The sequence below is a fragment of the Heptranchias perlo genome, chromosome 16, assembly GCF_035084215.1.
Source record: "Heptranchias perlo isolate sHepPer1 chromosome 16, sHepPer1.hap1, whole genome shotgun sequence".
NCBI classification, from domain to species: Eukaryota; Metazoa; Chordata; class Chondrichthyes; order Hexanchiformes; family Hexanchidae; genus Heptranchias; species Heptranchias perlo.
Genome location: NC_090340.1, coordinates 14,053,731 through 14,192,403, shown reverse-complemented (window position 1 = coordinate 14,192,403; position 138,673 = coordinate 14,053,731). Strand labels below are relative to the sequence as shown.

The following is a 138,673-nucleotide window of genomic DNA, read 5'->3' as shown; positions in this document are numbered from 1 at the left end:
TTTAAATTAGATCACCTCTCATTCTTCTAAACTCCAGAGAATATAGGCCCATTCTACTCAACCTCGCCTCATAGGACAACCCTCTCATCCCAGGAATTAATCTAGTGAACCTTCGCTGCACTGCCTCTAAGGCAAATATATCCTTCCTTGGATAAGATGACCAAAATGGTACACAGTACTCCAGGTGTGGTCTCACCAAAGTCCTGTACAGTTGTAGTAAGGCTTCCTTACTTTTGTACTCCAACCCCCTTGCAATAAAGACCAATGTTCCATTTGTTTTCCTAATTGCTTGCTGTACCTGCATGCTAATTTTTTGTGTTTCTTGTATGAGGACACCCAAGTGTCTCTCACCATTTAAAAAATATTCTGTTTTTCTATTCTTCCTACCAAAGTGAATAACCTCACATTTCCCCACATTATACTCCGTCTGCCACCTTCTTGCCCACTCATTTAACCTGTCGATATCTCTTTGCAGACTCTTTGTGTCCTCCTTACAGCTTACTTTCCCACCTAGCTTAGCATCGTCAGCAAACTTGGATACATTACGCTCGGTCCCTTCATCTAAGTCATTAATGTAGATTGTAAATAGCTGAGGCCCAAGCACCGATCCTTGCGGCACCCCACTAGTTACAGCCTGCCAACCTGAAAATGGCCTGTTTATCCCTACTCTCTGTTTTCTGTCTGTTAACCAATCCTCTATCCATGCTAATATGTTACCCCCAACCCCGTGAGCCCTTACCCTGTGTAACAACCAAATATACTACATCCACTGGTTCCCCTTTATCTACCCTGCTAGTTACAGCCTCAAAAAACTCTAATAAACTTGTTAAACACGATTTCCTTTTCATAAAACCATGTTGACTCTGCCTAATCATATTATGATTTTCTATGTGCCCTGTTACCACTTCCTTAATAATCGATTCCAGCATTTTCCTGACGACTGATATCAGGCTAACTGGCCTGTAATTCCTTGTTTTCACTCTCCCTACTTTCTTGAATAGCGGGGTCACATTTGTTACCTTCCAATCCGCTGGGACTGTTCGAGAATCTAGGGAATTTTGGAAGATCATAACCAATGCATCCACCTCTTTTAGAACCTTAGAATGTAGGCCATCAGGTCCAGGGGATTTATCAGCTTTTAGTCCCATTAGTTTCGTAAGTACTTTTTGTCTAGCGATATTAATTACTTTAAGTTCCTCACTCTCATTAGTCTCTTTGTTCCCCACTATTTCTGGTATGTGTTTTGTGTCTTCGACTGTGAAGACAGATATAAAATATTTGTTTAACGCATCTGCCATTTCCTGATTCCCCATTGTAATTTTTCCTCCCTCAGCCTTCAAGGGGCCCACGTTTACTTTTGCTACTCTCTCTTTTTACATACTTGTAGAAGCTCTTACAATCCGTTTTTATATTTCTTGCCAGTTTACATTCATATTCTATTTTCTCTCTTTTTGTCAATTTTTTGGTCGTCCTTTGTTGGTTTCTAAAACTCTCCCAATCCTCAGGCTTACTACTCTTCTTGGCAACATTATTGGCCTCTTCTTTTAATCTAATACTATCCTTAACTTCTTTAGTTAGCCACGGGTGGATCACTTTTCCCGCGGTGTTTATATTCCTCAATTGAATGTATATTTGTTGAGAATATTGAAATATTTCTTTAAATGTTTGCCATTGCTTTTCAACTGTTATACCCTTTAATTTGGTTTCCCAATCTACCTTAGCCACTTGCCTCTCATACCTATTGGCTTTATTTAAGATCAAGACTCTAGTTTCTGACTTAAGTATGTCACTCTCAAACTCAATGCAAAATTCTATCATATTATGATCACTCTTCCCCAGAGGATCTCTTACTGTGAGATTACTAATTAACCCTATCTCATTACATAATACAAGATCTAAAATAGCCTGTTCCCTGGTTGGTTCCATGACATATTGCTCTAGGAAACCATCTCAAATGCATTCCATGAACTCATCCTCCAAACTACCTTTGCCAATTTGATTTGCCCAGTCTATATGAAGATTAAAGTCCCCCACGATTACTGCATCATGTTTGTTATGAATTCCTATTATTTCTTGATTAATACTCTATCCAACGGTATTGCTACTATTAGGGGGCCTATAAACTACTCCCACCAGTGTTTTCTTCCCCTTGTTGTTTCCTATTTCCACCCATACTGATTCGACATCCTGATCTTCACTGCCACCCTCAATTTTTTATTGAGCACCGCACAGTCCTCGTGGAGACGAAGTCCCGTCTTTGCACTGAGGATATCATCCAACATGTTGTGTGGCACTATCACCGTGTTTAATGGGATAGATTCAGAACTGATCTAGCAGCTCAAAACTGGGCATCCATGAGGCACTGTGGGCCATCAACAGCAGCAGAATTGTATTCCAGCACAATCTGTAACCTCATGGCCCGGCATATTCCTCACTCTACCATTACCAACAAGCCAGGGGATCAACCCTGGTGCAATGAGGAGTGTAGAAGAGCATGCCAGGAACGGCACCAGGCGTAGCTAAAAATGAGGTGCCAACCTGGTGAAGCTACAACTCAGGACTACATGCATGCTATAGACAGAGTTAAACAATTCCACAACCAATGGATCAGATCAAAGCTCTGCAGTCCTGCCACATCCGGTCGTGAATGGTGGTGGACAATTAAACAACTAACGGGAGGAGGAGGCTCTGTAAACATCCCCATCTTCAATGATGGCGGAGTCCAGCAAAAGACAAGGCTGAAGCGTTTGCAACCATCTTCAGCCAGAAGTGCCGTGTGGATGATCCATCTCAGCCTCCTCCCGATATCCCCACCATCACAGAAGCCAGTCTTCAGCCAATTCGATTCACTCCACATGATATCAAGAAATGGCTGAGTGCACTGGATACAGCAAAGGCTATGGGCCCCAACAACATCCCGGCTGTAGTGCTGAAGCCTTGTGCTCCAGAACTAGCTGCGCCTCTAGCCAAGCTGTCCCATTACAGCTACAACATTGGCATCTACCTGATAATGTGGAAAATTGCCCAGGTATGTCCTGTCCACAAAAAGCAGGAGCTGAATTCCAGAGGTGAGGTGAGAGTGACTGCCCTTGACATCAAGGCAGCATTTGACCGAGTGTGGCACCAAGGAGCCCTAGTAAAATTGAAGTCAATGGGAATCAGGGGGAAAACTCTCCAGTGGCTGGAGTCATATCTAGCACAAAGGAAGATGGTAGTGGTTGTTGGAGGTCAATCTTCTCAGCCCCAGGAGTTCCTCAGGGCAGTGTCCTAGGCCCAACCATCTTCAGCTGCTTCATCAATGACTTTCCCTCCATCATAAGGTCAGAAATGGGGATGTTCGCTGATGATTGCACAGTGTGCAGTTGCATTTGCAACCCCTCAGAAAATGAAGCAGTCCGAGCCCGCATGCAGCGAGTCCTGGACGACATCCAGGCTTGGGCTGATCAGTGGCAATTAACATTCGCACCAGACAAGTGCCAGGCAATGACCATCTCCAACAAGAGATAGTCTAACCACCGCCCCTTGACATTCAACGGCATTACCATCGCCGAATCCCCCACCATCAACATCCTGGGGGTCACCATTGACCAGAAACTTAACTGGACCAGCCACATAAATACTATGGCTACAAGAGCAGGTCAGAGGCTGGGTATTCTGCGGCGAGTGACTCACCTCCTGACTCCACAAAGCCTCTCCACCGTCGACAAGGCACAAATCAGGAGTGTGAGGGAATACTCTCCACTTGCCTGGATGAGTGCAGCTCCAACAACACTCAAGAAGCTCGACACCATCCGGGACAAAACAGCCTGCTTGATTGGCACCTCATCCACCACCCTAAACATTCACCCCCTTCATCGCCGGCGCACTGTGGCTGCAATGTGTACCATCCACAGGATGCACTGCAGCAACTCGCCAAGGCTTCTTCGACAGCACCTCCCAAACCCGTGACCTCTACCACCTAGAAGGACAAGAGCAGCAGGCACATGGGAACAACACCGCCTGCATATTCCCCTCCAAGTCACACACCATCCCGACTTGGAAATATATTGCCATTCCTTCATCGTTGCTGGGTCAAAATCCTGGAACTCCCTTCCTAACAGCACGTGGGAGAATCTTCACCACATGGACTGCAGCGGTTCAAGAAGGCGGCTCACCACCACCTTCTCAAGGGCAATTAGGGATGGGCAATAAATGCTGGCCTCGCCAGTGATGCCCACATCCCATGAATGAATAAAAAAAAAATTTGTCAGGGTGCCCCGTGTCACTGCCTTGTTGAGGGGCAGGGGCCCTGGTTTGAAGCTCCCTCAGGTGTTGGCACTGGAGGGAGCCTTATAGAAGTAGGTGCACTGCCACTAGCCGTGAGAACCAGGCTGAATGCAGAGAATACGGAGGAGATCTAAAAAACGAAATAAGACGGGCAAAGAGAGAGTATGAGAATAGACTGGCGGCTAACATAAAAGGGAACCCAAAAGTCTTCAATAGACATATAAATAGTAAACGGGTAGTAAGAGGAGGGGTGAGGCCGATTAGGAACCAAAAAGGAGACCTATGCATGGAGAGGGGGTGGCCGAGGTACTAAATGAATACTTTGCATCTGTCTTTACCAAGAAAGAAGATGGTGCCAGAGTGTCAGTATAGGAAGATATAGTTGAGATACTGAATGGGCTAAAAATTGATAAAGAGGAGGTACTAGAAAGGCTAGCTGTACTTAAAGTAGATAAGTCACCCGGTCCGGATGGGATGCATCCTAGGTTGCTGAGGGAAGTAAGGGTGGAAATTGCAGAAGTGCTGGCCATAGGGTCGAGAACCAAAGGACACAATTTAAGGTGGATGGCAAAAGAGCCACAGGCAAACTTGAGGAAAAACTTTTTTACGCAGCCCGTTGTTATGATTTGGAATGCGCTGCCTAAAAGGGTGGTGGAAGCAGATTCAATCGCGGCTTTCAAAAACGAATTGGATAAATACTTGAAGGGAAAAAATTTTCAGGGCTACGGGGATTGAGTGGGGGAATGGGACTAACTAGATTGCTGTAACCATTCTATGCTTCTCGGTAATAGTGATATTGAATAGGATAAAAATAGATGAAGAGGAGGTACTTAAAAGATAAGCAGTACTCAAAGTAGAAAAGTCACCCGGTCCAGATGGGATGCATCCTAGGTTACTGAGGGAAGTAAGGGTGGAAATTCCGGAGGCTCTGGCCGCAATCTTCCAATCCTCCTTAGATATGGGGGTGGTACTGGAGGATTGTAAATGTCACACCCCTGTTCAAAACCTGGTAATTACAGGCCAGTCAGTCTAACGTCGGTGGTGGGGAAACTTTGAGACAATAATTCAGGACAAAATTAATTGGCACTTGGAAAAGTATGGGCTAATAAATGAAAGTCAGCACAGATTTGTTAAAGGAAAATCGTGTTTGACTAACTTGATTGAGTTCTTTGATGAAGTGACGGAGAGGGTTGATGAGAGTAGTGCGGTTGATGTTGTCTATATGGACTTTGAAAAGGCATTTAATAAAGTACGAAATAATAGACTTAGCAAAATTGAGGCCCATGGGATTAAAGGGACAATGGCAGCATGGATACAAAATTGGCTAAGGGACAGAAAGCAGAGAGTAACAGTAAACGGTTGTTTTTCAGACTGGAGGGAAGTATACGGTGGTGTTCCCCAGGGGTCAGTATTAGGACCACTGCTCTTTTTGATATATATTAATGACCTGGACTTGGGTGTAGAGGGTATAATTTCAAAGTTTGCAAAGGACACAAAACTCGGAAATGTAATAAATAATTGGGAGGATAGTAACAGACTTCAGGGGGACATAGGCAGAATGGTGAAATGTGCAGACACATGGCAGATGAAATTTAACGCAGAGACGTGTGAAGTGATGCATTTTGGTAGGAAGAATGAGGAGAGGCAATATAAACTAAATGGTACAATTTTAAAGGGGGTGCAAGAACAGAGAGACCTGGGGGTACACATACACAAATCTTTGAAGGTGGCAGGACAAGTTGAGAAGGCTGTTAAAAAAGCATATGGAATTCTGGGCTTTATTAACAGAGGCATAGAGCAAGGAAGTTATGCTAGACCTTTATAAACTGGTTAGGCCTCAGCTGGAGTATTGTGTTCAATTCAGGGCACCACACTTTCAGAAGGACGTCAAGGCCTCAGAGAGGGTGCAGAAGAGATTTACTAGACTGGTTCCAGGGATGAGGGATTTCAGTTCTGTGGAGAGATTGGAGAAGCTGGGGTTGTTCTCCTCAGAAGAGAGAAGGTTAAGGAGACATTTGATAGAGGTGTTCAAAATTGTGAACAGTTTTGTTAGAGTAGATAAGGAGAAATTGTTTCCAGTGGCAGAAGGGTTGGTAACCAGAGCTCACAGATTTATGGTGATTGGCAAAAGAGCCAGAGGTAACGAGGAAACTTTTTTTTACCCAATGAGTTGTGATGATCTGGAATGCACTGCCTGAAAGGGCAGTGGAAGCAGATTCAATAGTAACTTTCAAAAGGGAATTAGATAAATATTTGAAGGAAAAAATTTACAAGGCTATGGAGAAAGAGCAGGGGAATGGGACTAATTGGATAGCTCTTTCAAAGAGCCGGCATAGGCACGATGGGCTGAATGGCCTCCTCCTGTGCTGTGCCTACTATTGTACTATGATTAGAGACAGCAACATCGGTGACCACACCTTTCAGATCACTGGTGCAGGGCTCAGGCTCAGATGCTCTACTGGTCGGTGTCAGTACAGACCGAATGGCCTCAATATAAATCTTGGAAACCCTGTGAAAGTGTCGTTTTCAGGCTAATCTTTAGAGCATCCATTAATGTAGTTGTAGCTGCCACTCCAGAAGCCCACTGATGACTTTAGAAATCCTCCAGGCATCTTGTTGCTGCAGAAATCTCTTGGACTGTCTGTCATTCCAGGTTGTACTGTCATGAGAAACTTCCTGCAATGTATTGCAGATGTCTATTGTGGACTCCTCCTACTTCATTATCTCAACATATGCACGGAAATTATCTCCAACGCCTACACAATATCTGTGCTCTGAATCATCCTTTTGAAGATGTACCTTCAGATCTGGGTCCCTTAAGCTCCTCCCCGAGGGTGGTCATGATGGAGGAGCAACCCTCTCCACCCCTCCCCAACCCCCTTTTTCCACTCCCAGGTCCTCGTGCTAACTTGTGCTCGATGCTTCATCCAGTGAAAACCCTTCTAACTCAGTAACTACTGCCTCCTAAATGGGTATATCTGGGCTGATCTGGGACAGGTAAGATGCCATGACAGAGTCACTGAGGACGGGGCAAGAATTGTGGATCTTGATGAACTTGGCTGTTCATCTGAGCAGCTGATCTCTTCCTCTAACTCATCCCCTATGACTACAAATGCTGGTTTATCTGTATAAGCACTTGCATGACTCCTTGAAGAAATAGCTTCAGGATGCAGGGCCGTTGTTATACTTTGACAATCCACATAGAGCTGTGATCCCTCTTACTCTGTCTTTACCAGCCTGATCTTGGAACTTGCCTCCTACTTCCTCATCTCCTGATTTGCTTCCCAGGAGCTGCAAAGCTTCCTCTTTGTGCAGACTTAAACATTTTCAAAATTGGTGTTGCTTCCCTAGTTGCAGTTCTTTGGCGCTGGTTATGCGCTACCTTATCTTTGCAAGGGAATAATGCAGAGTTAACCAGCAAGGACACTTTTTATCACTCATATGTCCACATGCATACCATTGTGATCAGACTTGCAGGTGTGGGCTCCTTTTAAACCCCTCTCCTTCTAAGCAGGCAATGTGAGTTCTTCCAATGGTTTGGAGCTAATGGTGCATTGTTGTTTCCAGAGATTCCCTGTGAATAGGTCAGTTTTCCTGTCACCCAGATAATAAGACCGGGAGGGCATGAGAGGTAAGGAGGTGTGTCATGCCTCTCTATCATTCCTGCAGAGGGTCAGTGCCTTCATTTACATTGGTCAACCTTGTGAGGTCGTTAAATCTCTTCCTGCATTTATGGCAGTTTGTGGGGTGATGGAGGTTGCATTTACTGCCTCTGTCACCTCCCTCAATAAAATATGGACCACCCTCTCATGGGGCTTCCTGCCGTCAGTCCCCAGGAGACCTTCTCTTCTGGACCTTGTATTTCTGCTGGGCCACCCACTGAAGTATCAGTAAATCTGGGAGCCCTTCCTCTGCTGACCACAACCCCACGGAATGCTGCTCCTTCCTCATTTACAGTTCTGTTGTTCCCGGCCAAAAAAATACATGCCCCTTTAATCGGTTGCAGTGTTTCAAATTCCGCGATCCCCAAGCATGTGGAAGCCAGAGACACAGTGATTGGCACTTCCATGGCCAAGGCTGCAGGGCCTGGCTGGTAATGCCGCGTTTACAGTGACTTGAGTGAATTTCCTTATTCAACCCAGGGCTGAGTTTCTAACCCCACACCCTATCCGTCACCAGAGCCGATTATTTCCATCTCAGCACATCACTTGTTTTATCCCTCCATCGCTTAAACCCTTTGCTGCGCTTTTGTAAACTCTAGACTCAATTTCTGCAATGTCTTCCTTGCTGGCCTCCCATCCTCCACAAACTTGTCCAAACTCTGCCAAATGTGTCCTGTCCCGCACTAAGTCCCACTCGCTCATCACCCCTATCCTCACTGATCCTGTTTGCCAGTCCCCTAAAATAATTTGCTTCAAATCGCTCCTTGACCTTGGCCTATCTGTCTCTACAACCTCCTTCAGCCTTACATCCGCTCCCACATCCTTCAATCTTTCAACTCCACCCATATGTGCAATTCCCCCCACCCTCTCCCCACCAGGCTTACAAGGGCTAATCAGTACAAGATCTGATTATATGTGGACGACCTATTACAGCTGATGCAGAACTCATGATTCTTCCCTCTTCCCATCTGACTTCAATTTGGGATTATGGACTGAAATCAGGGCACAAAATTAATTAGAGAAAGTGATCCATTAAATAGGAGGTGCTGGTACAATAAGGTTATGGTCGATGATCTTACCTGAGCTCCTAAGGGAGATGCCAAATAATCATTGTCCCAAACCTACATTCCTTGCTAGATGCTAATATGTTGGGGATTAGAAAGAGGTAGGAAGTTCTCCCTCCCCTCCCATTACTTGGTAAGGTGAACAATCCCATGATGAATATAATGCCGCCCATAAAATTTCAATGGCACGCTGATAACGCAAATGAAACAGGCGTTCCTGAATCCCTATACTAGGGACCCCTGTGCACAGAATAAGATTAAGGGAGCTGTGGAGGGTAAAATTGCAGCCGACCACATTCAAATTGTATGACTGGACATTCAAATTGATGCATAGCACAATGGGCCCTCCCTCTTGTGGAGGGGCATTGGCTGGTTGGAAGTGGAGAAATGCTGCTTTCCTTTGAAAACTGTGGGCTGTACTTTTACTTTTGTGACCTGTGTTTAAATCCAGTTCAGATGGATGGGATTAAAATCTTCTCTGGTTGTAGATGTCCTATGTGAAATGAGTTTGGTCAATGTTAACTCAATTAGATAGGCAATCAAGTACTGAGGACAAATGAGTTCTACTTAAAACCATTCTCAAACAGAATGAAGCCATGTAATCCCAATGGTTAAAAGGGCACATGGCAAAACAAAACCATTACGGTTGACAAGGAATGTGCAGAGGCAATTTGGATTGAAACAGAAGGCGTTCTACACACTTAAGGCATTTAACTCACAGGAGAAAAGGGAAAGGTATCACATGCAATTAAGGGAGACAAAAGCAGCCATAGAGTAGCCAAGAGATCTCTGGAACAGAAGATGGTGCGTAATTGTGGCAGTAATAGCAAAAGCTTATTCAGCTATCATTGTCCCAAATCAGAAGTCACCATTAAGGACCATATAGGGCCACTAAAGGACACTTATGGGCAGATTGAAACTGATTCTCAGGTTATGGCAGAACTGCTATTTTGCATCAGTCCATACTCCTGTAATATGCTTATGTTCGAGATGGGGAATGCTCTGTATTAAATAGCATTATTAATATTAAAATAGATAGTAATGTCATCTTGGATAGATTAGGAAAGCTCAAAATTGATAGGGCTCCAGGTCCAGATAATATCCATCCAAGGGTGATTAAAGAGATGGGACAGGTGCTCTGTGAGTCCCTTGTCTGTATCTTTAATAGTTTAAAGTCAGGGTCAGTTCCCTTAGACTGGAAGCTAGCTCATGTAGCTCCTATTCTCAAAAAAGGGGCTAAATCAGAGCCAGAGAACGACAGGTCTAGCAGCCTGACCTCCATTATTGGGAAGATTAGAAGGGATAGTAAGAGATGCCCTTTATGATCACTGGGAAAGGCAAGGGGTCTTTAGAAATTCACAACATGGCTTCTGAAAAAATAGGTTATGCCTAACAAATGTGTTAAGAGTTTTTTGAGCAAGTCACTAGGGTAGACATTGTCTACCTGGACTTTCAGAAAGCCTTTGATAAGGTAAGTCACACTAGGTTACCTCACAATGTAGTAGTGGTGTCCCCAGGGATTGGTCCTAGGCCCGCTACTCTTCATGGTCTTTATTAATGACCTGGACAGTGGTGTTCGGAGTATGGTAAGCAAGTTTGAGATGACAACAAAATCTGTGCAAGGGTTAAGATTTAAAAAGATTTAGATGTGCTGGGGAGTGGGCCACACATTGGCAAAAGGCATTTAATTTAGATAAATGTTGTGTTATGCGTGTTGGTAGGGCCAATACAGAATATACATATCATTGCAGGGAATGATACTGAAAGAGGTTGAGACACATGTCTAGATGTTATTGTGCACAGATCACTGAAGGTTCATGACCAATGTAGAGAAACTGTAGCTAAAGCTAACAGGGTATTGAGTTGTATTAATAGATCAATTCAGTATAAATCAACCATTTTGACACCATACAAGTTGCTGGTCAGACCGCATCGAGTGTACTGGGCCCAGTTTTGTTCCCCCACATGGTGGGTGATCCAGCGGCTTTGGAAAAGGTCCAGAGGAGAGCTACAAGAATGATTCCTAGTTTAAAGAACCTCAGCTACTTAGGTAGGCTCAAGGACCTTGGTCTATTTAATTTAGAGCAGCATAGACTTTGAGGTGACCTGATAGAGGTCTATAAAATAATTAAAGGGCTGGATAGCATTCCTATTGATAGATTATTCCAGTTTAACAGATTAGGGAGGACCAGGGGACACAAGTTTAAACTATGCAAGAGTAGGAATAGACTGGATGTTGGGCGGTTCTTCTTTTCCCAGAGTGTGGTGAGCCTCTGGAATACATTGCCGCTGGTGTGGTGGGTGCTGACTCTCTGGCTTCAGGATGGAGCGGGACGGGATCCCTGGGGCAGAGATCGCATCATATAGAAGGTAAGTGTCTTAGATGACACTTGGTCCATGTGATCTCCTGGACTGGTTTCGTTACCCTGAGGGGGTCAGAGAGGAATTTTCCGGAGTATTTTTTCCCTTATCAGCCCTGGGTTTTTCCTCTGGTTTTTTGCCTCTCCCAGGAAATTACATGGCTGCGGGGGTGGGTGGGAGATGGGTGGGGGGGGAAGAAGTGTTTAGTCATGATGGTCCAGCCATCATAGTGTGGGGCAGGCTTGATGGATCAACTGATCTTTTCCTGCCCGTCAATTTTGTATGTTTGTAATTCTAATTAGTCTTAAATCCACAGCACAAGATAGCCCCCAGTTTGGCACTAAACTGGCAACTCATGCCACGGTATGGCTGGGAACTATGTCACATGAGTGCTCTTCTGAGATTGGGACAAAAGGAGCTGCACTGTGCATCTAGCTATGCTATACTTGACCTGCAAATGCTTGATGACTAAGGGTGCCAGATATACAAAGTGAACCAATCCCCACTTACAATGTCTTACTTAAGGACGACGGGTGGGGGTTATGTGTTGGGAATGTATCTGTAAGAACTCTCAAATAATTTAACAGAGTAACCAGCAATTCAAGTTGCGCCATGAAAAATGTAGTTTCTCACAAGATAATTATGAATGAGAAAGCCATTTCATAATTAATTAATTCATCCAGAGATCTTTAATTCCAATTTCAGCCTCCAATTGTTTCTTAAAAGATTCCAACATTTGCATCTCCACTACTCTTCTATTTGTTAATCACTCTTTGTGTGAAGAATTTCCTGACATCAGTCCGAAATTTGCCCTTTATTAGTTTGAACCGAGGTCCCCTTGACCTCATCTGACAATTTAAAGTAATATTCCGGATCAACCTTCTTCATTGCCTTAACTAGCCTAGTGTCAGCCTTTGCTCAGTGCTGGCACTTGACTCCAAGCCAGAATGTCATAGGTTCAAGCCCCACTCCAGTACTTTGAGCACATAATCTAGGCTGACACTTCAGTGCAGTGCTGAAGGAGTGCTGCATTATTGAAGATGCCATCTTCCAGACGAAACATTAAATCGAGGCCCTGCCTGCCTGTTCCATGGACATAAAAAATCCCATGGCACTTTTGGAAGAGGAATAGGGGAGGTGTCCTAGCCAACTAAAAGACTGGTGGTGTATCTCATTGCTGTTTGTAGGACCTTGCTGTGTGCAAACTGGCAGCTGTGTTTCATCTCCAACCACTTCCTTTTATCCATCATCACCCACATACAAACATACGAACAATGACAGGCAGGAAAAGACCCTCTGGTCCATCCAGCCTGTCCCACACAATCGTGATACCTTGTGTATCACAATATATACACTCCCCACCCAAAACCATGTGATCCATTGGGAGAGGCGAAAAACCAAATAAAAACCCAGGCCAATTTGGGGGGAAAACATTTGGGAAACTCCTCTCCGACCCCTTTGGCGATCGAAACTAGTCCAGGATTGGCCCTGATAATTCTATGCATTACATTACCTGCCTTTCGTAAGAGGTGATCTCCACCCCAGCCAGTTACAGGTCTCGCTCTTGCTTGAACGAAGTCAGCGAATCGGCGTCCACCGCACGAGCCAGCAGCCTGTTCCAAAGGTCCACTATTCTCAGGGAAAAGAACCACTTCCTGACATCTAACCTCGATCTGGCCTTGTACAACTTCAAATTGTGACCCCTGGTCCTCTCTAACCTATTTAATTGGAACAAACTGTCAACTGGAACACAGTCTATTTCCTTTCATCATCTTATAAACCTCAATCAGATCACCCCTAAGTCTACGCTTCTCTAAAGTGTAGAGTCTCAGCTCTTTTAGCCTATCTTATAACTAAGATGCTTTAAGCTGGGAATTAATCTAGTGGCCGTCCCTTTGCACCCTTTCCAAAGACTCAGTATCACCCAACATGTAAGGAGACCAAAACTGGACACAGTATTCCAACTGAGGCTTGACCAAGGACCTGTACAACAACAAAATAGTCTGCTTTGTCATATAGTCAATTGTCCTATAAATGCACCCCAACACCCTATTCGCTCCAGTTATCGCTTCACGGCATTGCTCATGAACCTTTAGAGATCTATGCACTAGAATGCCCAGATCTCTTTCTTTCTCCTCCTGCTTTAATGCTTTTTACTGAAGGGCGTATGTTTTTTCATCATTTGTCCTGCCCACTGCATTTCTCCAAATTAAACATCATTATTCAGTCATGAGCCCAATCCCCCAACACATCAAGATCTGCCTGAAGCAGTCCTGACACTCACATAGATCTTGGTATCATCTGTAAATTTTCAGATTGTGCCCCCAACACTACATCTAGATTATTAATAAAAATAGTAAAGAGCAACGGTCCCAACACCAATCCCTGCGGGATACCACTGGTGACTGGTCTCCAAACCGATCCAAATCCATCTATAACTACTTTCTGCCTACAACCTTCCAGCCAGTTCACAATCCAGCTCTAGAAATTACCACTAATACCAAAGTCTTCTATCTTATACAGAAGCCTCTTGTGCGGTACCTTGTCGAAAGTATTTTGGAAGTCTAAGTAGACAATGTCTACTGGGCTTCCCTCATCTACCACCTTGGTGACTTCGTCAAAAAATATTATCAAATTTGTTTGACATGATCTTTTTTTGAAGCCATGTTGGGCGTCCCCAGTATGTCCCTCTCTATCCAAGTAATCATATATTACTTTCCTAATGATTCCTTCAAGCAGCTTTCCTATTACTGATGTCAAACTAATGGGCCTATAGTTACCTGGGTCTTGTCTCCTTTTTTAAAGACGGGGACTACATTAGCCTGCTACCAGTCTACAGGAACCGTCCCAGAGTGCAGTGAGCTATTAAAAATACGGGCAAGGGGCTCGCACAGCACTTCGTTCTGCATCCAACCCTGGAATAAACTTGCCCCCGAGTCACTTATAACTGCATTTTCAAACTCCCAACTGATTAGCCTTCGGCCTTCCATTTATGATGATACTTCTGCAGTAGCCCAACTGCTCAACAACTCCCTTACCTCCACTTTTTGATGCCCTTGTCCATAGTAAAAACCCTTACTGTTCCCACCCTGTCACTCCCCATGTTCGCTCCCTCAAGTTCAAGGGGTGCAGACATGAGTGTATCTGGTGCACCACTGATTTAACCATCCATTGCCAGATCTGACTGGACCACAGCAGCACTATCAAACTTTGCTCTCCTCTGCCAAAGCTGCTCATTACTCAAAGATCATCTCCTTAAAACTTCACTCCCCTGCCTGCTGTACCCTCACCCACAAGTGTGAGGAGCTTATGGACTTCTTTGTCACGAAGATTCAAACCATCAAAAACGTTACCTCTGCCGCATTCCCCAAGCTAAACCTCCCCACTGCCCTAAAACTGGGTCTTTCTTTAGTTTCTTTCCAATCTCCCCTCATGCCCATTCCAAGCTCCCCTTGTCTATAAAACCCATGTCCTGCTCCATTGAACCCATTCCCATTAAACTGCTGATCACCAACTTCCCTTCCTGGTTTCCAGGTTAGCCCACGTTGTAAATGGTTCCCTCTCCTCAGGTTTCCACCCCTGCCACAGCACTGAAACAGTCCTAATCAATCACAAATGGCAACTTGTGACTTTGGTTCATGATTCCTCCAAGGTCAACCACACCTTCCCTTGGTTCCATTCTTACCTAGACAATTGTAGCCAGAGGATCTGCTCTTCCCACCAGTTACCTCAAGAGTCTCCCCAAGTATCTATAATTTGTCTCCTCCTTTTCCTCATCTAAATGCTGCCCCTTGGCAACATCATCCAAAGACATGGGGTCAGGTTCCATATGTAAACTGACACCACCCAGCTCTACCTCTTTCAACCCCTCCACTGCCTGAGTTGTCAGACTGCTTATCCAACATCTGTGCTCCAATTTCCCCCCCATTAAACATTGGGAAGACCATAGCCATCCTTTCCAATCTAATAACCTCTTCATCACAAAACCACCTGAGCCCTCTGCTGCTTAAATCCTCATCCATGCCTTTATCACCTCCAGACTGAACAACACCAAAGCTCTCCTAGCGGCTTCTCTTCCCACTCTCGCAAGGACCTATCCTTAGCCCCCTTCTATTTCTCATCTACATGCTGCCCCTTGGCAACATCATCCAAAAACACTTCAGATTCCACATGTACGCTGACGACATCCAGCTCTACCTCACAACCAGCTCCCTCGACCCGTCCACTGTCTCTGATTTGTCACATTGTTTGTCCGACATAGCAAAAATTTCCTCCAAATGAATATTGGGAAGACCGAAGCCATTGTCTTTGGGCCCCGCTGCACAGTCCGTTTCCCAGCCACCGACTCCATCCCTCTCCCTGGTCACTGTCTGAGGCTGAACCAGACCATTCGCAAACTTGGTGTCATATTTGACCCTGAGATGAGCTTCTGACCACATACCCGCTCCATCACCAAGACTGCCTACTTCCACCTCTGTAACATCGGCCATCTACACCCTGCTTCAGTTCATCTGCTGCTGAAACCCTTATCCATGCCTTTTGTTACCTCCAGATTGGACTATTCCAGTGCTCTCCTGGTTGCCTCCCATTTTCCATCCCCCACAAATTTCAGCGCATCCAAAACTCTGCTGCCCGTATCCTAACTCACACCAAATCCCGTTCTCCCATCACCCTGTGATCGCTGAGCTACATTGGCTCCCGGTCCAGGAACACCTCGATTTTAAAATTCTCATCCTTGTTTTCAAATCCCTTCATGGCCTTTCCCCTCCCTATCTCTGTAACCTCCTCTAGCCCTACAACCCTGAGATCTCTGCGCTCCTCCAATTCTTGCCTCGTGCACATCCCCGATTTTAAATCGCTCCACCGTGCTTTGACCAAGGTTTCCTGTCCTAATACCTCCTTATGTGGCTTGGTGTCAAATTTTGCTTGATAACGCTCCTGTGAAGTGCCTGGGGATGTTTACTATGTTAAAGGCGCTACATAAATGCAAGTTGCTGTTATAGCCGGCCTCCCTAATTCATCAGCTTATCTAAAATTAAACTGCCTACACCTTCTCCCACATACCCATCATCCCTGGGCCGGGTCCTCCACAGCCTCAAATTTAAAATTCTCATCGTATTTAAATCCCTTCATGGCCTTGCCCCTCCCTGTCCCTATAATCGCCTCCAGCTCCACAACCCTCCAAGGCTGTGTTCATCCAACTCTCCCTCCCTTTGCCCCACTATTTGCAGCCGTCTAAGCCCTATGCTTTGGAATTCCTTCCCTATATTTCTCCACCTTCCTCTCCTGCTTTAACACCTTCCTTAAAACCCACCTCTTTGACCTTGCTTTTGGTCAACCCTCTTACTGTACCCTCTTTGGCTCGGCATCGATTTTTATTTTGTTACGCTTCTATGAAGCGTCATGGGACATTTTTCTATATAAACGCAAGTTGTGTTTGCCTACATAACGGTGACTATATTTGAAAAGCAATTCATTAGCTGTGAAGTACTTTTGGGGCGTCCTTTAGGCACTTTACTGTGTACTTTAGGCACGACAGAAAAAATAAAAACTAGAAGGCGTAAGGCAATTAACCCAGCATCAAAGCTGTGGCAGGGGGTTGGGAACCTGAGCAGGGAGACAGAGGAAAGTGTGTCAGGAAGGGACAGAAGGTATGGAGTAAAAGGTAAAGTGTTAAAAAAGGAAAAAGCAGGAACTAAGTGTCACAAAACATATTTAGAGTCATAGAGTTATACAGCACGGATAGAGGCCCTTCGGCCCATCGTGTCCGCGCCGGCCATCAGCCCTGTCTACTCTAATCCCATATTCCAGCCTTGTATGCTATGGCATTTCAAGTGCTCATCCAAATGCTCATCCAAATGCTTCTTGAATGTTGTGAGGGTTCCTGCCTCCACAACCCTTTCAGGCAGTGAGTTCCAGACTCCAACCACCCTCTGGGTGAAAAAGTTCTTTCTCAAATCCCCTCTAAACCTCCCGCCTTTTACCTTGAATCTATGTCCCCTTGTTATAGAACCCTCAACGAAGGGAAAAAGCTCCTTAGTATCCATCCTATCTGTGCCCCTCATAATTTTGTACACCTCAATCATGTCCCCCCTCAGCCTCCTCTGCTCCAAGGAAAACAAACCCAATCTTCCCAGTCTCTCTTCATAGCTGAAGCGCTCCAGCCCTGGTAACATCCTGGTGAATCTCCTCTGCACCCTCTCCAAAGCGATCACATCCTTCCTGTAGTGTGGCGACCAGAACTGCACACAGTACTCCAGCTGTGGCCTAACCAGTATTTTATACAGCTCCATCATAACCTCCTTGCTCTTATATTCTATGCCTCGGCTAATAAAGGCAAGTATCCCATATGCCTTCTTTACTACCTTATCTACCTGTTCCGCCGCCTTCAGGGATCTGTGAACTTGCACACCAAGATCCCTCTGACCCTCTGTCTTGCCTAGGGTCCTCCCATTCATTGTGTATTCCCTTGCCTTGTTAGTCCCTCCAAAGTGCATCACCTCGCACTTTTCCGGGTTAAATTCCATTTGCCACTGTTCCGCCCATCTGACCAACCCATCTATATCGTCCTGCAGACTGAGGCTATCCTCCTCGCTATTTACCACCCTACCAATTTTTGTATCATCAGCGAACTTACTGATCATACCTTTTACATTCATATCCAAGTCATTAATGTAGACCACAAACAGCAAGGGACCCAGCACCGATCCCTGTGGTACCCCACTGGCCACAGGCTTCCAGTCACAAAAACAACCTTCGACCATCACCCTCTGCCTTCTGCCACTAAGCCAGTTTTGTATCCAAAGTGCCAAGGCACCCTGGATTCCATGGGCTCGTACCTTCTTGACCAGTCTCCTGTGGGGGACTTTATCGAAGGCCTTACTGAAATCCATGTATACCACATCCACTGCGTTACCCTCATCCACACGCCTAGTCACCCCCTCAAAAAATTCAATCAAATTAGTCAGACATGATCTTCCCTTGACAAAGCCATGTTGACTATCCCTGATTAATCCTTGCTTCTCCAAGTGGAGACTAATTTTGTCCTTCAGAATTTTTTCCAATAATTTTCCTACCACTGATGTTAGGCTCACTGGCCTGTAGTTCCCCGGTTTTTCCCTACTCCCCTTCTTGAATAATGGTATTACATTAGCGGTTCTCCAGTCCTCTGGCACATCCCCTGTGGCCAGAGAGGTTCTGAATATATGTGTCAGAGCCCCCGCAATCTCCTCCTTTGCCTCACACAGTAGCCTGGGATACATTTCGTCCGGGCCTGGGTATTTATCCATTTTTAGGCCTGCTAAAACCGCCAATACCTCCTCCCGCTCGATGTTAATATGTTCGAGTATATCACAGTCCCCCTGCCGTATTTCTATGTCTACATCGTCCTTCTCCATAGTGAAAACAGATGCAAAAAATTCATTTAGAACCCCTCCTACATCTGCCGGCTCCACACACAGATTGCCATTTTTGTCCCTAATGGGCCCTATTTTTCCCCTAGTCATCCTCTTACCCTTAATATACTTATAAAACATCTTAGGATTTTCCTTTATTTTGCTCGCCAGTGTTATTTCATGGCCCCTCCTTGATCTCCTAATTTCTTTTTTAAGTATCCCCCTGCACTTTTTGTACTCCTCCAGGGCTTCCTCCGTCTTTAGCCTTTTGTATCTGCCAAAAGCCCTCTTTTTTTTCCTAATCCATTCTCGTATATCCCCTGACATCCAAGGTTCCCTGGAGTTCTTGGAACCACCCTTGACCTTTACGGGAACATGTTGCCATTGTATGGTCTCAATCTCCCTTCTGAAAGACTCCCATTGCTCCGATGCGGATTTTCCTACAAGCAGCTGATCCCAGTCCATTTTGGCCAGATCCTGCCTTATCCTATTAAAATCGGCCTTCCCCCAATTTAGAACCTTTATTTCCGGCCCCTCCCTGTCCTTTTCCATGACCACCTTAAATCTCACCGAATTATGGTCACTGTCACCAAAGTGCTCACCTACTAGCACTTCTTCCACTTGGCCGGCCACATTCCCTAGAATTAGGTCCAGTACCGCCCCCTCTCTTGTAGGACTTTCTACATGCTGGCTCAAAAAGCTCTCCTGGATGCACGTGAAATCCTCAAACCTTTCGCATTTATAAATCACAGAACAATACCTGGTGATTACAGATAGTCTTTCCAACTGCCCGTTGCCAAGGCAATCAGAGTGTTCAGAGAGGTATTACCTACAGGATGAACGGACACCGCGCAACAATCGCCAGACAGGAGGGTTCCCTCCCAGTCGGGGAACACTTCAGCAGTCAAGGACATTCAGCCACCGACCTTCGGGTAAGCGTACTCCAAGACGGCCTTCGAGACGCACGACAACGCAAAATCGTCGAGCAGAAATTGATAGCCAAGTTCCGCACCCATGAGGACGGCCTCAACCGGGATCTTGGGTTCATGTCACGCTACACGTAACCCCACCAGCGAACAAAAGTTATCTGTTTTTAATATAACGGGTCATTTGTTGTCTTTCTCTTCCTTCCGGATGTTTCTACCTCTCTTTTTTTTTGGTTGTTTGTATATTCGGTGGCCCTGTAGGTAACACCTGTCTGAACACTCTGATTGCCTTGGCAACGGGCAGTTGGAAAGACTATCTGTAATCACCAGGTATTGTTCTGTGATTTATAAATGCGAAAGGTTCGAGGATTTCATTTCCACATTCACTGGAGGAAGGAGGAAGCCTCCGAAAGCTTGTGATTTTCAAATAAAGTTGTTGGACTATAACTTGTTGTTGTAAAATTGTTTACAACACACTGAATCATCCTGTGAAAGGGTTAGTGATAAAGAAGCTTATTCTGGACACTAGTTCAGAACCAAAGCTGAATTCTGCCCGCTGGAGATGAGGGGATTGCTGGGGAAAGGAGGGTGGAAAGGTAGTGCACTGGGCCTATCCAAGGACTGAGCAGTGCATTTTTTAGTAACTTTTCCATTTTTGGCTTATATGAAAGGGAACCTGCATTTCTATAGTGTCTTTCACATCCGCAGGACATTCTAATGCACTTCCAATGAAGTACCTTTGAAGTGTAGTCACTGCTGTAACGTAGCAAAATGCGGCAGTCAAAGTACCACAAACAGCAATGAAATAAATGAGCAGATAATCTGTTTTAGTGATGTTGGTTGAGCAATAAACATTGGCCAGGATACCAGGGAGAACTCCCTGCTCTTCTTTGAAATAGTGCAGTGGGATCTTTTACGTCCACCTGAGGGGACAGACAGGGCCTCAGTTTAACGCCTCATCTAAAAGATGGCACCTCCAACAGGCCAGCACGCTCTCAGTACTGCACCATGCACTCAAGTCTCTGGAGTAGGACTTGAGCCTGTGACCGTCTCACTCAGAGGTGAGAGTGATACCCACTGAGTCAAGGCTGACAATTATGTATATTGTACTGTTCCCTCTTAAAAAAAAAAGTGGAAGGGGCCTGCAACTGGCTGGTTACCTCCATTAGCATACACTTGTAATGCAGAGTATGTGCAACTCAGTCAAACTAGAATACTAAAGATGTCTAGAGGCTGTGACCACTCTGTGCAGCGTTACATTTCAGACTTCTCAGAGCGAACTCACCATTTCCCTGCTTCAAAGCTCTGAGCAATTTTAAGAGCTCTCTGGGACTGACACAAAAAACTGCTGGTCTCCCAACAATTCAAATCGCATGGCTAGAGATTTTTAATCTCGGGTAAGTGAGAAGCTGTTTTGTGAAATCAGTATCCTGTGGCATGATTCCTTTCGAAGGGAGAGACTGCTAAGGTCAGGCAGACTCTGATGCTACATCTTCAACACAAGTCAGTTTTAACAGATATAAATTTATTTATTTTACATACATTACACAATATTATCAGTTACTACTTTCTCACATGGTCTAAATGTAATTAAGATTCTAGATTGGGACACAGACAAGAGTTGGGAAGGTCAGAAGGTTGTGGGCACGAACCCAGCAAAATTGAGAAAGTCAGAGAGGTGCAGCACATGCATGCTCTAATTGGCTTGCAGCCAGATTATAAATCCAACCTTGGGCTTTTTTTGGGCCTCCGTTTGAGGATTCACCCACATGGGTGCACTGGTTGTCCGCATGGTGCCTCTAGAATCTCTTCAGACGTCTCGATTGTAAATGTACCTCTTTGATCGCTTGTTATTGTGCTATTGTTCACGTTGGCTTATGCTTAATAAACCTTCATATATGTATCGTGGATATCTGGGTCTCACAGTGTTTGTTTAACAGTCACAACATTTTCCTTGAGCAATGGGCCCACAGGACCTAAAAGTAACCCACAAAACTCCTCCCAGCAGGAGGCCTCTCGCGTAGCGAGACAACACTGACATTTACTCCAAGGATTTCGGGTCAGACATATTCTGTAGAGCCACCAAGGGGCTTCTTTTTCAGATCTTTCCTCTCAGCAGCCTACCAAACATTAGTCAGCGGGGCAGTCTTTCAGGTGACTGAGTCAGCGCGTGGATTGCTTAACCCATGTTCCTGCTCTATAATGGGACCGGAAGCCTCTTCAGACCTGTGGACCCTGGTCGCAGGGTGTGGAAAACATCTGGAGTTGGGACAGAATGTTGTATCTGAAGACAGTGAGTGACGGCCTTGCTTGTGAGTGGCAGGTTCTGAGATCCTCAGCAGCTGAAACAAATTTCACAATAAGTAAAGTATCCTGTCAAATGAAAATGCGAATATTCTGAACATGTACTCTTTCTCCCCCCAGAAAATAGGCAAGAGTTCCTGTGCCAAATTGCAAAATACTTAAATGGCTGAATTGTTCTCTACCAAGCTGCCAGGAAGATAAACTATTTGTCCAGCTGGACTCCGCACAGTCCAGGGGTCAATCCCAGGATATTCTAGGTCTGTGTGGCTTAGTGCCAAATCACACAGCGCAGTTATCCGATGACTGGCCTCAAGTGTATTTGTACCCATTCGTTCCTGCCCTATGTACTGGAGGCAAGCTGGGTACTGTCAGCTGGTGAAAGCACCATGAAGTGGAGATGGCATGGTACAGTGTTAGAAATAAGTTCCACCAATTCAGACAGTCAACCTGACACACAATCCCTTAATTTGCCCCAACAACTTGATTCAACAAAGACGACCTCTCCGAACAAGATCAATTTAGTGGAAGTTTCTTCTGCATTTATGGGTAGGACTGAACATCCATTATCTGTCATCTAAAGCCCACTCCCCATGGGTGGACAATGGAAACTGCTGGATAATTCAGACCTCAAATTTTGGTCTTACACACACAGTCCAGCAATACCCTCAGTACAGGAATACAAAAAAATTACAAAACATTGTTAGTTAATTCACCAAGAAAAGATGAACAAATACAAACAAAATCTGTGCTATGAGACACCATCCTGTAAAATTTCAGCTGATCGGGGGGGGGGGGGTCGGGGGTGGGGGTGGCTCCAATGTAGCTTTACACTATGAATACACATTCAAAAGACCGGATTCAAAACTGCCCAAAGCCATTTCACCTGGGCCCATAAAGCTATAGGAGAGCTAGGAGGAAAGCTTTCCTGCATTAGTGGCTCCATTTACTCTGCTTCTGTAGCATCAGTGCAAAGCAGTTTAACTTCACGTCAACACAAAGAAGTTGCTATGTAAATCCTGGATTCAGGGCCCAAGCTCTTGCTGCAGAGAAGTGGAATGAGGCTCCCTGCTGCGGAGACTCCAGGTTTGCATTCCAACATGTGAGCACAATCAAAAACAAGCCCCTTTTCACTGACACCACTGTTTAATGTAAATGCAATCAACACCAACTGTCTTCAATACAGAGGTCCAGAGATGAATGTCTCACCCACTGTGCCAATCAGCTTCACAAAAGAGCCACAGCGACATTGCTCAACCCCATGAAGGTTTTATATATCCAGCAGACTATAGGTTGAAAACCAAGACCTACAGCACATTATGGTTATGTGGTCAAGCAGGCTGAGGAAATGGAGCTGCAGATATTTAAGAACCACTATAAGGGTATTATAAACACCTTCCCTGCCCATACATGATGACATGTAAATGGAATCAGCAAAACGTAAAGGAAGATCCCAAGCTCTCAGAGTAGTTATTTTAAATGTTCCTCACTGGTTGTTCAGATAATACATGCCAAACATTACTCATCACCGAACCAGGGCACAGGGGAGGGGAAAAGAGGGCACTTCCCAGGATAGATAAAATCTAGTTTTACACAAAAAGCAACAATTATATCTAAATAGATATAATCATTCCTAAAAAGCGCAGTAGACCAAAATCCTTTGTACAGTATTTTAATAGTCATTACTCGTCAACAGGTATTTAATGCAATTAGCCTGTTAACTGCATAACTTCTTGAATGCGTTAACTAGTGCAATAACTGAAGTAATTAACCCATGTAATGTGTACACGAAATAACTACTGCTAGTTATTCTGGCAGGTTATTGCTTTGCCAAGATTGCAAACTGTTGCTCAATATAAAGTTCCAAGAATACAGACAGTATTGTACCTCAAGTCTCTGTGTGCGCGTCTCACATTAGCTCCTTAATCAGCAATGGGTCCCATTACCATCCATCGATTCTTCATTTCAAACAAGCATCTTCACCACTGTCACACGGTGGGAACTAAGTAACTCCTCCCAAGCAGTCTCTTAACGAGATCGGCATGGTACACTGTTCAGAGATATAACAGGACATTAAAGATTAGCAAGACATCTTTGGATTAGTCCCGATTGTTGGGCTGGAGGGGTACTGTTAGCAAAACTCCTTCTTTAAAGGAACATAAAACACCCATGGAAAGTTTTTGGGACAGGTTTTGACCCATCTGTGTATCAACACAATGACAGCCATCACATCATAACTAGTATGCTGAAATGATGCATGACTCACATTTACACAACGCCACATGTCTCAGAGACGTGTCCATGTGCTCGACATACAATCAATTACTTTGAAGAACAGTGACTGTTATGTAGGCAAATAGGGCAGCCCTTTTGACACAGGAAGATCTCAAACACCAACGATATGATTGGCCTATTGATCTTTTTTAACGGCACCCACTGAGAGACCAGTGTGGCCAAACACCAAGATCACTCCTCAGTGCTGCACTGAAGCGTCAGTCTAGATTATGTGCTCCAGTCCTGGAATGGAGCTGGAACCCACAACCTTCTGCCTCAGATGAGAGGAGTGATGAGATCACCAACAAAAATGACATTGGGCCCTATCCTGATCTAAATTGTTGACAATTCCCCTTTAAAGAACACATTACAATTTTTCGTGTGCTCAATTTCAACAAAGTGTCAGTAGGGTGAAGGTTAAGAGAAACAGAAAGCTATACTACACTTGAGAGCTTTTAACTCTTTTTAGTATATTAACAAAATAGGCAGTATAAATATTAAATACCTCCACATACAATGTTATTAGACACATTGTACTTGCAGCATTATAAATACATTTACTGTCTAGGATAATACGACCAGTGAACAGATTCTACAAAACGGAAGGTAACATCCTACGGTCTCAGAATAATCAATTTAATGCACTTCACTGGCTGTTCAGTTAATACATGCCAAACATTACTCATCACAGAACCAGGAATCAGATTGGAGAAATGAACATCATTTTTGCAACAAGCTATGAAAAAATACATTGTTTTTTTTAAACAAGTAAAATACCTGCGCTTGTTAGTCTTGCCATGGTTTTAAACATTGTTCAGCACTAGTTTCAAATCTACAGTCACCGCCCATCATTCACTCTAGTCTTTTTATGCTTCTCACATGGTTCCTTTAACACTAATCAATGTAACTTTTGATGCTTCATTTCAACTGGTTTTCTTCACAGGGTATCTTCAGAACCTCCTCCCAACCAATCTCCAATGACGTCGCCAGAGGGCACTGTTCAAACCAAAAGAAGTTGAAGTTGTGTGAGAATTTGTTCAGTTGGATTTTGACACAAGGGATATTGCTGTGCAAACCCTTTCTTTGGAGAGCCTCTCGGTGACACCATTCAGGTCTCAAATATCACAGCATTAGAAAAATATTGTACCGAGACTTGTATGATTCACCAATGAAAAGGACACTGGGGCTTTTTAAAGGTTCTTTCCTGCTCCAATTTGGTGACATGTACCAATATCTACCACACTCAACCCTTTAGGGCTGTATACTCAGCAGGATAAAAGGCCAAAAGAAAACCCTAAAACTTTCAGTTATGTGGCAGAGTTAACAAAGTAGACTAGCACAGGTATCAGAACCAAGTATTTCCATCATTATAAAAACTTCCACTGTCCAATATGAGGATCAGTGAACTGATTCAGCAAATGTACAGGAATACCCAAGTTCTGAGAGTAAAGACTTTAATAACCTTCACTGGCCACTCAGATTCTACTTGCCACACATTACTCATCACAGAACCTGAGGGAAGAGGACATTTCCAGCAATCAAATTGAAAATTGTGCATAGTTTATATAATTAGAAATAGCCACGAGAATGATTCTATCTTGTTAATTATAAAGAAAAATATTGCACATTACTTGTAAAAAAAAATGGTTCACTAATTAATTATGCAAGCTAACAATTTGCCATGATTGTACCAGCTGCTTAACATTAAGTTCCAAACTTGGACACAACGTACCTCCGCAAATCGCTGCCTCCGTGGGCTGAACGTGCCTCAAACATTGCTCCGTAAACAGAAACTGATGTCGTTTTTAACTGTGGGCATTTGATTTAAAGTCGTCATCTTCCCGTGATTGGCCTCAGTATTATCCTGGCTCATCCCTCAACGATGTCATCAGCACACACTGATCAAAGAGAGACAGGAATAAAACAAAAGGATATGAAAGTTAAACGATTAGTCTGATATTTTTATAAAGAACAGTGTTGGCAAAACACCTTTATAAGGAAATAAACATAGACATTGAGTTATTCGGAATGCTTTTATCCAGTTCCTTATCAAAAATGACAACACTAGCAACACAAACAAAGCTCCAGAAAAATATCACACTGTGCTTGCCAGCAATATCACAATTTTTGAAAAAAATTATTCATTCTCGGGGTGTGGGCATTTCTGGCAAGGCCAGCATCCATTGTCTATCCCTTGTTGCCCTGAGTGGCTTGCTAGGCCACTTCAGAGGGCAGTTGAGTGTCAACCGCATTGGTGTGGGGCTGGAGTCATTATAGGCCCGACCGGGTAAAGATGGCGGGTTCACTATAGGAGAGCTTCATGGTCACTTTTGCAGGTACCAGCACTTTATTTCCAGATTTAAAAAAAAAACTAAATTCAAATTCTCAAACTGCTCTGGTGGGATCTTAACTCATTATTATTATTAATCCAGGCCTCTGGATTACTAGTCCATTAACATAACCTCTATGCTACTATACCCAAGATTTAACAAAAATCATCCCGCTCCAAGTAGTCGATGACCCACTTAAAATACTCACCAATGCAGCTATTGTAAAACTGTGAGTTGAGAGCTTTCAGTTACATGGGCAAGTGGGCTAACAAAATGGCCACCACAGGTGTTAAAAACTTCTACCTACAGCTATGTGGACACATAAGACTACCCTTAGACTGTAGATCAGAACCGATTCAGCAAAATGTAGAATAATATCCCAAGCTCTCAGAGTAATCAGTTTAATGCTCTTCAATGGCTGTTCAGATAATACATGCCAAATGTTACTCATCACAGAAGCAGGGAGAGGAGGAGAAAGAGAGCACTTCCAGGGATCAGATTTAAAAACCTAGTTTTACACAAGCAGCAAAAAAAAAAAATCAAGATTCATATAATTACATTTTTCTTTGTGTAGTATTTTAATGCAGTCATTAAACTGTCAAGTGCATTTTAACAGGTATTTTGAAGCAGTTAACCAGCAAATTGGTTACTCTAAGATAGCACACATTGGAATTGTACACAAACATGTTATCCAGTGTATCACAGAAGTTAAACCCCATCATGTTGTGCACATGAAATAATTACAGCTATTTATTCTGGCAGGTTACGGTTTTGCCAAGATTGTAAACTGTTGCTCAACATAAAGTTCCAAGAATACAGACAGCATTGTACCTCAAGTCACTGTGTGTACCCTCTCTTCGCTCCTTAGACATCAATGGGCCCCATGATTATCCATCGATTCTTCATTTCAAACAAGCATTTTCACCACCTTCACAGTGGGATTAAATAACTCCTTCCAAGCAGTCCCTTAAATGAGATCGGCATGGTGCACTGTTCAGAGACTTAAAAGACATTAAAGATTAGTGAGATGTCTTTGGATTAGTCCTGATTGTTGGGCTGGAGGGATACTGTTAGCAAAACTCCTTCTTTAAAGTAACACAAAACACCCATGGAAAGTTTTTGGGACAGGTTTTGACCCATCTGTGTATCAACACAATGACAGCCATCACATCATAACTAGTATGCTGAAATGATGCATGACTCACATTTACACAACGCCACATGTCTCAGAGACGTGTCCATGTGCTCGACGTACAATCAATTACTTTGAAGAACAGTGACTGTTATGTAGGCAAATAGGGCAGCCCTTTTGACACAGGAAGATCTCAAACACCAACGATATGATTGGCCAGTTGATCTTTTTTAACAGCACCCATTGAGAGACCAGTGTGGCCAAACACCAAGATCACTCCTCAGTGCTGCACTGAAGCGTCAGTCTAGATTATGTGCTCCAGTCTTGGAATGGAGCTAGAACCCACAACCTTCTGCCTCAGATGAGAGGAGTGATGAGATCACCAACAAAAATGACATTGGGCCCTATCCTGATCTAAACTGTTGACAATTCCCCTTTAAAGAACACATTACAATTTTTCGTGTGCTCAATTTCAACGAAGCCCCATATGCTCCATAGGGTGATGGTTAAGAGAAACAGAACGCTTTGGTACATTTGAAAGCTTTTAGAATTTATTTTTAGTAAATTAACAAAATGGGCACTAATCATAATAAAACCCTCCACTTACAACGTTATTAGACACACTGTACTTGCAGCGTTATAAATACATTTACTGTCCAGGATAATACGGCCTGTTAACAGATTCTACAAAATGGAAGGAAACATCCGATGGTCTCAGAATAATAAATTTAATGCCCTTCACTGGCTGTTCAGTTAATACATGCCAAACATTACTCATCAAAAAACCAGGTTGGAGAAATGAACATCATTTTTACAACAAGCTATGAAAAAATACATTTTTTTAAACAAGTAAAATACCTGCGCTTGTTAGTCTTGCCATGGTTTTAAACGTTGTTCAGCGCTGGTTTCAAATCTACAGTCACTGCTTGTGCCCATCATTCCCTTTAGGCTCTTTATGCTTCCTTTAACACTAATCAATGTAATTCTTAACCTTTGATGCTTCATTTCACTGGATATCTTCACACGGTGATCTCCAATGACATCGCCAGAGGGCACTGTTCAAACCAAAAGAAGTTGAAGTTGTGTGAGAATTTGTTCAGTTGGATTTTGACACAAGGGATATTGCTGTGCAAACCCTTTCTTTGGAGAGCCTCTCGGTGACACCATTCAGGTCTCAAATATCACAGCATTAGAAAAATATTGTACCGAGACTTGTATGATTCACCAATGAAAAGGACGTTGGGTTTTTTAAAGATTCTTTCCTGCTCCAAGTTGGTGACACCTGCTATATTCAACCCTGTGGGGCTGTATATTCAGCAGGGAAAAGGTGAACAGAAAACCCTGAAACTTCCGTCATTTGTACAGCTGTAAGTTATGTGGCAGAGTTAACAAAGTAGGCTAGTACAAGTATCAGGATCAAGTATTTCCATCATTATAAAAACTTCCACTGTCCAAATATGAGGATCAGTGAACTGATTCAGCAAATGTACAGGAATATCCCAAGTTCTGAGAGTAAAGACTTTAATAACCTTCACTGGCCACTCAGATTCTACTTGCCACACATTACTCATCACAGAACCTGAGGGAAGAGGACATTTCCAGCAATCAAACTGAAAATTGTGCAGTTTATATAATTAGAAATAGCCACGAGAATGATTCTATCTTGTTTATTATAAAAAAACATTGCATATTATTTGTAAAAAAAAGTTCACTAATTTAATTATGCAATCTAATAATTTGCCATGATTGTACCAGCTGCTTAACATTAAGTTCCAAACTTGGACACAACGTACCTCCGCAAATCGCTGCCTCCGTGGGCTGAACGTGCCTCAAACATTGCTCCGTAAACAGAAACTGATGTCGTTTTTAACTGTGGGCATTTGATTTAAAGTCGTCATCTTCCCGTGATTGGCCTCAGTATTATCCTGGCTCATCCCTCAACGATGTCATCAGCACACACTGATCAAAGAGAGACAGGAATAAAACAAAAGGATGTGAAAGTTAAACGATTAGTCTGATATTTTTATATAGAAAGAACAGTGTTGGCAAAACACCTTTAAAGGAAATAAACATCTACAGTGAGTTATTCGGAATGTTTTTATCCAGTTCCTTATCAAAAATGACAACACTAGCAACACAAACAAAGCTCCAGAAAAACACTGACACTTGCCAGCAATGCCATAATTTAAAAAAAATTATTCTCAGGATGTGGGCATTTCTGGCAAGGCTGGAATTCATTGTCGATCCCAAGTTGCCCCGAGTGGCTTGCTAGGCCACTTCAGAGGGCAATTGAGAGTCAACCTTATTGGTGTGGGGCTGGAGTCACATGTAGGCCAGACCGGGTAAGAACGGCTGGTTTCCTTCCCTAAAGAACATTAGTGAACCAATAACTTCATGGTCACTTTTACTGGTACCAGCTTTTTAAAAAACTAAATTCAAATTCTCAAACTGCCCTGGTGGGATTTGATTATTATTAATTATTATTATTAATTCAGGCCTCTGGATTACTAGTCCAGTAACATAACCATTACGCTACCGTACCCAAGATTTAACAAAAAAAATCACCCTGCTCCAAACAGGCGATGACCCACTTAAAGTACTCACTGTTGTAAAGCTGACACTTATGGTGTGAGTTGGTGAATTGAGAGCTTTCAGTTACATGGTCAAGTGGGCTAACAAAGTGGCTACCACAGGTATTAAAAACTTCTAACTACAGCTACATGGACACACAGACTACTCTTAGACTGTAGATCAGAACCGATTCAAAGAAATGTAAAATAACATCCCAAGCTCTCAGAGTAATCTGTTTAATGCTCTTCAATGGCTGTTCAGATAATACATGCCAAACATTACTCATCACAGGAGCGGGGGGTGGAGAAAGAGAGTACTTCCAGGGTTCAGATTTAAAAGCTTTACGCAAACAGCAAAAAAATTCAACATTTAAATAATTACATTTTCCTTTGTGTCGTATTTTAATGCAGTCATTAACCTGTCAAGTGTTTTTTAACAAGTATTTTGAAGCAATTAATCAGTGTATCTCGGAAGTTAAACCCCATCATGTTATGTGTACGAAATAACTACGGCTATTTATTCTGGTTTGTCAAGATTGCCAACTGTTGCTCAACATAAAGTTCCAAGAATACAGACAGTATTGTACCTTGTCACTGTGTGTCTCTCCTCACTCCTTAAACATCAATAGATATCACGATTATCCACTGATTCTTTATTTCAAACAAGCATCTTCACATGGTGAGACTAAGTAACTTCTCCCAACCGTTCTCTTAAATGAGGTCACCACTGCCCACTGTTCAGAACAATAAAAGGATATTAAAGGTTAGTGAGACATCTTAGGAATAGTCCGATGTTTGGGCTGGAAGGGTACTGTTAGTGAAACCTTCTTTAAAAGAACATCAAACACCCATGGAAAGTTACTGGGAAAGGTTTTGATCTCTCTGTGTATCAACACAATGACAGCCTTCACATCATAAATGGTATGCTGAAATGGTGCGTGACTTACATTCACACAACGCCTCATGTCTCAGACGTCTCTGTGTGCTCGACGTACAATCAATTACCTTGAAAAGCAGTGATTGTTTTTATGAAAGCAAATATTGCAGATATTTTGACACAGCAAGGTCTCAAATACTAATGAAATGAATGGATTGTTGATCCGTTTTGACGGCCAGACACCAGGATAACTCCCCGCACTTTTTTGAATAATGTCACGGGATCTTTAATGTCCATCTGAGCCACTTGAACAGGCAGATACGGCCTCAGTTTAATGTCTCACCTCCAGAAATGCAGCGCTTACTCAGTACTGCACCGAGTGCCTGTCTAGATTATGTGCTCCAGTCCTAGAATACAACCTTCTGATTCAGAGGTGAGAGGAGTGATGTGATCACCAGCAAAAATAACACTGAGCCCTATCCTGCCCTAAATTGGTTGACAATCCCCCATTAAACATATCACAGTACTTGATACACTCAATCCTACAAAGCCCCATATATTCAATTGGGTAAAGGTTAAGAAAAATAGAAACCTGTACTACATTTTGAAAGCTTTTAAATATTTCTTCAGTACATTCATAAAATAGGCAGCAAGTAATTATGAGGAGCTTTGCTAAGATTTCCACTGCACAGTCAGTAACTAGATGGCATAAATTTAAGGTCATCACCAAAAGAACAAAAGGAGGAGGTATGGGGAATTTCTTTGTGTAGAGCATTAAGATATGGAATGCCCCACCAGAAACAGCAGCAGCATAGAATCCATAATTGCTTTTAAACAGTTACTGGTAAATATTTGAAAAAGGCAAATTTTAAAGGGTATGGGAAAAGGGCAGGGACTGAACAGAAAGCTCTTTCAGAGAGCCTGGGCAGGCACAGTGGGGGAAAGGCCTCGTTCTGCAGTGTCAGCTTTGGCTCAGTGGTAGCATGTTTGCCTTGGAGTCAAAAAGTTGAGGGTTCAAGCCCCACTCCAGAGACTTGAGTACGTAATGTAGGCTGGCGCTCCATTGCAATACTGAGGGAGTGCTGCACTACCGGAGGTATCGTCTTTCAGATAAGACATAAAACCAAGGGGGTCTTCTGCCCTCTCAGGAGGATGTAAAAGAGCCCATGGCACTATTCGAAGAGCAGGGAAGTTCTCTCGGTGTCCTGGCCAACATTTATCCCTCAACCAACATCTAAAATAGATGATCTGGTCGTTTACCTCATTGCCGTTTGTGGGACCTTGCGGTGCACAAATTGGCTGCCCAGTTTCCTACATCTATTATAACAGTGAGCATGTGTTAAGTGCTTTGGGACGCCCTGAGATCGTGAAAGGCGCTATATAAATTCAAGTTTCTTTCTTTTTTGTGCTGTAAAATTCTACATTTCTATATTTTTTTTATTCGTTGGATGTGGGCATCGCTGGCAAGGCCAACATTTATTGCTCATCCCTAATTGCCCTTGAGAAGATGGTGGTGAGCCGCCTTCTTGAACCGCTGCAGTCCATGTGGTGAAGGTTCTCCCACAGTGCTGTTAGGTAGGGAGTTCCAGGATTTTGACCCAGCGACAAAACAAAACATCAGCAAGAAACATGTACTTGTAGTGCTTAAACACTTACTGCTCAGATAAACTACCTGTGAACAGATTCAACAAAATGGAAAGGAATATCCCAAGCTCTCAGAGTAATCATTTTAATGCTCTTCACTGGCTGTTCAGATAATACATGCCAAACATTACTCATCACAGAAGCAGGGAAGAAAAAAGGATATTTCCAAGAGATGAAACTTCTGTCTCCAATGAATTAGTTAAAATTCAGCATATAAACAAAATAGCAGACAGGAATTTTACTCCGAGGTTGAAAAATTGCTTCCAGTGTGTACAAAATTAATACCAAAAAATTAAAAATATTTTGCCCAAGAAAGTCATTTATTCTTATAAATTAGTATTTTTGCTGTGATCCCAAAATTCTGCTCAACATTAATTTCCAGCCATTGATACCAGCTCAATTGCTAAATTTAAATCTGAGATGGATAGCTTTTTGGCAATCAAAGGTATTAAGGGATATGGGCCAAAGGCGGGTATATGGAGTTAGATCACAGATCAGCCATGATCTTATCTAATGGCGGAGCAGGCACTAGGGGCTGAATGGCCTACTCCTGTTCCTATGTACCTCCAACCATCATTGCATGTGCCTGTGAATTCTCCCTCCCCTGGTTAACATGCTTCCCCCATCCCTCAAAAACAAGCTTCAAAGCTCCTGATCGGTCTTTCAGCAAAATTATGGGTTCGGTTCCACAAGCAACCCTCCTGTCCTCATTGGATGCCCACACATACAGCCTTCCAGCAGGGTCCCCTGGACAGTGATCGGGTGCCTGATATTCCCCCCTTTCTGAATCTGGTTGTGCTGAGGCCAATTGTAACTCTCCTACCGCTTCCCCAGATGAGAGCAATTAGCTCGGCACAATCAGGGATGGAACCCGAGACCGTTGTAATCTGAACGGCTCATACTCCACGCTGGGCAATGCAATCGACCCATTGAACTGACCGACTCTGGTAGTTTTTCACCCCCCCCCCCATCTCTCCCCCGGCACGGATTAAGAAAGGTGCACCTACAACTGCAGTGGTGCTACTTCTGCTGAATGACAACATTCGCAGTGAATTTTCCCTGAGGAAGCCCCAGGCCCAGCACATTGCTCCTCATGAAGGCTCAACCTTGCGCGGGCTCTGCCTGAGGCTACTGATTGGCGCGAGCGAGCGGCCTCACACAGCTCCCCGGTAACCAGTACCGGGCCCCGGCCCGACTACACCCTCGAAACAAGCCGTTAGACAGAACTCCCGGGCGCGGAGCCACGGTCACTACTCTTTCCGACCCTCGCACACCTCAGGTTCCTCAGCACCTACCTCGCCGCCATCGATTTGAAAAGGGATTCTTTACGCGCATGCGCTTAGCGCCCCCCCCCCCAGTGTACTCTGGGAGTTGCAGTTCGGCGGGAGGCGCTTCTTTCCAGGAAGGTTCGGCGAGAACTACACTACCCGGAAGGCTTTGCGCGCTACCCCTGCTATTTCACTAACGGCCGCGGCGTGGCGCTGTAACTGGGCGCCAGCACTGTGTGGGAGGGGGGAGGAGCCTAGCGAGGGGGCGGGATCCAAGGCCAAGCTGCAGCCAATCGGAACCTGTGAACCTGGTTGATTGACAAGAAAGACTCAGGGGCGGCGGACAGGCGCTTCGGATGCGATGGAGCGGAGTTTGCCGGATAAAGGGGGATTTGAGTTGAGTTGAGTTTGCACAAGTGAAAAGCATACAAACAAAAATTGCAGTGACACAAAGTATTTGGGATTTAGCTTTATTTATTACGGGTAAAGCTTGTCCTTCAGTCTGTGGACAATCTGATCATTTACCTGGCTCAGGTGTGTTGATAACCCGGATGGGATGGTGTCAGAGTGCTTTCTCTCTCAGAGCCTGGGGAATTGTTGCTGGTTCTACCAGTTTGTAGGATCTCCGGGTGAATATAAACTAAACTTTGGGTCTTCGTTTGAAGGATTTGAAGCCTTTGCCGTGCAGTAATGCAACCATGAGTTAGAATCGCACTGAAGGAATAGATTGGACGGATCACCTCTTTCAACGCATAGTTGACTTGGGAATAACACTTTAGGGACTGAAGTCTGAACAGGTAAGCGAAATACTTTTATAGTTTTAAAACAAAAATCTGATTTGTTTTTCAGGAGTTGATGCGTGTATTTATGTGAAAACACCTTTGCCTCTGCCTTTAATGCGAATCTATACATTGGCATGGGATTCCACACTCAGCAATGCTGGATTGCATTCACCTGCTCTTAGTTAATGGTTCTGTGTAGATTTTGCAAAACAAAATGGAGAAGTGGAGCTGATAATGCACCTGAATTACAGGATTAAAGGGAGGCCTGGCTTCACGATAAAGTGACAGTAACTTTTTTGTGGATGGGGAAATGGATCATTTTTATTATTGTGTATTTTGGCATATTGTGTGCAGGGTAATTTTTTTATGTACCCCCCCCCAAACTTTTTAAATATGAATGTAGGTCTTCATTGCAGGAAGGCCTAGATTTTCTTTTTGTTTTCGTTGCCTGCATCATTGTTGATCCTGCCATAGGGTCAATCTGGCTGGCCCTCCTCATCTGTAATGATCTTGTGATCTGGTTCTAAAGCCGTTGCTAACCATCTTTAGCTAAATTAAAATTTTATGTGATTGTGAAATACACACAAAGGTACTCATCCTCCCCAGCTTCTTGACATTGGACTTAAATTAACCAATTGTAGTTAAGAGCATATAAAAGCCCACACCCAAAGGTAAGTTGCAAAGTAACTGTTTGAATTTGCTGCTTTGTTTTTGATTTCCTTTTTTCAGTGCTGCAGGGTTCAACTGCTGGAATTTGGTAGGACTGGCAAGTTGAAAGTGCTGTTCTTTGCGCTGCATCTTCATTGGTAGATAAATCCTGAACCAACCTATGAGTGCTGAGAACAGACCTGTTCAAATTGCCAGCCCTGCCAAATTCAAGCAGACGAACTGAACCGTGCAGCATAAGATTAAAAAATCAGAGAAACTGAGTGGACACCGGTGCTGTGCCTAGGCTTGTGGACCAAATATGCCCCTCAGGTTGTAGGTAATATCCATTCTTCTCTCTCTCTCTCTCTTCCCATAAGGAGCCCATTCCTACTGCCTGTGGTGGATCTATAGCCACCAATACTTCACTTTTGTGTTGTATTGCTCAAAAAGTTCTTTCCAGACACAACCCAAATTTGGAAAGACATAATCTGTAATTGCGCTGCTCAGTCTTTTTTTCCCCCCCACAGTTCATCTAACACACGTCCAACACACTTTGTATGTCACACTTTAACAAAATATCATTTTCAAAATGGACATAGGGAGTCAACCATTTCCCGCTGATCTTTCTGACCTTGACAACTTAGCCTCTCCTCAAAGGCAGAAGCTGGAGATTTACAAGCAACTATAAATATGCAGAAACTCCCCTTATCAATTATCCTAATTTCCCACAGGGAGTATCTGAGTCGTGCCCTTAAAGACAGGCCAGGTTAAACACAGCTCCATCTTAACAGCTAAACATCATGACCGTGCTCCAGACTATCTCTGAGCATTGCCTCGGGAAATCAGCTAGTAATGTTTAAAAAAACATTTAAAAAATACTCTTTGGGCTTATCTGTACTGTATTTTAAAATCTTATATGGGTGTTTAAGTGTTAGAAATCATGCAACATTAAAGTAAATTTTTAAAATATTTCCTAGCCTTTAAACCCTTGCTGTACTTCTTAGTCTTTTAATCCCTTAAATACTGCATCTTCAATTGTCAAACTATGCAGGTTATCTTGTGTTGTAAGATGAACAAGTTTACATTAGTCTTGTCAATTATCTTAAAATTATTTATCTCTACGACATAACTCTTTTTCTTTAAGAAGTAGTGGGTTAAAATGCAGACTTGTGAATCTAAAACATTGCTTCCACTGTGTGTACAGTCGTAGCAACGTGCCCATTGTACTATCCGGTTGTGTGCACTGTGCATTCAGAAGTGTCCAGTGGTTTAATAAAATGTTTTTATATGTAAGGTTTGGGAGGACAAAAAAATCAGACTTATTTTTTAAAAAAAATTACATCTCTCTCTTTCAATGTTTTTTGAAAGTCGAATGGGGTAACCAGGTCTAAATTCTCAGTTTTTTAACTCCTATTTTTCCTCCTGAATTCTGTAAAGTTGGAGGGTAGCTCTATATTCTTTCCTGCTTATCTTTGTTTTACTTATGTCTATTCAAAATGGGGAGGGGTATGATTAAGTTTATAGATTTTAAACTTCCTGAGAGCCTGTATAAACCTGGGAGACTCAATAACCATCGAGATCAGCAATCATATGAAACGTCCCTCTGAAAGTTTTCTGTTCGAAATGAGAACTGGAAATTGGCTCAATTTCCAATTGTGCATTTTAAAAACAAAACAAGTTCCAGGGAAACCTCCCCACTTCCCCAGCTCTGAGTTGAAGTGGGTAGCTGACCCACACAGCCGGGAAGGTCTCTGGTCCGATCCTATGTCTGTGTTGAGTTTGCTGTTTGGGCAGGGGATGAAGGTGTACAACAATTGGCCTCTATGTCTCTCGTTTACCAAGTGTAAAACTGACCAGGGATCCTGCTCCTGATCGCTGTCGCTGTCTGGTGATTGCTGCTGTAAAGTGTTTGTGCATATCGGATGAAGATGGCCTCAGTCTCGGCTGTTGGTTGCTTGAATCAGTAATTGCCTACATAAAATTGATTGGTTGACATCTGGTCTTGTAAAAAAAAAAAATCAGCCTTTACAGTGCCAACGAATACCAGTATACGGTCCTGAAAATGGAAGATGGACATCTTCCAATTGCTCTGCCAATGTATTGGGAACAATGGCAAGAGAAAACTCTACTTGCATTTAAAGTACAGTCATCTGTGAGAATCATTGCAATTGATTTTTGTAGTCAGAGTCAAATCATTTTTCTGTTCCTGAACCTCACTCAGTCTGTTAGCCTCCTGCGACTATAAATGTGTTATTAATTTGTGATTACATGCTCATACGCCAGCAAAAACTGGGCACGATGAGTGATTGACTCAAATCAGTGTCTGCTGAAGCATTTCTAAGGAGTTAATTGGTTTAAGTGCTGGATATATGGAGTACCAACATATTTTTACAGGGGCTATTTTTTTTTAATATGCTGTAATGCTTCAACTATTTATCGAAGGTGGTGGCCTTGCCTCTGAGTCAGAAAGTTGTGGGTTCAAGTCCCACTCCAGAAACTTGGACACAATGGCCCGGAAATTGCGCTGAGCGGCGAACGAACGTCGCCTGCCACTCATAAGTAATTAACACACCCACAAATCTTTCGCGAGTTTCTGGATGCCAACGTGCCTCAATGGAGACCTGCAAGAAGTGCAGCGTTCATTCCCAGGCTACTCTGAGCTGTGAGAGCAAGGAAAGGAGCTCTCGCTCCCCTCGACCAATCAGCTCGAAGCCTCCTTCACAAGCCACGCAGACTAAGAACCAGGAAGTATCAGACAGATTAGTAAATTCACTATAAAATCAGTTAAAGAAAGCAAAATAAAAAGAGGGCAAGATTAAAAAGACCTTGTCCAACCGGTACGAGGTACTTGCGACCTGTATGGATGAGAACAAGGACTGCAGGGAGGATGGGCAAACTGACCATGGCACCGGGGGCCATTCAAGTGGGGGGAGTAAAAAGGAATGTGGTAGTGATGGGGATAGTATAGCCAGAAAGATAGATACTGTTCTCTGCAGCTGCAAGCGGGAGTCCCGAAGGCTGTGTTACCTGCCCAGTGCCAGGGTTAAGGATATCTCCTTGCGGCTGGCAAAGAACTTGGAGCATGAGGGGGAGGATCCAGTTGTCATTGTCCACGTAGGAACCAACGCGTAGGTAGAACTAAGAATGAGGTTCTGCTGAGGGAGTTTGAGGAGCTAGAATCTAAATTTAATAAGCAGAACCTCAAAGGTGATAATCTCTGAATTACCACCTGAGCCGCGCGCAAATTGGCATAGGGACAAACAGATCAGAGAGTTAAATGCGTGGCTCAAAGAGTGGTGTGGGAGGAATTGAATAACTAGAGCTGCAGATAGGGCTTTTAAACTAAAAAGGGTGGGGAGAGGGGTCAGGTGAAGGGAAATTTAGAAATCTAAAGAGAGAAGACAAGGCAATAGAGCAGTGCAACAATTTGGGTAAAGATAAGATAAGCAGAGTGTGACAGGAAAGGACAGAGAGTTTAATGGAAATAGTGCATCAACGAATAAGGTCAAAGCAGGAAGTAATGGTTAAAAAGTTAAAATTAAAGGCTCTTTATCTGAATGCATGAAGCATTTGTAACAAGATCGACGAATTAGTGGCACAAATAGAGATAAATGGGTTTGATCTATAGCCATTACAGAAACGTGGTTGCAAGGTGAACAAGGTTGGTAAATAAATATTCCAGGGTACTTGATGTTTCGAAAAGACAGGCTGAATGGAAAAGGAGGGGGGAAGCCCTGATAATAAAGGGTGACATAAGGACAGTGGTGAGAAAGGACCTTGGCTCAGATGATCAGGAAGTAGAATCAGTCTGGGTGGAAATAAGAAATAACAAAGGGCAGAAAACACTGGTGGGAGTAGCTATACCATTGGACAGAGTATTAATCATGAAGTAATAGGAGCTCGTAACAAAGGTAATGCAGTAATCATGGGGGACTTTAATCTTCAAATAGACTGGGCAAATCAAATTGGCAAAGGTAGTCTGGAGGATGAGTCCATGGAATGCATTCGAGACAGTTTCCTAGAACAGTACATTACGGAACCAACCAGGGAACAGGTAATTTAGACCTTGTGTAATGAGACAGGGTTGATTAGTAATCTGACTAATTCGTAATCTCATAGTCTTTCTCTGGGGAAGAGTGATCATAATATGATAGAATTTCACAATGAGTTTGAGAGTGAGGTATTGAAATCAGAAACTAGAGTCTTAAACTTAAATAAAGCCGTTTACACAGGTGTGAGAGGTGAGTTGGCTAAGGTAGATTGGGAAATTAAATTAAAGGGTATGACGGTTGAAAAGCAATGGCAAACATTTAAAGAAATATTTCAATATTCTCAACAAACATACGTTCCATTGAGAAATAAACTCCACGGGAAAAGTGATCTATCTGTGGCTAACTAAAGAAGTTAAGGATAGTATTGGATTAAAAGAAGAGGCTTATAATGTTGCCAAGAAGAGTAGTAAGCCTGAGGATTGGGAGAGTTTTAAAATTCAGCAAAGGATGACCAAAAATTGATGAGGGAGAAAATAGAATGAGAGAGTAAACTAGCAAGAAATATAAAAACAGCTTGTAAGAGCTTCTACAAGTATGTAAAAAGGGAGTGAGTAGCAAAAGTAAATGTTGGTCCCTTAAAGGCTGAGCCAGGAGAAATTATAATGGGGAATAAGGAAATGGCAGAGACGTTAAGCAAATATTTTGTACCTGTCTTCACAGTAGAAGACACAAAATGCTTACCAAAAATAGTGGGGAACCAAGGGACTAATGAGAGAAAGTAATTATCAGTAGAGAAGAAGTACTAGAGAAATTAATGGGACAAATCCCTGGGACCCGATGGCCTACATCCCAGGGTTCTAAAAGAGGTGGCTGCAGAGATAGTGGATGCATTGGTTGTGATCTTCCAAAATTCCCTAGATTCTGGAACGGACCCAGTGGATTGGAAGGTAGCAAATGTGATCCCGCTATTCAAGAAAGGAGGGAGAGAGCAAACAGAACTACAGGCCAGTTAGCCTGACATCAGTTGTCAGGAAAATGCTGGAATCCGTTATTAAGGAAGTGGTAACAGGGCACTTAGAAAATCATATGATTAGGCAGAGTCAACATGGTTTTATGGAAGGGAAATCGTGTTTGATAAATGTATTAGTTTTTTGAGGATGTAACTAGCAGGGTAGATGAAGGGAACCAGTAGATGTAGTATATTTGGATTTTCAAAAGGTATTCGACAAGGCGCCACAAAAAAGGTTGTTACACAAGGTAAGGGCTCATGGGGTTGGGGGTAATATATTAGCGTGGATAGAGGATTGGTTAAAGGACAGACAACAGAGAGTAGGGATAAACAAGTCATTCTCAGGTTGGCAGGCTGTAACTAATGCAAGAATCAGTGCTTTGGCCTCAGCTATATACAATCTATATTAATGACTTAGATGAAGGGACTGAGTGTAATGCATCCAAGTTTGCTGACGGTACAAAGCTAGGTGGGAAAGTAAGCTGTGAGGAGAACACAGAGTCTGCAAAAGGATATAGACAGGTTAAGTGAGTGGGCAAGAAGATGGCAAATGGAGTATAATGTGGGGAAATGTGAGGTTATTCACTTTGGTTGGAAAAAATAGAAAAACAGAATATTTTTGAAATGGTGAGAAACTATTAAATGTTAGTGTTCAGAGAGATTTTGGATGTCCTCATAGAAAAAACTCAGAGTTAGCATAGTACAACAAGCAATTAGGAAGGCAAATGGCATATTGGCCTTTATTGCAAGGGGTTGGAATGCAAGAGTAAGGGAGTCTTGCTACAATTGTACAGGGCTTTGGTGAGACCTCACCTGGAGTACTATGCACAGTTTTGGATATATACTTGCCTTAGAGGCAGTGCAGTGAAGGTTTACTAGATTGATTCCTGGGATGAGAGAGTTGTCATATGAGGAGAGATTGAGTAGAATGGGCCTATGCTCCCTGGAGTTTAGAAGAATGAGAGGTGATCACATTGAAACATATAAGATTCTGAGGGGCGCTGGACAGGGTAGATGCTGAGAGGTTGTTTCCCCTGACTGGAGAGTCAAGAACTACGGGTCATAGTCTCAAGTTAAGGGGTCGGCCATTTAAGACTGAGACGAGGAGGAATGTCTTCACGCAGAGGGTTGTGAATCTTTGGAATTCTCTACCCCAAAGGGCTGTGGATGTTGAGTCATTGAGTACATTCAAGGCTGAGATGGATAGATTTTTGGGCTCTAGGGGAATCAAGGGATATGGGGATCAGACGGGAAAGTGGAGTTGAGGTCGAAGATCAGCCATGATCTCCAACATTCAATAAGTAGGCTCAAGGGGCCAAATGGCCTATTCCTGCTCCTATTTCTTATCTACTTATGTTCTTAAACGACAGAAATAAAAGTGACAGAAAGAATAAGTTTTTAAAAAGTAACAATTTTAAAGGAAAATAATTTTTAAAAAATGTCCCCAAAAACAATTAATATCGGGAGGAATGAGACTCCACATTTTTAAAAGTTAAATTTCAGTGCCAGAGAGGCGGTTTGGTAGTCATTAATACTTACCACGCTGTCAAAAGTTAGTTTAGACCTTAAAAAAAACCAAATGTACCTTTTTTAAGGAGAGATTAGATTGTTTCCAGCTGGGCAGTTTAGCAAGTTCGTGCTGGTCCATTCATTCACTCAGCGAGATTTCTTTAACGTGAAGCTTTCAAACGAGCAGGGCAAATGGTAGAGCGATTTCTGGATTTCCGCATTTGACCGCGCATGTACGCACTCTGGAACTTGCTCTTCCATTTGACTTGAAATAACGGTGAGCCCTTCTGAGAGAGTGCTGTACTGTCTTTTCTACGGCAGTAGAAAATACCAGTGCCATAATATCTGCAAGCTCTTAAGTAAGGTCATACACAAGTCAATTAACATCAGTTAGAGTTTGTAGCCTTTAAGGGATTTATAACTCCATCTTGGTATCCGAATAGTTCATTTGTGTTCTATATGCTGCAGTGGTCATGCCCTTATAAAATGGGACATCCTCTGAGTTGCTGTGAGCAGCACCACAAGAGATTTCGTAACGTGTAATTAAGTTGCCATGATGTGGAGATGCCGGTGATGGACTGGGGTGGACAAATGTAAGGAATCTTACAACACCAGGTTATAGTCCAACAAATTTATTTTAAAATCACAAGCTTTCGGAGGTCACCTGACGAAGGGGATAATCTCCGAAAGCTTGTGATTTTAAAATAAATTTGTTGGACTATAACCTGATGTTGTAAGATTCCTTACATTTGTAATTAAGTTGACAAGAGACTTGGTGACTCACTGGAACTGATGGGCTCAATTTAGTGCATCGCATTTGATGTACTGTCTGAGAAATACTAAATCGCAAATTATTGTAGTCTGCTCTAGCCCCGACTCCAATGTGCTAGTGGGAGATTCCATAGCTTAAAGTGGGATAATCCATAAGCATCCCAAGTTCAACCCTTGGTCTGTGGTCAACTGATCTTAGCAAGTGTACTACTGAGCTGGCCTCCGTTGCAGTGGGGAAAAGCAGGCAAGATCCCTGCTCACTGTCACTATCCACTGACCCCTACTGGAATGTGAATGCATGTGGCTGTCAACTGAGGGTAGGAGCGGGTCCTGCTGTGATGCCTCCCTCACTGCAATTGAGTAGCCAGCTGTCCAACATAGAATCGTAGGATGGTTACAGCACAGAAGAGGCCATTCGGCCCATCAAGCCCATGCTGGCTCTTTGTAAGAGCAATCTGGTTAGTCCCATTCCCCCGCTCTTTCCCCGTGGCCCTGCATATTTTTTCCCTTCAAGTGCTTATCCAATTCCTTTTTGAAAGCCATGATTGAATCTGCTTCCACCACCCTTTCAGGCAGTACATTCCCGATCATAACTACTCGCTGCATGAAAAAGTTTTTCCTCAGATCGCCTTTGGTTCTTTTGCCAATCACCTTAAATCTGTGACCTCTGGTTCTCGATCCTTCCGCCACTGGTAACAGTTTCTCTTTATTTACTTCATGATTTTGAACCTATCTATCAAATCTCCTCTTAACCTTCTCTGCACTAAGGAGAACAATCACAGCTTCTCCAGTCTATCAATGTAACTGAAGTCCCTCATCTCTGGAACCATTCTAGTAAATCTTTTCTGTACCCTCTCTAAGGCCTTCACATCTTTCCTAAAGTGCGGTGCTCAGAATTGGACACAATACTCCAGTTGCGGCTGAACCAGTGTTTTATAAAGGTTCATCATAACTTCCTTGCTTTTCTACTCTGACTCTATTTATAGAGCCCATGATCATGCATGTTCCATGAATGGCCAGTTAGGTGGGGCTTTGGGACATGTATCTCCACACGATTCACTGCTTTTAAGGAGAGGAGGGAGTTCCAGGATAGAGAAAGCAAAGAAAATTCTGCCTTTGCTAAAATTGTTTTTGTTTTCTGTTGGTAATTAATTCTCAACATGTTTGCGTGGTGTGTGATTCTAGCTGAACTGACATCCTCCTGTCTTCCTTTCAGCTGTAAACAGTCATCTACGTTGGAATCATGTTAAATTCAGGTCTTTACGCAGTGAGGAAGAGGAGGAGACCCATGCAGAAAATGTAAGGATTCAACCAAAGACCGACAATGATCTAGTGAATGAGCAGCAGTGTGAACTTGCAGAGAGGCACCATCAGACCACATTTGATCCTTATCTTGTTGCAGTCAGCCACAAATGTGTAATTCGTCTAATTTCGGAGAATTACCCTTGCCTCTGTTCGTTCCCTTGTGGAAATCAAAATGAGCGAATGTACACCTACTATAGGAACATTCATTCTTGCAAAAAAGAAAATTTAATCCAATATTGCTTATTTTAAAGCCGTGAGGACTATAAAATACTTTGAGGATATAGACAGATGGCAGAAGCAATTTAATGTGTGAGGCAATGTAGTTTGGGAAGAAAAAGAAGGAACTGGAGTGTACACTCAAGGTATAAACACTGAAGGGTTTACAAGAACCCAGGGGTTCAATACATAATTCCCTGAAAGTGCGAATGTAAGTAGATAAAGCCATTAAAAAGGCCAACAGCATTTTGGATTTTATAAATAGGGGCAGAGAGTACAAGAGCACAGTGGTAATGATGGTTAGCCCACAATTAAAATACTGTGTGCCATTTTGGGTGCGTAATTGTAGAAAGGACATTAAAGTCATAGAGACCATACAGTGTAGATTCACTAGGATGATACGAGGGATGGGAAACCATGAGGAGGGACTTGAGATATTGGGACTACTTCCACTGGAGAAGAGAAGGTTAAGAGGAGACCTAATGGATGTTTTTAAAGTTATGAAGGTTTTTGATCGGGTGAATAGGGAAAAACTTTTTACCAGTTGGGTAGTGAGGGACGAGGGGTCATCAATTTAAAAATGATCGAGTGAGCGGAGAGGTTAGGAGAAACTTTTTTACTCAGTGGGTAGTTGGAGCGTGGAATGCTTTGTCACAGGGAGTCATTGAAGCAGAAATTATTGCACACAAAAAAATTGATAAATATTTGAAGCAGAGGAAGGTACAAGGCTACGAGGAGAGAACATGACAGTGGGATTAGTTCTGGATTGCTCCAGTACGTTCACAGTAAGCTGAATTGTTTCATTTTGTGCTGTAAACTTCGAGTTCTTGTTTTCTTAGCCTCCTGAGTGGATCAGTAAGTATGCTGCATGATGTGCTGCTGAGCCAGACAGCCCAGGAAAGAACCAACTTCAGTCCCCAGTTGTGCTGAGTTAGCTGTTCTTGACCTGCACAGCTGTGGAAGATCAAGCATCCTCGGATTCCAGAGAGGGAAGAAATCAGCTGGGGTTCCTGCTCTTAATCGAGGTCTAGTGACTCCTGCTGCAAAGTGCACATCCTGCCTAAATATGGAGGACTCTTGCAAGATTGGGTTGTTGCCCTGTTGGGGTATCAAGTGGGAAGAGAATCCTCATTGGCTTGTGACCATGTTCCAAGTTGATCCTTGGAGGAAGAGTCTGGGGTGTGGGCTTTCAGAAAATAAAAGAGCAGCACACTGCTTAATACTTCCAGAGCTTCAGACAGAGTCTGTGCATTACCCATTCTGATTGATGCTTGTCTTGCAGTTGTTTCCTCCACGTTTGTTATGGGGAGGGTTGCATTTAATTATGGGTGGGGGGGCTGGGGGGGAAGGACTCCATCTAACCTTGAATCTTGCAGAGGTTCTTGTTCTCCTGTGGACATGCCTGGTTCTGCAGGAATTTGCAACCTCATTGTGTTCTTTGTGGCTTCCTATACTGCTGCCCAGATGGCTGAATATGAGGAGGGGATGTCCTTTCTGACCACAGCCCAGGCAGAGGTGGATTTACGAAGCATCTGTAGAGGCGATTACATATGATTCATTATCCCGAGCTGGATCTCGCGCACTCTGCTGCTTCCGTTCCTCCTTTATTTAGTGGCACAGGTCTTTGTTTTCAGGCCCCTTCAAGCTTTTGAAGTTATTTTTGATCTGGATGCAAATGTGAAGCTGGGTGTGGGGGTGGTGTCTGTCTGTCTGTCGGGGAGGGGAGGTACAGGGGGTTGGCTCATGCTGAAGCATTTTGCATCGCAGCTGATCTTAGGGAAAGTGTTTAATTTTTGAGATTGTAGTCTTGGTCACTTTGGGGGAGGTGAAATTATCAGCCAAAAGTGAGATCAGAGGGTTTGGTTGGCTCTTGGGATACGAGCATAACTATTCCAAAATCAAGTATTTTAATTCTTCATTTTCATAAAGTGAAGCGTTTGATAAAATCAGTTATTCTGCCAAAAATGCATCTGTCAATTACTTCTTTTGTGAGTTGCTCTCAAGTGTCAGCGGTGACTCAGTGGGAGCACTCTCGCCTCTGAGCCTGAAGGTTGTGGGTTCAAGTTCCACTCCAGAGACTTGAGCACAAAATCTAGTACTGAGGGAGAGCTGCACCGACGGAGGTGCCATATTTCAGATGAGATGTTAAACCCAGCTCCTGTCTTCCGCCTCAGGTGGACGTAGAAGATCCCAGGGCATTATTTCTAAGAAGAGCAGAGGAGTTTTCCCCGGTATTCTGACCAATATTTATCCCTCAACCTATGCCTAAAACAGATGATCTGGTCATTATCTCATTTGCTGTTTGTGGGACCCTGGTGTATGCAAATTGGCTGCTGCATTTCCTACATTACAACCATGACTACACGTCAAAAGTACTTAATTGGCTGTAAAGCGCTTTGGGACGTCCTGAGGTCGTGAAAGGCACTATATAAATGCAAGTTCTTTCTCTCCAGTAAACCGGTGACCCCTGAAGGGGTGAAGTCCAATCCGTCCAAGAGACACAGGGAGCGACTGAATGCCGAGCTGGAACGGCTGGCTGGAATGCTGCCATTCCCCAAGGAGGTGATCAACAAACTGGACAAACTGTCTGTGCTCCGGCTGAGCGTCAGCTACCTGAGAGCCAAGAGCTTCTTCGAAGGTAAGACTGTGTGTGTGTGTGTGTGTGTGTGTGTGTGTGTATACACATGCGCGCACAGAGCCCTATCCTGATGGGTGGCTTTATTGTCTGCTGGCCGTGCTGTGGACCATGAAAATACAAATGGGTTAATTTTTACCAAGTTGGAATGCTTTCTCTCTGTGAGCTTGCATAATTTTGTGATTTGCCTTGAGGTAGGCACGTGTGGGTTTTATTCCTTGTTTCTTGGGGGAAGCGGGGGAAACACTTGGCCTCAGCTGCACTGTTGATGTAAACGTGTTATCCACACTGAGCTATGCTGTAACTTGCATTCATCCTTGGTTAAAAGCCAGTCCCATTAACACCATGCTCCTCCATCTTCGTATCAGTAGCAACTTTTGTTTACAGTTGTGCATAGCGTTTCTGGTGGGAATTGGCATTTTGTGAAACCTGGTGTGTCTTGAGGGCGGAAGGTGTTCCAGGAACAATCGGTGAAAATATTGTATGGTAAGAGAATACCTCTGTGGGCTAAATAATAGTGGCAGCTTTTTTAAAAAAAACCACACATGGCAGGTGGTGAAGCTGGTTGCGTATTATATATACCTGGTGCTTGGTCATTTACTTGTATTCTATAGGTTGCTTTAGAAGAACTTGAAGTCTTAAAGGAAAATGTCACTCTGAGGGCAACAGGAGGAAATGCTGGAAACACTTGGGTCAGGCAGCATCCGTGGAGAGAGAAACAGAGTTAACGTTTCAGGTCAATGACCTTTTGATCAGAACTCCTCATCGAAGAGAGGAGTAGAACTTCGTCACAGTGTAATTAAACACTTAAAACAAAAGCAAAATACTGCGGCTGCTGGAAATCTGAAATAAAAACAGAAAATGTTGGAAACACTCAGCAGGTCAGGCAGCATCTATGGAAAGAGACCTGATACATTATGCTGCCTGACCTGCTGAGTGTTTCCAGCACTTTTTTGTTTCAATTTAAAAGTAAATTATCCCTGATAAATCCTGTTAGAAAAGATAAGTTTAAAACCTGTCCCCCAAGAGAGGAGGTATCTATGTCACTGCGGGTCAGAGAGCAGCTTGTGGAGACCTGCACGATCAGATCACTCAACTGGAAGATACCCGCTCAAGTGGAATATTGATGGGCCTCTCTTCAGCAGACTGCTACTGGGGGAAGCTGTGATCGACATGCTTCCTGCTGCTTGATCCCAACCCTGGTGTTGAATCTTAAATGGGAGACTCGGCACCCAGACCGGTGCCGAACCTTTGATGCACATCTCCATGCAGGGATGATCAGAATACTGATTGTGGTTATGCCGGATAGCAGCCAGCAAGGGAAAGAGTGGCTGGATATATGTTGTCCACATGGGTCCTTACTGATCAGTGCACCCGAGACTCTGAGCTGTTGCAGAACGGAGATTGTCAAAGCCCTGTGAGTAGGTAACTCTTCCTCCTGCCGGCCCAAGTGGGAATTTGCAAAAGGGGAAGGGGGATTGCTCCCAAAGGGAAATTATTAAATCAAATTTTGGTGCAGGTAACTGAACGATACATTTAAGTTTGTGTTCTGAGTACTATGTTCTGAGCCCTTTTCCTGAACTTCTTTTGAGTTACCACACATTGTAAGAGGGCACGGAGATATGAGTTAAGCCCTGGTGCAAGCTGCTGGTGAGATTTTTGCCAGCATTTCCTGAGCTGTGTTTCAGCTGGGGATGTGGCTTGTTGGCGTTGGACTCCACTGCTGGAACAGGGCGGTGTCTATTAAAGAGCCCCGACTGAGTGTCTGATTCGTTCCTTTTAAAGAAACCTCCCCTTTCTGAGGTCTTCCATTGCGTGCCTCGTGTCAGGAAATTAAAACCTGTCCTGGCACTGTTCCAAAACCTTTCAATAATTCGTGCTTGATGTGCTGCTTGCTCAGCTTACACTCAATCTTTATCTGTCTCGGAGGACAAAGCAAAGAAAATATATTGGTTAGGCTGCAGTTGGAGTACTACGTGCAGTTATTAGCACCTTACAATGGGCAGGATATTAGAGCTGTGGAAAGAGTACAGCAAAGATTCACTGGTATGATACCAGGGATAAGAGGTTGTAGTAATGAAGAAAAAAAACAGGCCTTTTTTTCCCTGAAACAGAGAAGGTTAAGTGGGCAATCTAATAATTTCAAGATTATAAAGGCTATTGAGAAAGTAAATAAATAGTGAAAAATTGATTCTGCTGGTTGGCAGACTTGGGATTATCATTAGAAGGACAATGGGGGGAAGCTAGAAGCATTTTTTTCCCCCCTCAAAGGTTATTAGAGCATGAAATGACTGGCTATGGGGATAGAGCCTATAACATTAAGGGAATTGGATAATTGTTTGAAAAGGAAGAATATAAAAGGATACTTTCAAAGAGCTAGCACGGGCATGATGGGCCAGATGGCCTCCATCTATGTTGTATCATTCTATGATTTTATGATACAGGGAAAGAAAATGCGATTAGCTTCAGTTGAAGAGCAGAGGTGGGACGGGCTGAATGACCACCAGTAATTTCTATAGAGGGGGGAGAAAAAAGGAATAAAAACAATGAATACTGGAAATACACAGCAGATCCATCAGTATCTGACAAGAGAAAGGACGGGTTAGTGTTTGCAATAGAGACCCTTTTGCCAGAATTTATCAGGGTTCTAACAAAGGGTCTCTCCTGGAAACGTTAACCTGTGTTTTTGCTTTTCAGATGCTAACCGACCTGTATGTTGCCAGCATTTTCTGTTTTTAATAGTGAGAAAGCAGTTTGCAACAGGTGCAGCTCCTTTTAGAAACCAGACAACAGGAAGTGGCTATTTTCTTGCTCTGTTGGAGATCTGTTACACTCTATACGTCTTGATTGCGCTGTAACCCAGGGCTTCCTTTTTAAGCTAAAATAATTTTCTGGTTGCAGCATCAAGATAACCTCTATACTACTGTAAATGAACTGACCGTGGGCAGAAAAGGATTGAATATTACTGAACCACATAGACTAGGAAACTCCCAGGCTTGATCCCTAGTGCTGAGTTACTTGAGCAGTAACGATGTTACCAATTGGCTTTAGTACCCTGGCTAGGGAGAGAAAATCTAGCCAGGGCGCTACACTGACTGTCGCTGAGAAGAAGAAAGAACTTGGATTTCTATAGCGCCTTTTACGACTTCAGAATGTCCCAAAGCGATTCACAACCAATGAAGTACTTTCGAAGTGTAGCTACTGTTATTATATAGGCAAAAGCAGCAGCCAGTTTGTGCACAACAAGGACCCAAAACCAGATAAGATAAATGGCCAGATAATCTGTTTTAGTGATGCTGGTTGTGGGATAAATGTTGTCCAGGACACCGGGGAGAACTCCACTGCAATTCTTCGAATAGTGCTATGGGATCTTCTACATCCACCTGAGAGGGCAAACGGGGCCTCGGTTTAATATCTCATCTGAAAGATGGCACTTCCAACAGTGCAGCACTCCCTCAGTACAGGACCTTGCTGGCACTGAATGGTTACCTGTTTATCTACATAACAGTTGTTGCACTTCCAAGTAATTCATTGTGTGAAGCTCCGAATCATAGAAAGGTTATAGCAGGGAGGAAAGTCCATCAAGTCCACGCTGGCTCTATGCAAGAGCAATCCAGCTAGTCCCAGTCCCCTGCCCTAACCCCGTAGACCTGCAAATTTTTTACTTTCAAGTACTTATCCAGTTCCCTTTTGAAGGCCATGATTGAATCTGCCTCGGGCAGTGCATTCCAGATCCTAACCACTCGCTGTGTGTATATAAAAAAAAAAGTTTTTCCTCATGTCACCTTTGGTTCTTTCGCCAATCACCTTAAATCTATGTTCTCTGGTCCTTGACCCTTCCGCCAGTGAGAACAGTTTCTCTCTATCTACTCTGTCTAGACCCTTCATGATTTTGAATACCTCTATCAAATCTCCTCACAACCGTTTCTGTTCCAAGGAGAACAACCCCAGCTTCTCCAGTCTATCCAAGTAACTAATGCCCCACATCCCTGGAATCATTCTAGTAAATCTCTTCTGCACCCTCTCTAAGGCCTTCACATCTTTCCTGAAGTGCAGTGCCCAGAACTGGACACAATACTCCAGTTGTGGCCGAACCAGTTCTTTATATAGGGTCATCATGACTTCCATGCTTTTGTACTGTGTGCCTCTATTTATAAAGCCCAGGATCCCGTATGCTTTTTTAACTGCTTTCTCAACCTGCCCTACCACCTTCAACGATTTGTGCACATATACCCTCAGATCGCTCTGTTTCTGTGCCCTCTAGTTTATATTGCCTCTCCTCGTTCTTCCTACTGAAATGTATCACTTCGCATTTTTCTGCATTAAATTTCATCTGCCACGTGTCCGCCCATGCCTGTATATCTTCTTATCACTATCCTCCTCACTGTTTACTACCCTTCCAAGTTTTGTGTTATCTGCAAATTTTGAAATTGCGCAGTCTTTTATACATGATGATAAAGTGCTCTCTAAATACAAGTATTGTTCATTTATATGTGCTTTCCAGCAACAATTGACATCAGTCATTGGCTGAATTTTCTAACCCCCTCTCCCCATAGTTCAGCTGCTGAACACAACAGTAATGTCTCGACCATCACCACAGCCAAGATCAGTTAGGTCAGTACAAATGAAGGATTGGTTTGAGAATCTTTCTGGTCAGCCTGAGTTAACACATTGTGCATGTATTTACCCACTGAAGTATCCAGGGATCACCAATTTGCACTGGGGCCGAGCAGTACTGCTGCTCCCAGCCAGTGACTTGCCTTGCAAACTGATGTGGTTATATCAGCAGGAAGCATCGATCTCATGGTGGTCTGTTTTGACTATGACCCGAAACACCTTAACCTGGCGTTAACATCTTATTGGCCCAGTCACTTGGATACACAATTCCAAACCCTTGAAACAAATGGCGCCATATTCCCAACTGTACTCTAGGTTGCTGCTGGATGTAACGTGCATTTTCTTGTTTTCAAGCTGCACATTCCACCCTGACCTTCAGTGCTTTGTGACCGCGGTGCAGTTCCTTCCTCTGTCCTCAGCCATGTTTTGTACAAAATACCACAGTGTCAGAGGACGGGGGTTAACCCTTTGAGGACCGAGGACCCGTTTTGTAACTTCCAGATTAGTTTCAACACACTGCTGTGTATAACTGGTAACTCCACATTTCTGACTTCTACTAACAAGTCTGACTTCCTGAAATTATTTCCAATAACTGAGCATATGCAAAAGAAAAATGTGTTTTAACTGCTGTGTGTTTGAGACTTGACGTGTGGTAAGTGCAGGATTAGAAAGAAAACGGCGACTTTGGGCCTATGATTCCCAAAGCTCTCCACCACTGGGGTTTTCCTCGTGTCATTTTTGGGTCAGTTTAGACTAATTGATAGAGATTAGTCAACAACTCCATTATCGTTGCATCATGTGGCTACCAGGATGGTCGAATGCGAACCAGTTGGAGCTTGGAAATTGCTCGACGAGAAAAGACCATGTTTCCTTATTTGAAAGGGAGCTTTGGAAGCAGTTAAGTAGCGCAGTGGATCAATGCACTATCTGGATTGCTACTGAGCCGTACAGATCAGGGTGGTCCCAGGTTCGATCTCTGGGCTATGTTGAGTTGGAGGGCACTGCAATGGACCTCAGCCACCTCAAGCTAGGGTGAAGGGGGTGGACAATAAAATCAGCCAGAGTTTCTCATTGACTCCAGTTAGAAGGGTAGGTATGGGGATACCAAGTAAGGAGAGAATCAGGCCTGGCTGTGATGCCTGCCAGGGTTAAATAAACTGCTAACAGCAACTTGCTTCTGCGTAGCACCTTTTTAATGTGGAAGAACATCCCGAGGCACTTCTCGAGGTTTAAGGAAAATGTTTCCGGTCTATGTAGAATGGCCACTTTGGGAGGTGCTGGAAAGCTCCCAAAGCCAATGGGGGCCCGACTGTGTCAATGGTCAGTGTTTTCAGGAGTGTGGGGGGGAACCTTGGGGAAAATGAGAGAAAGTGAGCCTTGTGTTTCTGCCTGTCTGTTTAGTTTCTATATTTCTACCCGCACGGTCCGCAGACATGCGGTGAGGCTGGCAGGTGTGTAACGCACAGGGCTATCATTTGCTGCAGTGCATTATAAGCGCTAAATCACGGGGAAGGGAAAAAACCATTCGCCTGCCCTCTTGGCCTAAGTAACAGGTTAATTTTGGCATTTGAGCATGTTTTAGTACAGGGTTTGCCTCACATTGACTGACTCACTCCTGTACCTTTTTTAATAAGAACTCCCATCCCTCCAACATGGAGGCACTGAGGAATCTCCTCTTCTAATGCAAAACATTCCAGGGTGAAAAAAAGTTAACAATTTCAAAGTGAAGATCCTTACTCGGGGATTCTTGCGAAGGATTGTGGTTCGTGTGGGGAAATGAGAAATTTTGCGCTCAGTCACTAGGAGCGGTGAAATGTAAGGTTCCCCTGTCCTGCATCTCCTCGAAACCTCCCCATGCCCCCCCACTCTATCCCACTTTTTACTGTGGGGAGCTTATGAGCAAAGACTGAGTACCTCCTACAGAAGGAAAGAAAAAGTCAGGGGGGAGGAAAATATAATCGAGCATTGGAGAGCGAGCACAAACAAGCGGCAAGACTAATTCCAAGTGTAAAGGGACAGAAGGGAATCTCGTGAGAATATTCGCCTGCAATAAGTAAGGACACCAAACGCTTGCATTAAAAGCGCTAAACTCAGAAGGGGCCTTGTCCAGGCTGATTTTTGTCTGTGACCATGGACAGTGTCTCCGGAGGCTGGCTGGCTTTCTAAAATGCAGGTGGTTAGCATGTGTGTTGGCTTTTCTTAAGAGTTCTCTCTGGAGAGCAGCATTGGCAGAGGCTGCTGGGCAGGTTATTCAGCGTCTCAGCTTTGAGACCCCCGGGGAGGCCGTAGGGGAGAGAAATTAAAGAGTAAATACCTTCCGAAAGATTTAAAATAAAACTCTACTTGCAATTCCTCCTGTAATCTACAATCAAAGCCGACGAGTGAGGTGAGTGTGTGGTTGCCTAACATTGCGTGACTGTTTATGGCAGAAACTTTATCTGGGGTTTTCAGACATTGTTTGACTCTCTTGTGCTCTCATAATCTGATGAGACAGGTCTGGTTGACTAATCTGCATTTATAGGGAAAGCTTTTCAGCCACGGTACTATAAAGTGGAGGGACTCGCAGTGTGAAATTGGGAATCTGAGCAAGGCTCGTGCAGCGGCCTGTGGTTTCAGTGCTGCTCTCAGTTACGATACGGCACTTCAGTAGAAAGGTCAGAATTGTCCTAATTTCTTGCACGCGCATTTGTCTTCTTTCAGGGGAGGGAAGGGGAAGGGAAAGGGAACCGGTCAGTGTCCTCCTGTAAAATCTAGCCAGTGTGAGAGAACTCGTTTTACTAGACATGCTGCAGGTAGGTGGTGACGATTTGGCAATAGTGCAAATGAAACCTCGTTTGTTAAGCTTTGTTTTTCTTTTCTTTTAGTATTTATTAATGGGGTGTGATTTTCTGCTTTGCATATATGTGCACTACGTGAGCAACAGTGTTTAATGCTTTGTGTGTTCAATCGTAAATTAAAAGCATCAGTTTGTTTTTGTTTATATAGCGAGTGGAAAGAATACAGCGTGTTGGGAGTGGGGGGAGGGTGAAGAGAGGAAGCTGATTTCCACTGCATGATGCTCATTTACAAAGTGAAGAGTAGTGGAGATTTTATGCGAAGTGTATCTCCTGAAGTCTCTTACTCTGTGGAGCTCCTAAGCTGTGGGAGAATGTACGTCTTTCTAAGGCCATGCAGTCCCTTACAAACTGCTGATCCAATCAGGCTCTACTTTAGTTGGGCTATAAGAGACCACAGTCTAACAGAATTTGAAGTAAATACTTAACTGGATTTAGAAGTAGTCATGGGATGGCTGGCCGCTGATGCTTCTCTCTAATTATATTCTGAACAGTCATCCCTCCACCCCCCCCACCAACCCTCTCCACTTTACATGGGGTGGGGGCACCTGTTCATACTGATTGCTGAAGAATGTGTGCTGTGCTCTGTGATTTTTGTCTCCACACCTGCGAATCTCCTTGTTGTCAGCTTCAGGGTGAAAATCAGCCTGGGATTCATATGACAAAGATCACTTTGTGTTTATATAAGACCTTAATTAGCCAAGCTCCCCATTTGGCTCAGTGGCAAATAGAACGTTTAGTCTGACCGCGGGATTGATTCCCAGTCTCTTGAGCAGCTAATCTCACTCGAGGCAGTGCTACAATTGATCTCCGTGCCCCTCAGAAGGAAGACAGAACTTCCTTTAGCGCCTTTCACAACTTCAGGACGTCCTAAAGTGCTTCGCAATCAATGAAGACCCTATAAAGCGTAGTCACTGTTGTAATGTAGGAAACGTGGCAGCCAATTTGTGCACAGCAAGGTCCCACAAACCGCAATGAGATACTGATCAGGTGATCTGTTTTAGCGGTGTTGGTTGAGGGATAAATATTGGCCAGGACACCGGGGAGAATTTCCCTGCTCTCCTTCGAAATAGTGCCATGGGATCTATTCCGTCCACCTGAGAGGGCAGACGGGATTTTGCTTTAACGTCTCAACTGAAAGATGGCACCTCCGACTGTGCAGCACTCCTGCAGTACTGCACTGGAGTGTCAGGCTAGATTATGTGCTTGAATCTCTGGAGTGGGGCTTGAACCCACAACCTTTGGACGCAGAGGCAAGAGTGCTACCACTGCACCACGGCTGACACTGCTCCCTCAGGTAGGGAGGAGAATCAGCCAGATTCTCTCTCCTGATTGTTGTCCAGTGATCACCGCTGGAAGGAGTACATATGTGGGCCTCATTTGAGAATGGGATTGTGCTCTGCTGTCACGACCCCAAGCCAAATAGCCTGGCAACATTTACTGTCTAGGCCCACATATGAAGAGAGGCAAGGGGAGGTTGTTAGACGAGAGGGCCGGCTGTGCCCATGTCTGTGACTTCAGAAGAGGATGAATGCACAAACACTCAGCGACGGATTGGTGATTATTACCAGGTGAATTATCACCACGTTAGAGCTGCTGTGCTGCATTGCCCTTTGGGTGCGAGCCTACTGTTTGCAAGCTGTCAAGTAGGCAATTCTGTCCGAGTAGCTTCGTAAAATTAAGTGCTTGGAATTGTGACCACTTTATATTTCTCCTCCTCCTCCACCACTGCCCCCCCCACAAACCGTGGCTGTCTTGCTGCAATACTGGGTAGTGCAAATTGGAGTGGTTTCTTCATGATTTCTAGATTGATGATGATAAGTTCCAGAGTGTAAACATTCTGCCCCTTTAAATCTGTGCAGCACAATCCAAGAACGATTTTGTATTGGGGGAGGGGTATGGAAGGGAAGAAGTGCTGTTAATGTTTATAGATGAGGCTGCTCGCACAGTCCACAGAATTGAGTGAAAATAATAGCAGGTAGTGGCTGCACTGTAATTACATGCACCCCAGGTGGTCATCTAATTCAGTGTTAGAATCAACGAACCTTACAGCACAAAAGGAGGCCATTTGGCCTATCATGCCTGTGTTGCCTCTTTAAAAGAGTTATCCAATTAGTCCCACTCCTCTTTCCCCATAGCTCTGCAAATTTTTCCTTTTTCAAGTATATGTTCAATAGGAATCACTGACTAGCCCCGGATGTGGCTACAGCGACACTGTTTTAGCCACGTGCACTAATATAGTAGAAAATGCCTTGCGTACAATACAGATGAACGTATTTAAACATCTACCACTAATCAAAGAAGTAAAGCACACAACGATGAAAAACACTTACACACTCTGCTTTTCGTTTTACCACTTTAACAATAAACAGAACAAGGTTAAAGTACACATGCATGGACCGTGTGAATGAGCACAGGTATTGAGATAACATGCCCAATAACAGTGTCTATTACTCATATTTTACTTACTAATCAGAAATGCAATTTAGCTACATCTGGATTCCCAATTAGCCACATGTGGCTAGTGGCTGACGTATTGGACAACGGAGAGCTGGGTAAATGAAGCCGGAAGGAGTACAGAGGAGGATGAGAGCTAGGAGCATGTGGCTGAGAAAGATGTGCCAGTGAATGGAACGCACGGTATTTGAACTGCTTTGATCAAAGCATGTCCTGCGTCACATTTGTTACATTGCTGTTTTAAGGCTGAGTTGTGGGGAGGAGGTGTCAAAAGGAAACTGAATTTTTCTGCTCTTGAAAGCGAGAGTGAAAAGCTTTACCGGTTGCTCTTGCACACCTCCGACTGAACAGCATAGGCAATGACTCTCAGCAGTTCATCCGGCAAATTGCCTCCCTGATAGAGGGAGGGCAGAAGTGTAGATTTCCAAAAAAAAGGCAAAGCATGTCTCTTGCTAAAACGAGCTGCTAACTCTGAGCTGTACAGATTAGCAAGGACACCAGGTTCCAGGGTCCTATCTGCAATCGGTGACGAGTTAGGTGTTAGCCTGGGCAGCAACACGAGAGCTACAATTGTTGAATTGACTGATATTAGCAGCACTAGCCCCTATTGAAGTGCCTGCATATATATAAAATGGCAGCTTCAGTATCTGAGGTGGGAAGGTGTTCCCTAGTCTTCCATCTTTCAGTTATGCAGCTGAACTAAAAAGACGAAGCCAGTCAAGATCGAGGTGCACAGTATCCAATTTGTGAGTGAAATTGGAGCAAAGTGATGGGATACAGGAAAGCTGTCTGCAACATTATGAAGAGATTGTCATTTGATTTAGTAATAAGGCCTGTGAATAAAGGGTTAAATGTAAAGAATAATCCAGTCCATTAAGTGCAGATGTCACTGTTCACCTGTTGTTCATACTGAAAATAAGTGGATTTCCTGTCACATACTTTTAGTTCCAATGAAGGATGGTTTTTGGAATGTGGATATTTTGTATGCTTATTATTTCCAGCTCTCGGTAGGTTTGTACATTTACAGTGAGAGTCGTACAGTTCCTAACCACAGAGCTGCAGTATCATTCACAGGACAATGCTGACAGTCACACAGTTTCGTTTGAACAATTTTGATGCATGTCCTTCCAAAAAAAAAGTAAGCACTGCTCTGCATGTTTTAGTGGGTTGCCATCTGTTTCACTCTTGTGTATCATCAATTTGATTGCTTTTGGGGCTGTAATAGGATATAATGTGTAAACTGGTTAAAGAAGTTTTCATTTCACAAGGAATAACTGGGTTAAATGATTCAGTTAGAGAATGTGAAGGGTGTAGGTTGAAAAATCAAAACCGTTCGTTCCTTTTTTAATATAAAAATTTGAATTTAAGACATATGCTTTATGAGGCTATTGTACGTTTATTTAGTGACTGATCACGAAAAGATACGTATCAACGGGGCAGAAAACAGATTCCGCCAGGAAACCGTGGCCTTTCAAGTAGTCTCCTTCCTCTGCCTTTCCTCCTCTTCCAGTGTAGTCCGTGATAACAGAAACCACAAGCAAGTGTGTGAGACATGTTGATTTATTCCTTCAAAGGCCTTGCGTGACTGGGCTGACTCAGACTGAGTGCTCTGGCTCAGCTCTTGTGGCACAGATCTGTTATTACCTGGCAGTGGTGGGAGGGGCTGACTCCTACGTCAGGCTGAACAAAGTGATTGAGAACCAAGCGGAAACCAGGCTTCCTCGGGATGAAATGCTTTCTCACAGGATGCGTGTGTCCGTGTCTGGGTGTGTACTGAGATATGTTGCACGTTACTTCTCATTAATTTCTCTCTAACCTTATTCAGTAACTTCTATGAAGAGCAGGAAAATATATCGATTGAATGCACATTTTGTGAGCTTCATGGAACGAAAGAATGTTTCTACCACCCAGTCAAAACCCTTTTATTACAAATTGTTTGGAGCAGCACATTGCTAAACTAAATGGCCGCCCATAGAGCTGGTAGGACCTGGGTTCAAGCCCATCCATATGTGGTGCCAGAAGAGCTCAGGTTCTGGGGGAGATGGTGAGCAGCTGTGGTAGAGACAATGAAGGGGCAGTAACCCCAGCTTGCTATCTAGCATGAGTTATCAGTTATCAGCAGAGGTTGGAACCAGATCGCCCGCCCGCCCTTTACACAGGAAAGCCGTAATATGGAGACAAAATAAAATGGGACGCCCTTAAAATAAAATCTACCTTTTTATTCCACATTCATCTGGGTGCAGTGAGGGTTCCTGACTACACCTGGGACAAGTTATTGTACTCTTCAGTGCCAACCTGTTTTTTTTTTTAAAAATGACAGGAACTTCAGTGTTGAGTTTGTGCACAGTTTATTCTTTTGTTGGTTGGTGCTCAGTTTGATTCCTTTTGTGGTTGTCGAGATGAGTTATCAGCAGAGGTTGGAACCAGATTGCCCGCCCACCCTTTACACAGGGCGGGCGATCTGGTTCCAACCAGATTCAACTGAGTAGATTCATCCTAATATAGTCTTGGACGTCAGAGATAAATCAACTTGTTGGTTTTGTTAACATCGACAGAAAGTACAACAACTTGCATTTTTATGGCACCTTTGACACAGCAAAACGTCCCAAAGCGCTTCACAGGAGCGTTATCAAACAAAATTTGACACAGCCAAATAAGGAGGTATTAGGACAGGTGACCAAAAGTTTGATCAAATAGGTAGGTTTTAAGGAGCGTCTTAAAGGAGGAGAGAGAGGTAGAGAGATGGAGAGATTTAGGGAGGGAATTCCAGAGCTTAGGGCCTAGGCAGCTGAAGGCACGGCCGCCAATGGTGGAACGATGGAAATCGGGGATGCGCAAGAGGCATTTATGCATAAGTAAGTTATACGTCTATACACTTACTATATTCGGATATCCATCGGGGTTTGCGAACTAACCAATTCAGGTGAGTTCTCGGGACGGAATATCCAAGCGTTACTGAGAGTGAGCCGATTTACACACCTAGATGGACAATGTCAGATGACTTGCTGCAACATTAATTCTGAGATTATTGTCATGTGATCTTTGTGTCATATACCATTACACCAGTAGATGGCAACCACACACCACATACATTCCATTCTCAGATCGCAAGTGTCATTTCATTCTTATCAGTAGAAAAAAGACAATTTTGCATAGTTATAAACATTACACCTTAATAGAATGATAACAGCTGAAATGTAGACATGTTGGCTCCAAACTAGCTATAATTCTTGCACAAACCCTTTGATGCTTAACTTGCATTAACCCGACACCTCCTGCTTACTTAGCATTTCCCTGAGGAATCCTAACTGCCTAATCTAAACCATGCGTTGGCCTATATCTCACACGACACATTCTCATAATATAAAGATTTTAATACCGACTTGTTTTTTCTATTATATTATACACTATCCTACAAGGTACACCGACAGACCAATGCATGTCAGTCCAAATGTTTAAGCTTGCAGTCTGTGTTGTAACTTGATCATAAGCCACATTCCTAACATCTCCTCAATATTGATATAACTGACCCAGGAATACCAGATACAGCGGAGAGTAGTGCAAAGAGGAAAGCTCACTCGACATTGTTCCAACCTCCCGTACCTCTGCTGCACCAATGTGAGACTTCCAATTGCAATAACAGCCCTTGTTGGGCCAATCTGAGTGATACTGCCAGGATAATGCTGAACGGTGAGAAGTTCTGTATTGTAGACTTGCATCAATTAGGAACTTGGCTGCCCAAACTAATTTCATTAGGACCTTAACAGCCGTACAAGAGAATAGACTTTCATCCCATTAAACTGGCCTGCAGTCCAATTCAGAGACAAAACAATTGTGTCAAAACAAGACAAAAACCCATGCCCTTTTATCACATTTTTCTACAGCTATCTAAATGGACACTGCCAGGTGCATTGGCTTGTTTATCTAAAGAGAAGTAGAGGAATATAAAGTTTTTTTTTGTTGAGAGGGGGACATTATTTCTGCCTTGTCAGTTTTAAGATAATGAATAGTTTAAAGGTCATCCACTGTAGTAGTTATAGTGCTGTTGTTTAGACCAATGGATAAGTATGCCACAGCTCTGAGATGGCCCTAATCAAAGTCACAAATGACATCCTCTGTGACCATGATATTCGCGCTCTCGCTCTCTCTCGCTCTCGCTCTCGCTCTCTCGCTCTCGCTCTCGCTCTCCTCTCTCTCTCGCTCTCGCGCTCGCTCTCGCTCTCGCTCCAGCTTAAGACCGGGTTGACCAGACCATTCTCCTCCAACGCCTCTCCTCCATTGTCCAGCTTGGTGGGACTGCCCTCGCCCGGTTCCACTCTTACCTGTTCAGTCGTAGTCGGAGAACTCCTGCAGTGGCTTCTCTTCCTGCCCAGTTACCTCTGGAGTCTCCCAAGTATTTATGCTTGGCCCCCCTCCTGTTTCTCATCTACGTGCTGCCCCTCGGCCACAAAATCCGAAGACAGTGTTAGGTTCCACATGTATTTTGACGACTCCCAGCTCTACCTCACCACCACCTCTCTCGACCTCTCCACTGTCTGTGTTATTGGACTGTCCAACATCCAGGCTTACTTCCACCTCCGTAACGTTGCCCGTGTCCGCCCCTGCCTCAGCTTATCTTCTGCTAAAACCCTCATCCATGCTTTTGTTGCTTCCAGACTCAACTATTCCAATGCTCCCCTGGCCTCCCATTGTCTACCCTCCATAAACTTGAGTTAATCCAAAACTCTGCTGCCCCTCTCCCAACTCACACCAAGCCCCACCCACCCATCACCCCTGTGCTTGCTGATCTATATCAACTCCCAGTCCAGCAATGCCTCAATTTTAAAATTCTCATCCTCGTGTTCAAATCTCTCCATGGCCTCACCCTCCCTAACCCTGTAACCTCCTCCAGCCCTACAACCCTCCAAGATCTCTGCGTTCCTCCAACTCTGGCATCTTGTGCATCCCCGATTTCCTTCACCCCACCGTTGGCTGCTATGCTTTCAGCCGTTTGAACCCTAAGCTCTGGAATTCGCTCCCTAAACCTCTCCACCTCTGTCCTCCTTTATGACACCCCTTAAAACCTACCTCTTAGATCAATCTTTTACTCACCTGTCCTAATATCTCCTCCTTTGGCTCAGTATCAATTTTTGTCATATCACTCCTGTAAAGCACCTTGGCACGTTTTCCTACATCAAAGGCGGGATATAGATGGAAATTGTTATTACATTTGACTCTCAACTCAGTGTACAATGAACGTATAGAGGGGGAAAAACCTTCATCATGGCAGAAAGTAGTATACTCGATGCTCAGGTTGACACTTTGTCCCTCTGTGCAGGCACGACACTTTTATACGTGAATTATTCTGTTGAAATTTGAATTGGATTCAGATCAGCACGTCGCATCTGCTATTTCTAGATTGACTGAGCCATTCCAATCAGATGGGCTTATATGAAAACTTTGAGGGACTGAAAGCAAATCAGTAGAGTATTGAATTTCAACATAATCTTCACGTCCTCCCAAATAAAATGATTCAAGTTGTGGTTACATTTTCTGCTGCCTTTATGGTTTGGTGTGAAGTCAACAATCTATCATCAAGGTAACCACAATAACGTCTGTGATGCGTATTGAAATGACTCTATATTTTATAGTTTTTAAAATGGATGCTGTCCTCCCTCACCTAATACAAAATGGAGGACTGCGGACAGTATGTTTATGGGAAAACAGCATATTCCTTTGTTCAGAAACCAATTAGATCAATATTGCTGTGATGGATGGAAACCTTAACATGCAGATTGACAGTGTTTCTCCTTTTGTGTATTCTTCTAATGATTCCATATTCTCTCAATATAAGAGGTGAAATCCTGTCTAGGGAAAATGGAAATAGTAATTTCCAGACATCAAAACGTCAACTCACGAGGTATATAATCTGTTGAATTATGTTTTGTTTACTTGAAAGAAATGGCCATAACTCGGAAAGTCTTGTAACCCAGACTGCTAGTTTTCAGTTCTGGCAATCTCCCATGTGTAAACTAGATCTCCTGCCATTATGTGCAACTTCACATGTTGAAGTTCTTCAGGGAAACAAAACCAACCTGACTGACTGACTGTGTTTCATCCAAATAACCTGTTGCTTGTCAGAATCTGTAAGAAACATCGTTTCGAAAAGGGTGTCCTTGTGGACTGAATCCCGCATTATTGCTTTTAAGTATTGTGCTGTTCCTTGTTGTCTTGTCCCTCCATGGCCTTTTCCCTCCCTATCTTCTCCAGCCGTACAACCCTTCTAGATCTCTGCCCTCCTCCAATTCTGGCCTCTTGCACTTACCCGGTTTTCATCGCTCCACCGTGGGCGGCTACGCCTTCAGCTTCCAAGGCCCTCGGCTCTGGAATTCCCTCCTTAAATACATTCACCTCTTAACCTCTCTCTCCTCCTTTTAAGACGCTCCTTAAAACTTATCTCTTTCGCCAAACTTTTGGCCACTTGTCCTAATATCTCCTTACGTGGCTCGGTGTCAAATTTTGTTTGATAATCCGCCTGTGAAATGTCTTGGGATGCTTTACTATGTTAAAGACATTATATAAATGCAAGTTCTTTGAGTGAATAGTTTAGCCTCTAGATATTGGTTGGGTGATGTGTTGATTTCCATCTTCGGCAATGATGGGATAACATGGAGGGCACCCCACATTTTCTCCAGTGAGTGCTTCACCGCAATTAAAGGCTAATCATTAAACAGGGGCTCATTAACTTATACACAGCACAAATAAGGTACAAGTTTTAGTTCGTAAAGGACTTGATCTCCTTGTAAAAAAAAATTGCTATGAAGCCATGACCACAAGAGCAAGTTTTGGGGGAAAAGCCTGAACTGCAACGGTCTGTTCAACTTCACAGTCAACAGTTAACAGACGTGAGCATGCACGCACTAGTTTTCAATCACTGCACGCTTTATTTAAACATTGCAGACGTTTGATTTGTAATGAATTACTTGTTCGCAAAGAATAGTTGCTTTAGATTTAATTCCCGTAGGCTGCTATAATGATCACCGACAATCAAACTAAATGACTTCTTATCAGAACCTGGGATAAGTCACTTTGTCGTGAGCTATTCTTTTATCAACGTTTAAATGGAATTGAGAAAATTACCATATAGTTCTAAGTGATGTGTAGAGGTGCACTTTGCCCCTTTTGTGTCTAAAATCAACTTCCTGGATGGTCAGTGGGCAAATGTTCTACCTTATGCCATATTAAGCAACACCAGGTTCAATTCCTGGTCTGTGCTGTCTTGGGAAATCTCTGCTGTAGCGTTATAATCAGCTTGAATGAGCTGGGCTAAGGAAAGAAAGATTTGTAAGTGTTTTCCCCTCCTCCCCCCTGTTTGATATCGAGCAATCCTATGCAAATTCGTGAAATATTTTTGATTACATCTGCTTGCGTCTCTGCCAAATGCACTGTTATTCTGTTCCACTGAACAGCAACTTTGTCCTTGGTCGTGGTCATGAATTATAATTCGAGCAACTCCTGCTTGTGCTCACCACAAAAGCCAGCTTCCATTTGAACTGAAACTTGACCTTGTGCTCCAAACATCTTAAAGCTTTGCCACGGAGTGAGCAATGAAGCAGAAATTAAATGGGTTGCAGAAAACGCCATCCAGACAGATCGTTTACTTCAAGCTAAAAATTAATTTATATGTAATCAATAAGTAAAATTATACAGAAGCAAGATTAAATCAGCATATTTAAACAAAAATACGTTCCTTAATTCTCACCATTACTTTGCTACTGTGTCTCAAGAAAAATAATTTCAGATATTTTGAGGTGTTCTTTTTACAAAAGTTACAACATTGTGCTCATGAATTTCTGCCTCGCCACAGTGACGTCTACTTGCACTGGAATTATGTGAACTGGACTAAAGAACTAGGGAAAGCATGTACTCCTAGGTTCAGACAGCTTCTGGTTTTAAACAAAAACCTGACAATCACAATAGTTTTATAAGAAATCTCTAGCTTACCTGACTCAAGCAAATCACACGCTTTCAAGACCAAGCAAAACTGCGGGAGTTCTACTAGCAGGATCCCCGGAGGGACTGGAATCCTAGGTAACTGCTTGGTCATTTTCAAATACACAGCAGGTACTGATGAGGGGTTTCAGACATATCTGTATTTAACCTTTCAGAAGCCCAACTGTAAATGGACAATTGACAGATTGTTGATCCATAGTAACTACTTCCATTACAATGCAAATAGTGCAGTTTTAAATGACCATATGCATCTGGTAGGAGCCTACAAATTAACACTTTGTTCTGTAAAGAATCTATAATTTGATTAGCATTAAAAAATGTAACTGGGGCAATCCAAGGTTTTCCCAGCCAGGAGTGATTTTTTTTTAATGCAATTTAACATGTCTCCAGATGCATATTCATACACATCCAGAAAGGCAGAGGCAAACCGCTTCCAGCTGAAACTTTACAAAAAATAATTTAAAATTTCCCCATTTTCAGCTGGCAAAATTTTATATAAAAAGATGAAAAGCTATAGAATTTCTTATTGATGGTAACTGGATGGACCCAATTTCCCTGCATTGAGTATTTGGCAGTTTAACGGCATTGATAGCTAATTTGAAATGGCTGTCTTTAGGTAAAGACAGCCATTTTCTACCTCTCTATCTCTTTTTTTTGGTGATTTGTATATTCTGTGAGACCTGGCAGGTAACACCTGTCTGTCTGCACACTGATTGCCTTGGCAACGGGCAGTTGAAAAAACTATCTGTACTCACCAAGCATTGTTCTGTGAATTATAAATGCGATTTCATTTTGAGGATTTCATTTTCACATCGTTCACCTGACGAAGGAGGAAGCCTCCGAAAGCTTGTGAATTTAAAATAAAATTGCTGGACTATAACTTGGTGTTGTAAAATTGTTTACAATTGTCTTTAGGTAAGACTGCTTATGAGTGTCAGTTTGGCTCAATTGATAGCACCCTTTCCTCTGAGCCTGCCTCTTCCAATGATTCATGTAGACATTAAGGATGCCATGGCACTATAATATCTTTAATGTCTACATGAATCGTTGATGGTCCCAGCTAACATTTAATCAAAACCACCAAAATAAATTAATTCATCATTTATCTCATTGCTCTTTGTGGGGCCTTGGCTGTGCACAACATGGCTGCCGTGTTTGCTGACTTAACAGTGACTCCACTTTAAAAAGTAATTCTCTGTCCATGAAGTGCCTCAGGTTGTTTGAGATGCGATAAGGCATTATTTGACTGAAAGTTTGAACTTTCTTTAAATATGCACTGTGACACACCTAGCCAGTGATAAGTTGTCCTATTCTGCATTGTTGTGTGACAAGGAAGTTCAAAATCACAAAGATTTGAGCTAGTCTTAAGAAGTAAATTTGTCTCCCTTTGCCTGTGGAAGTGCTGATGGGTGATTTGGGCCTCTTGAGTGACCTGGTTACAAGTAGGTTATGGTCAGTCTTGTGCATGATTACCCACCCCCAACCCATATATACTCCAACATGCAAGTTGGTGGGGGGGGGGGTGAAATTTGAAGGAATGTTATCATCTTGGTTAAGTATGAAACAAACCTGTTTTTCAAGCCTTTGTTTGCAAATACAAGTTGTAACGGCATCTAAGGGGAGACTTTCCTCTCTGGGAGCCCGCTGAGCTCCTATGATGAAGCAACTGCTTGCATTTTTGTCACGAAGGGCTACGCCTTTTACCTGTACAATGAGAAGGAAATGGAGAGCAGTCAGCCAGAGGCCCTAAAGTGCTAGAAATTGTCAAGGGGGAAGGGAGTTACAAAAATAGACACTTGGCCAGATCTTCAGCCTGCCACCAGGAACCCCACCCCTGGTGGGGGTCAGGACCTAGCATAAGCTTTCTCATTAATATTGCAGTGCTGGGCCTGCACTTACTACAGGGAGAGGCCCACTTGCATACTGTGGGAAAGCTCCAGGAAAACCCAGGGTTGGAGACTTGACATAATGGGTGTCTGCCCTTCACCTGCGCAAAACCCAGAGGCAGGGCAGAGGGAAATCTGCACCCTTGTGTTGAGATCCATTAAGTATGAGCTTATTGTGCTGAAAGTGGTTCTTGCATTTTTCACCTTTCCAGACAAAGACTCTAGAATAGATTCTCATGAAGATGACTCTTCCTTTTTAATGAGCATATTTGTAGCTCCACAAAACCCATCGAAAGCAGATTGCAATATCATAACCTTTTTGAAAATTCTTCTTGCACCACACAGATGTGTGTTTTATGTATTGAAACCCACCAGGAAACTGTTGGAAGGGGAGGACTGTGAACTCTACCAATACATTTTCAGTCACCCATGACAACAACTACATTCAGGAGGGGATATAGAGTTGGATTAGAATTAAAAGATAGGGTTGAATGAAGTCATAGAGGGACAAGGGCAAGGAATTTGAATTTAATTTGTTGGGGAATGGGGAGCCAGTGAAGGTCAGTGAGGACAGGAATAGTAGGTGACCAGGGCTTCGTTCAACAGAGTATTGGACTTGATGGACGTTGTTGGAAATGAAATCCTCGAAATTTCGAGGATTTCATTTCCAACAACGTTCACCTGAGGAAGGAGGAAGCCTCCGAAAGCTTGTGAATTTAAAATAAAATTGCTGGACTATAACTTGGTGTTGTAAAATTGTTTACAATTGTCAACCCCAGTCCATCACCGGCATCTCCACATCATGGACTTGATGGAGCACGGGAGGCCAGCAAGAAGAGCACTGGAAATGACAAAGACATGTATAAGGGTTTCGGGGCAGAAATGGACAATGTTGTGGAGGAATATTAGGATGGATATGATATAGAGTTTAAAGTTCAGCTCAGGATCAAACAGGATGCAAAAATTGCGGAAAGTCTGTTTCAACCTGAGAGGGGGTGGGGTCAGTGACAATAGAGCAGATTTTCTGGTGGGACCGCAGACAATAGCTGGAAGCAGTTGTGAATCAGACAGTCTGACAAGGAGGCAGTTATGGGGTTGAGAGGCCAAGCTGCCCATCATCAGCATATGTATAAAAGCTAACTGACTGAGGAACAGAATGAAGAGAAGGGAACCAATGAAAGATCCTTTCATGACTCTGGCAATGATGGTGTGGGAGGAGAAAGTTTTTGCTTGGCGTGCACTAGATTTGTTCGGATAAGTAAAATATATCCATCCAGAGAGACACTGCAGTGTCCTCTTTCTGGCATCCATCTGTTTCATAAATAATTACAGGGTTTTTTTTCTTCCAATACTCTACCTGGAGTCCATTCCATATGTTGACCGTGTTAAAGGCACTATAAATGTAAGTTGTTGTGATTTAAAAACTTCCTGACATCAGTCCTAAATTTGCCTTTTACTATTTTGAACCTGTGTCCCCTTGTCCTATCAATTGTAGTAGGGTGTATGCGGAGTGGCAATATGAATTGTACAACTGTAAAGAGGGTGCAGGAACAGAGAGACCTAGTGGTCTACATACACACGTTGAAGGTGACAGGACAAGTTGAGAAGGTGGTTAAAAGGGCATATGGGATCCTTTGCTTTATAAACATAGGCATAAAATACAAAAGCAAGGAACTTATGCTAAACCTTTATAAAACACTGTTTAGGCCCCAGGTGGAGTATTGTGTCCAATGTTGGACACCACACTTTAGGAAGGATGTCAAGGCCTTAGAAAGGGTGCAGAGGAGATTTACTAGAATGGTGCCAGGGATGAAAGACTTCAGTTACGTGGAGAAACTGGGGTGGTTGTCCTTCGAGCAGAGAAGGTTAAGGGCAGATTTGATAGAAGTGTTCAAAATCATGAAGGGTTTTGATAGAGTAAATTAGGAGAAACTGTTTCCAATGGCAGAAGGGTCGGTAACCAGAGGACACAGATTTAAGGCCATTTTCAAAAGAGCCAGAGGCAAATGGTGAAAATTGTTTTTTTACACAACGAGTTGTTGTAATCTGGAACTCACTGCCTGAAAGGGTGGAAGCAGATTCAGTAATAACTTTCAAAAGGGAGTTGGATAAATACTTGAAGGGGAAAAATATGCTATGGGGAAAGAGCAGGGGAGTGAGACTAATTGGATAGCTGTTTCATAGAGCAGGCTCAATAGGCCGAGTGGCCGCCTTCTGTACTGCATTCTATTTGTGATAAATTAGGAACAGTAGTTGACCTGACCTTGACGTAACCTGTTTTCTATCCTTACGCATTGTGACGGTTTACCCTGTGTTCCCACTACTGGCCTAACTAATAGTCTTTTGTGCAGAACTCTGTCAAATGCTTTTTTGTAAAGAGAGAACTTGCATTTATATAGTGCTTTTCCCAACCTCGGGATGTCCCACAACCAATGAAATACTTTTTTCTTTTAAGTATAGTCGCTGTTGTAATGTAGGGAAACGCGTCAGGTAATTTGCGTAAAGCACGGTCCCACACAGCAATGTGATAATGACCAGATAATCTGTTTTTGTGAAGTAGGCTGAGGGATAAATATTGGCCAAGACTACCTGCTCCTGAAATAGTGCCACGGGATCTTTTACGCCCAGCTGAGAGGGCGGACGGAGTCTTGGTTTTATGTCACATCTGAAAGATGGCACCTCTGACATTGCTGCGCTCCCTCAGTACTGCACTGGATCAACCTGGATTATGTGCTTAAGTCTCTGGAGTGGGACTTGAACCCACAACCTTCTGACTCTAAGGTGAGAGTGCTACCACTGAGCTACGGTTGGCACCACATTGTAAAGCTTTCCACAGTCCACTTGGGATGTCACCTTCCTCAAGTCGGGGAGGTTGGTCAGACTGGACATGTAGGAATAGATAATTTTCCTTGCAGACAGAGCTATCTATCCAAAGTCAAAGACTGGTTTCCACTTTCACCAAGCTACACTAAGCAGAGCTTCTTGAATAGTTATTTTTAAAACACGGAAATTTCAGAAAGAGCTACTTTTTCTGCAGTCTTTTTTTCATTTTGAAATACATTTGCGCCACTTTCTGGAGGAAATTGCAGTCCATCCCTTTAGCTCTAGTTGGCTGTAAGTTTTTTCATTTTATGTGTTTTGTTGCAGTTCATGAGAATCTGTTCTTTGCTGTAACTGTTTAGCCTCCTGAGGGAAGGTGCCTTTTGTGCGTTTAATGTTGGCCATGATTCCTGTTTAGCCTCCTGAGGGAAGGTGCCTTTTGTGCGTTTAATGTTGGCCATGATTCCTGTTTAGCCTCCTGAGGGAAGGTGCCTTTTGTGCGTTTAATGTTGGCCATGATTCCTGTTTTGCCATGAGTGAAGTGTCAAATTCCAACTTTATCGCACAGGATTCTGGGATTTACCAGTTTTAGGTTAAAAATCAGAAAAAATCCAGTGCCCTTAGCCATGAGAGATAAGGCTGCATTAATCATTTTTCCTCCAGTTATCATGGCCTACCCTTCCTCTTCTGAAGGCAGCAACTTGTGTTATGGCAGAGCTCCATGGGTGATGGTATCCCTCCAGTACTTTGCCAAAATAGCTTTTTTTTCCTCACGTGAGCTTGGACAGTTAGCATTGGTTGGTGTTGGAAATATGCTATTATTAACGCTACCAAGGGTTGTTAATCCTTAATAATAACTTCCACAATGATTCGGGCCCGAGTGTGACCGAACATGCAAGCTTTATTATAGGCACAAGAACAACGTGCCAATGCGGTTATGCCAAACAACAAGTATTTATATTACAACGTTCTAATACAGTTATATCAAATAAACAAGGATGGTACAACTTGTCCCTAGGACGTTTCAAGCTAATCAGGCCTGGTATCGTAGGGTGTGTGGGACTCGGTCGCCCAGAAGCTGCTTCTAACTTTAGTGGGACAATGTTCCAGTTTATGTATCTTTTCTGAAGCATATTTGCTTCTGGTAGCTTAACGACATTAGTGCCATGATGTAGTCTGTCCCAGACATCTCCCCGCCCCCCCCCCCCCCCCCCCACATCCCATTTGTTCCAGACAACTTTATCCATTCTTTGGTGTTAACTGTTGTCCATTCTATCTACCTTTTATGGGGGAGGGACATGCCCTTATCTTTCTGTGTATATTGATTGTTCCTATGCAGACATTTAAGATGTCCCATCCTGTAAATGCCAATCACAAAAGTTGCCTAATTATCTGAACAAAGCTGCTGCAATTAACATAACAGTATTAGTCTGCGTCCAGGTCCTGAGTCTTTGATTATGCTGTGGGATATTTTGTTATCTGTTTCTGACAATTGGTCTTCAATGTATCTGTTTCAGTTTTATTGTCTCTGCAATATCCTCAATCATTGCCTGACATCAGGCATAAATCCTCAATTTATGCCTGATGTCGGGCAGAAAATTTCCCGAGACGGCTCCCTTTGTAGTCTCACAGACGCAAGGCCTGCGTTTCGCTTTTTAGCCAAGTGTCTGAAGCTTTGCAGGACAGGATACATGACTATGATTTGGTCTAGAAATCGTATTTCTTACAGTTGGTGAAATTCCTACGCTCTGGGACCTTCGCAGCCACCCCTGATCCTCACCAGATCAGCAGAGGTGATTGGATAACAACCAAGAATAGGAATTCCAGCTGTATTCTACAGATCCCCCAACACTACCCCAAAAAGTCCCGAGACATAGAGGCCAATTGTTGGTAGCCCACCACCAAACTGTACCCATTGACCTGTAGATATGACACTTTGAGGTCATGGCTCCAGAAGAGTTTGTAGTCTCTTTGGGTTCCTCATTAAGAACGTGTGCAAGTGAGCAGCAGTTGGCTAGAGAGTAGAAGGCAAAAGAAGAAGCATTGTTGACCGCACTCAATTTCTCAAGAGGCTTTGGTTCGACTCCAATAATTAAATGGAGAAGATACTCTTCTGTGGTACTCTGGAGTGGCTTCCTCTGTAATTAGTCATATTCCACGTATATGTCTTAAAACTCCTACCCGTTTGAGATATTGTTGGGTGCTTTTTAGGTGTACCTCAGTTTTAAATGACTGTTGCAGCCCCGGTTCCCGCACTGTCTCAGCTGAGAGATGAGTGGTTTCTGTTTATTTTTGGATTGCAGGAAGTGCTCGGTGGTGATGGAAGTCAACTTCCCGACTCGGCTTTAATGATTTACATTTTTTAATATGACTTTCGCCAAAGGCTTCAGTATGAAAGTCAACAATCTAACACTCATTTTGTCATTTAGATCTTGTTTCACCCTCCACTTGCTTCCTCAAGCTAAATTGTACCTCACAGGGCCTTAATTGTTTTTCTTTAAGTCTGTTCAACCATGTGATTTGGTTCATTGGGTCTTGGCAGGTCAGGTGCCACTGTTTTAGCAGTTTTGTGATAGTTATTTGGTACATTTTTGTGTGCGTCAAGGTGAGGATTGTTCATGCCAGGGACTAGAAGATAGCTTCCATTTTAGGCACTGAGTGTCAGAATTGAATAATTGAGTATAGTACCACCAAATGAAAAGCAAAGCCTCCTTTATTCTGCCCCAAAAATGCATCTTTGCTCCAATCTCAGAAGTGCTCCCCCTACTGCACCAATGTGAACTTCAGTTCCTCCTACAGCAATAGTGTCACCTTTCCCCTCACCAGCTGTCCTTATGGTCTCCCTGAGCAAGATTGCCCAAATGTGCTGAATTGGGAGTAGTTTTGCTCTGTGGGCCTGCATCAACTGGGAGCTGGGCTGATGCTGTTAAACTCCTTTCATGGAGAACCCTTGCAGCCTTTGTTCCATCAGTCCAGGGTGATTGAAAACCAGATTTCAGAAGTGAAAGTGCATTATGTTCACCTGATTCATCACCCAGTCTTCCATAGTTAAACTAAAATGGCCCGTGACCATTGCAAGGGTGAAGCATTCCATCTGCGTGGGCCATGATCAGTGTGATGTATCATAGAATCATAGAAGTTACAACATGGAAACAGGCCCTTCGGCCCAACATGTCCATGTCGCCCAGTTTATACCACTAAGCTAGTCCCAATTGCCTGCACTTGGCCCATATCCCTCTATACCCATCTTACCCATGTAACTGTCCAAATGCTTTTTAAAAGACAAAATTGTACCCGCCTCTACTACTGCCTCTGGCAGCTCGTTCCAGACACTCACCACCCTTTGAGTGAAAAAATTGCCCCTCTGGACCCTTTTGTATCTCTCCCCTCTCACCTTAAATCTATGCCCCCTCGTTATAGACACCCCTACCTTTGGGAAAAGATTTTGACTATCTACCTTATCTATGCCCCTCATTATTTTATAGACTTCTATAAGATCACCTCGAAACCTCCTACTCTCAAGGGAAAAAAGTCCTAGTCTATCTAACCTCTCCCTATAAGTCAAACCATCAAGTCCCGGTAGCATCCTAGTAAATCTTTTCTGCACTCTTTCTAGTTTAATATCCTTTCTATAATAGGGTGACCAGAACTGTACACAGTATTCCAAGTGTGGCCTTACTAATGTCTTGTACAACTTCAACAAGACATCCCAAATCCTGCATTCAATGTTCTGACCAATGAAACCAAGCATGCCGAATGCCTTCTTCACCACCCTATCCACCTGTGACTCCACTTTCAAGGAGCTATGAACCTGTACTCCTAGATCTCTTTGTTCTATAACTCTCCCCAACGCCCTACCATTAACGGAGTAGGTCCTGGCCCGATTCGATCTACCAAAATGCATCACCTCACATTTATCTAAATTAAACTCCATCTGCCATTCATCGGCCCACTGGCCCAATCTATCAAGATCCCGTTGCAATCCTAGATAACCTTCTTCACTGTCCACAATGCCACCAATCTTGGTGTCATCTGCAAACTTACTAACCACGCCTCCTAAATTCTCATCCAAATCATTAATATAAATAACAAATAACAGCGGACCCAGCACCGATCCCTGAGGCACACCGCTGGACACAGGCCTCCAATTTGAAAAACAACCCTCGACAACCACCCTCTGTCTTCTGTCGTCAATCCAATTTTGTATCCAATTGGCTACCTCACCTTGGATCCCGTGAGATTTAACCTTATGTAACAACCGACCATGCGGTACCTTGTCAAAGGCTTTGCTGAAGTCCATGTAGACAAAGTCTACTGCACAGCCCTCATCTATCTTCTTGGTTACCCCTTCAAAAAACTCAATCAAATTCGTGAGACATGATTTTCCTCTCTCAAAACCATGCTGACTGTTCCTAATCAGTCCCTGCCTCTCCAAATGCCTGTAGATCCTGTCCCTCAGAATACCCTCTAACAACTTACCCACTACAGATGTCAGGCTCACCGGTCTGTAGTTCCCAGGCTTTTCCCTGCCGCCCTTCTTAAACAAAAGCACAACATTTGCTACCCTCCACTCTTCAGGCACCTCACCTGTAGCTGTCGATGATTCAAATATCTGTGCTAGGGGACCCGCAATTTTCTCCCTAACCTCCCATAACGTCCTGGGATACATTTCATCAGGTCCCGGAGATTTATCTACCTTGATGCGCGTTAAGACTTCCAGCACCTCCCTCTCGTAATATGTACACTCCTCAAGACATCACTATTTATTTCCCCAAGTTCCCGAACATCCATGCCTTTCTCAACCGTAAATACCGATGTGAAATATTCATTCAGGATCTCACCCATCTCTTGTGGTTCTGCACATAGATGACCTTGTTGATCCTTGAGGCCCTACTCTCTCCCTAGTTACTCTTTTGCCCTTTATGTATTTGTAGAAGCTCTTTGGATTCTCCTTTGCCTTATCTGCCAAAGCAATCTCATGTCCCCTTTTTGCCCTCCTAATTTCTCTCTTAACTCTACTCCGGCAATCTCTATACTCTTCAAGGGATCCACTTGATCCCAGCTGCCTATGCATGTCATATGCCGCCTCCTTCTTTTTGACTAGGGCCTCAATCTCCCAAGTCATCCAAGGTTCCCTACTTCTACCAGCCTTGCCCTTCACTTTATAAGGAATGTGCTTACCCTGAACCCTGGTTAACACACTTGAAAGCCTCCCACTTACCAGACGTCCCTTTGCCTGCCAACAGACTCTCCCAATCAACTTCTGAAAGTTCCTGTCTAATACCATCAAAATTGGCCTTTCCCCAATTTAGAATTTTAACTTTTGGGCCAGACCTATCCTTCTCCATAGCTATCTTAAAACTAATGGAATTATGATCACTGGTCTCAAAGTGATCCCTCACTAACACTTCTGTCACCTGCCCGCCCTTATTTCCCAAGAGGAGGTCAAGTTTTGCCCCCTCTCTTGTCGGGCCATCCACATACTGAATGAGAAATTCCTCCTGAATACACTCAACAAATTTCTCTCCATCCAAGCCCCTAATGCTATGGCTGTCCCAGTCAATGTTGGGAAAGTTAAAGTCCCCTACTATTACCACCCTATTTTTCTTGCAGCTGTCTGTAATCTCCTCACATATTTGCTCCTCAATTTCCCATTGACTATTTTGGGGGTCTGTAGTACAATCCTATCAAAGTGATCTCTCCCTTCTTATTTTTCAGTTCTACCCATATAGACTCAGTGGGCGAACCCTCGGATATATCCCCTCTCACTACTGCCGTGATGTTCTCCCTAATCAAGAGCGCAACTCCCCCTCCTCTCTTACCTCCTGCTCTATCTTTCCTATAGCATCTGTACCCTGGAACATTGAGCTGCCAGTCCTGCCCCTCCCTTAGCCAAGTTTCAGTAATAGCTATAACATCCCAGTCCCATGTACCCATCCATGCCCTGAGTTCATCTGCCTTGCCCATCAGACTTCTTGCATTGAAATAAATGCAGTTTAATCTAGCCTTCCCTTGGTCTTTGCCCTGCTTTCTCAGACCATCTGTCCGGTCATGTTTTGTACACTCTCCCTTACTGCCTTTTGTTTCTGTCACCACTTTACTTCCCACTGACTTCCTGCATCGGTTCCCATCCCCCTGCCACATTAGTTTAAACCCTCCCCAACAGCACTAGCAAACACTCCCCCTAGGACATTGGTTCCAGTCCTGCCCAGATACAGACCGTCCAATTTGTACTGGTCCCACCTCCCCCAGAACCGGTTCCAATGGCCCAGGAATTTGAATCCCTCCCTCTTGCACCATCTCTCAAGCCACGTATTCATCCGAGCTATCCTGTCATTCCTACTCTGACTAGCCCGTGGCACTGGTAGCAATCCTGAGATTACTACCTTTGAGGTCCTACTTTTTAGTTTAACTCCTAACTCCCTAAATTCAGCTTGTAGGACCTCATCTCATTTTTTACCTATATCGTTGGTACCTATATGCACCACGACAACTGGCTGTTCACCCTCCCCCTCCAGAATGTCCTGCAGCCGCTCCGAGACATCCCTGACCCTTGCACCAGGGAGGCAACATACCATCCTGGAGTCTCGGTTGCGTCCGCAGAAACGCCTGTCTATTCCTCTTACAATCGAGTCCCCTATCACTATAGCTCTGCCACTCTTTTTCCTGCCCTCCTGTGCAGCAGAGCCAGCCACGGTGCCATGAACCTGGCCGCTGTCACCTTCCCCTGGTGAGCCATCTCCCCCAACAGCATCCAAAACGGTATACCTGTTTGAGAGGGGGATGGCCACAGGGGACCCCTGCACTACCTGCCTGCACCTCTTACTCTGCCTGGTGGTCACCCATTCACTTCCTGCCTGTACTCCCTTTACCTGCGGTGTGACCAACTCGCTAAACGTGCTCTCCACGGGTTTCTCTGCATCGCGGATGCTCCACAGTGAATCCACCCGCAGCTCCAGCTCCGAGATACGATCGGTCAGTCGCTGCAGGTGGACACACTTCCTGCACACATGGTCGGCAGGGACACTGGTAGTGTCCATGACTTCCCACATCTTGCAGGAGGGGCATATCACGGGTGCGAGGTCTGCTGCCATGACTTGCCTTAGCTTAGTTACCCCTTTTAAATTACGTTGAAATTAGAAAATGTTAACTATACTAGGGACCTAGGTTCACTTAAAAAAAACACTACCTGCTATAAAACCTGCAGACCTTCCCTTTCTTATTACTTTACTTACAGTAAAATGGTAGAAATACTCACCTGAACCTACTCACCAATCAGCTCCGGTCTCACCAATCACCAACCCGCTTCACCTGTGACGTCACTCTTAGATTTTTATCGGAACGCGGTCGTTCCACTCCCGCTCTCGCTGTGCGCTGTTTTTAACCTCGCTCCGCTCTCACTCTTTCCCGCCGCTCCGGTGAACTCCCGCTCTCGCTGTGCGCTGTTTTTAACCTCACTCCGCTCTCACTCTTTCCCGCCGCTCCGGTGATCTCTCGCTGTGCGCTGTTTTTAACCTCGCTCCGCTCTCACTCTTTCCCGCCGCTCCGGTGATCTCTCGCTGTGCGCTGTTTTTAACCTCGCTCCGTTCTCACTGTTTCCTGCCGCTCCGGTGAACTCCCGCTCTCGCTGTGACCTTTTTATTAATGTGAATTAACTTTCACATATAGTAGCTAATAATGCTCTGCTGAATTAGTGGAAACAGCATTTCTCCTGAAAATCTAAACGCAACAATTCTATCCAAATTTTGTCTTCCAGCAACAGATTGGATGCAATTTGTTTATAGGCAATCATAGAGCTTTCCTGTCCACTTCAGGCTTATGAGGGATTTTGATGAGGTAAATCTGGGGAAAGAAACTATTTCCACTGGTCAGTGAGTTAGAAACTAGAGAGCATAAACTTAAGATCGTCACCATGGAGAGAAAGGTTAGGGGAATTTTCTTTTTACACCGAGAGTTGTAGGACATATAATGGACTGCTTGAAACAGTGGTGGAAGTTGCTGGAAACATAAGTGAGTTCACGGCGCCCACCATTATTAGTATGTTAAAAAAAAACGTGAGCCTCGCCAAAACCGAAAAAATGACCATCTTGCCATGAGCTTCCCCATTGTGTGTTGTGAAATTGCTGGATTTACACCGTTAATATAAATGAATCTCGCTGCAGCCATTTAGGTTGGAAATACATGTAAGGTCCCTGTTAATGGGGTGATTTATGGTCCTGACATGAAACTCAACCTTGGTGGCCTAGAAAGGGAACAATGAAACCGTGGAGTCTCACTCCTGCAGGTGGTAAATTGTTCCTTGACGTATTTTAAATTTAATTTTTATTTTTCTTTCTTTTCCTTTCTATTTTTTTTTCTCTCTCTCTCTCAATCCAGTCTTTCTTTCTCTCTTTCTCTTTCTGTGTCTAACTTGACTCCAATTCACCCTATTTCCTTCTCTGTCGTTCCTCTGTTTCTTTCCCGATCCTTAAATTTCATTGGTTAAGGAGATAGACGATTGGTCCCATTGTTCAGGTGGTCCCAGATGCCCCGTTATCAATTCGCATTTCCAGAAATTTGTGGCGCAAAAATAATGTGATCTGAAGGATGAGGGAAAAAAAAAATCAATTCATGGCGCTCGCTGCGAGATGCCCAGCTCCAGGAATTTCTGGGCCACGATCATGCATGAGGTTGCCTAGGGTGGATTAGAGGATACACTGCTTCCTTTACATGCGTGCTTGATTTTTATCTGATTTTTTTTAAAAGGGCAAAATGGTAAGCAAGACGTGTCAGGTTGAAAGCAAGTACCTGGAGTTTAGGAGCACAGGAGGGGTATAGCAGCACTGCTGCGACCTGAACTCTGGGAACATTGTAGGGGTGGCCCTGGAGTTTGGCCGAACTGGTTGGAGGTGTTGAGATTTTGAAGTACAGGGGATAGCACTGGGATTTAGCAGCATGGTGGAGGGAGATGCTGGGGTTTAGTAGCACTTGAGTGGGTGGTCCCGATTGGGGGCTGGAAGAAGGCAGTGGGAAGGATCCCAGGGTCTGGTAATACCAGAGAGGGCAGTCCCAAAGTCTGATAACATAAGGGTAACCAGGCAGAGAATTGCTCTTTGAGAGTAACCCTCCCCCCTTCTCCAACCTTCCCTGATCTCCCCTACAACCTCCTGCGACCACCATTATCCTCTCATGACGCTAATTGGTATCAACTGCCCTGGACTCCTTGGGCGGCTTGCAATGGTGGGTCTCTCAACTTGGAGAGACATTACGATGGTGAATATGTCTCTGGCCAGCTGTCGTTCATTTGAGTAGTGAGCATAGCAAGAGATTGCAAAGCCACACTAGAATTGTTCTGTGCAGCCCCATCATTCTGCCTTGTGGTTGCAACTGTTCTTGTTTTAAGTCGGCCTTGTGTTTTGGTTATTTTAAAATAATGTAAGGGAGAGAACTCTACGCAGAAAGGTTTTAACAGCAAATGTGAGCATCCATTTTTGTTTTACCATTTGCCATTTTTTTCTCTCAAACTCTGGTGTCTGTGCAAGAGAGCTGAATTAACATGCATGACTGAAATAATTCAATTCCCCAAAATTAAGGTCTCTCTCTCTCTCTCTCTCTCTCTCTCTCTCTGGATGTAAATCAACCTTTATCACACTGCCCCTGCCTTGCAGGTACAGCATACGCCTAAAACCATAATTAATAAAAGGCTCTTACAAACCATTGTATCTATCTCCATGAAATCTCCTGTTGCACTCTGCCGTCTCTAGCAATTTCTCTAGGGCTCCATGACTCCTGAGTTTTAAAATTTCTTTCTTCACTCTTTCCTGTGGGCTGGTTCATGGGTGCTGCTCATCCACTGGATAAACTCATTAATTTTCCTTACGTCAGAACTGTAACCTTTTTTATTTTTGTGCAGATCAAGGTGAGTAAATGGGGGACTTTCAGGGACTTGACGTCAGCGTCACGTACTCCTAAGTCAAGTGCAGTACAGTCAGATGCAGAGTAAAAATCGCTCTCCTCAGCCCCAACCTCAAGACCATCTCCTACTGCACTAATGTGACACTTTTTCCCATTTGCCACACCAGTCATCTTGTGAATACATGCGGGTTTTAAAATTCAAAAGTACGCTGGCTTTGAAGTCTTGTGATGAAAAATATTGATAGCACAGCTCGTTTTACAACCGTGCAGTTGTATGGCTTTCATAGTTCAGTTTATACTCCCACAACCTGCACCTCTAAGACAAGTCAGAAGCAGGAGGATTCCTGAATCAGACAGATCAGTTGTCGTTTTTTGATCGTGCTTTGTTTTTAATTCATTCTCGGGATGTGGGCGTCACTTGTGAGGCTGGCATTTAATGCCTGTCCCGAGTTGCCCTTTGAAGGTGGCAGTGGGCATTCTTGAACTGCTGCAGTCCTTGAGGTGATTGGGCCTTCCATGGTGGTGATAGATGGGGAATTTCAGGATTTTGACCCAGCGACTATGAAGGAAGGGTGGTATATGTCCAAGTTGGGATGATGGGTGATTTGCAATCTTCTTGAAAATCATGCTCTGTCTGACACCTGCTCATGAAGTACTGGTCTCCTAACCTATAGAATCTTACCGGCCCATCGTGCCTGTGCCGGCTCTTTGAAAGAGCTATCCAATTAGTCTCATTCCCCTGCTCTTTCCCCATAGCCCTGCAGTTTTTTTCCCCTTCAACTATTTATCCAATTCCCTTTTGAAAGTTACTATTGATAGAAGCCCATGGAATCGAGGGAAAAGTACGGACTTGGTTAGAAAGTTGGCTGAGTGAAAGGCGACAGAGAGTAGGGATAATGGGAAGGTACTCGCATTGGCAGGATGTGACTAGTGGAGACCCGCAGGGATCTGTCTTGGGGCCTCAATTATTCACAATATTTATTAATGACTTAGATGAAGGCATAGAAAGTCTCATATCTAAGTTTGCCGATGACAAAGATTGGTGGCATTGTAAGCAGTGTAGATGAAAACATAAAATTACAAAGCGATATTGATAGATTAGGTGAATGGGCAGAACTGTGGCAAATGGAATTCAATGTAGACAAATGAGAGGTCATCCACTTTGGATCAAAAAAGGATAGAACAGGGTACTTTCTAAATGGTAAAAAGTTAAAAACAGTGGATGTCCAAAGGGACTTTGGGGTTCAGGTACACAGATCATTTGAAGTGTCATGAACAGGTGCAGAAAATAATCAAAGCGGCAAATGGAATGTTGGCCTTTATATCTAGAGGACTAGAGTACAAGGGGGCAGAAGTTATGCTGCAGCTATACAAAAACACTGGTTAGACCGCACCTGGAGTACTGTGAGCAGTTCTGGGCACCGCACCTTCAGAAGGACATATTGGCCTTGGAGGGAGTGCAGCGTAGGTTTACTAGAATGATACCCGGACTTCAAGGGTTAAGTTACGAGGAGAGATCACACAAATTGGGGTTGTACTCTCTGGAGTTTCGAAGGTTAAGGGGTGATCTGATCGAAGTTTATAAGATATTAAGGGGAACAGATAGGGTGGACAGAGAGAAACTATTTCCGCTGGTTGGGGATTTTAGGAGTAGGGGGCACAGTCTAAAAATTAGAGCCAGACCTTTCAGGAGCGAGATTAGAAAACATTTCTCCACACAAAGGGTGGTAGAAGTTTGGAACTCTCTTCCGCAAATGGCAATTGATTCTAGCTCAATTGCTAAATTTAAATCTGAGATAGATAGCTTTTTGGCAACCAAAGGTATGAAGGGATATGGGCCAAAGGCAGGTATATGGAGTTAGATCACAGATCAGCCATGATCTTATCAAATGGCGGAGTAGACACGAGGGGCTGAATGGCCTACTCCTGTTCCTATGTTCCTATGAATCTGCTTCCACCATCCTTTTAGGCAGTGCATTCCAGATCAGAACAACTCACTGTTTAAAAAAAATTTCTCCTCTTGTCAACTCTTGTTCTTTTGCCAATTACCTTTAAATCTGTGTCCTCTGGTTACTGACCCTGCAGCCAGTGGAAACAGTTTTTCCTTATTTACTCTATCAAAACTCTTCATGAATTTGAAGGCTTCAATTAAATCTCCCCTTAATCTTCTCTGTTCCAAGGAGAACAGCCCCAGCTTCGCCAGTCTCTCCACGAAACTGCAGCCCCTCATCCCTGGTATCATTCTAGAAAATCTCCTCTGCACCCTCTACAAGACCTTGACGTCCTTCCTAATGTGTGGTGCCCAGAATTAGACATAATACTCCAGCTGAGGCATAACCAGGGATTGATGAAGGTTTAGCATAACTTCCTTGGATTGATAGTAAATCCTACTAGGTAATGTCATTCAGAGGACAGTTAATTAACCTGCTGTATCAAGAACCCGGAGTCTGTGAAAAATCAGTACGACTGCATTTTAGCTGGTTTATGCAATGTTAAACCCAGAGTCCTACTGGTCTTCCAACTCCTACAATAATTGTGAGAGCAGATAATCAAGGCTTGGCTATATCTGTGTGGTTACTGAGGTCCCTTGATCACCCCAGGTACCCTGTCTTTATGCATCAGAATTCCTAGTTAAACACAGCCTGCAAGCAGACCCGTAGTGGTTCCCCAATTACATCGTGAATAGGATGGTGCATTGCGGTGGGATTTCCCCATTCATAACATCCGCTCCCAGGCTGTTCTAAATCATTGTAACAAGGAGAAGATTGTAACAGTGAGAGATACCAAAACTGAGCAGTATCACCCCATAACATTTAAAAGGATGTGCTGATTCAATAGAATTCATTTCACCTTGGATTTAGTTCCCTTACACCATCGTGCTCAATATCTTCAAACTTATCTCACCTTCCCCCCGCCCCCCCCCACCAATTAACACCTACTTTTTAAACACATGTTGAAGGAGGGACGAGAACATATAAAATAAAGACGTTAATTGACTGATTTTTAAGGTACTGATGATGACCTTCACCCTGCAAGAACCATGTTTTTTTTATTGATGGTTCTACACTCAGTATGTTTTTTTTCCCTTCTGTTCCTCTTTGCAGTTTCCCTCCAGAATCAGAAGACCAGGAGCGTGCAGCAGTATCCTTCAATCAGCAATGGCTGCATTCACGCCCCCACAAACCTGCCACTGGTTCCGGCCACAGACGTGCCAGAGGGAGACTTCATGCTACAGGTGAGTAGAGGGCCTGACTGCTCCTGCCTTGGGCTCAGACTGTCGCAATTTGAAATTAAGCAAACTACATCTTAGCTACGGACAATGGGGGTGTTAACCTCTCCTTTCACCATTGCAGTTTTTCTCCCATCTTCATCTCATGAAGGCAACGACTCTTGCCGAGGGACAGTTCCTTTCACTACTGGCTTCTGCTACCTGGTTACTGTGGCCATTCCTCACATGGTCACAGACAGTTAGTGTCAACAGGCTATTCAAATATGGAGAGCATCACAGCAGAACCCAATCTGGTCCTTGCCCAACGTTCACACCTTTGGGTTGGCAGGATCTTGAGTCCTGGCTGATCTCTTTCTTCCTTCCTTAATCTAGAGATGCTGAGGTCAATGCAGCAGCCCAACAGCCACCCAGACTGTGACTTCAGCACAGACTGAAAAAGGTTCCAGGTCGGTATGGCTTGGGTAGACGCTGGGCAGCGCATTAAACTACTGAGCTACTGGTGCACTCTCTCTGTTCCCAGGTGGCTGGTGTGCTGTGCTAACATGTTCCAGACCTGAAACCGGTTTCCGTCGAGCAGTACTTCAGGCCAGTGTGTGATGAGCAGGTTTGTGGTGGTGATTTGATGCACACTGACTCAATGTGTACGTGCATCGTGTGGTGTGGTGAGGTGCAGTGTAGGTTGGTCCAATAGATTTTTAACGGTTTGTACTGGAACAGAATTGTGCAGATTTCTTTCCCCTTCTCTTTTTCCCCGCCCCCTGGCAATTGTTTTTCTTTACCCAGTCTTTACCTGAAGGCACTGACTGATTGCTGGGGTATGGCTCCATGTTAGCCTTCTGTACCTCCGTGTGAGCCTAGACATGGGGTGAGGGGTGGGTGGTAATCAGCCAGCTTCCTACTTCACTGCCCAGGAACTCCACTTTTTTTTCATGGAATGTGTGGGCATAGGGTGAGTACAGGACCGATGCTCCCCAGGGTTAATTAGGCTGCCAGCACCAGCGATAAAGGCTCACACATGAAAGCTAATCAGTCGGTTGGGATACCAGAGGGGAACTAGCAGGTGTACAATCGCATCCATGGCTAACTCTCCACTTTTCAAGAGAAGTGGTAGGAATTAGAGGGGAAAGAGTTTTAGATGTGGCAGAGGTAGATGGCAATAAAACAGCACAGTTCAACTGTGTCACATCATGCTGCGTTTCCCAAGTTTGTGATGTACTTGTGTGAGTTGGCTGGACTGAGGCCAATTAACATAAAACTTCCTTCAGAATTTGGCTCCTGTCCCAGTAACATCTGGCTCACTAGCATATCGCCGTTCCTTCATCGTCGCTGGGTCAAAATCCTGGAACTCCCTTCCTAACAGCACTGTGGGAGAACCGTCACCACACGGACTGCAGCGGTTCAAGAAGGCGGCTCACCACCACCTTCTCAAGGGCAATTCGGGATGGGCAATAAATGCCGGCCTCGCCAGCGACGCCCACATCCCGTGAACGAATTTAAAAAAAAGGTGGAAGTGGCTTCCAGACTGACGCACATTTCAAAACTTGACCCATTGCTTTTGACAATTCCCTTCAGGGTTGCTCACGATTCATTGATAACGAATGCTGAGAATCTGTCGTTTTTAAAAAAAAAATAGAACAGGCTAGAAATGTACAGCAGGTTTTTCCATATCTGAAAGAGAAAAGATAGGTTCGTGTTTCAGGTGGAGCCCATCATCCAGGCACCTCTGCTGGCTGATCTGTGCGTTCCTGGCGTTTTCTTTCTATTCTGCTGTTCATTGCTGGTTCTCTGAAACTGGCTTTAAGTTTCTGTTTTGTTCAAGTGGAATCATAGAATCATACAGCACAGAAGGAAGCCATTTGGCCCATTGTGCCTGTGCCGGCTCTTTGATAGAGTTATCCAATTAGTCCCACCCACCCTGCTCTTTTTCCCCATAGCCCTGCAATGTTTTTCCTTTTCAAGTGTTTATCCAATTCCCTTTTGAAAGTTACTGCTACACTTGCTTCCATTGCCCTTTCAGGAAGTGAATTCTAGATCATAACTTGCTGCATAAAAAAAATTTCTCCTCATCTCACCTTTAGTTCTTTTGACAATTATCTTAAATCTGTGTCCTCTGGTTACTGACCCTCCTGCCAGTGGAAACAGTTTCTCCCTATCTACTCTATCAAAACCCCTTATAATTTTGAAATAGGAAACACTTGTATGAACAACTAAGTGCCAGTGAGTGACTGGACTGCCCAGTAGGTCAAACAGACCAGCAAGGTTCAAAGTTTGATCCTGTACCTGTGTTAGCTGATCTCAGCCCAAGAAGTCGGTGTACTACAATTGGCCTCTGTTATCGCCAAGTTAGGAAGGAGAAACAAAGAATCATCAGCCAGGATTCATACTCCTATTTGCCCAGGCAGATATTTCTGCTGGGAACTGTGTATTTGTTGATGTTGGATGGGATTGGGCTCAACTATAACACCTCTTGTAGTCGAATAGCCTACCAGCACTCACTATCCAAGTGCATACGTGAAGAGCGGCCACTTAAGCAAGGTACAAGAGGATGGCCAGCACCCATGGAATTATAACCTAGCGTGAATCATCGCTTGTAGTAGGAAAGAAAATTTGGAGGCAGGAGGAGGAAGGTAGAGAATGTTTGTGTAAAAGTTTATTAATCCCTCTCATTTTTTTTAAAAAAAGGTCTAAAACACAATAGTAGCACAGTCTAACACAGATCAACATTTTATTTTTATTTGTTTTATACCCTATTATAAATATCAGTGTTCTGAGCAGTTTTCCTGTTTTCATACTGTATACAGTTTCTTACACCGGGACATAGGTTTGATTTTTCCCAATCTGCACTGCTGTTGGGAGGTGCTAAATGGACATCAGATGCTTCCCCATAGATAGGAAGCAAATGAAAGATTGGCGAGACAGTCTTCATAATGCCATGCTCACACGTCCGATAGTTATGGCACATCGCCTTGCAGAAGGTTCTCAAGTGACATTGCTAGAGGTTTGGGGGTAGGTTGCCCAAAGAGAAGAAAATACAATTAAGCTGGTTTAGGCTGCAGACTGTTATCCACCTGTGACTGCTTCTGTGGGATGGCATTCGTCCATTGACAGGGTCTTCTATCACTTTCTGAGCTACAGGTTGGTGGACTCGCCCTTGGCCCCCTGCACGTATATGGTATTGGTGACTAGTGGTGATTTTTAAAAAGGGATCCATGAGCATTTCTTCTCCGCAGGCACTGAATGGCTTTGTACTTGTGGTAACACCAGATGGGATGATCTTCTACTCTTCGCACACTATTCAGGATTACCTGGGCTTTCACCAGGTATGTGCCACATGTTCGCCTCTTGTACTGTTGTAGACTGTAGACACACTCTGGAATAACCAGCCCAATGTGTCAGTGGATGAATGATGTGGTTCAGAGCCATCCCTTCCAGTAAAGTCCCAGGTTCAATCCCTGGTTTATGCAGAGAAAGCTGCTTTTGACATTGGCAATGATAGAGTTTGGTCCCTAGCTAGGAAAGTAGATAAATCAACCAAAGTTCCTGCTCCTGGTTGCTATCTCTGCTGGAAATTCATGTTTATGGATGTCAGGTAAGAAGATTAGACTTGTCAGTAATGGCCCCCCTAAAACTCATTGTCCAGGCTCACTTGTAAAGAATAGCCACATTATAAAGAGCTAGAGGGCTATAAGCACCTGTGGAACTATACCCCAATATGAATCGCTGCTTATTGAGTATCAGCACTACCGATTGACCCAAACTATCGCCACTGAGTCAGAAGGTTGAAAGTTGAAGTCCTAATTCAGTGCAATACTGAGGAAGTGCTGCATTATTGGAGATGCTGTCTTTTTGATGGGATGCTGAACCCAGGCTGGTTTGGTGATTCAAGGTGGACGTTAAAGTTGATGTGGTGCTATTTGAATAAGAGCAGGGAGTCCCTCCCAGTTTCCTGGACAATGTTCCTCCCTCAATAACTCCATCAAAAAGGATTCTCTTGTCATTTACCTCATTGCTGTTTGGAAGATTTTACTGTGTGCAAAATTGCTGCCACATGGTCTACTTAATCGGCATTGCATCTCAAATTGTACATGGAGCACTTTTGGGACGCATCTGAGATGTGATAAGGTGCTGTTTAAGTGCAAACCTTTAATTTCGTTGCCAAAAAATGATCTGGCTATATTGCTAATGAATACAATGGTTGAAGACTGGCCTACTTAACCCACGAGTACAACTCTCCTAATGGCCCTGTGCATGAATCTCCTAAGAGAACAGATCTTTTTACAGTTCAGACCCTAGCAGTGTAATGAGGACAGTGTCCAAGTACAATGAAAGCCCAGTTCTCTGGATAAGCGAAAGGATGCTGCGTTCTCCTTCTGAACCAAGCATGCTCTTTATCCCATGGATGTAACGTGTTTCTTTTGTTTAATTTCAGTCAGACGTCATCAATCAGAACGTGTTTGAGCTGATCCACACGGAAGACCGCGAGGGCTTCCGGCGTCAGCTGCATTGGTGTTTCAGCCCACCTCCGGTCGGAACAGAAGCAGGAGCGAAAGTGAAAGGTAGGAAAGGGCTGCGAACCACCAGGTCCTGTGTACAGCGTTCAGCCAGAAACCGTCACATTCTGCTGCAATTGCACAGCCATGGGGGAACTCTCTGAGCTGAATGTCATGAACACGTTCTTTATAAGTGAGATTATTATTCTCGACCCTGTATTCAAATTACTCTGCGGATATTGACGGTTGTCGTGATTTCCAAAATTACTTGGGGGCATCAAGCAATTGTCTGTCTTCTGTTTAACCTCACTAGGGAAGGTTTGTATGAAAGTGATGGAGTAGCACCTTGAACACTGCCAGTCATTTTCAGCATTCAAAATCTGCGTTTCCCACCATCTGTAGACACTGTTGTCCATCGCTATCTTATATTGAAGATTGAAAACTGTATGAAGCCATGTCATTATTATTGACAAAATTCTTTAACTTTGTCTCTTGTCCCCTTCCCCGTTATTGGGTCCTCCCCCCTGGGCCGCATGCGGTTCCCAACCGGGAAGGCAGACAAGCAGCCTACTGCTGAGCCCCTGCCGACTGCGCTCGGTAACCAGCTTCCACCATCTTGATTGGACTTTCCCTCTAATCTGAGGAACGTAGTCCCACTTAAGACAGGGAGATGCCAGGTGGGGAGGCATGGATTCAAACCAGTGGCTTCTTGGCCCATGTCGATGTGCTGTGCTACAAAGCTGCTTATTTTTTTTTGGATTGGTGAAGGGGAGAGTGGGAGGTGAGGCTTGATTACAAAGGGTTAATATAAATCTGAATCTTGTTTTGGATTTTCTGTACAAAGGAGTCAACTTCTCTTGTGATACAAAATGCAAGTCATTAGCTGAATCATTTGTAACTTAACTGACCTACTCAGGCTGCTTATTTCATGTGTTTTTATTATAATCTCACTGTGATCAGGATAAAGACTGCCCTACATTTCACCTTCCATCTCCAGACTATAGTTGGGGTCTGTTTCAGGCTTTGGTTACCCCAGTACAACTTCCAACAAATCTAACTAGTAATCAGCGTCAGCTATGGCTCAGTGGTAACACCCTGACCTCAGAGTCAGAAAGTGGTGGCCACTCCAGAGGCCTCAGCACATAATCTAGGCTGACACTCCAGTGCAGTACTGAGGGAGTGCTACACTGTCGGAGGTGCCGTCTTGTGGATGAGACATTAAATGGAGGCCCCATCTGCCCCCTCAGGTGGATGTAAAAGATCCCATGACACGATTTGAAGAAGAGCAAGGGAGTTCTCTCGGTGTCCTGGCCAATATTTATTTCTTAACCAACATCACTAAAACAGAATATCTGGGCATTACCTCATTGCTGATTGTGGGACCTTGCTGCACACACATTGGCTGCCATGTTTCTTACATTACAACAGTGACTACACTTCAGAAGTACCTCATTGGCTGTGAACTGCTTTGGGCCATCCTGAGGTGTGAAAGGTGCTATATAAATGCAAGTTCTATCTTTCAATAAGCTCAGCAGGTAAATTCACTGTCTGGTGTGATACCGAGCTACACAGAGCAGAAAGGTCCCAGGTTGGATACCTGACCTGTACTGAGTTAACTGCCTCGGCTGCAGTGGGTAAGTTACAATTGAATTCACTAACTGGAGGGGGCTGGGAAAGCGGGGTGGAGGGGGCTATGTATGCAGGCAGAATCCAGGTCAGTTGTGATTACCCTCCGCCAAATAGCCTGCTAACACTTGCCATCCAGGTTTATGCATGAAAAACAGGGCAACTGCCACTGTTGAGCTGTACTGCAGCATGAGTCAGGATCTTCAGGGGAGGAGGGGTATGGTAGGAACATTTGAGGGGAGAATCTTGACTTGTTAATATAATTGCTTGATGTGAGGTGCACGTGGACTCGTAAGGGGGAAGAAAAGGGAACTTAGTGAATGAGCATTTAGGGAAGAGAGGAGAGCCATGGGGCAGTTATACACTGCTTGTCAGTACTGGATGAGCAAACATTTCCTGCAACTAAATATTGGGAAGACCGAAGCCATTGTTTTCGTTCCCCACCACAAACTCCGTTCCCTAGCCACCGACTCCATCCCTCTCCCTGGCCGCTGTCTGAGGCTGAACCAGACTGTTCGCAACCTTGACGTCATATTTGACCCTGAGATGAGCTTCCAACCACATATCCGCTCCATCGCCAAGACCACCGACTTCCACCTCCTTAACATCGCCTGTCTCCATCTTGTCTCAGCTCACCTGCTGCTGAAACCCTCATCCACGTCGTTGTTAGCTCTAGACTTGACTATTCCAATGCTCTCTGGCCGACCTCCCATCTTCCACCCTCCATAAACTTGAGCTCATCCAAAACTCTGCTGCCCGTATCCGAACTCGCACCAAGTCCCGTTCAGCCATCACCCCGTGTTCACTGACCTTTGTTTGTTCCTAGTCCGGGAATGCCTCAATTTTTAAAATTCTCATCCTTGTTTTCAAATCCTTCCATAGCCTCGCCCCTCCCTATCTCTGTAACCTCCTCCAGCCCTACAACCCCCCGAGATCTCTGCGCTCCTCCAATTCTGGTCTCTTGCGCAACTCCGATTTTAATCGCTCCACCATTGGCGGCCGTGCCCTAAGCTCCGGAATTCCTTCCCTAAACCCCTCTGCCCCTCCACCCCTCTCTCTTCCTTTAAGACACTTCTTAAAACCTACCTCTTTGACCAAGTTGTCCTAATATCTCCTTATGCGGCTCGGTATCAAATTTTGTTTGATAATTGCTCCTGTGAAGTGCCTTGGGACGTTTTACTACATTAAAGGTGCTATATAAATGCAAGTTGTTATTGTTGCAATGTCATGTAGAAGTGGCGCAATGGTACATTTTGAGGGAATCTACATCTTAGGAAAGATACAGATCAGGTAAGCCATTCAGCCCATCCTGACTTGTCCATCCAGAAAGTACCTACTGATTTTCTCCCCCCTCCCTTCTCGTCAAGCACAGCATCCAGCTGTTTCTTAAACTATTGTCTTTACTGTACTCCCTGTGAAGTCTGCTCCATGTGTTAATCACTGTGTGTGAAGACCGTCCTGATATCAGTACTTGGCCTTTTGGCAGTATGAACCTGTGTTCCCTTTTCCGACCGTCATGGTTTAACTTGAAGTGGTGTCCTGGTGTTAACTTTTCCATAAAGTTTACTATTTTAGGAAGATGTGAGGTGATGTATAACAAGTTTTGACCACCACTTTGTGTGAAGACACTGTCTTTTCAGCACATGACGTGAAGTGGTGATCTGTCTGCTATCTTTTTATTCCCACAGATGAATCTGCTCTCTGCTTACTGTTCTCTTCTGCACTTTTGAAGGAAATGTGAAGAATACCCATTTAGCTCGCTCTGCTATTTTTAGCCTTAGTTCTACCTGTAATTACCTGTGTTCGGCGCATACCTCTGTAAACAATGAGAGGCTGTGCTGAACTTTCCACCCATTCATGTAACTTGTAGAATGCTACAAATTGGGCTGACCTTTCACACACAACTGGAGTTGTGTCTTCACTCGTCTTCAAATGTTCCCAAGGCAACCAGAGGCAGGTGATGAGAGGTTGATGAAAAGTAAAGAAAGACTTGCATTTATATAGCCTGACCCCAGGACGTCCCAAAGTGCTTTACACCAATGAAGTACTTTTGAAGTATAGGGCTCGATATTAGGAGGGAGGCGGGTTGGCAGCGGGGGATCGACTCGGCACGTGGGTAATGTGCCCAGTGAATTCGGGGTGTTCCGCACGCGATCGCAGCCTAATTGAAGGCACTTACCATGGCTTCCGGGTTTCCCGTTCTACACCTGCGCAGCGGGCGCACTGCGCACCCGCATCACAGGCTGTCAGCAGGAGGAGCCCTATTTAAAGGGGCAATCCTCCAATGCGCGCCTCCTGCAGCAAATTTAGGAGCTTGGAGCAGGCCAGAGGCAAGGCTGTTCCAAGGTTCTCTGACTCCTCACTCCAGGTGCTGCTCGATGGGGTGAGGAGGAGGAGGGAAATTTTTTTTCCCATTGGATGGGAGGAGGTGTCCTCCCTCCACCACCAAGAAGGCCTGGCTGGAGATGGCCGAGGAGGTCACCAGCAGCGGCAATGTGTCCAGAATCTGGGTGCAGTGAAGGAAGCGATTTAATGACCTAACCAGGTCAGCCAAAGTGAGTATACTTGCACATTCTCCCACACTCCGTCTTCCACATCACCTCCACCACCACACAACTCCTTCTGCACGGCCACCACAACGCTCTCACATCACTCCTCACATCCACTCAACCATCATCCTCACCTTGCCTGCACTTACTCACCGCCCCATTCCCATTTGAACACTACCACGCAACCCAATCCTCATACAATCCCATGGCTATGTCTCACACGCACCCTCTCATGCAAATCCTCACACTCGCCCCCACCCACTCCAATGCATGCAGCGGGTCACCACGCAACCATCACTCAATCACGCCTCTGTGTTTCTCCTTTATAGGAGAAGAGATGCCAGAATGCCCGGGAGAGGGCAAGGACCGAAGGGGGCCCGCCACACCAGGTAGTCTTAACAGATGCAGAGCAGCAGGCACTCGAAATAAGCCGGATGCTGGAGTGCCTGTCTGTGCGGACGCCGAGACTGGGAGTGCACAAGCGGCTGGAATCTAACACTCAGCACGCATGATAGCGAATGATCTTATCACTTGGCATCTGCAGCACCTCAACATCTGTACACATGCTTAATATTGCTTTCTGTTCTCTTGCAGGGCCATCTGCGAGTGCCGTGACTGTGGAGGGCGATTCCTCAGAGGACCTGCCGGCCACTGAGGGTGCATCGTCACATCTGAGTCAGCCATCCACCAGCGCAGATACACACCTCGGTGGGTCCCCATCCTCAGTTAGTTGGGCTTGCGCATGGTGAGTCACCACGCACATGTGAGCACAAGCAGACCCGGGTGGCAGGGGCAGCCGTGGAGCGTCCGCGTCGGTGGGAGCAATCTTCTCCAGGCTCTGCTCAGCTGGACCCAGATGCTGAACCCTGGGGGCCAGCCATGAAAAGGAGAGTTCGAGGGGCAGCAGCACATTGCCGAGGTACAGGAACAGTTGCCACGTGCACTCTCCACAATCGCGCAGAGAATGGAGGAGTCCAACTCCTGCATGAGTGGAATACTGTCACAGGGACGTGAAGACATCTCTGATAGTGTGTCGCAGGAATGTCTGCGATGGAGGAAAGGCTAGCCTCCATCGAGCGTCAAGCACGGCTCAACAATGAGTCCATTCAGGCCCTGACAATGGCCGTTCAGATTCAGGGTGAGCAACATTCTGCCGCCTTAAACAGGCTGACCGATATCTTACAACTGGCCTTCCAAGGCTTCACACAAGTCCTCCAAACTGTCATCCAGTAGGGTGGAAGGAGTGATGTGGGCCTGGGCTAGGAGAAGAATGATGGTGAAAGGGGACATGGAAGTGGGGATGCCACTCAAAGCGCTCCCATGTCTCACCCGTTGCCCCCCTCTCAACTAGTACCCGCAATGCTGCCCCCTCTCCAGGTGGCTGAGTCTGCCCCTGCACAGGTGCAGGTGGAGCAGTCTTTGGAGGGGCCCTCATGGGCACCGAAACCCAGAGGGCGTCCACGCAAAGCATCTCATCGGTCAGGGCGTGGACAAGAGCAACCTGCCACTACCTCTGCTGAAGCCACAGGGGTAGCACCATGTAGGGGTTCCCACAAACGTAAGGCGAAGGATTTGTGAGCACAAAGGGGATGCACAAGGGTGTAAGACGAAATGTCATGTTTTTGATTTATTTTCCGTTGTTTTGCAAAAAATCATAAATTGTTATCACCACTACTGCCATGTCTTTGAAAATCTTGTCTGGTTTGCGCAATAATTCCCTTTCCTGAGGATCACCATGAAGATCCACACCTGATGCCACCCATTGGGTCACTGCAGAGTGGGTGTAGGTGTATTTGCAGGGCTCTTTTGTGCAGACGACTGAGACACGCTGGCCATGTCCCCAGTGGCATACTGAAAGGATGCGGAGGAGAAGTTGTTGAGGGCAGTGGTGACTTTGACAGCGACAGGTAAGAAGATGGTGCTCGGGCCAGCCGGGAGCAGCTCGGCATCAAGGAGGCTGCAGATGTCCACGACGACATGTTGAGTGACTCTGAGCCTCCGTCTGCACTGCTGCTCAGAGAGGTCTAGGAAGCTGAGCCTCGGTCTGTGGACCCTGTGGCGAGGGTAGTGCCCTCTGCGACGTATCTCTCTCTGCGGTTGCCCTCCCTCCTGCTGTGCAGGTGGATGTGTCACAGCACTGGGTTGTGGAGCTCCACGTGTCAGAGGTGGACGGTGTGGCTGGCGAGGCTGGTGATGCTGTTCGTCCTCTGAGGAGGTCATGACTGCAGCTAGAGTGGCCCCCATCCGGAAGATGTATGTTTGAGGGGGTCCGCAAGGTAGGTAAATGTGTCTGGTCACCGGGGTTGAGGTTCCAAGTTTGTGAATTTTATTGTTAGGAGGAGGGTGGTAGAGGCCAAACTTTGTCCAAAGTGACAGAGTGGCCTCCTGCAATGAGTGAGGGTCTCCCCGCACCCCCCCCCCCCTGCCCAACCCCCTACCAACCTGTTAAATGGACCTTTGCAGCTGCCATAGGCTGATGGCTGCAACACGTCCATTTCAACTGGGAGTGTTTCCCCCAGTACAGGAAACACTCTGTTTACATGAAAATCCCACCCCTCCTAAAATATCCTCCGAATCAGGTCTGCTAACAACCTGAACTATCAAATTAATTGCCTTAAGTGGGATCCCCGGCTTTAATTGCCGGCGGGAGTCCTGCATGCGGGGGCTGCGCGCGCATCTAAGCACGTCACTGGGGAACCCGGAAGTGGGTGGGTTAGAGACGGGCTCCGGACCCACCCCGCCATGAACCCACCAGCTCGGACGTCCAAAAATCGAGCCCATCGTCACTGCTGTAATGTAGGAAACGGGGCAGCACAGCAAGCTCCCACAAACAGCAATGAGATAATGGGCTCGATATTAGGAGGGCGGGGGTCCCACGCGCCCGGTGAAATCAGTCTGCCCCGCGCGCGATCACAGGCTGATTGGATCCACTTACCTGGTCTTCCGGGTTCCCCGCTGCTGAGCTGCGCGTCGGGCGGACTGAGCGTGTGCAGTAAGGTCTGTCAGCTGGAGGAGCTCTATTTAAAGGGGCAGTCCTCTACTGACGCTGCAAAAAATAAGAAAAAATACAGCATGGAGCAGCCCAGGGGGAAGGCTGCTCCCGGGTTTAGTGATGCCTCACTCCAGGTATCATTGGATGGGGTGATGAGGAGGAGGAGGACAGAGATCTTCCCCCCGGCGGGCGGGAGGAAGCGGCCTGCCTCTGCCACCAAGAAGGCCTGGCTCAAGGTGGCAGAGGAGGTCACCTGCACCATCAACCTGCAAGATGTACATCTGAGGGGGTCCGCAAGGTAGGTACATGTCTCTGGACACCGGGGTAAGTGTGCAAGTTGGCGAATTTGATTGTTAGGAGGAGGATGGTGGAGGCCAAACTTTGTCCCAAGTGACAGAGTGGCCTCCTGCAATGAGTGAGGGTCTTTCCCCCCCCCCCCCCCCCCCCACCTGTCAAATGGACCTTTGCAGCTGCCACAGGCTGATAGCTGCAACAGGTCCATTTGAACTGGGAGTGTTTCCCCCAGTACGGGAAACAGTCCCAGTTGTTTGTAAAATCCCACCCCATGTAAAATATCTCCTTAATCGGGTCTGTTAATGACCTGAAACACCAGTATAAATACTTTTAAGTGGCACCCCACCAGCTTTAATTGCCTGCGGGAGTCCCACATGCGGGGGCTGCGCGCGCACGTCAGTGCGTCTGTGGGGAACCCGGAAGTGGGTGGGTTGGAGCCGGGCTCCCGACCCGCTCCAGGATTCCCCGATTTTCGGAGCTCCCCCCCCCCCCCCCCCCCCCCCGCTGCCAGGAACGCACCCGATCGCGGGTGCTAATATCGAGCCCAATGAACATTTTTTTTTAAAGTTATGTTGGTTGAGGGATAAATATTGGCCAGGACAGGCCGGAACTCCCCTGTTCTTCTTCAAAATAGTCCATGGGATCTTTTACGTCCACCCGAGAGGGCAGATGGGTTCTCAGTTTTAAAGTCTCATCTGAAAGACAGCACCTCTGACAGTGCAGCACTCCCTCAGTACTGCACTGGAGTGTCGGCCTGGATTATGGGCTCAAATCTCGAGAGTGCTCCCACTGAGCCACGGCTCTGTTTTTTGTTTTCCATATATCTTGCACTCAGTTGCTCGAATAGACATCCTTTCCTGTCTGCCACTGATAATCACTTCAGCTGTTAAAGCACCTAAGGCCACCAGCAGAACGCTAGTGTTTATCTGTGTAGGGCATTTGAGCTGAACGTTTGCAAGACTGTCTGGCCCCTGAGAGACAAGTTTCCGTGGATCTGGCAACTGTCAAAGTATCAACCTTCATTGAGCTGAAGAGTAGTTGATTTGTTTGTTTACTCCAGAGTTGATCTTTAAAGTGGCAAAAATCTAAAGTTGCTATTTTACGCTTTATTTATAGGTGCAGGCTGTTCAAACGGAAGGGAGACTTTGCACCAACTCGATCAACTGCCACCAGAGAACTCTGAATTCCTGAACCGCAGCTTTCAGTGTCGCTTTCGCTGCTTGCTCGACAGCGTGTCAGGATTCCTGGTATGGTTATCTTGAAGATACCCCTGCCTCTACTGTGTTCATTTAATGTTGTCCTCTGGTACTGTGAATTACAGGCTGGAATCTAATTGAGGGGTTCAGGTGGTTTATATTGGCACCCAATATGATCCATGTGATCGAGCCTATATCACCCTGCGTTTCCTGATGCAGCCCACGTGAGAACAGCCTGTATAACCCAACCTAGCCTGTGTGATGTGGCCTGAGCAATGGTTTGAATAGGAATATTGAGTGTGACTGCCGGTAAAGTGAGTTCAGTCAGAGTTGCAAGTAATAAATTAAAAATTGTATGCTAATTCCAAAATTGGAAATTGGAACTTATTTCTCTCTCTTTCCCGCCCCCACCACCCAAATATTCACTAGTACACATATTTCTTGGGAGTCTGGGGATGTCGGTGAGGTTTGGCTGCAAAGACCTCTACAGTCAAAGAGCCCACCAACATTTGCTGGGCTCACATATAAAGAATAATCACTTGTGGGACTGTACCCCAGCGTGGTCAGTGTCTTCGGGAGTAGAGGAGAGAAAATCGGGGAAAGAGAAGGGAAAGAAACTTGTATAAAGGCAACTTTTAATTTTTTTCAATCTATATTTTTAACATTGATGCTGGATTAAGAGTTAATAGGGTTTGTAGTCAGGAATCTCTGTGTAGGGGCTGGCCTAGTACCCTAAGCTGTCAAGACTATGTACAGCAAAAGAAACATCAGAAGGTGATGATGTTCCACCCCTACCCCCTTCATGGAGGTGTGTGACAGCACAAAGTGACTCATCTTCCATTTACTTATTATTTCAGTTTTGAAAACAAGTGCTCTTCACTCTTGTGCTGTAACAATGGCACAACACCACGCACGGCTCCAGTGTCCAGCTGCTCTGTTGTTTTGGGGAAGGGAGAGAAGAGTTCCAATTGTATGCAATTTTTAATTTATTGCCTGTATCCACTTTACTGGCATCCTCGCTTCCTTCGTGAGTTGTCCCACAATCTTCAGTTTGCCTAGCCTGGCTTCCTCTGCTGCCAACACCCTCAACAGCCCAGTGCCAGGAAGTGCCACCTACACATGACTCTCCTCTACAACTCTTCCTCTCCTCTACAACTCTTCCCTTCCCTCCCAGCCCCAGGGAGTCACTCGGTAGCTCAGTGTCATTTCTCTAACTTGGTGTCACTATGCTGTCCTGCCAGCCGCTGTATTTTAAAGTGTAAATCGTTGGGATTATTTCCTGTTTGTTTTCTCTCCTCAAGGTGGTCACCTCGTGCTGAAGTACAGTTCCATGGGCGTCGGCAACCCCCTGACAGCTCATGGACAGTTGATACTGGCCAATTCTCGAGGTCACTGGGGGGGGAGGCGGGGACAGGACAGCAGAGCCTGATGCAGTCCTCACCTGACATCCCCACATGTCGCACTTTTCCTGACTGAGTTTTACCTCTCCTTTAGAGGCACTAAGGCCAGTTGTAGCATCTTAGCTGACATCAGCTAATCCATCACAGAGTGGGAATTGAACTCAAGGGCTCAGTTCCGCACAGGACAATGCCTTTACCAACTGAACCACTAGGGACCATGAGGAGCAATGTACCTTTTAATGCAAGAATTAATTGGACACTGGGGAAGGGGGAGGCACTGTGTATAATTGGAATGCCTCAGCTACCTCGAGCAAAGCCGAGCATCGGATGTGGGACCTTCTGATCTGTGTTGGTGGCCATTAGATGTGGGCAGCATCTTGACCCACTAAGCCACTGAGAAAGCCAAGCACTGGGGTTACTGGTGATGATTAGACCATGTGGATATTCAGGAGCATCAGGTTTACACCTTATTTAGTTATATGTCTGTGGTAGAATGATTCACTCAACTCTCACTTCAGAGTGTTGGCAAAACACCATAACATTAGCTCTTTCATTACAATTTTTTTTCTTGCAGAGGACTGTAGCAGCTAATCCATTCCATTTAATTCCGCCAGGCCTTGCATTTCCAAGGGAAGCTGAAATTCCTTCACGGACAGAAGAAGTCGGAAAATGATACTTTACTGCCGCCCCAGTTGGCTCTGTTTGCCGTTGCTATCCCGGTTCAACCGTTGACCATGATGGAGATCCGAACGACGAGCATATTTTTCAGAACAAAGCACAAGCTAGACTTCACGCCCCTATCTTGCGATGCTAAGTGAGTTTCACTGTATTCGTCTTTTTACTCTTGGGCTCCAAAATGAAAATGCTTTTTTTTTAAAATAGCTGTTTCATGTGTTTAAGCAAACAATCCTCCACAACTGTTTAAAACTGTTAGATGTATATATAAAAAACATGTTATTTTTCTCTTCTGCTTTTCAGTTGGTTTATTTATGTTAACAGCTGAGTGATAAAATACAGTGGGAGCCACACGAGAAGCTCGGCCCCAGTCTTGCTTACGGATACGTTCTGTTAACTGATCTGAGCTGGGGTGGTGGTACAAGGAGTACAATTTTTGTCAGTAACCCTAAGCTAAGGAAGGGAAAATTTTGTATGCATTCCGACGTTACTATCTAGTGACCCTTGCAGGAAGTAACATTGTGTGCACCTCAGGCAAGGAGATCTGACCATGGTGTTGCCCACCATGGCCAAATAATGACAGATGTTCACTGGCTATGCTCACACATGAAGGGTGGTCACTTAGAAGGAGGTACCAGAGGGCGATTAGGGCCCATGGAACTGTATCCCAATAGGAGTCGGTGCCTTCAGGAGAAGAGAATGTGGGAGAAAATTTGTGCACAAAAGTACAAAGGGAGAGGAAGCGGGGGAATATATCTCTAACTCGCCTAGAAACCCAAATCCGATTGCTGCTGACGGTGTGTTTGACTGTAGCAATGGTTGTGATTCTCTGAGCACTCACATTAGGAGAGCAACCAGTGCTGGGCAATAAACTGCTGGTCCTGAAATCGCACACTTTCTCTTGTCAGTTCTGTATCTCTGTTGTGTCCGACTTGAGCAGTGATCCCACTCCCTGCCTCGTCTCTCCTGACACAAGATCTGGTGCAGTAAATGCTGACTCAGCGCCGATGTTATTGCCCAAGTGTTCCCTGCTGGCAGATCCAGTTTCATTCCTTTCGGCTAGCTTTCTGGTGAGGTCCTGACCTACTCTGCACCACTGGAGAGGTGAGGTGGAGCTTTTCCTGCCCCCATTATCATCAATAGGCACACACTGTACAATGTGTACCTGCTGATTTTTCCTTCAGTATACAGTGAGCGCCTCTCGAGTATCAGCATTTACTGGAATGCTCTGTTTCCTTTGTTTCAGCACAGTCCTGTGTGACTGAAGGAACTTGCTCCGCTAATATTACTTCAGATTCACAATATTAACTGAGAAAGGCCATTAGTAAGGAGGATCATAGTTCTACTGTGTTGGGGGAGGGCTGGCGTGAAACATTCCAGGCTCGAACTACACCGTGAATGGAAGAGAGAAAGACTTGCATTTTTATAGCGCCTTCCACGAACTCGGGATGTCCCGAAGTGCTTTACAGCCAATGACGTACATTTTTGAAGTGCTGTCACTGTTGTAATGTAGGAAATGCGGCAGCCAATTTGTGCACAGCAAGGTCCCACAAACAGCAATGTGATAATGACCAGATAATCTGTTTTAGTGAAGTTGGTTGAGGGATAAATATTGGCCAGGACACTGGGGAGAACTCTTCTTTGAAATAGTGTCATGGGATCTTTTGCGTCCACCTGAGAGGGCAGACGACCTCAGTTTTAATGTCTCATCCGAAAGTTACGGCACCTCAGACAGTGCAGCACTCCCTCAGTACTGGAGTGTCAGCTTAGATTTTGTGCTGAAGTCGCTGGAGTGGGACTTGAACCCACAACCTTTTGACCTGAAGCGAGAGTGCTGCCCACTGAGCCACGGTTGACACTAGACGAAAGGGGCGAACAGGACAGCGAATGCATGTGTGTGTATCTAATGACCTCAGGATTAGGCTTGTACCTCATGCCCTCTATGGTCGAATAGCCTGCAATTTACCAACAGTTAGGCCCAGATATGAACAAGGACCATTTGGGGAAGGTACTGGAAGATTTTCTAGGGGCTAGGAATTGGTGGGGCGGGGGGGGTGGGGCGGGGGGGGGGAGAAACTTACTAATTCACTTAGAAAGATGGCAATATTTTAATGACTCAACCGGCTTTTGTTTTATACTTTCGAAAGCATTTTAATTTTATTTTTGTCTGTTAGAGTCTGACTTGGATAAACCCATCACCAATTTTGAGTCTTCAAAAGCATTTCCTTATATGGAGGACATGCTCTCTTCCCCAGAGGCATGCACTCCACTTAACCTAAGTACAGAAAACTTAAGTGTAGGTTGACCAGAGCCCAGGCTGAAGGACCCCCGAGTGTGCGCAGAGTACTGCTGAAGTTGAACCATTGAAAACTTGGTGCCTTAGCGGCACAGAGCACTGGTAATTCTACCACGGCTTGTCCATTGAGGAGCACCCTTACCAGTTACAGTATTGGGTTGCAGAGTTATTGGGAGCTGAGTAGGAGGAATTCCGATTGTCAGTGCTGGAGCCTGGAGGGATGGACCCACCAATGAGCCAGTCTGGCTGGCCAATTATCAATCAGTCCCTGGAGTCTTGTGCATCCACCTGGCTCCAGTATAGATTAGAGAATCAACTGTCTTCCAATGTCCCATCTTGGGGCTAGCTTCTGTGTGCGTCAGCGGGTTATTTGATCACGGGAGGAATCACAATCGAGCATGATCCTGTCCTCAGCCTGAACATCTTTTCCAGCAGGGGTCACTGGACAGCGATCAGAGTCCCTTGCTGAATTTCTCTCCACTCCCTAGCCCACCAATAATGTCTAGCAGTTACTATGATTGTTTACGATTGTTTTTATTCATAGCTCCTATATCTCAGTTTACTTTTATGTTCGATATGCTATGGACAAGGCTACTGATTTCTGAAAAATGGACAGAATTGTGGAATTCAATCTCGTAAAACTCCCAGAATCCTATGTAATAGCGATAGAACTTCACGTGTTCCACTGCTGTAGGCAGCGGTCCTGAATAGTTTAGGATGTTGGTGCCACCTGCAGTTCTCTAGTCTTGCCTCATGGGGGCCCTTTTGGCTGTCCCCAGCCTGCTGCTACTGCTGCTGTTCCTCTGCAAGGCAAAAGCAACTTCACTGAATAAAAATAAGCACTCTGAGTAGCAAAGGGAATCGATTTAAAGTTTGTTAAACTGCTCTCAGGACTCAATATGTCCTTGACAAAAGAGTTTAACTTTTTATGGTTTTATTAACTTCCCAAGAGCTCTCACTCCTGGGCAATGCTGTAGGGCAGCGATATCCAGCTTTTCAGAGATGTGTCCAGGTCTGAGTGGGCCAATTAAGATTAAATCACTTTTGAGACAGGAAGAATCATTAAGCACATCCACCTCCTAATCTATTTAGTGTTTCTCAGAGCCTTTGAATTTCTAACTCCTTTCTCTCTCTGTCCTTCTCTCTCTTTTCCTCTTTCGTTTTCGCTCTCTCTTCTCTCGCCCTCCTCTTTGTCTGTCTGTCTGTCTGTCTGTCCGTCTGTCTCTCTCGCCCCGTGTCCGTCTGTCTCCGTGTCTCGCCCCGTGTCCGTCTGTCTCCGTGTCTCGCCCCGTGTCCGTCTGTCTCCGTGTCTCGCCCCGTGTCCGTCTGTCTCCGTGTCTCGCCCCGTGTCCGTCTGTCTCCGTGTCTCGCCCCGTGTCCGTCTGTCTCCGTGTCTCGCCCCGTGTCCGTCTGTCTCCGTGTCTCGCCCCGTGTCCGTCTGTCTCCGTGTCTCGCCCCGTGTCCGTCTGTCTCCGTGTCTCGCCCCGTGTCCGTCTGTCTCCGTGTCTCGCCCCGTGTCCGTCTGTCTCCGTGTCTCGCCCCGTGTCCGTCTGTCTCCGTGTCTCGCCCCGTGTCCGTCTGTCTCCGTGTCTCGCCCCGTGTCCGTCTGTCTCCGTGTCTCGCCCCGTGTCCGTCTGTCTCCGTGTCTCGCCCCGTGTCCGTCTGTCTCCGTGTCTCGCCCCGTGTCCGTCTGTCTCCGTGTCTCGCCCCGTGTCCGTCTGTCTCCGTGTCTCGCCCCGTGTCCGTCTGTCTCCGTGTCTCGCCCCGTGTCCGTCTGTCTCCGTGTCTCGCCCCGTGTCCGTCTGTCTCCGTGTCTCGCCCCGTGTCCGTCTGTCTCCGTGTCTCGCCCCGTGTCCGTCTGTCTCCGTGTCTCGCCCCGTGTCCGTCTGTCTCCGTGTCTCGCCCCGTGTCCGTCTGTCTCCGTGTCTCGCCCCGTGTCCGTCTGTCTCCGTGTCTCGCCCCGTGTCCGTCTGTCTCCGTGTCTCGCCCCGTGTCCGTCTGTCTCCGTGTCTCGCCCCGTGTCCGTCTGTCTCCGTGTCTCGCCCCGTGTCCGTCTGTCTCCGTGTCTCGCCCCGTGTCCGTCTGTCTCCGTGTCTCGCCCCGTGTCCGTCTGTCTCCGTGTCTCGCCCCGTGTCCGTCTGTCTCCGTGTCTCGCCCCGTGTCCGTCTGTCTCCGTGTCTCGCCCCGTGTCCGTCTGTCTCCGTGTCTCGCCCCGTGTCCGTCTGTCTCCGTGTCTCGCCCCGTGTCCGTCTGTCTCCGTGTCTCGCCCCGTGTCCGTCTGTCTCCGTGTCTCGCCCCGTGTCCGTCTGTCTCCGTGTCTCGCCCCGTGTCCGTCTGTCTCCGTGTCTCGCCCCGTGTCCGTCTGTCTCCGTGTCTCGCCCCGTGTCCGTCTGTCTCCGTGTCTCGCCCCGTGTCCGTCTGTCTCCGTGTCTCGCCCCGTGTCCGTCTGTCTCCGTGTCTCGCCCCGTGTCCGTCTGTCTCCGTGTCTCGCCCCGTGTCCGTCTGTCTCCGTGTCTCGCCCCGTGTCGCGCTTTTATCTAATGTAATTTATCTCTGATGGTCTCATTCTATCTGATAGCACCACTCCACAGGAAGTCCCACCTGATCCCTCCACAGTGTGCTGCATCATTAAATCTTCCTGGTCCTGTTCAACATGCCAATTAGCAGTAAATAAGCAATCTCTGTCACACAGGTGGGTACCTGATATGTACGGGAAAATACAGTAGAGGGTGCTGTCCTGAGGTTGTGGGCGGGGAAGAGTAGAGAGGGCCTGGCTCTGCATCTAACCATGCTACACCTGACCTAGGACTGCTTGATGCTGATACTGGATGTCTGAAAATGAGAACGTTATCCATTCCCCAGCACTAATATGGGCTCAAAATTCATCAAAAAAAATCATAAACCGTTGTAGCTGTAATAACTACATAATCCTGCAATCACCAGTGAACAGTGGCCGCAGTGATAAATGCTACAAGCACGCTGGTATATGACACATCATGATAACCATCACTATCTCCAGAACAGTTTTACCAAAGTACTGTAACGTATAAAACCAGCAAATGAGTTCAAGACATTTCCCAACATGTACCACAGTAATTTTGTTCTTTAAAAAAAAAATCACCTGAAATGTATCTTTTACAGTCTGTTTTAAGGGAACATAGTCCAGCTTGAGTAGTTTTTACACACAGTTTACACAATAACTTGAATGTTAGTGGTGTGAGATATAATTTCTTCACTTTTTTTCAACAAGTGTTAAACTGATACTGAGTTATGCTAATTGCTTTTAATTTGTTTTGTTCAGAGAAATGAATCTATGCATTTATTTTACATTTTTGTGCTTCTTGCAAGAGGACACCCAAGTCTCTCTCAACACCATCATTTAATAGTTTTTTACCATTTAAAAAATATTCTGTTTTTCTATTCTTCCTACCAAAATGAATGACCTCACATTTCCCCACATTATACTCCATCTGCCACCTTCTTGCCCACTCACTTGACCTGTCAGTATCCCTTTGCAGACTATTTGTGTCCACCTAGCTTTGAATCATCAGCAAACTTGGATACTTTACACTCGGTCCCTTCATCTAAGTCATTAATATAGATTGTAAATAGCTGAGGCCCAAGCACCGATCCTTACGGCACTCCACTAGTTACAACCTGCCAACCTGAGAATGACCCGTTTATCCCTACTCTCTGTTTTCTGTCCTTTAACCAATCTTCTATCCATGCTAATATATTACCCCCAACCCCATGAGCCCTTACCTGGTATAACAACCTTTTATGTGGCACCTTATCGAATACCTTTTGAAAATCCAAATATACTACATCCACCGGTTCCCTTTTATTTACCCTGCTAGTTACATCCTCAAAAAACTGTAATAAATTTGTCAAACATGACTTCCCTTTCATAAAACCTTGCTGACTCTACCTAATCATACTATGATTTTCTAAGTTCCCTGTTACCACTTCCTTAACAATGGATTCCAGCATTTTCCCAATGAACGATTTTAGGCTAACTGGCCTATAGTTCCCTGTTTTCTCTCTCCCTCCCTTGAATAGCGGGGTAACATTTGCTACCTTCCAGTCCACTGGGACCAATCCAGAATCTAGAGAATTTTGGAAGATCATACCCAATGCATTCACTATCTCTGCAGCCACCTCTTTTAGAACCCTTGGATGTAGGCCATCAGATCCCGGGGATTTGTCAGCTTTTAGTCCCATTAATTTGTCCAGTACTTTTTCTCTAGCGATATTAATTGTTTTAAGTTCCTCACTCTCATTTACCCCTTAGTTTCCTACTATTTTTGCTATGTTTTTTTTGTCTTCTACTGTGAAGACAGATACAAAATATTTGTTTAATGCATCTGCCATTTCCTGATTTCCCCAATATAATTTCTCCTGTCTCAGCCTCTAAGTGACCAACGTTTACTTTTGCTGTTCTCTTCCTTTTTACATACTTGTAGAAGCTCTTACAATCTGTTTTTATATTTCTTGCTAGTTTACTTTCAAATTCTATTTTCTCCCTTTTGTATCAATTTTTTAGTTGTCCTTTGTTGCTTTCTAAAACTCTTCCAATCCCCAAGCTTATTACTCTTGGCAACACTATAGGCCTCGTCTTTCAATCTAATACTCTCCTTAACTTCCTTAGTTAGCCACAGGTGGATCACTTTTCCCGTGGAGTTTTTATTTCTCAATGGAATGTATATTTGTTGAGAATATTGAAATATTTCTTTAAATGCCATTGCTTTTCAACTGTCAAACCCCTTAATTTAATTTCCCAATCTACCTTTGACAACTCGCCCCTTATACCTATGTAATTGGCTTTATTTAAGTTTAAGACTGTAGTTTCTGAACTAAGTACGTAACTTTCAATCATATTATGATCACTTTTCCCCATAGGTTCTTTTACTATGAGATTGCTAATTAACCCCATCCCATTACATAATACAAGATCTAAAATAGCCTGTTCCCTGGTTGGGTCCATGAGGTATTGCTCATGGATATCTCAAATACGTTCCACGAACTCGTCTTCCAATCTACCTTTGCCAATTTGATTTGCCCAGTCTATATGCAGATTAAAGTTGTTGTGTTACAGTACAGTTTGCTGTACAGTATTTGAAGGAGAACACATTGGCACATTGGGGTTGTTGCTACAGTTGACTGCATACTGGAAACAATATATTTAAGGGCACGATAATTTGGTGGTCCTGGAATTTTTTTGGATCAGGGCTGATATCAACAATGCTGCCTACACAAAATGGGCCATTGCCCATTGTGGGACTTTTGGAGTCATATCTTATTAAAGAAAATTCTTATTAAGCTAAATTGACCGTCTCTTTTTCTCTCTTTCCCCAACCCCCCTCCCCCCAAAATAGAGTATCACCATGAAGGTGTTTTTTTTTATTCGTTCATGGGATGTGGGCGTCGCTGGCGAGGCTGGCATTTATTGCCCATCCCTAATTGCCCTTGAGAAGGTGGTGGTGAGCCGCCTTCTTGAACTGCTGCAGTCCATGTGGTGAAGGTTCTCCCACAGTGCTGTTAGGAAGGGAGTTCCAGGATTTTGACCCAGCGACGATGAAGGAACGGCGATATATTTCCAAGTCGGGATGGTGTGTGACTTGGAGGGGAATGTGCAGGTGGTGTTGTTCCCATGTGTCTGCTGCTCTTGTCCTTCTAGAATTGTCAACGTTAAGCTCATAAATAGTTCAGGTATGATGTACTTTGCTTCAAAGTAACTCCCTCAAAAAGCTGTTGAGGCTTGGTCAATTGGAAAAATTCAAAACTGAAAGTGATAGATTTTTGTTAGGCAAGGATGTTGTTGGCGGATTTTTCCGTTAAAAGGGTTGTTAATCCTTCAACAATAACTCCAGTTGTGATTCTGGCACGAGTGGCAATTAAACAACAAGCTTTAATATATTGACTCTCAACAGTATTATACAACTGTCTTCAGATTACATTAAATGATAAGCAAGTAATACAGCCTGGTTCACGCGGACCCAAGGTGATCAGACTTGGCCTCCTTAGATTGACTCTTGACTGTCCTTTTGAGAGCTCTAACTTTTGGGAGGGAACATGACCTATCTTTATACTATTCGACTGCTATGTTCTGTGTGTAAGCATCTCCGGCCTTATCTTCTAATCATGAGTCTACTTCTGTGCTGACGCCACCTTAGCAACTCAAGATGAGCTGTTTTACGTAACGTAACTAATGACTTCAACCTTAATCTCTGTTTATAAGCTATTTGTTCCTCTGAGGAATGTGTAGGTTCTTGGTTACCATATAGAATCATAGAAAGTTATGGTACAGAAGGAGGCCATTTGACCCATTGTGTCCGTGCCGGCCGAGAAAGAGTTATCCAGCTTAATCCCACTTTCCAGCACTTGGTCCGTAGCCCTATAGGTTACGGCACTTCAAGTGCACATACAAGTACTTTTTAAATGAGTTGAGGGTTTCTGCCTCTACCTCCCTTCCAGGCAGAGAGTTCTAGACCCCCAGCACCCCCTGAGTGAAAAGATTTCTCCTCAGCAACCTTCTAATCCTTCTACCAATTACTTTAAATCTATAGCCCCTGGTCATCTAAGACCTCTATGTCTTACATCTCTTGTTTTGGTGTAGACCACCTTCTGACATCAATGTTATCTATTCTGTAGAATGTTGACCTCATCCTCCCTGATGTTCTGCTGTGTAAGCTGTCCTTGTTTTCACAGAGATATTCAACCATGCCCCCATCAACATTGCCCTCTTGCTAAATGTCTGGGGTGCTACGTGAGATGGGATACTTGACTATTCCTAATTTTAAGCCATGTTCTTTCAGGCATAAAGGGATATGAAACCAAGGCAGGCAAATGGAATTGAGGTTCAGATCAATTATGATCCAATTGAATGGCGGAACAGGCTCAAGGGGCTGAATGGCCTACTCCTGTTCCTATGTTCCTAAGTTAGGTCAGTTTGGTTGGGACCTGGTAACCCTGTGATTCATCTCTCTGATTTCTCCCTTGTCCACCCCATCCCTTAACTCCTCCTCTCAGTACTTGGTCACAGCTCAGCAACTCCCCTCAGAGCACCTCTGAGTCATAGAGTTATACAGCACGGATAGAGGCCCTTCGGCCCATCGTGTCCGCGCCGGCCATCAGCCCTGTCTACTCTAATCCCATATTCCAGCATTTGGTCCGTAGCCTTGTATGCTATGGCATTTCAAGTGCTCATCCAAATGCTTCTTGAATGTTGTGAGGGTGAGAGCTTGATATAAGACCTACACCTTACTGCTCTGTAGGTCAGCAAGCTGGAGCCCATGACGTGTTCAACATTGAATTGTGCCTGAGAAAAGTTGGACAGATTTCCATACTCATTCAATCACACTCGCATGAAGGATGTTCCCTGGACACTCAAATATACACTATGCGTTTGCTGAATCCAAGCATGTCTTTGAATCCTAGGGAATTTGCTTTTCATTGCATCTCATTGATGAACTTTCACCATCTTGACTGTTTGATTACTTTTTATAATAGCCTTTCTAGAAAATTCTCTCCTTCATTTTGAGTTAGGCAAAAATGAGTTGTTCAGAATTCCCCCCCCCCCAAAAAAATTTTTGAAGAGATAATAACTGCCCTGTGTGATTTTTATTTTTAGCTGGTTTTAATTATACTGCAATGAAAGTATTACAAATTAAATCTCAACTTACCAGCATGTGGAGGAATTGATTCATTGATTGCCAGCTGTTACCCATTTCGGTGCACTGTGATCTATTCTCCAGTACCTCTCTGTGAATCGGGAGCATTTGTGCTTGGTATCCATGTCTTGTCTCACTAACCTTCCTGTGTGCCCATAGCCGTGTTTGTAGTCTGCTGCTCTTTCCACACAGAAGGCCTTATTGCATTCACATGCAATCTGATTGAGACACCAAACTCCGATCAGAACTTTGCATTAAACCTGGAAGTCACAGCCGCTTCCTATTTTCAAATTGCCTCAGCAACAGATCAAATGTTCATGATTAAAACTGCACTCGGAAAAGGGCAAATAAACTCTCTCGCAAATAATTTGTGCACCAGGTAGTTGTAGGCTGTGCACCAAAACCACAGTGGTTTACTTAGAAGATGCATTGCACAGAATGATGCTGAGCCACGCAGCCCAGGAAAGTCCCAGGTTCCATCCCCAGTCTCTGCTGAGGCTGCAATCTCAACAAGGTGCTAATGGAGTAGTGTCCTGAGCTGGGAGGGGAACATCAACTAGGGTTCCCTGTCCTGATTGCAATCCAGTGATCCCTTTATAGAAAGTGTCTGTGTGCTGAGGCCAAGTGACAGCAAGATCAGGCTTGCTCCCCATTGTCAGATACCATATCAACGTTCAATGTCCAGGCGCTCTCATTCTGGGCTTGACCCATGTTTTTGAGATGTCGAGAGAGCTGCGAGCACCTGTCGAACCATAACCCATGAATCAGCATCTTTGGGAGAGATGGGGAGAACATTAGGGGGAAGCAGGACTTCACCTCTGATTCTTCGCCAGGAAATTCCCACTGCTTAAGTCATTTGGGAGTTGGTTTGGTGGGTGGCGGTTGTTGGAAATGGGATACTTGGCCAGGTCACCCCCAGCCCCTCTGAAGAACCCCCTTGTTGCTGGTCACAAAATGGCACTAACCTAGGAGTAGGAAACCTCTCAATCCTAGGGTGGGGTGGGGGTCAGGGTTGGGACATTGTGTGTGGTGTAAGTATTCTGGACACTAGAGAGTCAGATGAGTTGGGGTTTCTAGTAAATCTTTAAGCTGAACACAGGCACTTCTTACACTTAAGTTGTAATTCCAGATCTGATCCTCCATTCTGCTGTGAGGTCTGATGCTCTTTCCAGTGACTCAACAGTATATTTTGAAATAATTTATTTGGACTCCTGTAGCATGCAACAGGGATGTGTGCTTATTGTGGAAAGATTGCAAATATTCTCCCTGTCCCTGTCCTTATCAGTTGGTGGCACTTCTGCCTCTGAATCAGAAGATCATGGGTTCAAGTCCCACTACAGACCAGAGCATATAATCTGGTTTTACACTGCAAGGACTACTAAAGGAGTGCTGCATTGCTAGGTGCTGTTCTTCTGATGAAACCAAGGCATCATCTGCCTGTCCACTGGTTCAAGTGGATCTGAAAGATCCAATGGTGCTATGCAAAGAGCAGGAGTTTCTCCCGGTGGCCTGGCCAATCATTCCCCTCTCAACACCAAAAAAACAGATTAACCAGTCATTCCACCTATTCCTGTTTGTGGGATCTTGCTAAGTGCATTTGACTCCATATATGATGAATTATGCATGAAGAGATTTGGGATGTTTTTTTGAGAAGTGTGATGAGGTGCAATTTAATTTCCAATATCCAACTCCCCCCCCCCCCCCCCCCCCCCACACTCTCTCCCATCCCTCCTTCTGTTTTTCTCTCTCTCTCTGTCCCCCTCCCTCGATCACTCGATCTCTTTCTTTCTGTGGTGTTGAATTGATTCTGGGTTTAATGCCACTCAAACGTTGTGCAAGGTGTCCATTTCAGTAGAGGTGATGCACAGAATTTGTTGTGTAGAAAACTGCACTGGTTTAATTTAAAAATCTCATTCCTTTGCAGAGCTAACCTAGTGCTGGGCTGGACAGAGGCGGAGCTGCGAATGCATTCTGGTTACCAGTTCATTCACTTTGAAGACATGCTCCACTGTGCCGAGAACCACTTGAAAGGTAAGTGGTGAAATGAAACTGTGCTTTCTCATTTTTTCTTTATTGTTGACCTTTCTCACCCCACTCCCCAGCCGCTCACTTGCTCAGATGCAGTTTCACAGGTGCCCAGCAGTACCTCTCGCAAGTGACCATTCTCCACATGTGAGCTCAGAAAGTTGGTAGGCTATTCTACCACCAAAGGCACCACATCGTTCTCTCCCAACACACGCACTCTCCTGCAGGGATCACTGGCTTCACTCGGTCTAACTTATCACCTCAGGAGCATTAATATGTTTGACTTTTGTCTCTTTCCTCTCCTGAAGGTGGTGCCTCAGGTTGAAGTTCACTTCTCTATAGGTAACTGTAAAGTACGTTTCCCTGATCATTGTTCATATGCAGTCAACCAATGGGAAGGATGGGGGGTCACAGCCGAGCCCAATCTCGTCCTCCCCTAACTTGACTTAACGTAATAAACGTCCCAAGGAACAGAGGGGAAACGGATGTCAAACTGTAGCGGGGATGAGTTGGGTCAGCTAACTGATGACCTGGTCAAAGAGATGAGTTTGTGGCAAAGTAGTAATGAGGTGGAGGGGTTTAGTGCCCGAATGTAGGGCCCAGAGGGCTGTAGCTCTGCCACTGTTGGGGGGGCGGGTTTGAAGACGATGCTCCAAAGGGCAGAGCGGGGAAGGTAGAGATTGTGCACTGGAGGAGATTGCAGACGTGAGTGGTGAGGCAAGGCTAAAAACGGGAATCAAGGGCAAGGGTTTTTTTTAATTAACTGCACCGAGGGGGGCAGGGATAGGAAGCGACTAGAAGTTAGCAAAGATGGGAGTGATAAGTGAGCATGATTTATTGTGAGACACAATATGAAGGCTGGAATTTTGGAAGTTTGGAGTTCACATAGGGCGGTGCTTGGGAGGCTGATGTGGGGAGTGTTGGAGAAGAACTTACGTGTTTTCTATTTGCTTTTTTTCCTCCCTTTTCCCCCCTGGATTAAGAGATACTGGAGCCAATTGTACTTTGAAACTGGGACCATCCTGCAGTGCCACCTACTACCGTGTGGTACATTTACTCACTAAGCTATCGGAAGGCTGATCAATGCTGTAATCGAAGTTCCTAATCCTTTGACTTCTTCCACGGTCTTAATGGGGAGCGAAAAATCACAGAATAAGAGTGTTACAATAGCAGTGCTCGCAAGGAGCGGGAATAACAGACCTCAGGGCGTATCTCTCTATGAGGAGAGATAAGACTTGCTTAATGATACTGAAGATAAACAACAAAGCTCTTTAATTTTACCCAGTGAGTGAGGGAGGAAGTCAGTATTCTTGCATTAAAAAATAAATATATTAAGAGTTTTGTCCTTGGTAAAACATACTTGTTTTTCTAGAAAGATCCGGTCTTGTTCACTCCTCCAAGCGAATGCAAAATCTCCACCGTCAACTGGTGGTGACTTCTGAGTCGATGTTTTGGCCTTGGCTGACCGGAAGCGGGTATTTTTTTATTTAAAAAAAGCACGTCCACAGAAACCTTTGTAGGAGCAGACAACAATTGTCAGCTTTTATTAAAATAAACATGGGATTGACTGGGGAAAAGTACAGCCTCATTCCTGTTACTTCAAACTGGAGGGTGGGAGTGGGGGGAGTAGATGTGTTGCAATTTGCCTACCTGGATTGTGGGGTGGGGGGGGGCAGAATCAGACGGCAATTCCTGCACCGGATCATTATTCAGTGATTCCTGCTGGAAAGTGCACATGTGCGGATGTCGGGTGCGATGCCCCCTATGGTCAAATAGCCTGCCAAAACACTTGGATTAACAGGTGAAGAATGGCAACCTTGGGCATGGAGCATGGAATCGGTGTGTTTCTGGGAAGGAGAAAAAAAGGTGGGAACGGAAGAAAAACAACAATTTTATTAAAATTAAAGCAACTTGTCCAATAACATCTATCAAAACAGGATATTTTTGGGGCCTACCAATTGTGTGCGTGTATGTGGCCTTGCCCCTGCTCGAAGTCTAACAAAATATGATGCTACGGTTATGTCTCGAGGCCATGTGGAATCCAGCAAGGCATTATAGTGATGCGATGTGACTAACCCCATTACCCAGCAAATTAGGTCCCACTCTGGTGTAGTGAGAATTGTATCGTGGTGGGGGAAGCAATGAACAGATACTAAAATGGCAAAAGCAGTCTGGACTTGTAACCTCGCCCATTTTTTTTCACCCACCCTCCTATTTTGTCGACCTCCCGTTCTAACCTGATGGCAGTGACTGGGCCCCTCATTCCACATTCTGAGTCAGAAGGTCGTGGGTTCAAGCCCCATTCCAGAGATTGAGGATATAATCTAGGCTGACACTCCAGTGCAGTCCCGAGGGAGTGCTGCACTGTCGAAGGTGCAGTCTTTCGGATGATGTGAAGAAGATTTTTTGGATCGCTACTTGAAGAGCAGGGGAATTCTCCCAGTGTCTGGACCAATGTTTATCCCTTGACCAACACCACTAAAACTGGTGATTTTATCTCATTGCTGTTTATGGGAACTTAATGTATGTAGATTGACTGCATTTCCCTACATTACAACAGTGACTACACTTCAAATGTACTTAATTGGATGTAAAGTGCTTTAGGGCATCCTGAAGTTTAAAAATGCAAGTCCTTCTTTACGTTTTGGTTTTAATTTAAAAAAAAATAGAATCTGACTCAAACTTGTCATAGAGTTGATTTTTTATGTATGTGGCCGTAACTCGATCTTGCTAGTGCCCTCTTAGTGTGGGGGAGGGGTAGCAAGGGGGCTTGGAGCCTCTGGGAATTCAGCACAACGTCCAAACCCCTGAGAAATGTTTGTTTTAAATGCAAAGCATAGAGGGATCTACTCTTGCATCAGTCTCTCGGAAAGTAATGACATTTATTTATTTTGGGAATTTTTATCTTGGACATTTTGTCCAATCTGAAGGGGAACATTTGGGTTTGCTGAGTGCATTGGGAGCCTGAACCATTGTTAAAATACGCAGATGAGTGGAGCAATCAATTGGAACATCAACGTATTGCAGTGAAACCTGTAAATTACGGAGACCCAAGGGACCCGCATCAGCTGTCCTTATTTTCAAAATGGTTACTGCTGCTGACCGGGTGATTCAAATCCTGATCCAGGCAGGGACAGGGGCTGCGGGGGGGATTCAAACCCCGATACAGGCAGGGACAGGGGCTGTGGGGGGAGGATTCAAACCCCGATACAGGCAGGAACAGGGGCTGCGGGGGGGATTCAAACCCCGATACAGGTGGGGACAGGGGCTGCGGGGGGGGGGGGAATTCAAACCCCGATACAGGGGCTGCGGGGGGGAATTCAAACCCCGATACAGGCGGGGACAGGGGCTGCGGGGGGGGAATTCAAACCCCGATACAGGCAGGGACAGGGGCTGTGGGGGGGGATTCAAACCCCGATACAGGCGGGGACAGTGGCTGTGGGGGGGGATTCAAACCCCGATACAGGCGGGGACAGTGGCTGTGGGGGGGAATTCAAACCCCGATACAGGCGGGGACAGTGGCTGTGGGGGGGAATTCAAACCCCGATACAGGCGGGGACAGTGGCTGAGGGGGGGAATTCAAACCCCGATACAGGCGGGGACAGGGGCTGTGGGGGGGGATTCAAACCCCGATACAGGCGGGGACAGTGGCTGCGGGGGGGGGATTCAAACCCCAATACAGGCGGGGACAGTGGCTGCGGGGGGGGGGATTCAAACCCCAATACAGGCAGGGATAGTGGCTGCGGGGGGGATTCAAACCCCAATACAGGCAGGGACAGTGGCTGCGGGGGGGGGATTCAAACCCTGATACAGGCAGGGACAAAAAGGAATCCAGTAACAATCCATCAGTCATCACGATCTTCAGACTCAGATACTGTACGTACTCTGAACATTTTGAAGTGTGACATTAGGCTATGTCCCGTGTTTAAAGTTGTAAAAGTGCTTGGTGCATTGAAGGCTTTCTGTAGTTCATAATTTGCGAGTGTCCATGGTTTGAGTGCCTCTTGTTTCTTTTACCATGCGAGTTATTTGGGACTATCGATAAGTATCCGTTTTTTTGGGAGTGTCCGTTTATATGGGTTTCAATGTATATAGACAGGTTATGTCTATAAATGTACTAAGTTAAAGAGGTAACATTTACATGAGGTACAGGTGAAAATCAATTCTTTTCTCTCGATAGCTCTGTGGGTAATTACCTGCTCAGGGTAGTCCTGAGCAATGCTGACTGGAACAGGAGTATTATACATTTGTTGACTGTATCTGCTGAAATGCCAGATTGAGGTGCATTGCTGCTTCTAACCTTGCTGTGATATCGGGCCACGTTAGATCTGGATTTCCGCACTTCCCGTCCCAAGCACTCGGCTCCAACTCACAGGTGCCACTTCCTCAGGGCAGCAGAGCAAACAGGATGCTGAGCGCAGACTGGAGCTAAAAATAAACCAGAAGGCCTCTCTCCATTCAGTTGCCCTGAGGTTGGCTGCTTACTGCAACCTGATACATGACACACCACCACTGTCCTGACTGAGCAGGGAGTATGAGCTGGAACACTTAAAGAAAAGATAAATCACCTCCAGTACAGAAGGCGAGGGGGTGGCACTCCCTTCAGATTCAGATGCTGTATAGGCCGTGGTGTAATTTACACAATCGAAAAAACATGTTTCTTGTAACCAATTCCTCCTCATCTGTCCTGCATTATACTACGTATGATTCAGCAGCAGGCCTTCCATCACCTCTCCGAGTACCTCGTCTAGGGGCCATTATTTACACATGAGTTCAGGAATTAATGTTGGCAGCCTATTTGACCATGGTCAGGCATCACAGCTAACATAGGAACAGGAGTAGGCCATTTCGCCCCTTGAGCCTGTTCCACCATTCAATGAGATCATGGCTGCCCTATTCTGACAACATACTCTTCCAACAGAGGTTGCTGGATAGTGATCATAGAACCATAGACGCCTACTGCACAGAAGGTGCCATTTTGGCCCACCGTGTTTGTGCCTGCTCTTTGATATAGAGATCCCACTGTCCTCTCCATCTTCCTCTGCTTCTCTTAAAAGATGCAGTGATGTCTGTCCCAAGTACTCCCCTTATCCCAACGCATCCAATGCTCCAACAATCCTCTGCATAGGGAAATGTGTCCTAACTAATGTCCTTACTCTCAGTGCCGTTATTACATCGAAACTACAGCACAGAAACAGGCCATTCAGCCCAACTGGTCTTTGCCGGTGTTTATGCTCCGTACGAGCCTCCTCCTTCATTACTTCATCTAACCCTATCAGGATACCCTTCTATTCCTTGTTCTTATCTAGCTTCCCTCTAAATGCATCTATTAAATCCCTTAAATGCACCTTAACTACTCTTTGTGGTAGCGCGTTCCACATTCTTACCACTCTTCAGGTAAAGAAATTTCTCCTGAATTCCCTATTGGATTATTAGCAACTATTTTATATTTATGACCTCTAGTTTTGGACTCCCCCATGGAAACATTTTCTCTACGTCTACTCTATCAAACCCTTTCATAATCTTAAAGACCTCTATCAGGTCTCCCCTCAGCCTTCTCTTTTCTAGAGAAAACAGCCTCAGCCTGTTAAGCCTTTCCTATAAGGATATCCTCTCAGTTCTGGTATCATCCTTAAGGATTTTTTTATGCACCCACTCCAATGCCTCTATATCCTTTCTATAACATGGAGACCAGAACTGTGCGCAATACCCAAGTGTGGTCTAACCAAGGTTCTATTTAAGTTTGATGTGAAGATGCCGGTGATGGACTGGGGTGGACAAATGTAAGGAATCTTACAACACCAGGTTATAGTCCAACAATTTTATTTTAAAATCACAAGCTTTCGGAGATTATCCCCTTCATCAGGTGAGTGAGTGAATAAGAGGTTCTCAAATCGCATATCTTATATTAGGCTGGGACACCATCACACCAATCAAAAGGTGTCGTTGGTGTTCAGACAGGTTAGCCACGGAAAACAGTTGGTCCCAGTATGCTGAATACACATTGTGTCAAATTACACAGACAGAGAGAAAGAGACCCAAAAGGCAGAGAGAGAATATATTAAAAAGAGAGAACTTTTTTTTCCCCTTGCTGGTGGGGTTACGTGTAGCGTGACATGAACCCAAGATCCCGGTTGAGGCCGTCCTCATGGGTGCGGAACTTGGCTATCAATTTCTGCTCGACGATTTTGCATTGTCGTGTGTCTCGAAGGCCGCCTTGGAGAACGCTTACCCGAAGATCGGTGGCTGAATGTCCTTGACTGCTAAAGTGTTCCCCGACTGGGAGGGAACCCTCCTGTCTGGCGATTGTTGCGCAGTGTCCGTTCATCCATTGTCGCAGTGTCTGCATGGTCTCGCCAATGTACCATGCTCCGGGGCATCCTTTCCTGCAACGTATGAGGTAGACAACGTTGGCCGAGTCACAGGAGTATGAACCATGTACCTGGTGGGTGGTGTCCTCTCGTGTGATTTAAGTTTAACATAACTTCTTTGCTTTTCAATTCTGTCCCGCTAGAAATGAATCCTAGCACTTGATTTTTTTTATGGCCTTATTAACCTGTATCACTACTCTTAGTGATTGGTGTGTCTGTACCCCTAGATCCCTTTGCTCCTTTGTCCTGTTTAGACTCTTATTATCGAAGCAGTATGTGGCATCCTTATTCTTCCTACCAAAATGCACAAACTCACACTTACTGATGAAATTCATTTGCAAATTACATGCCCTTCTGCAAGTTTATTAATGTCCTCTTGCATTTTGACACATTTCTTCTTTGTATTAACTACACCCCCAATTTGGTGTCGTCCCCAAATTTTGAAATTATACTTCTGATTCCTGAATCCAAATCATTAATGTAAATTGTGAACAACGGTGGTGCCAGCACCGATCCCTATGGAACACCACTTCCCATCTTTTGCCTGCCTGAGTAGCTACCCTTAACCCATACTCTCTGTTTTCTGTTTTGTTGCCAACTTGCTACCCATTCTGCTACCTGTCCCCTGTCTCCACATGCTCTGACTTTGGCCATGAATTTACTATGCGGTACCTTACCGAAAGCCTTTTGACAATCCAAATATATTACATCTACTGCATTACCCTTATCTACTCTTTCTGTTACTTCTTCAAAGAATTCAATAAGATTGGTCAAGCATGACTTTCCCTTCTGAAATCGATACTGACTATTCTTTATTATATTTTTGTTCTCCAGGTGCCTTTCTATTACATCTTTGAGTAAAGATTCCATTATCTTTCCTGCCACCGACGTTAAGCTAACTGGTCTATGGTTCCCTGGACTTGTTCTATCTCCCTTTTTTAAATATAAGAATAACATTAGCTATCTGCCAGTCCTCTGGCACTAATCCCTTTTCTAGTGAATTTTTATATATATGTAATAGTGCCTCTGCCTAACTACTTTTAATATGCACGGATGCAATCCATCTGGACAGGGGACTTATCCTCCCCAAGTTTGATTAGTTTATCAATTATCTCCCCCCTTTCTATCTTAAATGTTTTAATATCTTTTTGTCTTTTTTTTTTCTCCTAATGTCCTGCCCACCTTGTTAGTCTCCATAGTAAATACGGAGGCAAAGTAATTATTCAATATTTCTGCCATTTTGCTGTCGTTACCTGTGAGTTTATCTTGTGCATCCCTTAGTGGCCCTATCTTTCTCCTGGTTTTTCTTTTGTTATTTGTGTCTGTAGAATACTTTACTATTTCTTTTTATATTCCTTGATAATTTAATTTCATTGTTCCTCTTTGTTTCCCTAATTGTTTTTTTTGACTTCTTTCCTAACCTCTTCAAATTCCCTTTTGTCATCCTCGCCTTTATTGTTTATTTACTTAGTGTATGCCTTTTTCTTTAGTTTCAATTTACTTTTATCTCTTTATTTCTCCATGGTGTTTCATTATTGGCTAGTTTGTTCTTGCTTTTTAGAGGAATATATTTCTCGAACTCTATCGATCACAGTTTTAAATATTACCCACTGCAGTTCTATTTCTTTGTCTGTCAAAATGTTTTTCCAGTTTACCTGCCCTATTTCCATTCTCATCCCCATAAAATTAGCTATTTTCCAATCTATTACTTTGGTCTTTGTCCTACTTATGCCCTTATCAATCATTATTTTAAACCTTATTATGTTATCGCTATTTCCTCGATGTTCCTCCATGTTTACTTCTCTTACCTGCTCTGGTTCATTTCCCATTACTAGACCCAGCAGTGATTCCTCTCTTGCTGGACTTCTTACATACTGGGTATGAAAGGAGTCCTGTACACACTGTAAAAACTCCATTCCCGTTTCTCCTTTCCCTGTCTCTTCTTGCCAGTTTATTTGGGGGTAGTTGAAAATCTCCCATGATTATTCATTTTTTTGCTCATTTCATAGATTTGTCTACATATTTCATCCTCCACTTCCCTTCCACTATTAGGTAGTCTATAAAATATACCTGTTAACGTGATCAATCCCTTCTTATTCTTTGTTTCTAACTTAATGTTACTTATGTTCCTTTTTTCTATTACCATTATGGTGTCTCTAATGACTACAGCTACCCCACCAACCCCCGCCCCCGCCCTTCTTCCTTCCCTATCCTTTCTAAATACGTTATATTCTGCAATATTTAACTGCCAGTCCTGTTCCTTATGTAACCATGTTTCAATTATCCCCACCACATCTGGATCCTTGCTATGAATTATTGCCTCCTGTTCCCCCATTTTGTTTTGGATGCTGTGCACATTGCTGTACAGGCAATTTAATTTGTTTTTAGTAATTGTTCCCCTCCCTTTTGGTTTTAACAGTCCTTTTGTACTTACATTCTATAAATGTATTTGTTCCCTGAAAGTTTGTTACCCTATTCCCTAACTTGGTCTGACCTATACTCTCATTTCCTACTCTTCTTCAGACTTAGGTTATCTTCCCCAGAACCCCCCCCCCCCCCGGCCGTCTTACTAGTTTAAAGTCCTATCGACAGCCCTATTTATCCTTTCTGCTAGGATACTGGTCCCATTTCGGTTCAGGTGGAACTCCTCCCTGACCTAATACTGGTGGCAGTGTCCCGTGAAATGGAACCCCCACCCCCTCTTCCTTGATGACCTCCTTGGAGATATTTAATTTGGAGGCGTGATTGAGCCTGATGATTTAAGGAAGCTGAATTAACAGAGAGACTGGTAGTCTAGGCTGTAATGGTGCATTGTGCACTGAATTTCAGCATTCGATCCATGGTTTGATAGTATACACCTTTTCTGTGATTTCAAAAAGATACCTCTTGCATAAACTATTACTTTGTATAGGGTCGGCACATTGAACATGTGACTCGAGCTTGCTGTTGATATTTATAATATACAAGGCAAGGAGAGTTTTTGAGAAGTGTAGTATTCCAAAAACAACTACAGGTATCACCAGGAAAATTAATTTGAAGTGCAGGAATATATCTTTTATTTTTTATGTGCAGCATCTAGAGAGGACGAGGTGTAGCAGTAGGTTAGATACAGGACTTTCATCTCTGGAACCTAGGTTTAAATTCAGCCCAAGCTATCTGTTGTCTGTAAGTCCTAAATCAAGTGTGTTTGTTATGCCCAGTTCCAAATGGTCATGGCAATAATGGCAGTCTCATTCGGACAGCTCGGGGAATAGTTGGGGTGAGAAAAAACTGCACCTGTGAAGCTGTTCCGAGATTGGGGCTTAGGCATAATGAGGTAGAATAGAGGGAGCTTGACAATGTATCAAACACACTATACCTCACCTGGAAGTTGGTTACTGCTGACTCTGGGTACCTGAAATGGAAAGTGAAGTATCATGTTCCTCAGCATTGACATCTATATAAAGGTCATTTAACAACAAAGAATTGTTTTTGCAATGTTTCTAATTTCATAACATTCCTGTGATTTCAGCGATGAAGACTGGGGACAGTGGACTGACCATCTTCAGAATTCTCTGCAAAGATAATCGCTGGCAGTGGGTACAAGCCTTCGCCCGGATAGTGTACAAGGATGGACAGCCAAATTACATCATATCCAATCAGCGTCCTTTAACGTAAGCACCAGTGGCCTGTAGGGGGAGGGAAGGAACTTGCCTGTGAAAAAGCAAGATGTTTTTGCCAACCTCAAGCCATCTCTCAGCAGCCTTTTAGTTTTATAACCAGGTTCTTGACTGTGCCATTTTTGGATGTAGCAACCAAATTTCCTATCACTTGGACTTGCTACCAAGGGCCATGCAAGAGCAGTGTTTGGGGGAGGGGATGGAGAGAACTTTACTACTGTTTGGTGTTTTCTTTCTTCCTTCCTTCCCTCTCTGTGGTGGGGAGGGCTCTGATCATTATTGAGTTTGAGTCTTTTCTGTTTGAGAGCGTGTTCCAGCATTTCCTGCACTTGCTCATAACTTGTTCAGCCAGCACCTCCTAGTTCTGTTGTGTGTCAGGGGTAATGAGAGCCACACGCTCCTGCTCCTTGAGCTAATGTTATAAAGTTATAGGATGATGTGACTTTGTTATTTAAGCCACTTCAATAGTCTAAAGTCAAAAGTGTGATTAATATAGTGGTACGTCACTCTACTTGCTAAGATGCAGCTCAACTGAGATCCAGAGAAAGTGGCTGATCCAATGTCTCAAGCATAGACTGAGTTCAGCTGCTTTGTATGGAAGGTTAGTCAGGAGCCATTGCTCTGAGATGGATTTGAACCCAAGCGAAAGAAAAGTTTGTAACCAGTGTACAACCTGGTGAATGTTTGTATAATGTATCAGTATATTAATGGAATTGGTAAGGAATTTTATTTTGTTTTCTTGTCATTGTTTGCGTTATTTGTTCTGATATGGGAGGCGTGGCTGATGATGCCTGAAATGGACAAAATGCTGTGTGCAATTGGTGCATGGCAATATCCTCACTGAATTCAAGGAAGTATCAGTATAACTCCATCATAAACACATATTCATGCAGCGATAAACACTCATTCACTGTCAGACACACTGACACAGAGATAAACACATTCACACTGTGATAAACAGAGGGACATACATATAGGACAGACTGGATGGACCAGTAGGTCATTTCCTGGCTGTCATTTTTTGTAAGTTCATATATTCAGTGTAGATCCTTATAGAGCCTTTCAGCCCATATTTTGATCTATTCAGTGTCTTGTGAGAACCTTGCAAACTGGAGCTGGTCAGTGGTGACTGGAGGAGGGAAAAGATGGTTATCTTTCAGTACATTTACTCCTATCCTTAACTGAACTAATCTGTGACTAGCAAAGAGAAGATTATGTCTTAAAATACAATGCCTGTGTTCTTCATCTAGAGCAGCAAAGTAGTTTGAAGAACACTTACTAAAATACATGTAAGCTCTTTGGTTAAAATCTGATGTGGCTACGTTATGTCAGAGTTTAGCTCGATGTGTTCTATGTGATACTAGGCCGTTGTCACTATAGCTTGTTGACCTTTTTCTGTTTTCCTGGTGTAGGGATGCAGAAGGTGAAGAGCACTTTCAGAAAAGGGCGAGCCGCTCCACAAAGTTCACACTGTCTGAAGCCGCTTTACTCTATGAATGTTCCAGTGGCATTCCTCAAGTCCAACTCCGCAGTCAACCCCCAACTGTCAAAACAGACCCTGACGAATTCCAAGGACAACGTGCCTCAAAGGCCATGGAGGACGCAATGAAGAATCTTGGTGGATCAGAATATGGACCCTTAGAAATGCTCACATTCCCACCTGTTGAGGGGAGCAAATTACCGGCTGGATTCTGTGGAGCACCATTAGCTGGGAGTAGCACTGAAGGAGCTGATATGTCAGTTGGTTCTCTGAGGAATGGGAAAACTTACCCGGTCAACAGTTCCCCTGATGTTGCCCTGGAGGGCTTGGAGGAGATGTTGCAAAGTTATGGTTTGACACCAGAAGACTTGATTCACCAAGAAGAACTGATAAAGCATATTGAGTTTGACAACTTGAGCAGTGAGTTGAACACGAGTTCCATTCCAAATGACATTCTATCAGAGGTTGAATCTCTATCATTGTCCTTAAACTCTAGAAAAAACATCAGCTGCCACATTGAACGCAGCGTGTTGTTACCTGTAAGTGACGATTGGCACAGTACTCAGTCGAGCTCACTGTGCTCTTCGATCCTCAGCACCAGCTGGACAGCTACAGATGTGGTGTCCCCAAGCAGCCAACTATATTCACCTGAGCAGCCTAAAGAACATTACCATTGCTGGCAGTCATTTCCAGGCTCCAACATCACCAACCTACAAATCAATTCTACAGATCACATACCTAATGCTACTTGTTCTGTATCACAGTCAGCTTTGCAGTTAAACAGCCCAGTTGAAAAGGAGAGTCAATTATATTTCCAAATGCCCACTCAGAACTTGTCTACCGTCAATGTGGAGAACACATTCACTCAGCAAAATATTTTTAATGGTCAAACTAATTGGTTGAATCAGCCAGGTCTGATGAACCCAACGTGGCCCTTGTATGACGGAGATACACAGGAACCTAATGTGGTCATCTCGACAGGATACCTGCCCAAAGGTGTGATGAGTTTCATTGCTCCTGCTAGCACCCAAGGTTTACTGTACAGAGGTCTACCCTGCGGCAATGTGCAATGAAATAACAACATTCAAACTCATTAGGTAATTTTATCTCCATCTTGCTCAGATTTTAGGGCTCTTTAATCTTTGGACTTTTGCTGGCCTGATATAGAGGCAGTGAAAGAAGAAAGACTTACATTTATGTAGCACTTTTCACAACCTCAGAAAGTCCCAAAGTGCTTTACAGGCAATTAAGTATTTTTGAAGTGTAGTCACTGTTTTAATATAGGAATGATCACAAATGAAAGCTTGTTAGGAATTTGTAATACAATGGAGGCCAGGCAATACAACAGTGTATCTGAAGGCTATGGATCCACAGATGTCCAAGAGCATGGCCTATCTTTCGTCTAGGAAATGCGAGGCATAACCTCACTACACCGTTTTTAAAACTGCAAAATAGTTTTTTTTTTAAAAATTGAAAGATCACGGGATGCAGTGAGCAAAGTCAATCAACTAAAAATGATTTATTGTTGCCATACGAGGAAGATATTCTCTCTCCTTTTTAATCATTCCTTTGTCATTTTGAAGAATCCATTTTCTGGATTTGCACAGCTGTCTGTGAATAGTCTTCCAATCTGTAGGATATAATGCTTATTTTTTTTTCTGTGTGGCTAATGGCAGCTCATTCCTTTTTAATGCATTATCACTCTGGTATATCATTATTTATAAACAGATCTGTACTTTTCTCAAAGTTTAATCTCTATCTCCAGTGAATCCAGTGAAAAGGATTGAACATAGGAAACCTCTAAGCATTGATTCCTGTTTTTGTTCTCGCCCTATAGAACTGGCAGCGAGAGGCATTGAACCTCATGCAGCAAATTGGCTGAGCTGAGCTCCAGCTACACCAAAGGGTCTTCATTGCATCGCTTGGAGAACTGAGCAGAACTCATCTAATCAAACCACTTAAAATGCCCACTAGGCTGTACCAGTTAAACGTTGGAACCAAAGTCTCTGGGTCAGACCTGAACATTGTCAGTCTGTAGATGGGCACTTGCAGTTATTACCCTGAAAGTACTGATAAGAAGCTTACTGAAAAAGGGGTACAATTGACCTTTGTCTAAAATGGGATTACGGTTCAGAAAGCTAAGATGAAAGCACAAGCAATTTTACCAGACCATATCAAAGAAACATTGTAATTGGTTAATGGGATTTGGATGCACTAACTGAGTGAACCCTGTGCCTTTTTTGGACAAATGTAATTTACATTAGTGGAAACCAAGCTGCAAGACACAGTGCTTCAGCTAAGGCACAACAAATAAATAATGGAATGTGTTTTTTATTTTGCAAAGCAACTCTCTGAAGAAAACAAGTGTTAATTAATAAGTACTTAACTGATGAAGGAGGAGGAATCCTAATTCTATAGTGCCTGGCACATGATGCCATATCCGAAGTCTGTATAATCTTTATTATCCTTGACTGCTGTCATCGAGAAATGAGGGAGGAAGCGCAGAGAAGAGCCACAAGCTGATTCTTCATCTCAAAGGTCTGGGTTATGGGGAAAGACTGGAGAAATTTGGGCTTTTCAGTCTGGAAAGAAGGCACCTAAGAGGCGATCTTATAGAGGTCAGCGACATCACCTGCAGAGAGTCGCGACCGCATGGAGAGCAGTCAGGAGGAGGCTGAAGAGTCGGCAATCTGGGGGTGGGGAGGGTGTCGCTAAAATGTGGGGAGGGGGTTCCTCTGTTTCCCCTCTTTCCCCCTGCTCTTTTGTTTCCCCTTTTTTTTTCTCTTTTCCCCCCCCCCCCCCCCCGCCCTCTGTTTTCCCCCTTCCCCCCCCCCCCCCCCCACCCTGCCCTCTGTTTCCCCTGTTCGCTGGTGGCCGCCTGGTTCTTGGAACTAGTCACCGAACCGGTCCTGGCGCGAAACCACAAGCAAAAATAGTCAACTACAGGGATCTTAACCTTTATAATGTAAATGCAATAACATTTATAGAAGTCACATGATCAAATGTCAAGGTGGCCAGACTTCACCTGGCTCGACGTCATGTGGTCAGAATGTCACGTGATCAAACCTCCAGGAATGCCTCCAACCAGAGTTGGCAACCCTCGGAGGCAGGGGGTCCTAGACAGGGGTCTTCAGGACATTAATCCCCACCACCACCACCCCCCCCCCCCCCCAATTTCGCTGGGATCTCTCAGGCACTCCGGCCCTACAGCAGCCTCCTCGCCATGTGCAGGCTGCCAACGTAGCAGATCCCAGAATCAGGACATCCCTCCATCAATGGAAAAGGACCCCAGGATGGTAATGAACTGGGAAACCCAACTGAACTGAAATCCCATCCGGCTGGCAGGGCTCCAGATTAGGTACGATCCTAGGTGAGGATGAAAAAAGAATGAATGCTGCAGGAGATACAGCCAATCCTGGGATATTTGGTTCATCCGGTATACTGTACATACAATGACCATTTTGAAAATAAGGATACCTGTAAATAAAGTACACCTCATGCAAGTCCCTTAGGTGTCCATAATTTACAGGTTTCACGAAGTAGCTGACAGAGACTTTGACAGTAATTCGGTCATAAACCAGACCGGCTGTGGCACCAATCACCAATGCAAAGGCTTTTTTTTTCTGTGTGGAATCCCTGCAAATATTAAGAGTCTTGGGGACCACTACCTTAACTTAAAAAAGTGTCAGCCCGTCAAAGGGAAAATGCGTTCTCATGGACCCCCTAGGGTTTGGGGTCCCCAGTTTGAAAACTTACAACCTAGTCCCCTTAATAGATAAGAGAATCTGCTAAGTATTTTTCATAAAATGTCCTCACTGGCTGCACGAATTGAGTAATTAGTAGAGAAACCATCCGCATACATCACTCAGGGAGACTTTGGAGTCGCAGTGGAAACTTGTTGAGCAATACAAAAGGTTCGGGGGGTGTATAGTGTTTTTTTTATTGTGAAAATGTAACAACGCTGGTTTTCTGTTTTGTGCAGTCAGTTTCTGGTGTATTGTGCTTTGTCTTATAGTCACCTTAGCTTATTTTTTTTAATGTTTCGTTGAATAAATTTTAAACTGCAAATTGGTAATTGTGTAAATCGGTAATTCTCTGTCAGGTGCCCCCTGCTTTTTCTCATTTTCCCCTCCCGAAGGTGGACACTCTTGCTTGGATACCACTCCAAAAGTGCCTCACCCAAGTGGCCATTAGTAATGTGCGAGTATACATCGGGAAATACTGGATTTTCTGAAAAGGCCTAATCCCAACTGTTATCTTGCTTGGAGGCCCGGTCTGAGAAACATGGAGCAGCGTCTGAAAGGGCACAGGTGAAGGGGAGGCTGACTGCAAAAGAAGACTGTGGCAAAGGGCGCATCATAGCTGTTGTATGTGTGTGTGTCCTCTTCCAACGTCTACTAATATGCATATATTTTTATGGGGCATCGTTGGATAACTTAAGAACATAAGAAATAGGAGCAGGAGTAGGCCATATGGCCCCTCGAGCCTGCTCCGCCATTCAATCAGATCATGGCTGATCTTCAACCTCAACTCCACTTTCCTGCCTGATCCCCATATCCCTTGATTCCCCTCGAGTCCAAAAATCTAACCATCTCAGCTTTGAATATATTCAATGACTCAGCATCCACAGCCCTCTGGGGTAGAGAATTCCAAAGAATCACAACGCTCTGAGTGAAGAAATTCCTTCTCATTTCAATCTTGAATGGCCGACCCCGTATCCTGCGATTATGTCCCCTAGTTCTAGACTTTTTAGCCAGGGGAAACAATCTCTTGGCATCTACCTTGTCAAGGCCCCTCAGAATCTTATATGTTTCAATGAGATCACCTCTCCTTCCTCTAAACTCCAGAGAGTATAGGCCCATTCTACTCAATCTCTCTTCATAGGACAACCCTCTCATCCCAGGAATTAATCCAGTGAACCTTCGTTGCACCTCGTCTAAGACAAGTATATCCTTCCTGAGATAAGGAGACCAAAACTCTACGCAGTACTCCAGGTGAGGTCTCACCAATGCCCTGTACAACTGTAGTAAGACTTCCTTACTCTTGTACCCCAACCCCCTTGCAATAAAGGCCAACGTTCCATTTGGCTTCCTAATTGCTTGCTGTACCTGTATGCTAACTTTTTGTGTTTCTTGTACGAGGACACCCAAGTCTCTCTCAACACTAACATTTAATAGTTTCTTACATTTAAAAAATATTCTGTTCTTCTATTCTTCCTACCAAAGTGAATAACCTCACATTTCCCCACATTATACTCCATCTGCCACCTTCTTGCCCACTCATTTAATCTGTCTATACCCCTTTGCAGACTCTCTGTGTCCTCCTCACAGCTTACTTTCCCACCTAGCTTTGTATTGTCAGCAAATTTGGATGCATTACACCTCGGTCCCTTCATCTAAGTCGTTAATATAGATTGTAAATAGCTGAGGCCCAAGCACTGATCCTTGCGGCACCCCACTAGTTACAGCCTGCCAACCTGAGAATGCCCCCGTTTGTCCCGACTCTCTGTTTTCTGTCCTTTATCCAATCCTCTATCCATGCTAATATATTACCCCCAACCCCATGAGCCCATACCTTGTGTAACAACCTTTTATGTGGCACCTTATCACATGCCTTTTGAAAATCCAAATATATTACATCCACTGGTTCCCCTTTATCCAACCTGCTAGTTATATCCTCAAAAAACTCAAATTTGTCAATCATGATTTCCTTTTCGTAAAACCACGTTGACTCTGCCTAATCATATTATGATTTTCTAAGTGCCCTGTTACCACGCCCGTAATAAGGAATTGGCATTTTCCTGATGACTGATGTCAGGCTAAGTTGCCTCTACTTCCCTTTTCTCTCTCCCTTCTTGAATAGCGGGGTAACATATACTATCTTCCAATCCACTGAGACTGTTCCAGAATCTAGAGAATTTTGGAAGATCATAACCAATGCATCCACTATCTCTGCAGCCACCTCTTTTAGAACCCTAGGATGTAGGTCATCAGGTCCAGGGGATTTGTCAGCTTTTAGTCCCATTAGTTTGTCCAGTACTTTTTCTCTAGTGATATTAATTGTTTCAAGTTCTGGGCTGACATTTACCCCTTAGTTCCCCATTATTTTTGGTATTTTTTTTTGTCTTCTACTGTGAAGACAGATACAAAATATTTGTTTAATGCATCTGCCATTTCCTGATTCCCCATTATGATTTCTCCTGTCTCAGCCTCTAAGAGACCAACGTTTACTTTTGCTACTCTCTTCCTTTTTACGTACTTGTAGAAGCTCTTACAATCCATTTTTATATTTCTTGCTAGTTTACTTTCATTTCTCCCTTTTTATCAATTTTTTTACTCGTCCTTTTTTGGTTTCTAAAACTCTCCCAGTCCCCAAGCTTATTACTCTTGGCAACATTATAAGTCTCTTCTTTCAATCTAATACTATCCTTAACTTCTTTAGTTAGCCACGGGTGGATCACTCTTCCCATGGAGTTTTTATTTCTCAATAGAATGCATACTTACTGAGAATATTGAAATATTTCTTTAAATGTTTGCCATTGCTTTTCAACTGTCAAACCCTTTAATTTCCCAATCTACCTTTGACAACTCACCCCTCATACCTATATAATTGGCTTTATTTAAGTTTAAGACTTCAGTTTCTGATTTAAGTACTTTACTTTCAAACTCAATGTGAAATTCTATCATATTATGATCGCTCTTCCCCAGAGGTTCTTTTACTGTGAGATTACTAATTAACCCCATCTCATTACACAATGCACAATCTTAAATCGCCTATTCCCTGGTTGGTTCCATGATATATTCTAGGAAACAGTTTCAAATACATTTTATGAACTCATCTTCCAAACTCCCTTTGCCAATTTGATTTCCCAGTCTATATGCAGATTAAAGTCCCCCATGATTACTGCATTACCTTTGTTACAAGTGCCTATTATTTCATGATTAATACTCTTTCCAACAGTATTGCTACTATTAGGGGGCCTATAAACGACACCCACCAGTGTTTTCTGCCCCTTGTTATTTCTTATTTCCACCCTGATTCTACTTCCTGATCTTCCGAGCCAAGATCTTTTCTCACCACTGTCCTTGTCTCATCCTTTATTATTAGGTCTACATCCCCTCCTTTTCTATTCTGTCTGTCTTTTCCAAATGTCATGTATCCTGGAATATTTAGTTTGCAATCTTGCAATTTTGCAACCATATCTCTGTAATGGCTATTAAGTCAAACCCATTTATCTCTATTTGTGCAATTAATGCATCTATCTTTTTATGAATGCTTCTTGCTTATCTTTACCCAAGTCATTACACTGTTCTGTTGTCTTAACTTTTCTCATTAGATTTCTAAATTTCCCCTCACCTGACCCCTTTCCTCCTCCTTTTTAGTTTAAAGCCCTGTCTACAGCCCTAGTTATTCACTTCGCCAGGATGCTGGTCGCAGCCCGGTTTAAGCCATCGGAACAGCTCCCTTTTTACTCAATACTGGTGCCAGTGCCCCATGAATCGAAAACCCTTCCTCCCACGCCACTTGCGAGTGCGAGCCATGTCATTTTCCCCTCCTTAGCTCATTAACATCAGTAGCTTTTATATCGGTGCCACTTTAATCCAGATTCCTGCATCATTGAAAGAAAGACATGCATTTTCATAGTGGCTTTCATGACCTCAGGACATCCCAAAGTGCTTCACTGCAAAAGTACGTAATTGGCCATATAGTCACTGTTGTAATGTAGGAAAGAGCTGGCTCCCACCTTTGATGCTGCTAAACCTGGCTCTCTTATCCCAGCAGCAGGATTGGAGATTCAGTTTTCCCTGGGGCTATGAGTCTGCCGCAGAATTAAGTGGTGTGACTGCCAGCATAGAATCATAGAAAGGTTACAGCACGGAAGGAGGCCATTCGGCTCATCGAGTCCGTGCCAGCTCTATGCAAGAGAAATCCAGCTAGTCCCACTCCCCTGCCCTTTCCCCATACCCCTGCAAATTTTTTATCTTCAAGCACTCGTCCAGTTCCCTTTGGAAGGCCGTGATTGAATTTGCCTCCATCACCCCCACGGGCAGTACCTTCCAGATCCTAACCACTCGCTGTGCAAGAAAAAGTTTTCCCTCATGTCACCTTTTGATTCTTTTGCTAAGTGGATGATCCACCTCTGCATCCTCCTGATATCTCCACCATCACAGAAGCCAGCCTTCAGCCAATTCGATTCACTCCACATGATATCAAGTAATGGCTGAGTGCACTGGATACAACAGAGGCTATGGGCCCCAACAACATCCCAGCTGTCGTGGTGAAGACTTGTGCTCCAGAACTAGCTACGCCTCTAGCCAAGCTGTTCCAGTACAGCTACAACACTGGCATCTACCCGACCATGTGGAAAATTGCCCAGGTATGTCCTGTCCACAAAAAGCAGGACAAATCCAATCCGGCCAATTACCGCCCCATCAGTCTACTCTCAATCATCAGCAAAGTGATGGAAGATGTCGTCGACACTGCTATCAAGCGGCACTTACTCACCAATAACCTACTCACCGATGCTCAATTTGGGTTCCGCCAGGCCCACTCAGCTCCAGACCTCATTACAGCCTTGGTCCAAACATAGACAAAAGAGCTGAATTCCAGAGGTGAGGTGAGAGTGACTGCCCTTGACATCAAGGCAGCATTTGACCAAGTGTGGCACCAAGGAGCCCTAGTAAAATTGAAGTCAATGGGAATCAGGGGGAATACACTCCAGTGGCTGGAGTCATACCTAGCACAAAGGAAGATGGTAGTGGTTGTTGGAGGCCAATTATCTCAGCCCCAGGATATTGCTGCAAGAGTTCCTTAGGGCCGTGTCCTATGCCCAACCATCTTCAGCTGCTTCATCAATGACCTTCCCTCCATCAGGTCAGAAATTAGGATGTTCGTTGATGATTGCACAGTGTTCAGTTCCATTCGCAACCCCTCATAATGAAGCAGACCGTGCCCGCGTATAGCAAGACTTGGACAGATAAGTGGCAAGTAACATTTGTGCCAGACAAGTGCCAGGTAATGACCATCTCCAACAAGAGAGAGTCTAAACACCTCCCCTTGACATTGCATGGCAATACTATTGCCGAATCCCCCACCATCAACATCCTGGGGGTCACCATTGACCAGAAAGTTAACTGGACCAGCCACATAAATACAGTGGCTGCAAGAGCAGGACAGAGGCTGGGTATTCTGTGGCGAGTGACTCACCTCCTGACTCCCCAAAGCCTTTCCACCATCTACAAGGCACAAGTCAGGAGTGTGATGGAATACTCTGCACTTGCCTGGATGAGTGCAGCTCCAGCAACACTCGAAGCTCGACACCATCCAGGACAAGGCAGCCCGCTTGATTGGCACCCCATCCACCACCCTAAACATTCACTCCCTTCACCACCGGCACACTATGGCTGCAGTGTGTACCATCCACAGGATGCACTGCAGTAACTCGCCAAGGCTTCTTCAACAGCACCTCCCAAACTTGCAACCTCTTCCACTTAGTAGGACAAGAGGAGCAGGCACATGGGCACAACACCACCTGCACGTTCCCTTCCAAGTCACACACCATCCTGACTTGGAAATATATCGCCGTTCCTTCATCGTCACTGGGTCAAAATCCTGGAACTCCCTTCCTAACAGCACCATGGGAGAACCTTCACCACACAGACTGCAGCGGTTCAAGAAGGCGGCTCACCACCACCTTCTTGAGGGCAATTAGGGATGGGCAATAAATGCTGGCTTTGCCAACGACGCCCACATCCCATGAACGAATAAAAAATCACCTTAAATCTATGTCCTCCGGTCCTTAACCCGCCAATGGGAACAGTTTCTCTCTGTCTACGTCATTCGTGATTTTGGTCTCCCAGAATCTGAATAAAAACAGCACCAACCATTGTGAAAGTTCTACTGAGGCTAATTAAGTCCCCTGGCTGAGATCAACTAATTCAACACAAATCAGGGATTGAACCTACAACCTTCTTACCATCTCGACTTTTATAGTTAGTTTGCAGCCTGTTTTTGGGAGCAGTCTAGGTTAAAGACCCAGTGGAATTTTCTATCTGTTTTGAGAAGCAGCAATCCAGCCACCATTCTCCACTGAGTTGTCCAGCATGAAATATTCTAGCAGTGAATGAATGAGTCTACCAACCAAAAAGTTAAAATGGCTAAACAGAATTCACTCTCGATAGCATCTGGTCCTGTTTGATTGTGTTAGCTAAGCAGCATTAGGCTTGGTTATTACTTGGATGGGTGTGGAAATGGAAGAAGTAGTGTAAAACTGAAATAAAATGAAGGAGTCACCATGTGTAAGGGATAGTGGATAAATAATGCAGAGGTTCAGTAATGTTCTGAAACAGAGGGCTCATTGGTAACCTTGTCAGACACGGGTGAGGTCACTACAGACGCCAGTTAACAAACAATGGGTCAATGGATGAAGTAAGATGTAAACTAATCAAGGAGATGGGACAGGTTGTCGAATAGGATAAACTAATCATCAAGGCGCAGGAAAAGGGAACAAATGTGTAATCAAGGAGTTGGGACAGATTATAGGATAGTATAAACCAGGAGGGAAAACCCCAGATAGCAGCGAGAACCTAGGAGCAACACTCGACAGCAGGGACCTGGGGACAGAAACCCTACGTAGAGGTTTGGACAGAGATTGATCATCTCAGACCAAATCGGGTAATATCAATATAAGTTGTGAGTCTTATATTTTGGAATTGTACTTTAAACTACGAACGGTGTTTGTTAAGCATTTATTAAAGATAAATCTTTGTATGCAAAATCTGTTGCCGGTGTGTTTGTTCAGCCCAAACTTACATTTAAACTCTAAAAGGAAAGGTTGCTAACCTATTTGTTCGTTCTTTCGAACATCTAGCAAAATCAGAGCAACAATTGGGAGACCATCTGGGAGTACTAGGTGTAGTAGGAAAAATTCTTAATAAGTGGGTTGAACAATCTTTGCTGTTTGAAGTGAGCTACTAACCTATGTGATGAACAGAAAGTGACATCTGGTGCAAGAGGTACAGTGGAAACTAGAGTTTTCCAATGCCCCGTTGAAAATACTCATCAAACAGTTTATTAGATACCAAGATTCAGGTTTGAATGCAAAATGGCAATAGCTGAAACCCATTGAATAGGTTGGTATACTGTGGAAAGAAGTTAGCGATCTGAAGTTCGAAGACTGCCAGAAGCATATCAAATAACCAAGCAAAAAGCTGAGGTTAGCAACAGAAGACCCTAATTCAAAGCACCCAACATGGCCAAAGACAAAAAAGAACTTGAATTGAGGATGACCCAACTAATCTTCTTGGAGAATAGGGGCCTCACCTATCTTCTCACATCACTGATTCTGGGTAGGTCTTGCTGTTAAACTCCTTCCCCTTGCCATCTAGCCTAATAAAGGAGTGAGAACTTTGGCACGTGGCTCATTCTGTAATCGGGTTCTCCCGGTGAGGAGTAGTGCTCGCATTAATTAAAGTAACAGATGGGAATCCATGGGCTAGGGGCTTCTGGTTTCCTGACCTGCCGTTCCTCACTGAGAGCATCCAATGTATAATCAGGCCTTGTATTATGCAGTACTGCAAAGTGTGCTGTATGATACTGTATTCTACGACTATATAATTCAAGTCCTTCGAAGCATATGTAAATATCCTTGCTCTTTTAATCTGTGCAGAATTTACCTTAAAAAAATAGTCTGGCTCAAAAGGCTTATTTCCTGCATCGTCTTCACTATTTAACAAAACCTTCTAGTTTCATTAGAATGTACAGTTAGATGGAATAAGGAGAGATCATTTGGCCCAAAAAGCCAGCTCTCCGCCCACAGAACACATCTAAGCTGCCCTAACGTGGACTCTACCCCACTCCACAATAACAATATTCTCACTAAAATGTCACAGAAATTACCTGTACCCAGGGCGGACTGGCTATATGGGATTGCCTCTTTTTTGAGAGAACTCCGTGCTCTTCTTAAACCAGTTACTCAGATGTTGCTCTAGAATGGAACAGCTCTTTGATCTCTCTCTCTCTCTCTCTCTTCCCCCCCGCCCGCCCCCTCCCCCGCATTTTCCTGTGTCTCAATGCAACTCCAATCAGCAACCTTACTGAGATTGAGGAGTTAAGGGCAAATTCAATCTTCCTCCAGTGCCTCATGTAACAGGCTGCCTTTAAGCACATCTCGTGTTGACTTTTAACACCCCCATGATTGAGGTGGTGGGTATCTTTTCTCTGCTAAATTTCCCCTTGGCCTTTCTGAGCCCTGGTCTCTAACATAGAAAGACAGTGAGGTTAGATTTTCAACTTGCCGCCCGGGCGTAAAAGTGGTGTCGCGGAATGTCCGTAGATTATAGAAACCACCCGATTCTCATTGATTTCAACACCAGTTTTACATCTGGGCAGTCAGTTGGAAATCTACCACAGTATTTCAATCAATGAACTATGCAAAAAGTCTTGCACCAATCCAGTGTTCATTCCTGGCCTGAAGAGACGGTTGCCTTTTGGCTTCATAGGTTGCTGCTGTCGTGGATAAAACGCTTTGCTCTGCAGACTGTGAAATGGGCAAGCAGCCCAACTGGCTACAGCACCTGGCAGTTCCAGATTTTTTGATCTGTCGATCATGGTCATTTAGAAGGGAATGTTAGAGTCCAGAAGAAACACCAACTGGGAAGGGAATGGCATCACTGATGTAATTATAGAACAGTGCCCTTGTTGTACGTGCTAATATTAGCAGCAAAAGATTCACTTACAGTCTTTGGTTCCACTAAGTCTGTAGCGGGCGACCTTACAATTGATCTTTCTACAGTTCCTAAAGTCAAATTCCATTAATAATTCAAGGCACCAAATGATCTTTTACAGGGTGATGCAGCCCTGTTGATACAATTTTTATATACATTTTGATTATATATCCTGGGCCAGTACAGCCACAATATAATGCCAGACTTTCATTATTCATTTTATCACTTATTTTATGTGATTCTCAGCATTTTAAAAAACATTTCCTGTTCTTCACCTGCCTTGGTTTAACATCTCAGCCAAAAGATGGCACCTCTGGCAGTGCAGCTCTCCCTCAGTACTGCATTGGAGTGTCAGCCTAGGTTTTGTGCTCAAGTTTCTGGAGCGGGACTTGAACCCACAACCTGCTGACTCAGAGGTGAGAGTGCTACTCACTGAGCCACGTCTTTGGAAAAAAGCCTCAGTATTTTATATTGAGTGCCCACTTCATTGCACCATCATCCTTGGCCATGTGATCCTGGCTGAAATCCTTACAGCCAGGATTCCAACATGGTGTCATGAGCTAGCCTCGTGGCTTAGTGGATGAATATACTGTCCAGTTTTTGTACTGAGCCAAAGCGAACAGGAATGTCCCAGGTTCAACTCTCAGTCTGTGCTGAGTGAGCTGATCTCGGCTGCGGTTGCAGTAGTGGCACTGCAATTGCCCTTGGTATTCCTGGGTTAAGAAATGGAAAAAAAATCAGCCAAGAATCCTGCCTCTAAGTCCTCTGCTGACTCCTGCTTAAAAAAAATACATGTGGACTTTTGGTGAGGACAAGATTGGGTTCAACTGCGCTGACCTCTACTGCTCTAGTTTGGGTTCTCACTTGAAGAATGGTCACTTTAACAAAGGAATTACACCCAGCATGATTCCCTGCCCGCAGGAAAGGGGAAGAGAGAAAATTAGGAAGACGAGTACACATCCGGCCTACTCTGCCATACTGTTATCCGTGGCCACATTCACTTTTTAATCCTAATTTCTCGCAGCCTCTGCATAGCATTTCATCCCCTCACTTCCCAAATAAGTATCTGTCTCCCTTTTAAATTGACTCTGTACCTGATGCCTTTCGGGCCTGCGCACCCTATATTCTGTGAAGAAAGTTTTCCTGTATTTACGCCCAAGCGGTAAAGGCGAAAACCTACCCCAGACCCCTTGGGATGGAGGCCAGTGTCCCATTAACCTACTCGATCACATTTTGTGTCCGAGCAAGCTTTTAATGACATATACCCAGACCCTTAAACCCCTTTGTTCATCTATTTCCTCTAGTGCATCACTCTTTAGGCTGTATTAACCATCTGCCATTTGTGCAGCCAAAGTATACTACCTTACACTTTATAATAAACTGCATCAGCCACTCTTCTGTCCACTTGCTTAATCTATCTTTGTTCTTGTACAATTTTCTACTCTCTTCACAATTCACTACCACAAAGCTTAATATAACCTTCCAACTTAGATATGCACCCTTCTGTTCCCAAAACCAGGTCATGTTTATATAAATGGTGGAGGAAAATGTGAAATGGTTACATCTAACTGTGCTACTTCTTTCAAATATTTAATGTTTGTTTCTGCCTTGCTCATAGTGAAAGTGTAATGTCGTCTTTAATTGTTTGTGGGGCAACATTCTTTTTTTAACGAATAAAACGAATATTTTGTGTTCATTATGATAAAATAATCAGAAGCATTTCACAAAAGGAACATAAGCTCGCACCCAGCATCATAAAATGTGGTGTGAATATTCCAATCAGCCCCTGTTGCAGCCTTTTTTTAGTTAACTCTCCAACAAGAAAGGTGCTTTGCTTTAACCCAGGATGGGCCCTGCATCCCCCATCATAGCTCCCTCATATTCCATGACCCTGGAGAGAAGTCATGCCCTAGACAACCACACAGAAGGAAAATGTCCCCTTATACTGCAACAATTTCATCCCTAACAGCCAATTCCCACTTTCACCCAGACAATGGAACAACATTGGGCTGGAATCAAATGATCCAGTTCCAGGGAACCGCTGTCAACTTTGAAATCTACAATGATACCAGGGCTTAGAGGGTTAAATTATGAGGACAGTTTGCATAAAGTTGGCTTGTATTCCCTTGAGTATAAAAGATTGAGGGGTGATCAGATCGAATTGTTTAAAATGTTAAAAGGATTTGATAGGTTAGATACAGAGAAACTATTTCCTCTGGTTGGGGAATCAAGAACAAGGGGACATAATCTTAAAATTAGGGCTGGGCCATTCAGGAGGGAAATCAGGAAGCACTTTTTCAAACAAAAGATAACGGAAATCTGAAACTCTCTCTCAAAAGTCTGTGGATGCTGGGATAATTAGCGCTTCCAAGACTAAAACAGATAGGTTTTTGTTAGGTAAGGGTATCGAGTGATAGGGAGCAAAGGCAGGAAAATGGAGTTGAGGTACAGATCCTCCATGATCTAAGTGAATGCTCGAGGGGCTGACTGGCCCTCTCCTGTTTCTAAAGTTCCTATGTCCCTAATGAACATCAGGGGGCTTCCATAGAATTTAACAAGCCAATTTTAAACCAGTGATCAAAGGCAAGGAGATATTTACCATAGGAAAGCAATATTTCATTTTGACACTTGAAACTTGTGGAAGGAGTGTAAAATAAATCATTAAGAGAAATAACTTCAGGTACCACACCCCTTTCCAGCTGCAGCTTGCCCACTTCCTATACAATGGGGCAAACCCACTATGCCACCTATTGAAGTTAAAATGCCTGGTCATATAATCTTGGATCTTGCAGGCCCTATCCACCCCTCGTCTTGTTCCTCTGCATCTGGTGAAACTTAAATAAAAAGGTTTCCCATCCCAAAGGAAGTTCCGCTTAATCTTGAACTGGTGTGCCTGCACTTCCAGGAGAATCATGTTAAAAGTATAGTACAGCCTAAGGATTACATTCATCTCAAGAGTGTTTAGCTTGCCAGGTAATGAGAGGAAGAGGTCTTTCCATCAATCGAGGTCTTTCCCAGCAGCAACCAGTAATTTGGACTTTGTTAGTTAACCTCTAATAATCAATATCATTTTGAGTTATTAGTTATGCCAAAGTAGACCATTAGGTTTGGGATCATGATTATGTCCAGGCAGACCATCCCTTTAAGAGATTGGGTGAGGTCAAATCTCAAATTTCACTGAACAGTTAGTGGAAGAGGTTCTGATTTGCCCAACATAACCTTGTGTTCTGAAATCCAGCCATAATGTTGAAGTAATGGTATCAGGTGTGGGCACAAGACCATGCAATCTGAAACGGCAATAGTATTTCATATCAGTATAAACTAATCTTATATTCTTTACCCCTTAACTGTAAGCTTAGCATGAGAAGGTCTGTCCTTATGGCAATTGCTAGGGATTCCGAAGCCACTGCAAATAGTAATGGGGATAATGGACATTTGCCTTGTGCCCCAGCCAACTCAAAGAGAAGATGATACCATTTAATGTAACTGAAGCTAGAGGAGCCACTTATAGAGCTCCAATTTACCATCAAACTAGGATTTCTACAAGGTTTAGAATAAGTAACTTTATTCTACCCTATTGAATGGATAGAATAGGTACCTCTACTCTACTCTATTGAATGGATAGAATAGGTACCTCTACTCTACCCTATTGAATGTATAAAATAGGTACCTCTACTCTACCCTATTGAATGGATAGAATAGGTACCTCTACTCTACTCTATTGAATGTATAAAATAGGTACCTCGACTCTACCTTATTGAATGGATAGAATAGGTACCTCTACTCTACTCTATTGAATGGATACAATAGGTACCTCTACTCTACCTTATTGAATGGATAGAATAGGTAACTCTACTCTACCCTATTGAATGTATAGAATAGGTACCTCTACTCTACTCTATTGAATGGATAGAATAGGTACCTCTACTCTACTCTATTGAATGGATACAATAGGTACCTCTAATCTACCCTATTGAATGGATACAATAGGTACCTCTACTCTACTCTATTGAATGGATACAATAGGTACCTCTACTCTACCTTATTGAATGGATACAATAGGTACCTCTACTCTACTCTATTGAATGGATACAATAGGTACCTCTACTCTACCTTATTGAATGGATACAATAGGTACCTCTACTCTACTCTATTGAATGTATAGAATAGGTACCTCTACTCTACTCGATTGAATGGATACAATAGGTACCTCTACTCTACCTTATTGAATGGATACAATAGGTACCTCTACTCTACCCTATTGAATGGATAGAATAGGTACCTCTACTCTACCCTATTGAATGGATACAATAGGTACCTCTACTCTACCCTATTGAATGGATACAATAGGTACCTCTACTCTACCCTATTAAATGGATACAATAGGTACCTCTACTCTACCCTATTGAATGGATAGAATAGGTACCTCTACTCTACCCTATTGAATGGATACAATAGGTACCTCTACTCTACCCTATTGAATGGATACAATAGGTACCTCTACTCTACCCTATTGAATGGATACAATAGGTACCTCTACTCTACCCTATTGAATGGATA

At 44.4% G+C, this 138,673-nt stretch overlaps 1 protein-coding gene and 1 long non-coding RNA gene across 2 annotated transcripts; one reads left to right on the top strand and one right to left on the bottom strand.

Moving 5' to 3' along the window:
• Positions 1 to 21,181: 21,181 nt before the first annotated feature.
• LOC137333253 (uncharacterized) lies at positions 21,182 to 34,144 on the bottom strand. Its single transcript, XR_010965826.1, has 9 exons — positions 34,097 to 34,144; positions 30,868 to 31,014; positions 29,504 to 29,669; positions 28,569 to 28,765; positions 27,410 to 27,579; positions 25,981 to 26,146; positions 25,026 to 25,244; positions 23,862 to 24,024; positions 21,182 to 22,015 (listed from the first exon to the last, which is right to left on the bottom strand). It is a non-coding gene; the product is annotated as an uncharacterized lncRNA (long non-coding RNA).
• Positions 34,145 to 34,415: 271 nt separating this feature from the next.
• On the top strand, positions 34,416 to 125,456 carry LOC137333495 (aryl hydrocarbon receptor-like). The gene is made up of 12 exons (XM_067997661.1): positions 34,416 to 34,866; positions 43,997 to 44,079; positions 46,755 to 46,939; positions 82,541 to 82,671; positions 85,896 to 85,985; positions 87,095 to 87,221; positions 95,733 to 95,863; positions 97,827 to 98,026; positions 109,778 to 109,884; positions 119,761 to 119,902; positions 121,321 to 122,485; positions 123,226 to 125,456. Exons 2-11 carry the CDS (start codon positions 44,024 to 44,026, stop codon positions 122,459 to 122,461), a joined length of 2,310 nt encoding a protein of 769 aa, XP_067853762.1. The 5' UTR covers positions 34,416 to 34,866; positions 43,997 to 44,023; the 3' UTR covers positions 122,462 to 122,485; positions 123,226 to 125,456.
• The last annotated feature ends 13,217 nt before the right edge of the window (positions 125,457 to 138,673 follow it).

Bases quoted from the DNA above. Each gene is read 5' to 3' on its own strand.
- LOC137333495 (XM_067997661.1), top strand. From the start codon at position 44,024: ATGTTAAATTCAGGTCTTTACGCAGTGAGGAAGAGGAGGAGACCCATG. The intron at 44,080-46,754 runs GTAAGGATTCAA...CTTTCTCTCCAG, and splicing joins AGGAGACCCATGCAGAAAAT to TAAACCGGTGACCCCTGAAG. The intron at 85,986-87,094 runs GTATGTGCCACA...GTTTAATTTCAG, and splicing joins ATTACCTGGGCTTTCACCAG to TCAGACGTCATCAATCAGAA.